Source organism: Phoenix dactylifera, chromosome 2, assembly GCF_051530095.1.
Source record: "Phoenix dactylifera cultivar Ajwa chromosome 2, Ajwa_hap1_PhDact_Kaust_v1.1, whole genome shotgun sequence".
NCBI classification, from domain to species: Eukaryota; Viridiplantae; Streptophyta; class Magnoliopsida; order Arecales; family Arecaceae; genus Phoenix; species Phoenix dactylifera.
The window spans coordinates 22909934-23054112 of NC_143191.1; the positions used below are offsets into that span (position 1 = coordinate 22909934).

The 144179-nt window shown below is 42.0% G+C and overlaps 2 protein-coding genes, 1 long non-coding RNA gene and 2 pseudogenes across 9 annotated transcripts; 4 read left to right on the forward strand and 1 right to left on the reverse strand.

Moving 5' to 3' along the window:
* The first annotated feature begins 16453 nt into the window (after positions 1 to 16453).
* Positions 16454 to 17532, forward strand: LOC149768248 (uncharacterized). The gene is made up of 2 exons (XR_016399679.1): positions 16454 to 16640; positions 17370 to 17532. It is a non-coding gene; the product is annotated as an uncharacterized LOC149768248 (long non-coding RNA).
* A 2155-nt stretch (positions 17533 to 19687) lies between these two features.
* Positions 19688 to 60495, forward strand: LOC148714604 (disease resistance protein RPM1-like). Of its 6 annotated transcripts, none has more exons than XM_089928795.1 (4): positions 21224 to 21356; positions 21440 to 21608; positions 54583 to 57537; positions 60331 to 60495. In XM_089928795.1, exon 3 carries the CDS (start codon positions 54683 to 54685, stop codon positions 57488 to 57490), a length of 2808 nt encoding a protein of 935 aa, XP_089784921.1. In that variant the 5' UTR covers positions 21224 to 21356; positions 21440 to 21608; positions 54583 to 54682; the 3' UTR covers positions 57491 to 57537; positions 60331 to 60495. The 6 variants fall into 6 exon arrangements, 5 of the variants coding, with proteins under 5 accessions (XP_089784922.1, XP_089784921.1, XP_089784918.1 ...); XM_089928792.1 differs by lacking the exon at positions 60331 to 60495 and adding an exon at positions 58527 to 58897; XM_089928796.1 differs by lacking the exons at positions 21224 to 21356; positions 21440 to 21608; positions 60331 to 60495 and adding exons at positions 19690 to 19829; positions 58527 to 58897.
* Positions 60496 to 61323: 828 nt separating this feature from the next.
* LOC149768249 (protein FAR1-RELATED SEQUENCE 5-like) lies at positions 61324 to 67569 on the forward strand (annotated as a pseudogene).
* A 14776-nt stretch (positions 67570 to 82345) lies between these two features.
* Positions 82346 to 99819, forward strand: LOC103711358 (uncharacterized). The gene is made up of 8 exons (XM_089928797.1): positions 82346 to 82681; positions 83244 to 83393; positions 83535 to 83669; positions 83806 to 83871; positions 92944 to 93009; positions 93124 to 93222; positions 95624 to 95714; positions 99418 to 99819. Exons 1-8 carry the CDS (start codon positions 82484 to 82486, stop codon positions 99435 to 99437), a joined length of 825 nt encoding a protein of 274 aa, XP_089784923.1. The 5' UTR covers positions 82346 to 82483; the 3' UTR covers positions 99438 to 99819.
* LOC148714599 (uncharacterized) lies at positions 96964 to 117291 on the reverse strand (annotated as a pseudogene). Its single transcript, XR_016399168.1, has 6 exons — positions 116852 to 117291; positions 103859 to 104410; positions 102945 to 103168; positions 101982 to 102128; positions 101391 to 101615; positions 96964 to 99604 (listed from the first exon to the last, which is right to left on the reverse strand). The product of XR_016399168.1 is annotated as an uncharacterized LOC148714599 (transcript).
* Between the last annotated feature and the right edge of the window lie 26888 nt (positions 117292 to 144179).

Below are 144179 nucleotides of genomic sequence, written 5' to 3' on the forward strand. Positions count from 1 at the left end.
GGGCTTCTTTCTTGTGGGGTAAAACAAGTATACTTTTGTGTACATAAACTACATAGAAGCTTTGTATTTGGGTACTGACCAGCATGTTGTACTAAGAATGCTTTCATATATAAAGGTTTGGTTGGTTTGACTACCCTGTTACCCATGTATGAGGCTTCGTGCTATTGTGGACGGTAGTCGGCAATAACACGGCCATGTCACGGATCCGGATCCGGAGCGTGACATTACCCTCCATTATGAGACATGTAGTTTAACATGCATGGCTCGAGTCCAACTTAATGCTCAATACAAGTGAGATTGAGCTTATATCAAGTAGGCTGATCAAATCAATTTGGCAGGCTAAGCCAATCGTGCTAGGCTATTGCAATGGGAATTTATAGGTGGCATGCTTCGTCACAAGGAATGCCAAGGACCAAACCTTTATGTTTCTTTCCATGCTAGTCTAATCCACCAGTTTCTCTACTAAGGTACATCTCTAAGCATTGTCCTTCTATGAAGAATTAGTGAGGAAATTATCGCCTGCGATATTGCCTTCTAAAGTGGACTATCTTTTCTTTGACTAAACGGTTTAGGATTCCAATTCAATCGATAAAGTTCCAAAATCTTGACATAAACAACAACATAAATGATTTCTCACCTTTTGATGAACTGTATTAAATAAGCCACTCATGGCGGCATACATGCATATGAGATATTCCTCTTGCTAGCGTATAGTGGGTTATGTATAAGGATGTAGGGCTGCTGATAGCCATGCCAACCTTAATAATATTTGCTGAAGTGGTGAACGTCCCATAAACAGGCATTGCGCGTCTAGAGTATGGTTTCCCTACTCTAGGCAGTGCATCCACAGCTGGATAATTTTCGCCGGACTGCAGAGGTTTCTTTGATGTCAAGAACTACATCAATGATTCCGCGCTCGAACTTTTCAATTTTCAAAAGCAAGGTTTGAAAATTAGTAGCCTTTCAATCTAGGGCATAGATATGGAAGCAATGCACAATTTGTTCTCAGAAGAGTTCTCATCAGTTCCAGGTCAAATAATGCAACTAAGGAGTTTCTAATTTGTCGTAGCTTAGAACCAGAGGTGAAATTGTGATGGTTTTGTTTGCCATTGTTGCATCTGGGTTATGAATATTTCAAAAAAAATGTAGGATCAATCATGTCAAATATAATTCATAATTTCATACTTAAAATTGATTGGTAATTTGAAATTGATTGTGCCAGGTCACTTATCTCTATTTGCCCAAAGAATACTAGGTTCAGTTGGGCAAATCCGTTGTACCAATCAAAATCATTTAAAAAGTATAAATTACTTACTATTCACTATTTCAAAAACTAAGTACAAATTAAAAAGCTCTAAGCAATCCAAAATGGACTTGAGCAGGCTTCAAGTCCCAACTGAGTAAATTGATCAAGAATCTACAAATCAAGTAGAGAGAGATTGAACCAAGGATGGAACTTTTTTTACTGGTTCGGTCTTTTAGAGAGAGAAATAGGAAGATTAGAGAGAAAAGAGAGAAGAAACTTGACAGAGAGAGAGAGAGAGAGAGGAAGAGAGGGATGAGTTTTTCTCTCTCTCTCTCTCTCTCCCCCCTCCCCTTCTTCTTCTTCCTCTTTCCTTTCTTTCTCTTTCTTCTTTTCTTGGTAACCAGGGGAAGGAGATGGGTAGATTAGTGGCTGCCGTGGTCGAGGTTCGAAGATGGCAGCCGGAGGCGGTGACAAGTGGTGGGGAGTGACTGGGAACAGCCAGTGGGGACAGCCATGCTCGGGCAAATGGAAAAAAAAAGAAGATGGAGAGGCAGCCTTCTCAGCCCAAGGAGCTTCGACAGGGGATGGAGAACTTACATGCGAGGGATGGAGGCAATGGACTTCGGTCAGTGGTGGCAGCCGCGGGTGGAGTGGAATCGAAGTTTTTATAACCCTCAAAGAGACAAGATAAGCTCGGATGAATGGCGGCACCGGCCGGCCATTCGCTGGTTGCAACGGCCTCTAATGGCTGTCGGCCGTTAGCAATGGCCCCAGGGGTTTCATACCAATGGCTGCTCCCCCGGCAGTGCCTCAACGATGGTCGTTCTAGCCGCTCGGACAAGAGATCGCGATCCCCTGTTCCAATTTCTTTTTTTATTTTTGAATTTTTAAATTAAAGCCGGCTGGCTTGGTCCAGTTCAGGCCCAGTTGGCCTGATTCTTACATTCTTTCCCTTTGAGTGTGGTAATTTCTATTTAACTTTGACTGATCAGATTGGATGCTAACTTTGTCTAATTTCCCTGCTATATGCCTGAGGTTAAGTGCATCTAGTATTAAAGTTCAGTTGCTTTGTTATTTTCAAGGACTCATGGCCATTTAATCTTTCAACGGTAAGAAGAGGAGATCCATGGTGTTCCATGGTATTATGAGTTTCTGCAAGTTAATGCAGCATAAAAGTTCTCACGGTTAAGTTTTGGTTCATATATTGAGGGAAACACGTATATGACGAATCATACGTTTGCCCAGAAACATGCTTTGTACAGTTTTACAAGCCTAGAAGGTTTGCGTTCGTCTCCTTATTTTGTAATGACATTTTCTTGGAGCATGTAACATCTGATCGTCTGATATTTCTATTGATTATCAGGGAAAAGAAAAAGAGAAAGCTCTTTAGCTGACATGCATATTGATTCCTAAAGTTATTTGTATCATTTATCAATTGTTTTTGGATACCTCCAATTAGAAAGGAAATGGTAAAATGCTGCTAAGCGTGAATTATTATTGCTTTCATCAGCAGCTCAAGCAGTTCATCAAGATCGTTGACAAAATGTAGAGCATCTTTTCTTCTAATAAAGTTGATGACGTCATCATTTGGCGCATAGAAATTAGTTTCACTAAATAATAATACCCTTCTTGAGGAAAAAAAAAGGTTTCAGTAGTATAGATTGTCATTGAACTTCTCTCATTGTTCATTTATGCTGAGACCATCCTGAGTGGTGACTTGCTGCAGAAGGGAATGAGACAGGGCTTGACACTGCTCGGTTATCTGCGACGAATATCTGATCAAGTTTATTAGGGCTTTCACAAAATATGGAGAAGTGTATATGCTATGATGACTATATGAATATTCAGATGGGTGGAGAATATGAATCAGTGCACCAATCTGTATGCTCTGTTGAGTTCTATGGATGAACATACATGCTACTGCGATATGATATTTATCTTCAAGTTAAATTCTATATGCTCTTTTGGCAGCAGTTTTCTTAAGGTCTCCTTGGCTGCTTGCTCCTATGGAAGCGGAGAGTAGGCTGATTCTGGTCAGGAGCCACTGCTCTCTTTCTCTCTCTTCTTCCCTTCTCTATTCCCAGTTTCCAGTCGTGTGGCTCTTTACCCCCTGTTTATTCTCATTTTATTGTTTAAATGAAGCTTGAGATGCTTGACCACTTTTTTTAAAGGGAAAAGAACTGAGACTGAATTGTTCTGCAGTATTTAATTTGACGGGAGTCTACCAGATTATGTATCATGCATCTTTGTGTCTCTATTACTGCAAAGTTATGACATGCTTTTCTTCAGATGAAGCCCTGGAAGTGCATAGATTAAATTTATCACCAATCAACTTTAGCTTAGCTGGTTGTCATCCCTATCTAGTTGAGAAAGATTACATCCTCACCACATTTCTTAAAAGGAGAAGGTATAGATTAATCCATCAATATTGGTGAATCTGTGATTGTCTCTGGTAACTGTAATTGATGCTGCCAAGCTGCCACACCTAAGAATTGGCCATAGTGTAGTTTGAATCTCCTTTCGCATGACAAAATAAGGGGATGATATGGAATTGCTAGGGAGTTTGATGGCTGAATGCTTTCTTGATGAACTACCAATGTTTCTTCGAAGAACGGATTTTTGGAGATGGGTTCTTCCTGGAGAACCTGAGTTTCTATGCTCTTCAAATTGGACCAAGACATCTTTCTCAACCGTAGAAGATTGAACTAGCTGTGACCAGTCCACGCCATTTGCTTTGGACCTCTTAGCTCAAGGAGTTTCCGCATCCAGTCAACTAAGGCCCTAACGGTTTAGGACCAAGTTGCAATTGATAAAAGTAGATGAAGGCTGTCATCGAGATGTCCCCATAGACAGTCTTATATTAATACCACATGCTTAAATGTACATAACAGATGCGTTTATGGATCTCTTCTAAAATGGCTTTTCTAAATGAAAGTCTGCCATGTCCAGGTTAGAAATGGACATGAGGCAGAATCTAAAGCCGAGATAATTAATTGCTATATGTGTATCATCTCACAATATAGTATGTACTGTAAAAAACATGTTCTGAAAACTGTGAACCGATTTACTTGGAAGTATGTATTGTGTATCAGATAAACTTACAGTATATATTAGAAGGTCGACAAATGTGTATCACCAACTATATGTTGATCTAGCAAGATGCTTCATAAAATATTCAAAACACATAAAAAGGAATTTAACAATTGTAATAAAATAGTAGTAAAGAAATATCTGGCCTGTGAGGTGTGAAAGGCACGCCAAGAGACGTACTGTCCTAAAGCCGTTGTTGCCTCCCACGTGCAGGTATTGGTGGTCAGTGACGGCTCCAAGATACAACCTAAACGACTCATAGCAGGCCTAATCTACAGTGCATGTCTGTAGTAAGCAGATTATGTAGTCTATATCGGTTGCCCAAAATAAAATAATATATATAATTATAAAAGAGAAAATGGAGGTAGGGAGAGACTATGAGAGCAAGAATAAGACTTTTTTTGTTGTATATTTTAGGTACAAGGAATGACTCATATATATTGGCCTATTGTAATCCAACCATAACGGTTGAATACTTATGGCCTCATTAAGGCTATAATGAGAGATAATGGAGAGTTTTGAAACTTCCAAATGGAATTTGAAATACATATAGATTACAACAATTCTTTTAAAATTTTGGAGGTTACAAATCTTTTTTTATTAACACCTCTTTAAAATATTTAAAACTCATTCAAATTCCAACGGTCCTCCATAAGTTTCAAAACTTTATAAGATCATATACATATATATATATAGAAATTCGGGCAACTTTATACTGTGCAATGAGTGTAGGTGTCTTCCGGACTTGAACCTACACTTAGTGTTGACAGTTCTAACATGAAGGATCAAAGTGAATTAAGTCTTGAACTAGACCCTTTGGACCAGATTTTAACATGCCACACACATAGTATTGATATAGATTTGGTGCGGGTTAGTGCTATTTATGGCCATGCGCTGAATCTTGATTCTCGTGAGAGTTCTTAGAGAACAGCCCAATTCTCATAGTTGCGGCTTCATGACAACTCTCATTTAGGTGAGTCCTCCAAGAATACATGTGACTTGTATCCTATAGGAGTATGCCTGCCTCGGGCTCATTCAGGGTAACACCCTTCCTTAACGTCACATATCAAAGCACTATTGCCATAAGGATGAGTAGGAGACTCTCTCCTTAAAAGTAGTGCTGAAATGCATCACGCAATATGGATTGTTTCTACCCATTGAACCTTCTTCATGGGATTTCCATTCATAAAGGTTGGGTTACCTCCCTAGGTGACTCCCTTGTGGGCTTAAGCCCATCCCCCTTGACAAGTCAATGATAGCTCTCTTAGAAAGAGCTTTGGTCAGCTGATCAGCTATATTTTTCTCAAACTTTACAAATTTCAAAGACACAATATTCTTCAATAGGCTTTTAACTGATTTATACCTCACTTGTAAATGCCTATTCATTTTCTTATTGGTATGTACTTACCTTACTAACTCTATTACTGCCTTACTATTATAATGTATGGAAATGGCAGGTATGGGTTTATTAACTAAAGGCATGTCAAGCATCAAGTTCTTAATCCACTCAGCCTCAGAGTAAGTTGTATCTAAAGCTATAAGTTCTGACTTCATAGTACTTCGAGAGATAATAGTTTGTTTCTTATATCTCCAAAATATTGCTGCTCCACCCAAAAGAAATACATACCCTGAAGTGGACTTCACATCCATATTGTCTGTTATCCAATTCGCGTCACTATACCCTTCAACTACATTTGGAAATCCCTTATAACACAATGAGTATTCCATGGTTCCTTTAAGATATTTAAAGACTCTCTCTAGAGCAACCCAATGATCTTTGCTAGGATTATGAATATATCTACTAAGTCTTCCAACAGCAAATGCTATATCAGGCCTAGTTTTATTTGTTATGTATAACAATGATCCAATCATTTGTGAGTACTTCAATTGAGATACTGGTTCACCATTATTTTTCTTCAAATGCACATTTAGATCATATGGTATTGATATAGGTTTACAATCAAAATAATTAAACTTTTTTAACATCCTTTCTATTGTACTGGTTTGATTAAGAGTAATTCTATTAGGTGTTCTTTCCAACTTCATTTCTAAAATTACATAGGCTTCTTCTAAATCCTTCATGTCAAACTTTCTAGAAAGATAAGACTTAACATCATTTACTATCTTCAAATTTGTCCCAAATATTAATATATCATCAACATAAAGACATAAGATCACATGTTCTCCATTACTCTCTTTGTAGTACACACACTTATTATATTCATTAATTTTAAAGTCATATTCTAAGATCACCTTATCAAACTTCTCATGTCATTGCTTAGGAGCTTATTTTAAATCATACAAAGATTTAACTAACCTACAGACCTTATGTTCTTGACCTTTAACTACAATACCTTCAGGTTGCTCCATATATATCTCTTCATCTACGTCTCCATGTAGAAAGGCAGTCTTAACATCCATTTGATGAATCACTAGGTTATGCACTGATGCTAATGCAACTAAAATTCTAATCGTAGTTATCCTAGATACAGATGAATATGTATTAAAGTAATCTATTCCTTCCTTTTGTGTAAAACCTTTAGCCACTAGTCTGGCTTTGTACTTGTCTATGCTGCCATTAGGTTTTAACTTCTTCTTGAACACCCATTTACACCCAATAGCTTTATTTTCAGGAGGTAAATCAGTTAACTTCCAAGTGTTATTTTGAATAATAGACTCCATCTCACTTTTTATAGCTTCCTTCCAAAATGGAGTATCTAAAGAAGACATAGCTTCCTTATAGGTGGTAGGATCTCCTTCTATTAGAAAGGTATAAAATTTGTCTCCAAAATTTTTCTCTATTCTAGGCCTTTTACTCCTTCTTAACTCTAGTTGTGGTTCTGGTTCCTTGGATGCACTTGTACTAGTGGAAGGTTTATCATTAGTAGATGATTTATCTATTACTTGTTGTGAAATTTTATTTTTATAAGAAAATATATCTTCAAAATATGTAGCATCTCTATATTCTATAACTGTGTTGTTTGAAATTTCACTAATCTCAGAGTTTATAACTAAGAATCTACTAGCACTACTATTTTGAGCATAACCTATAAAGATAGTATCTATAGTTTTAGGCTCTATTTTCTTTCGCTTAGGCTCAGGGATTGCTACTTTTGCTAAACATCCTTACACTTTCAAAATTTTAAGATTAGGTATTCTTTTCTTCCAAATTTCGTATGGAGTCTTATCATTATCTTTCACAGTTCCTCTATTCAATATGAAACATGCAGTAAGAATTGCTTCTCCCCACAAGTTCTCAAGTAGCCCAAAACTTATCAACATCGCATTAACTATATCTATTAAAGTTCTATTTTTTCTTTTAGCTACTCCATTAGATTGGAGAGAGTATGGCGGAGTTATTTCATGTACTATTCCATATTCCTCATAGAAGATGCTAAAATTAGTAAGGGTATACTCATCTCCTCTGTCGGATCTGAGTTTATTAATCTTTCTTTCTAATTGATTCTCTACTTCGGTCTTATAAATCATGAATTTATTAAACACCTCATCTTTAGTTTTTATTAAGTACACATAGCAAAATTTCGAACAATCATCTATAAAAGTCACAAAGTACTTATTTTCTGCTCTAGTAGGTAGTCTGTTCGAATCACATACATCACTATGTATGAGCTCTAAGAGTTGAGTGTTTCTTTCTATAGACTTATAAGGCCATTTAGGTTGTTTGGTTTGTACACACACTTCACATTTATGTTTAAAGTTTAGATTGGACTTAGGGACTAAGTCTAGATCCATCATTCTTTTAATTTTCTTCAAGTTTATATGTCCCAATTATTCATGCCATACATTAGAAGATTCAACATTGAAAATACTTGAAAAGATAACTTTAACTTCTGAAAGTATATTTAATTTAAACAACCTAATAAATCCTTTCCTAAACAATACATTATTTTTTGAAATTACAACTTTATTGGATTCCATAACAACCTTGTATTCTTGTTGGACTAAGGATGACCCACTAACTAAATTTCTCCTGATTTCTAGAACATGTCGCACTCCTTTCAAAGTTAAGATCTTTCCAGATGTCATCTTCAAATCTATGTCTCCAACTCCAAACACACATGCAATAGAGTCATTACCTAATGTTACACTTCCTCCACTTGATTTCTGATAAGTTTTAAAATAACCATGATCAAAACAATATGTACATTATCTCCAGAATCTAACCACCAATCTTTATTTCCATGAGTAAAATTGATAGAAGAAGAAATAAAGTTATACCTAAAGAATGGTTCGGCTGAATTCTCTTGATTCATCAACATATAGACTTGAGCCTTTGGATCTCTTTGATAGTGTTTTGACTTGGGCTTGGGTTTATACTCCTCAGTCATCTTAAAGAAACAATCCTTCGCCATGTGATTACTTTTCCCACAAACAAAGCATAGCCTTTTCTCACTTCCTTTGCCCTTGAATGTTTTATTGTTATTATTATTATGGCGTTGGAAGTTTTGGTTTTGGTTAGAACGATTGTGGAATCTATTATTTTTCTTGAAGTTCTTACCCCTACGTTGGAAATTGTTTCTCTTGTAAAAACTCTTAATGTTATTTTCAACTAAGTTCACTTTAGGATTCTTTTCATCCTCTTACTTAGTATTGGCTCTATGTTTTTTCTTAACTTTAAGAGAGTTTATGACTTGGGTTAAGGTTAACTCTCCTTATTTATGCCTAAGGGTCCTAGCAAAATCATTCCAAGATAATGGCAACTTATCTATAAGATAGGAGACTTTAAAATCTTCACTAAATTTGGTTTCCTTTTTCTCAACTCCTCTCAGAAGTTCTTGATACTCATGAATTTGATCTTCCACTAGTTTATCATCTACTATTTTAAAACTATTAAAATTTGAGACAGTAAACCGATCAATGCCAACATCTATTATCCCATATTCAGCCTCTAAAGCATCCCAAAGTTCTTTTGCACTTGAAGTAGTAGCATGATACACATCATAAAGGTGATCAGACAAAGCACTAAGTATTCTATTATAGCAGTGGTACTCTACTTGCTTATTAGTCATCCGGAAAGGTAACTCTTGATTAGACTGTGGTTCTTCTATAGCAGATACAAGTCCTAACACAGTCAACCAATATTTAAGTTGTCTTTGCCACCTACAAAAATTTTATCCACTAAATTTCTTGGGCTTAACACTATTAGCTTCTTCCATATTTACCATTCTAAATTTTAAACTCTAAAATTTTAAAGTTTAAAAGGGCAGTAGAGTATTCAACCGTGAGAAAAAATAATAACAATAACGTCACTAATGAATAAATGTAAGCAAGATGTTACTAAAAGTATCTCTTAATAATATACTATATAACAATAACTTTACTAATAATTGTAAAGGAATATAATACCAATGTCACCAGTTAGGTTTAATACTTGCAAGCAAATGGTTACGATTCTCATTAAATGACCATTTATTGCTTAAAACAATTTGTTATCAGAAATTAAAATCCTAAGAGTTTGTTTTTAACTATTCTAATTAATTCATTTGATCTTCCAAAACGTATTATAGCTTTTCTCCTTTTTTTATATATCTTAGCCAAAACTATTTTTTATTAAAATAGTAAAGTATTTTCTTAATTAAAACAATAAACTATTTTTTTAATTAAACAGTAAACCTTTTTTATTTTTAAAATAATAAACTATTTTCTTAATTAGAATAGTAAACTGTTTTATTTTTTTTAGTTTAACATTATACTATTTTCTTTAATTAAATGGTAAAGTATTTTTTTATTAAATAGTAAACTATTTTTTTATTAAAATAGTAAATTGTTTTCTTGATTAAATAGTAAACTATTTTTTTTATTAAACAGTTAATTGTTTTCTTTAATTAAACAGTAAACTGTTTCCTTTAATTAAACAGTAAATTGTTTCCTTTAATTAAACAGTAAACTGTTTTCTTTAATTAAACAGTAAACTATTTTTTAATTAAAAAGTAAACCATTTTTTATTAAAACAGTAAACTATTTTTTTGATTAAATAGTAAACTATTTTTTATTAAAATAGTAAATTATTTTCTTAATTAAAACAGTAAACTGTTTTTTTATTAAACAGTAAACTATTTTTTTATTAAAATAGTACACTATTTTTCTTGATTAAAATAGTAAACTGTTTTTTTTTATTAAACAGTTTAATGTTAAAATTGAAAATCTAAAGCTAAACTATATATATATATATATTATTTAAAATGTATCCAACAATGATTTCTAACAGAGATGAACAAGAACAGTGTTCAACAATGCATCTTGCAGAATATATATATATATATATATATATATATATATATATATATATATATGTGGAACAATGTGACAACGGCTTTAGAATGTTGATCTAGCAAGATGCTTCATAAAATATTTAAATCACATAAAAAAATTTAACAATTGTAATAAAATAGTAGTAAAGAAATATCTAGTGTGATACCCAGGAAAAAAAAAAGAGAGAGGGGTGGACGGGCCGGCCCGAAAAGATCGGGCCCATCCACCATATACGATCGTGCCTAGGGCACGATCGTGGGAGAAGAAACACAAAAAAAAAAAACAATGGGCAGCGGCGGCGTTGGAGGGAGTCGCCGGAGGAGACGAACGCCGGAAGGGAGCGGTTCCGAGAACCAACCGGCCGTGGAGGGAGCCTTATCCCTTCGGTGGAAGCCCCACAAAAGCTTGGGATCCGTAGGCTTCATCCGAGCTCGCCCACGAATTTCCTCCCCCGATCATCGCCGGAAAGGTCGCCGGAGCATGCCGTCGGACCGAGGTAAGTGGGGCTCCCTTCCTTATGCTTCATTTCCTGGACTTAGGGCGGTGATGGTGGGGATTTGGCCGGTGAGATCGTCGGAAAAGGATCCGAAACAGGGGTACCCTGTTTCGGCTTCTCTTTTTCGGATCTTGCCGCCGCCGCCGGCCGCCGGTTGGCCGGGACCCATGGAATTGGAGGTTGATCGGGCTTGTATGGAGATTTGTGAGGGATTGCAGGTTTGGTTGGAGATGGGGGATGGCAGATCCGAGGCCTTCTTCCTCGTGATCCCGTCCTCTCCTCCTCTTTCCTCCGTCGGTTGGCCACCGGCGGTGACGAAGGCGGTGTGGGCCACCGTGGCTGCCGTCGGGTGGGGGGAGCCGAGCCACTTTCAGGGTGGTCTTCCGTGGATGAAGGGGGAGGAGGAAGGGAAGAAAGCATGCCGGTTCTTGGGGGAAGAAGAAGAAGAAGAAGATATCTCTTCTTCCCTCCTTCTCTTGGCCGGCGATGATATGGCTAGTGGTGGCTGTGGTGTTGTCGGGTTAGGGAAGGAAAAGGGCACAGCCACCATGGCTATTACCCTTGGACCCAAGTAAATAGAAGGAGGGAGATGTACTCCCAACCATGAAGAATTTTTTTCCTTTCTTTTGGTCTTTTCACCGAGACCGGCCATCGTCGCCGGCATGGCAGCGGCCCTGGCTGGCGACGACACAGGCCGGTGGTACAAGAGTGGGAGTCGGGCCACCCCGACTGCCCTAGATTTGGAGGGATTGAGATGTTTGGGGACCTGGTGATGGACCCCATAATAGATATGAATTATGGTTTAGAATATTTAAATATTAAATAATATAGTTGTGATTTATAATTGATGTTATAGAGGAAGAGTCAACGGAGCCAGAAGATTTTGATCAGGGGACTCAGCACCCCAGCGAGTAGGTTGTGACTCGGATCCATGATTGAGTCAGTCTACAATTTCTGTAAGAATTCCTACATCTGAGCACTTTTATTTATGCATATATTGGATTTATCGTTGGATATATTTTATCAATATGTTGCTATTTGTTTTTGAGCTTGTATGACACTATGAGGTGTGCATTTTGTTTATTATGAAAGTATTAAGATATTAAATTGGGAAGGAAGAACATATTTTTGAGAAATTATGAAAATATGTGATGTGATGGAAATGTGATTAAACATGTAAAACTGGACATGTAAAATGGGTTGGACTAACCTTGTCATGAGATAGCCTCTATGAGCTTATGCGTAGGATAGCTGCCACGAGCTTATGCGTGGGATAGCCTCTACGAGCTTATGCGTAGGATAGCCTCCACGGGCTTACGCGTGGGATAGCCTCTACGAGCTTATGCGTAGGATAGCCTCCACGGGCTTACGCGTGGGATAGCTGCCACGAGCTTATGCGTGGGATTTGTGCAATCTTGGACTGGGTCATGAACTTGGTTAGTCCAACGCCAGAAGTAAAAAGTCTGAAGACTTGGGAATCATGGTATTACGTGAATGAATCACGAAATGTGAAAAAGGGATTTATGTATACAAAATGGTTGTGTATATATTTGTTATTTGTTGAGCCTTTTGAAATGATGAAATGACATATATTTGATGCATTGATTATTTTATGATTTTTACTGTGTGTGGCTGTTGGGATTCTTACTCGGCTGGAAAAGCTCATACTACATTTACTTTCTTTTTCAGAGGCACTGGATTTATAGAGACCATTGGGTGGGACGAGAAATAAGATCAGCATGGAGTCTGATTGCTGGATAGATAGGAGTTAATCTATCTTTTATTTATGGACATTTGAAATTATGTAATAAATCAGTACATTTTAGTTGGATTTGATTGAATTACATTAATCTTTGATTTTGGCATATATGTGAATATTGTACCTTTTAGGCCTTGCATGATCTTTAGGGTACTGCTCTAGGGCTCATGCGGCCGGTCGCGTGCCGGACCCGGGAGTTGGGTTCGGGGCGTGACAGAGTGGTATCAGAGCTTAAGGTTAAGGTATCCTAGGGTTTAGGTTCAGGTGAGTGTGAGTGGGAAATTATGATAGGAAAACTATCAGAGCCTTGGTTTATAATCACCTGAGATTGTAACAGGAATGATGTTGTAATCTAAGGTTTAAGACCACTAGGGACTGTGGCCTTAGTGGCATTAGAGTTTGACATTTAAGATCATTGGGGATAGTGACAAAATTGGAATTTGAGCATATGTTTAAGATCACTCGGGATTGTGACAGAAATGAAATCAGAGTTTAAGGTTTAAGACTACTGGGGACCGTAGCATAAGTGGCATCAGTGTTTGAGGTTTAAGATCATTGGGATTAGTGACAAAATTAGAACCAAAGCATAAGATTAAGATTACTTGGGTTTGCGACAAAAATGTATTATAGCTTAAGGTTATGATCACTTGGGATATGATAAAAGTAGTAGAATTAAATTCAATGCTTATGATGTAAGTATTGGGTTTGATATTCTACAAGTATACAAGGACCGGATAAATTGTCTTTGATCATGATAAAAGAGGATTAGACCTAAGGCAAGTATAGGAAGGTTAGCCTTAGCATATTGGTTATGTCATGTTTAGATGTTGTGTAAGTGACCTGAAAGTTCAAACATGATATGGATGTAGATGTGATAGTACTTTTGGTTTTGCTAATTATTAGAGTGGGGTTTGTACGTAGATCTTTCATAGTATTGGAGTGAGCTAAGAAGATTTCATAATATTGAAAGGAATGTTCTTCGAAGTTGAATATGTATGTGGATTATATCTGGTGTTGGCATGTTGGATATTGCAAATAGGTCTATTTCCTATTAATATATTTGATTATTTTGAGGCCATAGAATATGCATATTGATGGGGGAATTCTAATTATTTGAATTCTCACATTTGTATTGGGCTACTGGATTTTACTTGTAATTGTAGGAGACTATTTGATGTGTTAATGTAAAACTCAAGCCTAGGTTTAAGATTTGAGCAGGGATCTTTTGTCATTGTTGATGAAGCCACTAATAAATGTCATATTGAGTAAAGACTTCGATCATGAGATGCTTACATGAATTATCATATATAGCATTGCTGATGAATGTTAAGAATTTTGGTAGAGAAAGATCTAGAGATCGATAGAGTTAATTTCTAATCATAATGTATTGGCTCAATGGCTTTTAACCCATTGAATTTGAAGTAAATCTTTTTGAGAAGAAGATCAACGTAGATTGTCTAATCGAATTGCGGAGAAAATCCAAGGTTAATTTATTTTAAATTAAACCTAGATATTTTGGATTCTAAAATGGTTGTAAAGATCATGTACTGACCTTAAACTTGATTAATGGCTTGAGTGTTAGTTATGGTTAGTATACTCTACATAAATTGAGGACAGAGAGATCTAGAGGTTCTGCTCAATTAAAATTTAAAATTTGGATTTTCTTAGTCTCGATGCAAAGTGATACTTTGGTCAGAAATTATTTTGTGACTTTAGAGAATTTGATGAGTTAGATCAGAGTGCGCAGCGGAAGTGTAGTGGTTTGAGTTATTTTGAAACCGATTAAAAATAATAATAATAATAATAATACCTTGATCTGAAAGGTATTATTATGGAAGACTTGAGTTAGTTTTCTAGTAGAGGGGAATGTCGTTGATTCTTTGCTTACTGGAAGTAGTTGTGGGCTCTCCTATTTTTGATAATTCTAAGAAGAATTTTGGGGCATCTTAATTTTAGCGTTAACGTATTGATAGCTCTGTGATTAAGCTTGGGCCTGGAATGATTTAACATAGTCCTTCGACTTCTAGCTCTGACATTGTTAATATACCTATTTGAACAGGTTTGCGGTTTTCCTAGGATAAAGGTTGATCATTTAATCACAGGCAAAGTTAAGAAAAGAAAAATGATTATAGAATATTAAGAGCATTTGATACTAAAGATTTCTCCTATTTATGTTAAGCCAATTATGATCTCTATGTAGAATCAAGAGAAATTAATTTCTTTGGGATATAATTATGGCATTTTAATCCAAGGTTGAGAGTTTGGAATTCTTTTGAAGGATACCAAAAGAACTTACTACGTGTGGTAAATAGAAAGGATCAAGTTTTAAGATGCTGTGATTTTTGTATGTCAAAATCTTGTGAGTAGGTACTCCGAGAGGGAGACTACTTGAGATCTCGGGGATGATATAACGGATGCATATTTTTAAAGTTTGAGGCTTCAAGTAAGTTAATTTCGAGGACGAAATTTTTTTTAAGGGAGAGAGTATGTGATACCCAGGAAAAAAAAAAGAGAGAGGGGTGGACGGGCCGGCCCGAAAAGACCGGGCCCATCCACCATATACGATCGTGCCTAGGGCACGATCGTGGGAGAAGAAACACAAAAAAAAAAAGGGCAGCGGCGGCGTTGGAGGGAGTCGCCGGAGGAGACGAACGCCGGAAGGGAGCGATTCCGAGAACCAACCGGTCGTGGAGGGAGCCTTATCCCTTCGGTGGAAGCCCCACAAAAGCTTGGGATCCGTAGGCTTCATCCGAGCTCGCCCACGGATTTCCTCCCCCGATCATCGCCGGAAAGGTCGCCGGAGCATGCCGTCAGACCGAGGTAAGTGGGGCTCCCTTCCTTATGCTTCATTTTCTGGACTTAGGGCGGTGATGGTGGGGATTTGGCCGGTGAGATCGTCGGAAAAGGATCCGAAACAGGGGTACCCTGTTTCGGCTTCTCTTTTTCGGATCTTGCCGCCGCCGCCGGCCGCCGGTTGGCCGGGACCCATGGCATTGGGGGTTGATCGGGCTTGTATGGAGATTTTTGAGGGATTGCAGGTTTGGTTGGAGATGGGGGATGGCGGATCCGAGGCCTTCTTCCTCGTGATCCCGTCCTCTCCTCCTCTTTCCTCCGTCGGTTGGCCACCGGCGGTGATGAAGGCGGTGTGGGCCACCGTGGCTGCCGTCGGGTGGGGGGAGCCGAGCCACTCTCAGGGTGGTCTTCCGTGGATGAAGGGGGAGGAGGAAGGGAAGAAAGCATGCCGGTTCTTGGGGGAAGAAGAAGAAGAAGAAGATATCTCTTTTTCCCTCCTTCTCTTGGCCGGCGATGATATGGCTAGTGGTGGCTGTGGTGTTGTCAGGTTAGGGAAGGAAAAGGGCACAGCCACCATGGCTATTACCCTTGGACCCAAGTAAATAGAAGGAGGAAGATGTACTCCCAACCATGAAGGATTTTTTTCCTTTCTTTTGGTCTTTTCACCGAGACCGGCCATCGTCGCCGGCATGGCAGCGGCCCCGGCTGGCGACGACACAGGCCGGTGGTACAAGGGTGGGAGTCGGGCCATCCCGATTGCCCTAGATTTGGAGGGATTGAGATGTTTGGGGACCTGGTGATGGACCCCATAATAGATATGAATTATGGTTTAGAATATTTAAATATTAAATAATTTAGTTGTGATTTATAATTGATGTTGTAGAGAAAGAGTCAACGGAGCCAGGAGATTTTGATCAGGGGACTCAGCACCCCAGCGAGTAGGTTGTGACTCGGATCCGTGATTGAGTCAGTCTACAATTTCTGTAAGAATCCCTACATCTAAGCACTTTTATTTATGCATATATTGGATTTATCGTTGGATATATTTTATCAGTATGTTGCTATTTGTTTTTGAGCTTGTATGACACTATGAGGTGTGCATTTTGTTTATTATGAAAGTATTGAAATAATTAAATTGGGAAGGAAGAACATATTTTTGAGAAATTATGAAAATATGTGATGTGATGGAAATGTGATTAAACATGTAAAACTAGACATGTAAAATGGGTTGGACTAACCTTGTTATGAGATAGCCTCTACGAGCTTATGCGTAGGATAGCTGCCACGAGCTTATGCGTGGGATAGCCTCTACGAGCTTATGCGTAGGATAGCCTCCACGGGCTTACGCGTGGGATAGCCTCTACGAGCTTATGCGTAGGATAGCCTCCACGGGCTTACGCGTGGGATAGCTGCCACGAGCTTATGCGTGGGATTTGTGCAGTCTTGGACTGGGTCATGATCTTGGTTAGTCCAAAGCCAGAAGTGAAAAGTCTGAAAACTTGAGAACCAGAGTAATACGGGAATGGATCACATAATGTGAAAAAGGATTTGTGTATATGTATTGATTATATACACTTGTTGTTTGTGAGCTTTTGAATAGATGAAATGGCATTTATTTGATATTTTGATTATTTTATTATTATTACTGTGTATGGCTGTTGGGATTCTTACTGGGCTGGAAAAGCTCATACTACATTTACTTTCTTTTTCAGAGGCACTGGATTTGTAGAGACCATTGGGTGGGACGAGAAATAAGATCAGCATGGAGTCTGATTGCTGGATAGATAGGAGTTAATCTATCTTTTATTTATGGACATTTGAAATTATGTAATAAATCAGTACATTTTAGTTGGTTTGTTTTAAATACATTAATTATGGATTTATTGGAATTTTTGTTTATCTTAGGCCTTGCATGATCTTTAGGGCACTGCTCTAGGGCTCATGCGGCCGGTCGCGTGTCGGACCCGGGTGATGGGTTCGGGGCGTGACATCTAGCCTGTGAGGTGTGAGAGGCATGCCAAGAGACGCACTGTCCTAAAGCGTTATTGCCTCCCCACATGCAGGTATTGGAGGTCAGCGACAGCTCCAAGATATAACCCAAACAACTCACAGCTGGCCTAATCTACAGTGCACGTCTGTAGTAGGCAGATTACGTAATCTATATCAGTTGCCCAAAATAAAATAATATATATAATTGTAAAAGAGAAAATGGAGGTAGGGAGAGACTATGAGAGCAAGAAGAAGACTTTTTTTATTGTATATTTTCGGTGCAAGGAATGGCTGCTATATATTGGTCTTTTGTAATCTAACCATAACGGTTGAATACTTATGGCCTCATTAAGGCCATAATGGGAGATAATGGGAAGTTTTGAAACTTCCAAATGGAATTTGAAATACCTATAGGTTACAACAATTTTTTTAAAATTTTGGATGTTACAAATCTATTTTATTAACACCTCTTTAAAATATTTAAAACCCATTTAAATTCCAACATCATATAGTATATATTGGTGAATATGATATTCTAAAAAATGTGAATTAATTTGCTTGCAAATGTATATTAGGTTACTAAATGACTAATCTGCTAAGTGTGTATCATCTAATCATATATTGTATACTGATGAACATTTTGTTCTAGAAATTATGTATCGATTTACCTAGATGTGTGTATTGACTTACTAAATAATTAATTTACTTGGTGTGTATTACTTGACTATGTAGTATATACTATATTTTTTTTATTTTTTTTATTTTCGTAGTCATGGAATTGACAACTCTGTTAGTAAAAGAAAATTGATTTTTGAATTTTTTTATTTAAGATGCGCACTAAAAAACTGTGGCAAAAAAGAAAGCCGGCCCCATATGATTTTTGCTCATCATTTGGCATTTTATATAGTTATTTCCAGCTCATTCCATCTTCCCTTGTTTTGTTCAGCGTAATTTAACCCGTAATTGAGCTGGATGGCTAGAAAATAATAAAAAAGAACACGCTCCACGTCTCAGTTTCTTCAGTTGCCTCCTAGAGCAGGAACACAGCTTTCTAACTTCCCTAGGCGACTGTATACATTGCACATATGATTTGTAAACTTACCTATAATACTTAAATATGAAATATGTAGCTCATAATACCATTCTTGGTTTCTCTTTTACGTAAGAAACCGTTCTTGGTTTCTCAAAGCTTAATTTTTTGAATTTTGTTCAAGTATAGTTACCATTGTTACTATATTAGTCCAAATATGATTGATATTTTCTTTGATGTGTTTTCGTTCTTAGCTCTATTGTTTGGTTAATATTGATGTACAAATCGTTGTAACTGTGATAGAAAAGTACATAGAATAAAAATATTTCTTTCTCTTCTCTTAGTTTATCAAATATATTAGAAAAAAACTATCTTGCAAATTTATTAGAAAAGTGTGCATCATCTGATTATGTACTATATACTGATGAACCCTTGTTCTAGAAATTATATATCGATCTACCTTGATGTGTATATTGACTTGCTAAATAATTAATTTGCTTGGTGTGTATTACTTGACCACAATAATATTATGTACTATATTTTTTTTTTTAGTTTCTTTTCGTTGTAGAACTGACCATTCTGTTAGTAGAAGAAATATGACTTTTGGGTTTATTCTCTAAGATGAGCACTAAAAAAAACTGTGGCAAAAAAAAAAAGTCCGCCCGATATAATTTTTGCTCATCATCTGACATTTTATATAGTTATGTCCAGCTCATCCAATCTCCTCTTGTTTTGTTAACCGTAATTTAACCCGTAATTGAGCTGGATGGCCAGAAAATAATAAAAAAGAGCACACTCATGTGCCTCCTGGCGTAGGAACACAACTTTGAACTTCCCTAGGCGACCGTGCACACTCGACGCGGTCCCCAAACCAGACAGCAATTTTCGTTATTTTTTATTTGTTTTACCAGTGCTGCCGGGCTGCTTCTTTCATCGCTTCTCTCGGATTCCTTTCAGTTAAACGAGGATTTAATCTATAAAGAGTGGAATCACGGCCATTTCTCTCTCTGCTAATCTTATATATTTAGGTGCTGCCCTGATCGATGTGCGCATAGGGATGCACTCTCTCCGGCGACAAAGTCATCCTACTTCATTGATCCCAGACATTTCATTGCTGGTGACGCTTCCTTTCAAGGGCTGGGCTGCATCAGAGGTGAGGACGGACTGTTCTTACTCTTTTATAGTTACGAAGGAAACCCCAAGCTTTTTAGAAATTCATTTTGGAATATTACTCCTGTGCAATAATATAGCTTCAAGTTTAGAAATTCAATTTGGAATATTACTCCTGTGCAATAATATAGCTTCAAGTTATATAGCTTCAAGATAGATTGTGCTGCATGATTGTCACTATAAGAAAATGGTCAATGAGCGACAAAATATTTTGCTACAAATTATAATTTGTAGCTAATAAGTATCATAAAAAAATGAAATAAAATATATGTCATGAAATATCATTTAAGTAGTATTTTAGCAACAAAATTATATTTCGTTGGTAATTTTTGTCACCAAGAAATTGCAAGGGAGTTTGATGGCTGAATTCTTTTTGATGAACTACCAATATTTCTTCGAAGAACGGATTTCTGGAGATGCGTTCTTCCTGGAGAATCCGAGTTTCTATGCTCTTCAAATTGGACCAAGAGATCTTTCTCAACCGTAGAAGATTGAACTAGCTGTGACCAGTCCACGCTATTTGCTTTGGACCTCTTAGCCGAAGGCAGTTTCCGTATCCAGTCAACTGAGGACCTGATGGCTTAGGACCAAGTTGCAATTGATAAAAGTAGATGAAGGCTGTCATCGAGATGTCCCCATAGACAGTCTTATATTAATACCATATGCTTAAATGTACATACCAGTTGCGTATACGGATCTTTTCTAAAATGGCTTTTCTAAATGAAAGTCTGCCATGTCCAGTTTAAAAATGGACATGAGGCTGAATTTAAAGACGACAAGTTAGGACCAAGTTGCAATTTATGAAAGTCGAATTTGGCGCCTAAAGCACCTAATCTAGATGAAGGCTCAAGTACGAACATATCCTTTGTGCGGAAGAAGCGTATGCCTCCGCGATCATCCACTGATCATTTTGAGAACTGTGCATATAGTTGGATGGTGTATTTGTAGTGCTTTGAAATCTGCGCAGTGGATGATCGTGCGAGGAGGAAGGCGCATCCTTGTTGCGCGCGTGTAATGCAGTCACGTTCCTTCCTAGAGGGGTGTCAACTTGGCGGCACATTGTTTTGGAATAGAGTGTTCCATCTGGTAGTAGATGGATAGTTGTTGCCGGAGAGTAATTTATTTTATATGATTATTGGAAAGTAACTTTAAGTCTCCTTTTATGTTCAAGATCTCTCCTCCATCAAGAGAGGTAAATCCAATTGGTTCGTTGTTTAGGATTGGCATCCATCACGTGGTGGGTGGATGATTATTGGTGGGGATTAATATTTTTATGTTTGGATGGGATGGCTTGCACAAATAGTCGCTGCAAGCTGCAATGGCCTTGATGGCCTTTCCTACCTACCCTGTCTATATAAAATAGCTTTATATGGTTACGTCCAGCCATGATTCCAATCATTTTAGAAAAAAAAATCATATGGAGGGGCACTATAGAATATTTTATGGACCACAACTTTCAACTTCCGTAGGCGACCGTATACATTGCACACCCGATGCGGTTCCCAAACCAGTGAGCAATTTTCGTTATTCTTTCTTTATTTTACCAATGCTGCCGACCAGTTTCTTTCCTCACTTCTCCCGAATTCCTTTCAGTTAAACGAGGATTTAATCTAGAACAAGTGGAATCACGGCCACTTCTGTCTCTGCCAATCTTATATATTTAGGTGCTGCTCCGCCTAGTGAGAAAGTCATCCGAGTTCGTTGATCCCAGACATTTCATTGCTGGTGACGCTTCCTTTCAGGGGCTGCCTGGTGATCAGAGGTGAGGACGGACTCTTCTTACTCTTTTATAGTTATGAAGGAAACCCCAAGCTTTTAAGAAATTCAATTTGGAATGTTACCCCAGTGCAATAATATGACTTCAAGTTAGATCTTGCATGATTTATCCCTATAGGAAAATGGTCAATCAGCCACAAAATATTTTCCTACGAATTACACAATTTGTTGCTAATAAGTACCACAAAAAAATGAAATAAAATATTTATCATGAAATATCATTTAAGTAGTATTTTTAGCAACCAAATTATATGTCGTTGGTAATTTTTGTTACCAAATTTATGGCGCCAAATACTTCTACTCCGGCCTTTTGGTGGTAATTTTATTGGTTATGATATTTTTGCAATGAAAAATTATTGTCATGAATACCATAACTTTTTATGATAATATATTTTTATCATGAATTAATTATCAATTTTGATGATGATATTAGAATCATTCCCAAATATATACTTATGGATACAAGATAATAAAAAAAATATCAGCAATTTTTTTGACAGGTTAATTTCGTCACTAATATTTTTTTATATTTGGCAACAACATTATGTTTCCTTGCATGTGGATCTTTATTTTTTGGTGAGGATAGTATTTCATCGCCGAAGATTTATTTATTGCTAATGTGTATAATTTTGTCGCATAATGTAAGCTATCTAGCGATAAAATAGTATTTCATCATACATTCTTCAGTATATAAATTTACGATAGAAATTATTTTCATTGCTAATTATCTAATTAACTATTAACAATGATAATATTTTGTAGTTAAACATAACTTTATTGGTAACATATATATTTTTATCGTAGAATACTAACTTTTTAACGACAAATTAGATTTTATCACCTATACATTATCGCATAACTTTTATGATGAAATAGTTTTTATTGCAAATTATTTATATAATTTAGTGATGACAATGTTTCATCGTTATATATACATATATTTATTGGCAACATATAAAGTTTTGTTGCAGAATATTGACCATTTAACGACGTAATGGAAGTTACCATCTATATATCATTGTAAACTATAGTTTGCAACAAAAAGAATCATGAATTATCTATTTTTAAAAAATTATAAAATATATATATAATGTTGCCCAGATAGACAATCCAAGAGGGGGGATGAATTGGGTCTTAAAATAATTATAGCAATTAAAAGGTTTGTGAATAACTAATCAATGCTTTTTGCAAGTGGATTAATTAGATGCTATGTGCAGTGTATGAAATGAAAGTAAGAGACAACAAGACAATCACAAACACAAGAAAATTTATAGTGGTTCGGAGCTAACCCTTGCTCCTACGTTCACTCCCCAAGCCTCACTTGGGAATTCACTATAACCCCTCGGATTATAGCCGGTTGTTTTACAAGCTCACAACCTAACTTGTTGTTTTACGAGATCACAACGAACTCGGTCGGTTTTTCCAGGCTCACCGACTAGAACCATCCGATTATTTTTCCGGGATCACAATCAAACCCTTACACGTTGGTTTCAACCTAGGCTCACCAACAAACCTTTACACCCTTGATTCAATCCCCTGATTGAATCAAGTAAGGAACAAATGGATTGAAAAACAAACAGAAAAATATAGCTTCTAAACAAGCAGATATTCAGCGATATAAATAAGAGAGAAGTTAAGAGCCCTCAAACGAATTTATGAAGATGTAGAAGAGGGCTTCTCGAACTCGGGGTCTCCTCTTGAATGTCTTGAAGACTTGAAGACTGAAGGAGACTTCTTTAATGCAGGGAAGAGTTGGTTGGATGGAGTTAATGGCCCCTCTTCCTTCTTTTCCTTTGAAATCCTTTGGTAGATGAAGATTTCTTATTTTCTTTGAATGGAATGTCGCTTCTCTACCTTGCTACAGTTCTCTTTGGCTATTTAAGCCATTCCCCACGGAAACTAGCCGTAGGCACAATCTTCTAGCCGTTCTGCACATTCTGCACATCCTAACAATGTTTCCGTTGGGATCGGAGTCGACTCGCGCGATCTGGAGTCGACTCGGCTGCAGCAGGAGTCGACTCATGCTTTTCTGGAGTCGGCTCGGCAACTGTTCCGGATTTGAATTAAAGTGCTCTTCTCGACTGGGAGTCGACTCGACTTAACCCGGAGTCGACTCCCCAAAGTCTAGAGCTGACCTGGCACTTTTGGAGTCGACTCATTCCAAGGAATCCATAGATGTATTCTTCAACTTTGCTCACTTGAGTCGACTCGAAAATTCTGGGAGTCGACTCGGCGCTCAGAGTCCGAACTCCCGATCTTCTGTCTTTTGACTCGTGCCGTCCTGGAGTCGACTCGAACTGTTTCGGAGTCGACTCGGCTCTCAGTATCCAAAAAACAGTCTTCTGTCTTTTTGGGGTAGCGCTGTCTTGGAGTCGACTCGAACTGTCTTGGAGTCGACTCGCCTCTCAGAGACGAAAATACTGTCTTCTGTCTTTTTGGGGTCGCGCTGTCTTGGAGTCGACTCGGACTTTGCGGGAGTCGACTCGGCTCTTAGTGTCCGAAAGTTGCTCTCTGACTTTTGCCTTGTATCACACTGGGAGTCGACTCTCGCTTCCTTTGGAGTCGACCTGCCAACCATCGGAGTCGACTCGAGTTCCTCAGGAGTCGACTCGGCTCTCAGGGTCCAAAATAACTTCTCTGTCTTTCTGTCTGTAACTCCCTGGAGTCGACTCGTACTACCCTGGAGTCGACTCGGCAGTATCGGAGTCGACTCGCGTTCTTCAGGAGTCGACTCGTTGACAGGTTTTGAGTTGGATCTTTCTGTTCGTCTGTCTGTTCTCAGTCGGAGTCGACTCGTAATGTACAGGAGTCGACTCGAGCCTGTGCCAGTACTTCTGATACGCTTGGAGTCGACTCGTAATCTCCCGGAGTCGACTCGAGTCTCAGACTTTGGTTCAAATTGACTTCTTAACTTATCCAAAATGTCTTGAACCAAATCTAGAGACACTTAACCATAAATTTACAAGAATTTCACTGAAACACTAGATTGAATTCATTAGTAAACATAAGATATACTCAAATGCTTTGAGCTCATCAAAATCAAATAGGGTTATAATCAATCACTCCACAATCTCCTCCTTTTTGATGATGACAAAACATTGAGTATATGTAAAGTGAATTGCTCAACAAACAAGGAGATTTATGGTAAAATTTTAAAATGAATTCAAGTGTCTAGTTATTTTAATTTATCCAAAACTGAAAGGTGTGAAACAGTAAATTTTGAAGTTAAAGCTTCCCCTTTCATTTGGAATTATATAAGCCTTCATGTCATGCAATCAATTGTTTGGCTTATATATATTTAATGAGTTTGTTTCTTAAAAATTCAGATTCTCCCCCTCAACACATGCATTCAACTTTGTTTTGATTCTCTGAAATTTTTTTTAGTGTATTGAAGCTTTTGAACTTAAATTTTCGGTTTTTAGAGGAAAAATCTGCCAATTTGTTCTTGAGTATGATTCAACTAATCTCCGAATATCCCTTGAATAGATTCTGGAGATTACTCCGTTAGGAGCCCCAACAGAGAGATAATGAGCCTCGAGGTATCGAATCCACTAAGAGCAAATTATTGTGTGTTTTAAAAGTTTGCTTTTTATTGATTTTCATTGATTCCCTTTACATGTCTATTCAATATATTTTCTCCCCCTTTTTGTCATCATAGCAAAAAGGAAGAAAGCACATCACACAAGCAATTAGAGATTAAATTTGCACAGTATTGAAGAAAATTGTCTACTCATTGTATTGATTGTATATGTAGGTACACTTGTAGATACAAAGAGTGTTGCCCAGATAGACAACCCAAGAGGGGGGGGGTGAATTGGGTTTTAAAATAATTTTACACTTAAAACGTTTGTGGATGACTAATTAATACTTTTGCAAGATGATTAATTAGTTGCTATGTGCTGTGAATGAAATAAGAGCAATAGAGAGAGACAAACAATCACAAACACAATATTTTTATAGTGGTTCGGAGCTAACCCTTGCTCCTACGTCCACTCCCCAAGTCTCACTTGGGAATTCACTATAACCCCTTGGATTACAGCCAGTTGTTTTACAAGCTCACAACCAAACTTGTTGTTTTACGAGCTCACAACGAACTCGGTCGGTTTTCCCAGGCTCACCGACTAGAACCACCCCAATTGTTTTTCCGGGATCACAATCGAACCCTTACACGTTGGTTTTACCCTCGGCTCACCAACCAACCTCTACACTCTCGATTCAATCCCCTGATTGAATCAAGCAAAGACAAGGTGGAAAGAATGACAACAAACAGAAAAACAGAGCTTCTCAAAAGCAGATAAATAACAATATAAGCTAGAGAGAAGTTAAGAGCCCTCAAACACGTTTGAGTTGGAGTAGAGTAGGGCTTCTTGAACTTTGAGTCTCCTCTTGAACGTCTGGTCGACTTGCAAGCAGGAGGAGACTTCGTTAATTGCTGGGAAGAGGGAGCTGGATGGAGTTAATGGTGCTCTTCCTTCTTTTCTGTTGAAAACCCGTTTGCAGAGAAAGAATGCTTGATTTCTTTGAATGGAATGGTCGTTCTCTGCCTTGCTACAGTCCTCTGTGGCTATTTAAACCACCCCCCACGGAAACTAGCCGTTAGACACCTTTTTCTGCCCGTTCTGCACACTCTGCACAACCTGACAATGTGTCCGTTGGGGTCGGAGTCGACTCTCGCGATCTGGAGTCGACTCGGCTGTAGCGGGAGTTGACTCATGCTTTTCTGGAGTCGGCTCGGCAACTGTTCCGGATTTGAATTAAAGTGACCTCCTCGACTGGGAGTCGACTCGACTTAACCCGGAGTCGACTCGCCAACTTCTGGAGCTGACTTGGCATTCTCGGAGTCGGCTCATTCCATGAAGTTCATGGAGCTAATTTTCAACTTGGCCCACTCGAGTCGACTCGACAATCCTGGGAGTCGACTCGGCGCTCAGAGCCCGAACTCCCTATCTTTTGTCTTTTGGCTCGTCCAGTCTTGGAGTCGACTCGAACTGTTCCGGAGTCGACTCGGCTCTCAGTTTCCGAAACACAGCCTTCTGCCTTTTTGATGTAGCGCTGCCTTGGAGTCGACTCGAGCTGTCTGGGAGTCGACTCGGCTCTCAGAGACAATAATTCGGTCTTCTGTCTTTTTGGGGTCGCGCTGTCTCGGAGTCGACTCGCACATTGCGGGAGTCGACTCGGATCTCAGAGTCCGAAAACTGCTCTCTGACTTTTCCTTTGTGTACCACTGAGAGTCGACTCTCGCTTTCTTTGGAGTCGACCTACCAACCATCGGAGTCGACTCGCGTTCCACAGGAGTCGACTCGAATCTCGGGTCGAAAATCGCTCTCTGACTTTTCTGTCTGTAACACCTTGGAGTCGACTCATATTACTCCGGAGTCGACTCGGTAAGCATCGGAGTCGACTCGCGCACTTCAGGAGTCGACTCGCTGACAGGTTTTGAGTTGATGCTTTCTGCTCGTCTGTCTGTTCTCAGTCGGAGTCGACTCGTAATGATCCGGAGTCGACTCGAGTCCGTGCCAGTGATTCTGATACGCTTGGAGTCGACTCGTAATATCCCGGAGTCGACTCGAGTCTCAGACTTTGGTTCAAAACGACTTCTTAATTTGTCCAAAATATCTTGAACCAAGTCTAGAAATATTTAGACAAGATTTTCACTGAAACACTCAATTGAATTCATTAGTAAACAAAAGATATACTCAAATGCTTTGAGCTCATCAAAATCAAATAGGGTTTTAATCAATCACTCCACAATCTCTCCCTTTTTGATGATGACAAAACATTGAGTATATGTAAAGTGAATTGCTCAATAAACAGGAAAATAAAATCCATAAATGAATTCAAGTGTCTGGTTATTTAATTTATCCAAGCTTGAAAGGTGTGAAATAATAAATTTTGGAGTTAAAGCTCTCCCTTTCATTTGGAATTATATAAGCCTTCATGTCATGCATTCAATTGTTTGGCTTATATATATTTAATGATTTAGCTTTCTTAAAAATTCAGATTCTCCCCCTCAACATATGCATTCTACTTTGTTTTGATTCTCTGAATTTCCTTTTAATGCATTGAAGTTTTTGAACTAAAATTTTTGGTTTTTAGAGGAAAAATCTGTCAATTTGTTCTTGAGTAGGATTCAACTAATCTCCGAATATCCCTTGAATAGATTCTGGAGATTACTCCATTAGGAGCCCCAACAGAGAGATAATGAGCCTCGAGGTACCAAATCCACTAAGAACAAATTGTGTTTTAATTTTTGATTCTCATTTTGATTTCTTTTATGTTGATTCCATTTACATATCTACTAAATATTTCTCCCCCTTTTTGTCATCGTATCAAAAAGGAGGTAAGCAGAACAATCAATCAATTAGAGATCAAATTGCACACAATTGAAGAGAATATGTCTACTCATTGTATTGATGTGTATGTAAATACATTTTAGAATACAATAAGTAAAGCAAAAAAGTACATGTCAAAATAAAACAAAAGCAGCTAGGGTCTCCTCGAGGATGTGGCTCCTCCTCTCGAGGATGTGGCTCCTCCTCTCAATCTGTTCTGCTCCATGAGGAGAGTGACCCCGTCTGTGACATTCCCAAGCTGGGAGATGATGGCCGAAGTGGCCCTGCTGTGTGTGGTGGAGAGCTCGGTCAGGGTCTCCTGCAGTGTGTCCAACTTGGCGATCAGTACATTCGCCAAGCGCTCGGCCCCCTGGGTAGTGGTGCCCATATCCTGTCGGACGTTATCGCGCATCTTCCGAGTGGTGCTCGAGACTTCGCTCATGCTGTGGAACTGGGCTTGGACCAGGAACCTTACATTGTCGATCTCTTCCCGCACATGGGCCGTCATCTCAGCCACGGCGGACAGGGAAGGGACCAACGCTGAAGAATGTGCAGGAGAAGGAGCAGGCACTGAACCCCGGAGCTCCCTAAGCAGGTCATCCCGGAGATCTCTAACTATCTCCTGCCGCAACTCCCGGAGCTGCTCAGGAGCGATCCGGACCTCCATGGACTGAGTATGTGGAGCTGAGGAGGAGGGTCCGGCTGAGGTGGTGGGAGCAGAGGTGGAGGGAAAGTCAGGATAATCTGAGTCTGGGTCAGGACTAGGGGAATGTCTGGTGGTATGTGTGGAGGTGGAAGACTTCCTAACCCAGGTCCCCTCTACCTTCCGAAACCCCATCCTGTGTAGGGTTCCCGCTCGCGTGCGATCTGTCCATCGCAATGCGCGAGAGGGCTCCCCCTCAGGAATAGGAATCTCGGCCTTCCTAAACAAAAGAGTGAACATCATACCATAGGGGAGGGTGAGCCTAGGTCTATCTAGTGGCTCACAGAGATATCGATACATAAGTTTCGGGAAGTTGATTGGGGTGTCCTGGAGGATGTAGAACATAAGGGCTAGGTCTCTCTCAGATACAAAATCGAAGCGGCCAGTCTTCGGGAAGAGGGACCTAGAAAGGATGCTCAGGAGGAGCCGCAACTCAACTGGAAGTGAGCTAGCAGACACCTCATCCAAGGGGGACTGGGGTGGATGCCCTAAAATGGCCGTAAGGGCCTCAGTCCTATCCTCAGGGTGTGCGGGTGCCACCCCAACTTGGGGAAGATGGAGGACCTGAGCAATGATATCCTCCGAAATGAATAATGGGACACCGGCTACCGTGCCCTCTATACCCCCATCGCCCCTATGGACGGTACCGTAGAACTCCCTAACTAGTCCAGGGTATGTGGGGAGATCTAAGGTGAGGAAATACTCTAAGCCCTGGGCCCGCAGTCTCTCTCCTATAGTAAAGCCCTCCCGGGAGAGATAGTCGAAATCGACGTATCTCCCGGTGGAGACCGCCTTTCCGGCGCACGGCCTCGAGGGAACCTCCCTCGGCGGGGAACGAGCCGGAGGTTGTGACCTCGCGGGGTCGTTCCGAGCCTTGGAACGCCGCTCGGTACCGGACGCGGGTTGGGGCCTCTTCCGGACAACGACTTTACGAGGCATTTTGACCTAGAATGGGATAAAAACCCTAATGGACGGTGAAAGGTCGACGGGAAAAGGCTTAGGAACGGCCGGAGACGATCTAGGAGTCGGCTCTAGGTCTTGTGAACAGTGGCGGCGGTGAATAGAAGTGTTTTGTAAACGACGGAGTTAGGGTTAAAAAGTCGGATCCCGACTACGAGTCGACTCCTCTGAGTCGCGAGTCGACTCGACCTTGAGTCGACTCCAAAGTATGCGCGAGTCGACTCCCCCTTACGAGCCGACTCTGAAACTTACTCGAGTCGTCTCGAACTCTGGCACGCACCTAAAATCATCCTATGTTCGTGCCGAATGAGGAAAAATCACTAAGTTATGATCTGATTTGATGATTATTGAAAAGAAACTTTATATTAACCACAATCTAATCATCAAAATCAATGAACTAGTGAAAAATACCACTAGGATGGATCAATCACTCCTAATCCCCTCCTAAGCACACTAAATCTCTCTTCACTTAGGGGTTTTGTAAAAATGTCAGCTAATTGATCATCAGTGCAAACAAATTGAAGTGTCACATCACCATTTAGTACATGATCTCTTATGAAGTGGTGTCTTATCTCAATATGTTTAGTTCTTGAATGCTGAATTGGATTTTTAGTTAGATTAATGGCACTTGTATTATCACAATTAATGGAAATTTTATCTTGTTTAATGCCATAATCTTCCAATTGTTGTTTGATCCACAAGATTTGAGCACAACAACTCCCGACTGCAACATATTCAGCTTCAGCAGTAGATAATGCAACCGAATTTTGTTTCTTGCTAAACCATGAGATTAAGTTTTCTCCTAGGAATTGACATGACCCGCTGGTGCTTTTTCTATCAAGTTTACATCCAGCAAAGTCTGAATCTGTGTATCCTATTAAGTTTAGGCTAGATTCTTTAGAATACCATAACCCTATATTCTTTGTTCCTATTAGGTATTTAAAGATTCTCTTGACTGCAATTAGATGAGATTCCTTAGGATTAGACTGATATCTAGCACACATGCAAATACTAAACATGATATCAGGTCTACTTACAGTAAGATACAATAAAGATCCTATCATACCTCTATATAGCTTCTGATCTACAGATTTTCCTGATTCATCTTGGTCTAATTTGCATGATGAACTCATGGGGGTGCTGATTGACTTGTTTCCCTCTATATCAAACTTCTTAAGCATCTCCTTGATGTATTTGGCTTGATTGATGAAGATGCCTCCTTCAGATTGTTTGATTTGAAGCCCGAGGAAATAGTTCAGCTCTCCCATCATGCTCATCTCAAATTCACTCTGCATCAAGTTAGCAAATTCTTCGCAGAGGCGATTGTTAGTAGCACCGAAAATAATATCATCAACATAAATCTGTACTAATAACATATCTTTGTTTTTCTTCTTTAGAAACAATGTTGTATCTACATTGCCCCTAGAGAACTCATGTTCTAATAGGAATTTGCTAAGCCTCTCATACCATGCTCTAGGTGCTTGTTTCAAACCATAAAGTGCTTTGTTCAATTTATATACATGATTAGGGTATTGATGATTTTCAAAACCAGGAGGTTGTTCTACATATACCTCCTCATTAATATACCCATTTAAGAATGCACTTTTTACATCCATTTGAAATAATTTGAAGTCCTTAGAGCATGCAAATGCTAGTAAAAGTCTAATTGCCTCAAGTCTAGCTACAGGAGCAAAGGTTTCATCAAAATCTATACCTTCTTCTTGATTATAACCCTTTGCTACTAGTCTAGCCTTATTCCTTATTACAATACCATTTTCATCAAGTTTATTTTTATAAATCCATTTGGTACCTATAATTGAATATTCAGAAGGTCTTTCAACTAGATTCCATACCTTGTTTCTAGTAAATTGGTTTAATTCTTCTTGCATTGCATTTATCCAATTTGCATCTTTTTCAGCTTCTTCTATGTGTTTGGGCTCAAAATGTGAAACGAAAGCTAGATGATTGTTCAAGTTTCTAAGTGATGCTCTAGTCCTAACAGGTTGAGATGGATCATCTAGAATTAATTTCTTAGGATGCCCGTGAGCAAACCTCCAAGCCTTGGTCAGCCCATGATCCACAGTAGCCTCTTGGCTTGATGATGCATCTCCAATTAATTTTTGATTATTATCTTGTAATGTCATCTCATCAATCTTTTCTTCAAGAATTTCCGTATCATCATCAAAATTAACTCTCTTGCTAGAAGAGATGTCACTAGAATCATCAAATACAACATGTATAGATTCTTCTATAACTAAGGTTCTTTTATTAAAGACTCTATAGGCTTTACTAGTTGTGGAGTACCCCAAGAATATACCCTCATCAGATTTAGAGTCAAATTTTCCTAGATTATCCTTTCCATTATTATGAACAAAACACCTACATCCAAAGATATGAAAATAGTTTACCTTTAGTTTTCTGTTTTTCCAAAGTTCATAAGGTGTTTTCTTTATAATGGGTCTCAATAGAACTCTATTTAATATATGACATGAAGTATTGATGGCTTCTCCCCAAAAATACTTAGGGAGGTTACTTTCACACAACATAGTTCTAGCCATTTTCTCTAGAGTTCTATTTTTTCTTTCCACAACTCTATTTTGTTGTGGTGTCCTAGGTGCAGAGAAATTATGAGTTATCCCCTTTTTACTACAAAACTCATCAAATAAATGATTTTCAAATTCGGTTCCATGATCACTTCTAATAGCTATGACTGAAGTGTCTCTAGCATTTGTTACTTCTTTATGAAATTTCTTGAAAATTGAAAATGCTTGATCCTTATGACCTAAGAATATGACCCAAGTGTATCTAGAATAATCATCTACGATAACTAGACCATATTTATTTCCTCCTAGACTTGTGGTTCTAGTTGGTCCGAATAGGTCCATGTGTAGTAGTTCTAGAGGTCTAGAGGTAGAGACACAATTTATAGATTTAAAGGAGTTCCTTAATTGTTTGCCAAATTGACATGCTTCACATATTTTATTCTTTTCAAACTTTAATTTTGACAAACCTATCTCAGAATCTCTTTTAACTAGTTTAGATATTGTGTCCATGCTTGCATGACCTAACTTACGGTGCCATAACCAACTAGCATCATTATCCTTAGTTTCATTAACAACTAAACATGGGTTGTGTTTGGCAAGATCCTCAAGGTCTACAACATACACATTTCCATGTCTTATTCCTTTAAAAACTAAGCTATTGTCATTTGGGTTTGTTATGATGCATAGTGATGGTTTAAACATAACATTATAACCTCTATCACATAATTGACTAATGCTTAATAAATTATGCTTAAGACCATCAACATATCGAACATTATCAATAAAAGTAGAAGGGGTAATTTGAACTTTACCTATACCAATGATGTGACCTTGGTTATTGTCTCCAAAAGTCACAGCACCTCCCTCCTTAGCTTCAAGGGTGAAGAATTGATCCTTGTCACCCGTCATGTGTCTTGAGCAGCCACTATCCAAGTACCAGCAATTTTTGTTGACCTTGGCTGCAAGACACTCCTACACAAGCAAATCATATAATCTTAGGTACCCAAGTTTTCTTGGGTCCTTCATGGTTAGTCATGTTGGTTCCTTTTGGAACCCATACCCTTTTAATTTTTCTTTTTGTTTTTCCTTTTCTATAATTGCACACATTTGCTTTATGTCCTAAAGTTCCACAACAAAAACAGGTTATTTTCTTAGTTTTGCTTTCTCCTGCTTTAACAAAGAAGTTACTAAGAAGTTTTTGCTTATTTTTAGGTTTATATCCTAAACCTGCTCTATTGAATACCGCTCGTTGACTATTAAGTATCATATTCAATTTTTCTGAACTATATGTAAATTTTTCAACCAAGGGTTTGTATTTTCCAAGTTCTTTAGTTAGTGTTTGTTTTTCTGCTTTTAGATCATTTAGTTCTTTTGTGATACTCTCATTTATATGTTTATTGTTTTTGGGTTTTAATGTTTCTTTGTTCAGCCTTTCATTTTCTTTAGTTAAGGTATTATTCTTTTGTACCAAGATTTGGTTGCTTGTTTTAAGTTCTGCATTCTCTTTGATAAGTACATCTTTATCCTTAACTAATGAATCATACTTACGGAGATGAGTTTGGTCACTTACTTTTAGTTCTTTGTTTTTAACGTTTATTGTTTTGTATTCATCCATTAATTCATTGAAAGCATCAAATAGTTCATCGAAAGTAAAATCTAAATGTGGTACGGATGTTACCTCATTTTTATTGGCCATGAAGCAGAAATTGGCCTTTTCTTCTTGTTCCTCATCCGATGATGATGATGATGCGTCGGAGTCTGATAGGGTGGTGACAAGGGCTTTCTTCTTCTTGTACTTACTCCCCTTCTTTAGTAAGGGACACTCAGCTCTGATGTGTCCCGGCTTCTTGCACTCATAGCATCCAATCCCCTCATTTTCTCTTTCCTTACTTTTATCCTTGCGATAGAAATTTGAGGGGCCTCTCCTTTGATGATAGGACTTCTTGTGGTTGATAAATTTTCTAAACTTGCGCACGAGAAGAGCCTCATCATCATCTCCCTCATGATCTTCTTCTTCACTGCTGCTACTGCAAGACAAATCTTTGTTAGATGATGTAGATTTGAGAGCTATTACCTTTTTCTTATGGGAGGACTCTTCTTCGCTGTGCTGCTTCATTGTTAGCTCGTGCGTCATTAGGGATCCAAGAAGCTCCTCAAATGGTAGCTTGTTCAAGTCCTTGGCTTCTTGGATTGCCGTCACTTTGGCTTCCCATGACCTTGGTAGACAGCGAAGAATCTTCCTGACAAGCTCACTGTTAGTATAGTTTTTGCCAAGGCTTTTTAGGCCATTGACAATGTCAGTGAATCTAGTAAACATGCAAGTGATTGTTTCATTAGAATCCATTTTAAATAGTTCATACTTATGAACCAATATATTTATTTTGGATTCTTTGACTTGATTCGTGCCCTCATGGGTCACTTCAAGTCTATCCCAAATCTCTTTTGCAGAATTGCAAGTAGAGACCCTATTGAATTCATTCCTATCTAATGCACAGTAAAGCACATTCATTGCTTTGGAATTGAGTTGTGCCTTTCTCATGTCATGTTCATCCCAATCCTTTTCGAGTTTGGGTACAGTGACACCCTCTACATAGATGGATGGGATGTATGGTCCATTTGATACAATGGTCCACATCTCATAGTCTTGGGCTTGGATAAATATTCTCATCCTAGCTTTCCAATATGAGTAGTCGGATCCATTAAAGAATGGAGGTCTTTGGGTGGACTGACCCTCTATGTGGGAAGATCCAAATGGGGTTGTCATTTTGATCTTTTACTCTTAGGGTAGAAGAGTTTAGGCTCTGATACCACTTGTTGCCCAGATAGACAACCCAAGAGGGGAGGGTGAATTGGGTTTTAAAATAATTTTACACTTAAAACGTTTGTGGATGACTAATTAATACATTTGCAAGATGATTAATTAGTTGCTATGTGCTGTGAATGAAATGAGAGCAATAGAGAGAGACAAACAATCACAAACACAATATTTTTATAGTGGTTCGGAGCTAACCCTTGCTCCTACGTCCACTCCCCAAGTCTCACTTGGGAATTCACTATAACCCCTTGGATTACAGCCAGTTGTTTTACAAGCTCACAACCAAACTTGTTGTTTTACGAGCTCACAATAAACTCGGTCGGTTTTCCCAGGCTCACCGACTAGAACCATCCCGATTGTTTTTCCGAGATCACAATCGAACCCTTACACGTTGGTTTTACCCTCGGCTCACCAACCAACCTCTACACTCTCGATTCAATCCCCTGATTGAATCAAGCAAAGACAAGGTGGAAAGAATGACAACAAACAGAAAAACAGAGCTTCTCAAAAGCAGATAAATAACAATATAAGCTAGAGAGAAGTTAAGAGCCCTCAAACACGTTTGAGTTGGAGTAGAGTAGGGCTTCTTGAACTTTGAGTCTCCTCTTGAACGTCTGGTCGACTTGAAAGCAGGAGGAGACTTCGTTAATTGCTGGGAAGAGGAAGCTGGATGGAGTTAATGGTGCTCTTCCTTCTTTTCTATTGAAAACCCGTTTGCAGAGAAAGAATGCTTGATTTCTTTGAATGGAATGGTCGTTATCTGCCTTGCTACAGTCCTCTGTGGCTATTTAAACCACCCCCCACGGAAACTAGCCGTTAGACACCTTTTTCTGCCCGTTCTGCACACTCTGCACAACCTGACAATGTGTCCGTTGGGGTCGGAGTCGACTCGCGCGATCTGGAGTCGACTCGGCTGTAGCGGGAGTCGACTCATGCTTTTCTAGAGTCGGCTCAGTAACTGTTCCGGATTTGAATTAAAGTGACCTCCTCGACTGGAAGTCGACTCGACTTAACCCGGAGTCGACTCGCCAACTTCTGGAGCTGACTTGGCATTCTCGGAGTCGGCTCATTCCATGAAGTTCATGGAGCTAATTTTCAACTTGGCCCACTCGAGTCGACTCGACAATCCTGGGAGTCGACTCGGCGCTCAGAGCCCGAACTCCCTATCTTCTGTCTTTTGGCTCGTCCAGTCTTGGAGTCGACTCGAACTGTTCCGGAGTCGACTCGGCTCTCAGTTTCCGAAACACAGCCTTCTGCCTTTTTGATGTAGCGCTGCCTTGGAGTCGACTCGAGCTGTCTGGGAGTCGACTCGGCTCTCAGAGACAATAATTCGGTCTTCTGTCTTTTTGGGGTCGCGCTGTCTCGGAGTCGACTCGCGCATTGCGGGAGTCGACTCGGATCTCAGAGTCCGAAAACTGTTCTCTGACTTTTCCTTTGTGTACCACTGAGAGTCGACTCTCGCTTTCTTTGGAGTCGACCTGCCAACCATCGGAGTCGACTCGCGTTCCACAGGAGTCGACTCGAATCTCAGGATCGAAAATCGCTCTCTGACTTTTCTGTCTGTAACACCTTGGAGTCGACTCATATTACTCCGGAGTCGACTCGGTAAGCATCGGAGTCGACTCGCGCACTTCAGGAGTCGACTCGCTGACAGGTTTTGAGTTGATGCTTTCTGCTCGTCTGTCTGTTCTCAGTCGGAGTCGACTCGTAATGATCCGGAGTCGACTCGAGCCCGTGCCAGTGATTCTGATACGCTTGGAGTCGACTCGTAATATCCCGGAGTCGACTCGAGTCTCAGACTTTGGTTCAAAACGACTTCTTAATTTGTCCAAAATATCTTGAACCAAGTCTAGAAACATTTAGACAAGATTTTCACTGAAACACTCAATTGAATTCATTAGTAAACAAAAGATATACTCAAATGCTTTGAGCTCATCAAAATCAAATAGGGTTTTAATCAATCACTCCACAAAGAGTAAAGCAGTAAGTACATGTCAAAATGAAAAAGCAAGCTAGGGCTTCTTTGAGGAGGATGTGGCTCCCTGTCTCAGTCTTGATTGTTCCATAAGTAGACTGACCCCAACTGTGACGTGCCCTAGCTGCGTGATGATCGCCGAGGTGGCCCTACTGTGGATCGAGGAGAGCTCAGTCAGACTCTCCTGAAGGGTATCCAACTTGGAGATCAACACACTCGCCAGACGCTCGGCCCCCTGACTCTGGCTGCCCAAGTCGTGTCGGATGTCATCTCGCATCTTTCTTGTGTTGCTTGTGACATCACTCATATTTGAGAACTGGGCTTGTATAAGGCTTCTGACGTTGTAAATCTCTTTCCTCAGATGAGCCGTCATCTCGGTCACGGCTGACAATGAGGGAACCAATGCAGAAGAGGGGGCAGTGGCTGGACCTCGGAGCTCCCTCAGTAGGTCGTCCCGAAGATCCCGCACGATCTCCTGCCGCAGCTCCCGGAGCTGCTCAGGAGAGATCCGGACCTCTAGTGGCTGAGTAGGAGGTGCTGAAGAGGAGGGTCCGGCTGAAGTGGATGGTGCTGAGATGGAGGGATAGGTGGGAAAGTCAGAATCATGATCAGGGCTGGGGGAGTGTCGAGTAGTAGGTGTGGAAGAGGATGATTTCCTGACCCAGACTCCCTCAACCTTATCAAATCCCATCCTGTGAAGGGTTCCCTCACCCATGCGATCTGTGTATCGCAGTGCGCGAGAGGGTTCCCCCTCAGGAATGGGGACCTCGGACTCCCTAAAAATCAGGGTTACAACATCCCATATGGAAGGGTGAGCCTAGGTTTGTCTAGTGGCTCACATAGGTATTTGTAGATCAGCTTAGGAAAGTTAATTGGGGTATCTTGGAGAATATAGTACATTAGGGCTAGGTCCCTCTCGGATACAAAGTCAAAGCGGCCGGTCTTGGAAAAGAGGGTCCTAGATATAATACTCAGGAGGAGCCGCATTTCAACTGAAAGCTGACTAGCGGACACCTCATCTAGTGGGGACTGGGGTGGACTCCCTAATATGGCCGTAAGGGCCTCAGTCCTATCGGCCGGGTGAGTGGCAAACACCCCTACTTGGGGAAGATGTAGGATTTGTGCTATAAAATCCTCTGAAATGAATAAAGGGACACCGGCTACGGTTCCCTGTATCCCACCATTACCCCTAGAAACTGTCCCATAAAACTCCCTAACTAGCCCCGGGTAAGTAGGGAGATCCAGGGAGCAAAGCAACTCTAATCCTTGGGCCCTCAACCTATGCCCTATTGTGAAGCCTTCCCGGGAGAGATAGTCGAAGTTGACATATCTCCCGGTGGAGACTGCCTTCCCGGCGCACGGACGCGAGGGAACCGGCCTCGGCGGGGAAGGAACCGGAGGTTGTGGCCTCACGGGTTCATTCCGAGCCTTGGACCGTCGCTCGGCGCCGCTCGCGGATTGAGGCCTCTTCCGGCTCGGGACAACTGCTTTCCGAGGCATCCTAGACCTAGAGAGGGGGAAAGGACACGAGGAATCGGAAGAAACTCGACGAAAAAGCCCTAATGGAGGTCGGAGAAGAGGTCGGAGACGACTCTAGGGTTTGTGAACAGTGGAGGCGGTGAATAGAAGTGTCGATTAAACGCTACAATTAGGGTTAAAACATCGGATTCCCGACCGCGAGTCGACTCCAGTAAGTCGCGAGTCGACTCGACCTCGAGTCGACTCCAAAATATGCGCGAGTCGACTCCCCATATGTTGCCATCGACCTCGAGTCGACTCCCATCTGTGTGCGAGTCGACTCCCCCTCATGAGCCGACTCTGAAACGTATCCGAGTCGACTCGAACTCTGGCACGCACCTAAAAATCATGCTATTTTCGTGCCAAACAAGGGATAATCACTAAGTTTATGATCTGATTTGATAATCATCGATGAGAGACTCTATATTTAACACAACCTAATCATCAAAATCAATGAACTAGAAGAGAACATCACTAGGATGGATCAATCACTCCTAATCCTCTCCTAAGCACACTAAATCTCTCTTCACTCAAGGGTTTTGTAAAGATGTCAGCTAGTTGATCATCAGTGCAAATAAATTGAAGTGTAACATCACCATTCAGTACATGATCTCTTATGAAGTGATGTCTTATTTCAATGTGTTTGGTTCTTGAGTGCTGAATTGGATTCTTAGTTAAGTTAATAGCACTTGTATTATCACAATTAATGAAAATTTTATCTTGTTTAATTCCATAATCTTCCAGTTGTTGTTTGATCCACATGATTTGAGCACAACAACTCCCGGCAGCAACATATTCAGCTTCAGCAGTAGATAATGCAACCGAGTTCTGTTTCTTGCTAAACCATGAGATTAAATTTTCTCCTAAGAATTGACATGACCCGCTGGTGCTTTTTCTATCAAGTTTACAACCAGCAAAGTCTGAATCTGTGTATCCTATTAAGTTCAGGCTAGATTCTTTAGAATATCATAAACCTATATTTTTTGTTCGTATTAGGTATTTAAAGATTCTCTTGACTGCAATTAGATGAGATTCCTTAGGATTAGACTGATATCTAGCACACATGCATACACTAAACATGATATCAGGTCTACTTGCAGTGAGATACAATAAAGATCCTATCATACCTCTATACATCTTTTGATCTACAGATTTACCTGATTCATCTTGGTCTAGTTTGCATGATGAGCTCATGGGTGTGCTGATTGACTTGTTTCCCTCCATATCAAACTTCTTAAGCATCTCCTTGATGTATTTAGCTTGATTGATGAAGATCCCTTCTTCAGATTGTTTGATTTGAAGCCCGAGGAAATAGTTCAGCTCTCCCATCATGCTCATTTCAAACTCACTCTGCATCAAGTCAGCAAATTCTTCGCAGAGGCGATTGTTAGTAGCACCGAAAATAATATCATCAACATAAATCTGCACTACTAATATTTCTTTGTTTTTCTTCTTTAAAAATAGTGTTATATCTACATTTCTCCTAGAGAACTCATGATCTAGTAGAAATTTGCTAAGTCTTTCATACCATACTCTAGGTGCTTGTTTCAAACCATAAAGTGCTTTGTTCAATTTATACACATGATTAGGGTTTTGATGATTTTCAAAACCAGGAGGTTGTTCTACATACACCTCCTCATTAATATACCCATTCAAAAATACACTTTTTACATCCATTTGAAATAATTTGAAATTCTTAGAGCATGAAATGCTAGTAATAATCTAATTGCCTCAAGTCTAGCTACAGGAGCAAAGGTTTCATCAAAATCTATACCTTCTTCTTGATTATAGCCCTTTGCTACTAGTCTAGCCTTATTCCTAATTACAATTCCATTTTCATCAAGTTTATTTTTATATATCTATTTGGTACCTATAATTGAATATTTAGAGGGTCGTTCAACTAGGTTCCATACCTTGTTTCTAGTAAATTGGTTTAGTTCTTCTTGCATTGCATTTATCCAATTTACATCTTTTTCAGCTTCTTCTATGTGTTTGGGTTCAAAATGTGAGACAAAAGCTAGATGATTATTTAAGTTCCTAAGATATGCTCTAGTCCTAACAGGTTGAGATGGATCATCTAAAATTAATTTCTTAGGATGCCCATGAGCATACCTCCAAGCCTTAGTCAGCCCATGATCCACAATAGCCTCTTGGCTTGATGATGCATTTTCAATTAATTTTTGTTCATCTTCTTGTAATGTCATCTCATCAATCTTTTTCTTCAAGAATTTCAGCATCATCATCAAGATCAACTCTCTTGCTAGAAGAGATATCACTAGAATCATCAAAAACAACATGTATAGATTCTTCAATAACAAGGGTTCTTTTATTAAAAACTCTATAGGCTTTACTAGTTGTAGAATACCCCAAAAATATACCCTCATCAGATTTAGAGTCAAATTTACCTAGATTATCTTTTCCATTATTATGAACAAAACACCTACATCCAAAGACATGAAAATAGTTTACTTTTGGTTTTCTATTTTTCCAAAGTTCATAAGGTGTTTTCTTTATAATGGGTCTCAATAAAACTCTATTTAATATATGACATGAGGTATTAATGGCTTCTCCCCAAAAGTACTTAGGGAGGTTACTTTCATATAGCATGGTTCTAGCCATTTCCTCTAGGGTTCTATTTTTTCTTTCTACAACTCCATTTTGTTGTGGTGTTCTAGGTGCAGAAAAATTATGAGTTATTCTCTTTTTATTGCAAAATTCATCAAATAGATGATTTTCAAATTTCGTTCCATGATCACTTCTAATAGCTATGACTGAAGTATCTCTAGCATTTGTTACTTCCTTATGAAATTTCTTAAATACTGAAAATGCTTGATCTTTATGAGCTAAGAACATGACCCAAGTATATCTAGAAAAATCATCTATAATAACTAGACCATATTTATTTCCACCTAGACTTGTGGTTCTAGTTGGTCCGAATAGATCCATGTATAGTAGTTCTAGAGGTCTAGAGGTAGAGACACAATTTATGGATTTAAATGAGTTCCTTGATTGTTTGCCATATTGACAAGCTTCACATATTTTATTCTTCTCAAACTTTAGTTTTGGCAAACCTATCACGGAATCTCTTTTAACTAGTTTTGATATTGTGTCCATACTTGCATGACCCAATTTACGGTGCCATAACCAACTAGCATCATTATCCTTAGTTTCATTAACAACTAAATATAGGTTATGTTTGGCAAGATCCTCAAGGTCTACTACATACACATTCCCACGTCTTATTCCTTTAAAAACTAAACTGTTGTCATTTGAGTTGGTTATGATGCATAAAGATGGTTTGAACAAAACATCAAAACCTCTATCACATAATTGACTAATGCTAAGTAGATTATGCTTAAGACCATCAACATATCTAACATTATCAATAAAAGTTGAAGGGGTGATTTGTACTTTACCTATACCAATGATGTGACCTTGGTTATTATCTCCAAATGTCACAGCACCTCCCTTCTTAGGCTCAAGGGTGAAGAATTGGTCTTTGTCACCCGTCATGTGTCTTGAGCAGCCACTATCCAAGTACCAATAATTTTTGTCGACCTTGGCTGCAAGACACTCCTACACAAGCAAATCATACAATTTTAGGTACCCAAGTTTTCTTGGGTCCTTCATGGTTAGTAATGTTGGTTCCTTTTGGAACCCAAACCCTTTTAATTTTTCTCTTAGTTTTTTCTTTTCTATAATCACACACATTTGCTTTATGTCCTAATGTTTCACAGCAAAAACATGTTATTTTCTTAGTTTTGCTTTTCCCTGCTTTTACAAAGAAATTACTAAGGAGCTTTTGCTTATTTTTAGGTTTATACCCTAAACCAGCACTATTGAACACAGCTCGTTGACTATTAAGTATCATTTCTAATTTTTCTGAGCTATATGTAATTTTTTCTACAAAAGACTTGTACTTTTCAAGTTCTAGTGCCAATTTTTGTTTTTCTGTTTTTAGTCCATTTAGGTCTTTTGTGAGACTCTCTTTTATGATTTGTTTATTATTTTTAAGTTCTCATATTTCTTTGGTTAGTCTTTCGTTATCTTTAATTAAGGCATTAGTCTTTTGAATTAACATTTGGTTGCTTGTCTTAAGTTCTGAATTTTCTTTAATGATAGCATCTTTATCCTTAATTAATGTATCGTACTTACGGAGGTGAGTTTGGTTAGTTAGTTTCAACTCTTTGTTCTTAAGGTTTATTGTCTTATACTCGTCCATTAATTCATTGAAAGCATCATATAATTCATCAAAGGTAAAGTCTAAATGTGTTTCGGATGTTACCTCATTGTCGTTAGCCATAAAACATAGGTTGGCCTTTTCTTCTTGTTCCTCATCCGATGATGATGATGATGTATCGGAGTCCGATAGGGTGGAGACGAGGACTTTCTTTTTCTTGTACTTGCTCCCCTTCTTCAGCAAAGGACACTCAGCTCTGAAATGCCCCGGCTTCTTACACTCATAACATCCGATCTCCTCATTTTTTCTTTCCTTACCTTTATCCTTGTGATAGGAGCTTGAGGGGCCTCTCCTTTGATGAGAGGACTTCTTCCGGTTGATGAATCTACGGAATTTTCTTACAAGGAGAGCCTCATCATTATCTCCCTCATTGTCTTCCTCTTCACTGCTACTGCTGCAAGACAAATCTTTGTTAGTGGAAACAGATTTTAGTGCTATTACCTTTTTCTTGTGAGAGGACTCTTCTTCATTGTGTTGTTTCATTGTTAGCTTATGCGTCATGAGGGATCCAAGTAGCTCCTCGAGTGGCAGCTTGTTTAAGTCCTTGGCTTCTTGGATTGCCGTCACCTTGGCTTCCCATGACCTTGGTAGACAACGAAGAATCTTCCTGACAAGCTCACTGTTAGTATAATTTTTGCCAAGGCTTTTTAGGCCATTGACAATGTCAGTAAATCTAGTGAACATGCAAGTGATTGTTTCATTAGAATCTATTTTAAATAATTCATACTTATGAACTAATATATTTATTTTGGATTCTTTTACTTGATTTGTGCCCTCGTGGGTCACTTCAAGTCTATCCCAAATCTCTTTTGCAGAAATGCAAGTAGAGATTCTATTGAATTCATTTCTATCTAAAGCACAATAAAGCACATTCATGGCTTTGGCATTTAGTTGTGCCTTCCTTATGTCATTGTCATCCCAATCTTTTTCAAGCTTGGGTACAGTGACACCCTCTACATAAATGGATGGGATGTATGGTCCATTTAGTATGGTGGTCCACATCTCATAGTCTTGGGCTTGGATAAATATTCTCATCCTAGCCTTCCAATATGAGTAGTCGGATCCATTAAAAAATGGAGGTCTATGGGTGGACTGGCCCTCAATGTGAGAAGATCCAAATGGGGTTGTCATTTTGATCTTTTACTCTTTGGGTAATAGAGTTCTGGCTCTGATACCACTTGTTGCCCAGATAGACAACCCAAGAGGGGAGGGGTGAATTGGGTCTTAAAATAATTATAGCAATTAAAAGGTTTGTGAATAACTAATCAATGCTTTTTGCAAGTGGATTAATTAGATGCTATGTGCAGTGTATGAAATGAAAGTAAGAGACAACAAGACAATCACAAACACAAGGAAATTTATAGTGGTTCGGAGCTAACCCTTGCTCCTACGTCCACTCCTCAAGCCTCACTTGGGAATTCACTATAACCCCTCGGATTACAGTCGGTTGTTTTACAAGCTCACAATCTAACTTGTTGTTTTACGAGATCACAACGAACTCGGTCGGTTTTCCCAGGCTCACCGACTAGAACCACCCAATTGTTTTTCCGGAATCATAATCAAACCCTTACACGTTGGTTTCAACCTAGGCTCACCAACAAACCTTTACACCCTTGATTCAATCCCCTGATTGAATCAAGTAACGAACAAATGGATTGAAAAACAAACAGAAAAATACAGCTTCTAAACAAGCAGATATTCAGCGATATAAATAAGAGAGAAGTTAAGAGCCCTCAAACGAATTTATGAAGATGTAGAGGAGGGTTTCTCGAACTCGGGGTCTCCTCTTGAATGTCTTGAAGACTTGAAGACTGAAGGAGACTTCTTTAATGCTGGGAAGAGTTGGTTGGATGGAGTTAATGGCCCCTCTTCCTTCTTTTTCTTTGAAATCCTTTGGTAGATGAAGATTTCTTGTTTTCTTTGAATGGAATGTCGCTTCTCTACCTTGCTACAGTTCTCTGTGGCTATTTAAGCCATTCCCCACGGAAACTAGCCGTTAGACACAATCTTCTAGCCGTTCTGCACATTCTGCACATCCTGACAATATTTTTGTTGGGATCGGAGTCGACTCGCGCGATCTGGAGTCGACTCATGCTTTTCTGGAGTCGGCTCGGCAACTGTTCCGGATTTGAATTAAAGTGCTCTTCTCGACTGGGAGTCGACTCGACTTAACCCGGAGTCGACTTCCCAAAGTCTGGAGCTGACCTGGCACTTTTGGAGTCGACTCATTCCAAGGAATCCATAGATGTATTCTTCAACTTTGCTCACTTGAGTCGACTCGAAAATTCTGGGAGTCGACTCGGCGCTCAGAGTCCGAACTCCCGATCTTCTGTCTTTTGACTCGTGCCATCCTGGAGTCGACTCGAACTGTTTCAGAGTCGACTCGGCTCTCAGTATCCGAAAAACAGTCTTCTGTCTTTTTGGGGTAGCGCTGTCTTGGAGTCGACTCGAACTGTCTTGGAGTCGACTCGCCTCTCAGAGACGAAAATATTGTCTTCTGTCTTTTTGGGGTCGCGCTATCTTGGTGTCGACTCGGACTTTGCGGGAGTCGACTCGGCTCTCAGTGTCCGAAAGTTGCTCTCTGACTTTTGCCTTGTATCACACTGGGAGTCGACTCTCGCTTCCTTTGGAGTCGACCTGCCAACCATCGGAGTCGACTCGAGTTCCTCAGGAGTCGACTCGGCTCTCAGGGTCCAAAATAACTTCTCTCTCTTTCTGTCTGTAACTCCCTGGAGTCGACTCGGCAGTATCGGAGTCGACTCGCGTTCTTCAGGAGTCGACTCGTTGACAGGTTTTGAGTTGGATCTTTCTGTTCGTCTGTCTGTTCTCAGTCGGAGTCGACTCGTAATGTACAGGAGTCGACTCGAGCCTGTGCCAGTGCTTCTGATACGCTTGGAGTCGACTCGTAATCTTCCGGAGTCGACTCGAGTCTCAGACTTTGGTTCAAATTGACTTCTTAACTTATCCAAAATGTCTTGAACCAAATATAGAGACACTTAACCATAAATTTACAATAATTTCACTGAAATACTAGATTAAATTCATTAGTAAACATAAGATATACTCAAATGCTTTGAGCTCATCAAAATTAAATAGGGTTATAATCAATCACTGCACATATAATTATATAAATATATTGAAATTATTTTAAATATTTTTAAAAAATAAAAAATATTATCCAGGATAAAATAAAGTCATTTAACTTTTATTTTTTGTTAAAAATAAATGGATTGAATTTTATAAAAATAATTAATTATTAAAATATGAAATACCATAATACATTTGAAATGATTATATTTTATAAAATGAATAAGTTTTCAATAGGTATAATGAACAATAATTTTTTATTACAACCTAAAGGTGTTGTAGTAGTTGAGTAGTAGGTAACAAATCGAGATGTCATAGGTTTGATCCTATCTATATATCTAGATGCATACACATGATTTTTAGATCTAACTTTTTCTGACAAAGTAGATGTTTAAGCAAAATCATTTACTCCCTTTTAGTGACAAATTATTTTGTCATGAATTATGTATGTGTTAACGACAACATTCATTTCGCCAATATTTGGTGACGAATTACTATTTTCGTCATAGATGACTTTTAGCGATGGGGCATGGTTATGAACCTAGCAACAAAATTTTTTTCGAACCTAGCAATAAAATTTTTTTCGTCATCAAATACTTTAAGCGATGAAATTTATTTTTTAACTATAAATTTTTTTGTTGATAAATGTATAAATTCTTGTAGTGTGTAATCTTACCTATAATACTTAAATATGAAGTATGTAGATCATAATACCATTCTTGGTTTCTCTTTTATGTGAAAAACCATTCTTGGTTTCTTAGAGCTTAATTTCTTGAATATTATTAAGCATATTGAATTACCATTGTTACTATCTCAGTTCAAATATGATTGATATTTTCTTTGGTGCACTTTCCTTCTTTGCTATATTGTTCGGTTAATATTGATGTACATATTGTTGTAAACGTGATACAAAAATATATAGAATCAATATATTTCTTTCTATTCCCTTATTTTATCAAATATATTGGAAAGAAACTATCCTGCAGATTTTTCTTTTTCAAAAAAAATCTTTCATTTTTTTTAAAATTTTCAATAGTGATCTTTGTGATCTATATATCTTTCAAAGAACTCTTTAACTCTCAACAACAGTTGTTAACTGAGTTGCTTAATTCTCTTCACCTGAAAGGCCTCAAATTCAAACTTGAGTGGTGAAGTATGCAAGGGAGTGATACCAACCAATTATTCTAACAAATGCTAGCCCTACCTTTTTATTAGTAAGAATGAGAGTTGGATATTCAAGATAAATAAGATTCATTCTTTCGGCATAACAATGAGAGTTTGCTATCTAAGATAAATAAGTTTAATTCTTTAAGTCATGTCAAGGTAGGAAAAGAATTGGATCGTCACATAGATTGTACACCTAATTCCACAATTCTTGGTGTGCTGCTTCCATTCCTTACTACATGTTAGAAAATAGTGTACTAGTCTATTAGAGAAAGTATATAGGATTAGCTTTACGTCCCATATCCATTGTATGGAAAAAAAAAATCGTGGTTGCCACTCCTGCAACCTAAGCTTGTTCCCATAATAGCCACAAGTTTAGTGTTCAAGAATATTTTGACAAGATTACGGAATAATTCAGCAAAAATTCAATAAAGTTTAAAAATCAAAATACATTGCTATGTAATTATTTAAAATTGTGTAATGCATGTAATTAATTAGAATTATATATCTTATATCTATTTAGAAATTGTTGGACATACTCGGCCGCTGTGCGGGCCATACCCGCGGGGTCCCTGAGCAGCACAGGGAGGGTCACTGTCAGCATGTCCTGCCGCCTGCCAACGGCGATGGCCTGGTTAGTAGGTGGGTCATACTGAGGGTCCCTGAACCCATGGCGAGGCCAGGTCGGAGTCCGGGGTTGGGCGAGGCCTTGGTCGGAGTCGACTCGTGGCACTGCCTTTGGTGGGGTTTAAGGAAATAGAGTTGCGCCTTCACTAACACCGGTCAGTTTTGGTGTAATAGTAGCGCTTGATCCTGACAATTGGTATCAGAGCCAGAGGTCTCGAGTTCGAAACCCAGGCATCGCGTTGGGGGGGGGAATGTTGGACATACTCGGCCGCTGTGCGGGCCATACCCGCGGGGTCCCTGAGCAGCACAGGGAGGGTCACTGTCAGCATGTCCTGCCGCCTGCCAACGACGATGGCCTGGTTAGTAGGTGGGTCATACTGAGGGTCCCTGAACCCATGGCGAGGCCAGGTCGGAGTCCGGGGTTGGGAGAGGCCTTGGTCGGAGTCGACTCGTGGCGCTGCCTTTGGTGGGGTTTAAGGAAATAGAGTTGTGCCTTCACTAACACCGGTCGGTTTTGGTGTAATGGTAGCGCTTAATCCTGACAGAAATCATATATATTAAATTAGTGAAAGTGTACCAAACCTAGGAACTATGAAGAAGAGTGCTAGGCATTATTGTGTGGAAGGATGAAAAGAAATAAAATTTGGAGAAGAGCATAGGACAGAGGTGAGGAAGCTTACTGATGCAGGATAATGCAGAGAAGAGAGGGAGAAGGAGGGAGAAGAGGTTATAAAGACACAGCAAGAAGAAGTTATAGAGACGCAGGAAGAAATAAGGGAAGCCACCCATGCCTAGCATGAGGAAGAGAAGAGAGTAGGCCAAGCCAAGGGATTTTTTTATTCAATGCTTCATTGTCCTAATCTATAAGAGGAGTAGCCTTTATATAGGCCTTACACTATGTCAATCAATTGACTACATACCAAATTTGGGCCCTTACATTCATTCAATCAATTGACTATGTCAATTAATTGATTGCATACCAAACTTGGACCCTTACATTAATTAATCACTTACCAATATTGATATAATCACTTGATCTAATTACTTGACCAAACAACTAACCAAATTGACTTGACCAATAACAAAAGCAACTAGCCAAATTGACTTGACTAATAACAAAAGCAACTAACCAACTTGACTCGATCAATAATAAAAGCCACTAATAATACAATGAAACAGAAATGACGCAGACTCGAGTGGACCCAATTTGGGGGTCCAACTCAAACTGATGTCATTCTCTGGTGCGACGTGAGCTAGTGGCTCGGATGGCTCCATCATCTGAATGAAGGGCTATGATGTCTCCATCAACTCCTTCCAAGTGGAAAAAACTCGATCCCTTCGAGGGCAGGTCTTATCGGTTATCGTACTAGGCTGGGGCACGATCAGAGGTGCGGTCGCAGTAAGTAGGCTCGTCAAATGGCTCAAATCTGATTTGATCACAATAATTTAGCGAACCTGATAACACGATCAGAGGGGGAAGCAGCTATTGCCAGGCCTGTTGGGCCTTGAGTTGAAGAAAGGGGTGATCCGTAAGGTGGTTTGGACTCGCGGGCCTAACGACTTGGCCCGTGATAAGCTACTTGGGGAGGTCTCGTGTCGGTGTGTTGTCGGGTCCAATGGGCTATCGGGAGTCAGGGTGTGTATGGGGTTGCGAGCAAACAAAGGGGAAGGGTAAGGGCGAGAAATGAGACCTCCAAGAGGTGGTGGTCACGGCGGCGGCTTCAAGGACCGGAGCGATGGTGGTGGGAGCAGAGGACGAGGGAGAGGTGGTGGAGGCCCTTGCGGGCGAGGCGGAGGCTGTGGGAGCCGCCGAGGTGGCGGCCGAGGCGGGGGAAGGGGCAGTGACCTAGGTGGTGGTTCTCGGACGGCGACGGCTGCGGGTGCACGGCGGCGCGGGTGGTGGAGCAACGGGAGGACGCGGGCAGACACGGGCGCACGGGAGGGTTTCTTCTTCCTCACTCGTGGACTGCAACAGGGAGTTTTCCCTTCCTTCCACGCGAAAAACCGCCGAACACCAAAGAACCCAAGATCGGGAGACTCCTCTTCCCCGGATCCTCTCGCGGGCGGTGCTCCTCCTCCAGATCTGGCGTGCGGCGGCGATGGGGACGCGGGCGTTCGGTGGAACTCGGCGGCCTTCTTTTCCGCCGGATCGGGAGCCTCCTCCTCCTCCGGACTGCGACGCGAACCGGGGGGGGGAGGCCTTCTCTCCGCCGAAAACAGGGGACTCACGGGAAGAGGGGGGCTGTTTTCGGCGTGGGCAAGAAGAAAGCTTGGAGAATATGAAAACCGCCTGAGAAGAAGAAAGGGCCTTCTTTTGCTTTTCGGCTTGGGAAGGATGCCACCTGAGAACCCCACGTGATGGAACGCCCACTCCTCATGCGAAGAAACAGAGATTTGGCGTTTTCCGGCTTGGGAGAAGAAAGCAAAGGCGCAACCAAGTGACGATTTTTTTGTTTTTTTTTAAGTTGCCGCATGACCGGGGAGCTTCGGCGACAGAGGCAAAGCTTATCAAATTTGATGCAGAATAATTACAAAGAAAAATAAAAGAAGAAAAAAAAAATTATAAAGATCAGAAAAAAAAAAAAGTTATAGAGACGCCGGAAGAAAAAAGAAAAAAAAAAGGATGGCCTTTATATATATCTTATACCAGGTCAATCAATTGACTACATACCAAATTTGGGCCCTTACATCAATTCAATCAATTGACTAAGTTAATTCATTGATTACATACCAAACTTGGATCCTTATATCAATTAATCACTTACCAATATTGATCTAATCAATTGATCTAATTACTTGACCCAACAACTAACTAAATTGACTAGATCAATAACAAAAGTAACTAACCAAATTGACTTGACCAATAACAAAAATAACTAACCAACTTGACTCGATCAATAATAAAAGATACTAATAATGCAATAAAACAGAAATGACGCGGACTCGAGTAAAATCAAACTGATGTCACTCTCTGGTGCGACATGAGTTAGTGGCTCGGATGGCTCCATCATCTGAATGAAAGGCTCTGATATCCCCATCACTTACAAGTAGGCCTGCAAGCAAGACGGGTAGGATTGGGGATAGGAACAACCCATACCCAATGCATATTCAAATCAGGTCAAAAAATAAACCTAAACATAATCCAATTCCCTTCGAGTTCGATCAGGTTAGATTTAATAGTAATTGTATAAATCCATCAGACTTTTCATATCAAATCAAGTCAAAAATAGTTCAAAGACAAATCATAATAAATACATACAAATTCATTATCTAATTATATCATAAATATCTTATGCAATAAAATAATAGCAAGCCACATGAAAACATTATCAAACATATTTTAAGTAGGATTTTCATAATTATAATCAATGATATAAATTATTAACAAATTATTAGAAGACTAAAAAGAGTACTATAGAAGACAACCAAAATATAAGAATAGAGAAATATATAAAAGCTATAAGGTGGCAAATAAGTAAGTTAAGAAGATAGTACGAGAGGCTAGATTCAAAGCATATGAAGTATTATATCACAAGTTAGAAGCTAAGAATAGAGAAAAAGATATTTCTAAGATTACAGACTAAGAGAAAAGAAAAACTAGAGATTTGATTAGGTTAAATGCATCAATGACAAAAATTAAAAAGTTTTGATTAAGGAGGACGGGATTAAAGAAGGATGGAGAGGTACTATTTTTATAAGCTATTCAATAAAGTCATATAAAATATTTAGGATGTCTTACTAGTTCCATTGAGGATAGAAATATTAAGTATGCATGTAAAATTGAATATCTGAGATAAAGGAGGCAATATAAAAGATGAAAATAGAGAAAGCGGTTGGACCTGATGAAACGTCTAATTTATTTAATAAAATTTTAAATATTAAGAAGACATCTGATGAATGGAGGAAGAATATTATAGTATTAATTTATAAAGATAAAGGTGATATTCAAAATTATTTTAACTATCGTGGTATTAAACTCATGCATTATAGAATAAAACTTTGGGAGAGGGTGTTTGAGCAAAGATCAAGATGTGATAGAAAAATATGAGAGAATTAATTTGATTTGAAGCTAGAAAGTTTGACTATAGAAGTCATTTTTCTTCTTTGAAGGTTAATAGATAAATATAGAGAAAAGATATAAGATCTTTATACAATTTTTATTAATATAGAGAAAGCATATAATAGAGTTTCCAGAGAAGTCTTATGGTGCGTATTAGAAAAAGAAAGAAGCTTTCATTGGTTATATTAATATGATTAAAGATATGAATAATAGAGTGGTTACTAGTATGAGAATTATGGATAATAATAAGTAAGTTTTCCATCATAATAGGTTTACACCAAGGTTCTACTCTAAACCCCCACCTTTTTGCGCTCGTTGTGGATGAACCTATTGGGCATATTTACGATAATATTCCTTAGCGCGTACTATTTGCAGATGTTATAGTCTTGGTGAATGAAACTAAAGTTTGAGGTAATCGTAAATTGCAATTATATAGGTGTGCACTAAAATTTAAGAGTTATAAGTTAGGTAGGACCAAGATAGAATACATGGAATATAGTTTTAATAAAATTAGAAATACAAATGAAAGTGAAGCAAAAGTTATGGATTATAAAGTTCATAGGATTGATCATTTTTAATATTTTGGATTCATTATTCACAAGAAAAGGATTCATATAGTCGACCCAAACTAGATTGGGATTAAGACTTAGTTGAGTTGAGTATATCATCAGAAGAAGACTTATATTTCTTATATTAAACCAGAGTATTGAAATATATGGTATACTAATTTTCTATCGGTCTAGGTTGGTTCAGTTTCAAATTGGAAATTTAAGTATCCAAATCTAATCCATTTTAAGAACAGGTCATTTTTTCAAATCCAAACCTAATCCAGGTAATTTTGGTGCTGGTTGGAATGAATTGGTTTCGGATCAGTGCCAGATTGGAGATAGATCAATCCACTTGTAGGCCTATATTTGAATGAGAATAAGTGGAAGATATCTAATCTTCTTTGTTTTGTTTTTGAAGAAAAAAACTTTTGGAAGAGAAGTCATGAAGGCAACAGAGAAAAGTTGGGAAGTCGAAAAAGTTTCACCCCTATTTTCTTCTATAAAAGATATCTTCTAAAAGATATCTCCCATGTCAAATCACTCTTCCCTATATGCCTTAGGCCTGCCTTTATCATTACCTAGAATCTCATGTGGCACCATAAACCTTCTTTTTGTCTAATGAACAATTTAGGATTCCTTGAATTAATCATGAATCATTCCCGTTTTATGATTAATTCATGAAACAACCGTGAACCTGCAAATTATTCATTTAATGTAGGGCTAGAACGGGGTCAGACTAGGTTGGGCTATATTTCTATTGGAATCCAACTTGAATTTTTTTTGGGCTCAGGGCTAGGCTTAGGCCTGAGATTTTTCAAAATGCTGACTTGATCTCAAGCTCATCAGAAACTCAATGCATTGACCCAAATTAGTCTTTTTAGGCCAAAAGACTGGACCGACTTATGTTCTGGTTGACCTAATTTTTGGCTCGATTGGCCCCTACATGGCTTGATTGGACCTGCCAAATTAATGAGAAATGGTAAAAATTAAATTTTTTAACAATAATGCACCATAGTATGACCACAATTGCCCTAGAAATAGGATATCTTGCTTTAAAATACTAGAAAAATACTAACTCCACGGGAATACTAATAAAAAGGAAAAGATGGTTCTTTTTTCTTTTATTTTGAATGAGAGAATGAGGGGAAGGATATTATAGGAGAGGGAGAGGACAACAGAAGGGAGGAGGCTAGAGTAGATCAAATAGAAGAGAGAGTAGACCTTGTCATGCTAGGAAGGCCATTCAAAGCTATACGGGTCCAACAAATTATGGTTGTCCAACCCTAACTCTCCAAGAATAGTGCCCATAGTTGGGCATCGCTCATCTCTTCTCTTTTTCATCTCTCTCTCTCTCACGGTGAGAGAGAAGGGATCAGGAACATTGGATGTGGCTGATCTCTTTGTTCTTGAAAAAGGGGGCCTGTAGCATTGGATTGTTGACCAGCAACGATGAGAGGAGGAGGGGACTAGTGGAAGTGGATGGAGAAGCGAAGAGCTGGAGAGATGTAGAGATCCCAAGGGTTAGAAAAATTCGGGACAAGAGACTTAGGGATCGAAGGTTTTAGCCCTCCCCTCTCACCCGTAGGCGGTCAATCCCACTACCTTAGCTTGGTAAACAGACAAATTAGATTCACTAAAGAAAAGGTCTGGCTAAATTGAGCCGCAGGGCCTAGTTGGATATAGAGCCAGAACAGGTCTCGGGCCTTGTTCCAGTCCTTTTTTTGGGTTTGATTTCAGGCTCGATTTTTGGTCCCGGCTCAAGCTCGGGCTTCAGGGTGGAGCTAAGCATCGACACAAGCTTAGCCAGAAATTCTTTCAGGTTCTACTTTTAGATCCTAACCCAACCTAAACTATTTCAAGCCTAGCTTATGGTCAGACTAGAAGCTGGCCCAAGTCCACTTTTGACATTAGTTGAACAACTTTGTGGAATAGTAAAATTTAAACAATTAATGAATTTTTCAAATTATCACATAATCTTGTTATTATAGTTGCAACAAGATAATATCTTATATTTTAATTAGGTAAAATGACTCTTGGAAGGTTATAGTCTTGTTTCTACATCTCTAGTGTGATTTAGAAGTGGGAACGTTATATTCAATTCTATAGACCAAACCTTGTTGGTCTTTTTATAATTAGATATTTTTTATTTTATACACATCATACTCGTATACACCTCAAAGAATGGAAAGCCTTCTTGTTGTGAATGGTGATACTATTTTCCAAGGTTAGTTTACAAATGGTTTGAGAAATAGTGATCTTAGAACTAAATAACATGGTAGCAAATTATTCAGTATATATGTGATATCTCAGAGTTGAATAATTTTATTTATTGTATAGAACTCTTGATGAACTCTCATTTATTACTAAGATCAAACTTTTTTTGGACAGACCAAACACCAAGAGAGAGAATATAAGACAGACAAGAGCTAGTCTGGTAGGACACCTGGCCTGTCCAACAAAGGAAGTATAGTTCATAGTGGAACCAGACATGGCAGAGGCGGCTGTACTTCTAGCAGTTCAAAAGATTGGTTTTGCTTTGGGTGGAGAAGCACTGAAAAAAGCTAGATCTCTGTTTGCAAATGAAGTCTCATTGTTGACTCAACTACCAAGTAGTATGAGCCGTATCAGGAGTGAACTTTTGGTAATGCAAGCCTTCCTCGGTCAAATAGATACTCGAACTGACAGCAACCAAGTCCTTGATGCTTGGGTTCAGGAGGTACGGAAACTAGCATATAGTGTTGAGGACATTATGGATGAGTATGTCTATCTCATAGCTCAACAGCAAGGGAGCGGGTTAGGAGGCTGTCTTTCAAAAGTAGTAAGGAGATCCCAAAATTTGGTTGCCTTCCATCAAATTGCTGCTCAGCTGAAAGAATTGGAAACTAATTTGGTTCACCTTTCACAAATGAAGGAGCGATGGATTAAGACAACAGAGGGAGCAATGGGTGGTAGTTCACGTAATGCTAGTGAAAAGCAACAGAATTTAGCAGACTCTTCTCGTTTCATGGATGAAGATGACCTTGTGGGGATTGACCAAAACAAAAAAAAATTAACTGAATGGCTACTTGATGAGGATCCAGTTGGCTCTATAATATCTGTGTGGGGCATGGGGGGATTGGGCAAAACAACCCTTGTCACCAATGTATATAAAAGTGAGAGAAAAGAGTTTCAATGTCATGCATGGGTATCCATCTCACAAACTTACGAGGTGGATGATCTTTTAAGAAGAATGATAAAGGAGCTGTATGAAAATGAAAAAGTAGAGAAAATTTCGAATGACATCAGAGAAATGGACCATATAAAGTTAGTTGAAAGAGTAAGAAGTTGGCTAGAGAAGAAAAAATATTTGATCGTACTGGATGATGTATGGGATATAAAAGCTTTCAATGCTATTAGTGATGCCATTAATGTTGATGACAACAATGGAAGCAGAGTAATCATTACAACTCGGATTGCTGAGGTAGCTTCACTAGCACATGACAGTCGAAAGCTTGAGCTCAAGGTTTTGGAAAGCACCGAGGCATGGGATCTATTTTGTAGGAGGGCATTCCGGAAAGATAAAGTGAGAAGATGTCCTAAAGAACTGGAGGAGTTGGGGAAGAAAATTGTATTAAAGTGTCAAGGGTTGCCACTAGCTATTGTCTCTTTAGGCAGTCTTCTATCCCTAAGAGAGAAAACCAAGTCAGAATGGGAGAAAGTTTATGATCGGCTGAGCTGGGAGTTGAATAACAACCCAAATTTGGACAATGTGAAGCATGTTCTGAATCTCAGCTATAACTATTTGCCGAGATATCTCAAGAACTGCTTCTTGCATTGCAGCATGTTCCCGGAGGATCATGTGCTTCAAAGAAAGAGGCTTATGAGGCTATGGGTCGCAGAGGGATTTGTGGAGGAAAGGGGATCAAGCACAATAGAAGAAGTGGCAGAGGACTATCTTAAGGAGCTCATCCATCGATGCATGCTTCAAGTTGTAGAGAGGAATCAATTTGGTAGAATAAAACACTGTCGAATGCACGATCTTGTACGAGAGTTGGCTGTACCATTGTCTAAGAAGGAAAATTTTAGTGCTGTTCTTGATGATCTTCAGATGGTGGGGAAGACGGGTAATGAAACACGCCGCCTATCAGTGCACAATTACAGTAACGAAATCCAATCGAGCATGGAGTTGCCAAGACTTCACACTTTCATGGTGTTTGACCGTTCAATGTCCTCATCATCATCCTTCTTGTCGCTGTGTTCCAGCTCTAGATATTTGACCGTCTTAGATCTGCAAGGCATCTCGATTGAGAGAGTACCAGATGAAATTGGAGACTTTTTCAATCTGCGCTTTTTGGGTCTGAGGGACACGAAGGTGAAGGTGCTACCTAAATCCTTGGGAAGGCTTCGTAACCTACAGACGCTCGACCTCATGAACAGTGAAATAGAGAAACTGCCAAGCACGACAAGGAACCTCAAGAAGTTGCGTCACTTGTTTGCCGAGAAGATTCTCGATCCAAATTGTAATACTATAAATGGTCGGAGAGGGGTGCGAGTTTCGAAAGGACTCTGGAATTTGAAAGACCTGCAGACTCTCCAAGCAGTGGAAGCAAACATGGAATTTGTGAAACGGCTAGGGAACTTGACGCAACTAAGGAGCATTCGGATATGGAAAGTGAGCGGCATCCATTGCAAAGACCTATGCGCTTCATTATCAAGGTTGCGCTACCTATCCTACTTGTCCCTTAATGCAAGCAACGAGAATGAGATTCTCCAGTTGGGAGGGTGGGATCATCCACCTCAGCATCTTCCAAAGCTTGATCTGAATGGACGGCTAGCAGAAGGGACGATGGAGTTGCCCTTATTTCGTGCCCTTGGAGCTAGCCTTCAGAATTTGTACCTGCGTCGGAGTGGGTTGGCAGAGGATCCAATTCAATCTCTTTCTCAGTTGACCAACCTCAGAGTACTCATACTGCAGAAGGCATATGACGGGCAGCGATTGTGGTTTGGCACAGGATGTTTCCCTAACTTGAAGCAACTCTTGTTAGACGATATGCCGCAACTTAATCAGGTTGAGGTAGAGGACGGCGCCATGGCAAGGCTGGAGGTCCTAGTCATGGATGCCCTACCCGCGTTAAAGGATGTTCCACGAGGCATCGAATATCTCACATCCCTCCAGGAACTGTACTTGAAGGATCTGCATCCAGAATTCAGAGGGAGGTTCCAAGAAAGCGACGACAAGAACAAGATTCAGCGCATCCCTGTTGCCTATTATGTTTTTCAGAGAGGGGACGAAACAAAATATGAAAAACTTTCATGATCCATCCCTCTGATCCATCCCTCTGCCCACTTATCTAGGACCACCAAGTAAGAGTCTTTCATTTTGTATCTTATCACTGCATCTCTTGTTTATTAATCATTCCTCATGCCCTGATCTTAACCCATTTTCCCAACAAAGAAATTAATTCGATATTTCTAGTTTGTGCTCAGTTTCTTCTACCCAACATCTGAATCCTATATTTTTCACATGTTCTTATGTCTTTACTATTACATGAGGCTCATATCTGCATATTTTGCCACTGGATATTTCGTGTTATATATATATATATATATTGCTGATCCTGATCTCTGATTTAGTTAATGGCAGCACCTATTAGTTCTTGAAAATAAGAGGGCTAATTTCCAGTAGCATAAATTTTTTTTCTTAATTTTTAAAATCTCATTAACATGTTTCTCCCTTAAATCAAAATTTAAATAATTTCTGTTATTTTCACAAGGATTTTGATTCAACTTATAACCTGATACACACTTCTATTTAACGACTTTTGTCACTATAATTTTTAACAAATATTTTCTAATTATTTTTGTCTTTAATTTACAAGCGCTATTTTTCTTTTCTCGATCTATATATTTCCTTTTCACTGCTCCAAAGCTAACCATTTTCCCTCTCTTCATCTCTATGCTATTGTCCTATATTTTTTTCTCTTAAAAATATGCGCCTTTTTTGTGGTATGATACTTTCCTTTTATGTATTTCTCAAAATCTAAATTATGATATGCACTTACAATTCCCTCCAAGTAAAACTTCATTTTGATTTTTACTTCCATTCAGATTTTACTCAAAAATAGGCTTTATTAGATATTTCATATAATCTTCACTTCATAATTTGATTTTATTGATTTAAAAATTTTGTATAACTCATTTTCTTCATAACTTTTCTTAATTTATCATACTCTTTTTAGCATACATTTTGGATTATGGAGGTATGGAATATTTAGAAAATTATGCATCTAGCTCATTAATCTATTCAATTGTTTTATTGACCTTGGATGAATAAAGGTTGCTTCATCTTGCAGGAAAATCATTTTAGGGAGTTGAGAACAAGCTCACAAGATTAAAATTCTAGCAGATATTTTATTAAATTTTTCTCTTTCTACTTATAATGTACTTTGCTCATAAAGATCTGTCTGCCGTGTATTATGTGTATAAGTGCTTGCCCTATTCTATTAGGATCCATTCAATATACTCAAAATGTGGTGTCTTTAAATGCTCATGTAGTCATAATGATGTGTAATATGTGTTTTTTTTCTTCATTAGATTGCTTATGTAATTAACTGGAAATTACTTTTTCCTAAGATCTTCTATTTTTCGGTTGGGTGAGGATAATTGAGTTTGTTATTTTATTAGTTGGTGCATACTATATAAATTGTGACTTTGCTCTAAGTCATTTATGGGGCTTTAGTAGTACCATTATCTTTACGAGCTCCTTTCTATATTTTGAGAGAGGACTATTGAACTTGTTATTTTATTAGTTGGTGCATTCTATAAAACTTGTGACTTCGCTCTAAGTCATTTATAAAGCTTCAGGAGTACAATTACCTTTAAAGCTCCTTTCCACATTTTGAGATAATTTTTTTCTAAAATCAAATAGAATCAAGTGAGAAGTTTTTTTTCCCTTAAAGAAAGATAGTTGTATTTTTTTATGGCTATTGGCTGAGCTTTTCTCACCGCCTAGCAATGAGCAAGCCAGAAAACTTGTTCGCAAGTTCTCGCAATAGCGGGGTAAATCATGGGAGTGATAGCAATATTTGAGTAACCAGAAAGAGGATAATCGAAAAGAAGATGATTTGATTAGCCTTGACTTCCAATGAATTTTGCTATCATCATACCACAATTCAATTGATAAGGGTTATGGTGCTAGGTTACGGTAAGGGTGTAGTGCTAGGATATGGTAGAAATCTAAATTGGTGAGAAAGATTACATCCTCAGCACATTTCTTATAAGGAGAAGGTATAGATTAATCCATCAGTATTGGTGAATCTGTGCTTGTCTGTGGTAACTGTAATGGATGCCGCAAAGCTGCCACACCTAAGAATTAGCTATAGTGTAGTTTGAATCCCCTTGCGTATACAAAATTAGGGGATGATATATATTACATATATATATATATATATACATATATATATATATATACATATATATATATATATACATATATATATATATACATATATATATACATATATCTATATATATACATATATATATATACATATATCTATATATATACATATATATATATATACATATATATATATATATATATACATATATATATACATATATCTATATATAAACATATATATATACATATATCTATATATATACATATGTATGTATATACATACATGTATGTGTATATACATACATATATATACATATACATACATACATATATATATACATACATACATATATATATATATATACACACATACATATATATATATATACACACACACATATACATACACACACACACACACACACACACATATATATATGTATGTATGTATGTATGTATATACATACATACATATATATATATATACATACATATATATATAGATACATACATATATATATATATGTATGTATGTATATATATGTATGTATCTATGTATTTGTATATATGCTTCTTTGAAAAGATGATAATGAGAACTTATGTGCATGTTATTTGTATGAGCTTTCTAAGTATTGATACAATATTCATTTTATCTGGTATTGCTAATTGATTATTTTCTTATTATTCATGGTATAGTGGTTCGGAATTCTTTCTAGGCTAGAAAAGCTCATATTCTTCTTTGCATTTTTTTCCAGAGTCACAAGGGGCATAATTTTGAATGGGAGGGATGCAGAGTTGGTGCTGCTACTAGTTAGTTAGCTAATTATCTCTTTTATTTTGCTGATACTGATGGACGTCAGAAACTATATAATTTAACTAGTTGATGATTTAATGTTAGTGGTATTATTGGATTGATTTAATTATAATTGTTGGTGTTATGTGGATATTATTCATCTCAAGCCTAGCATATTCTTTAGGGCACTGCCTTAGAGAGTGTGCGGCCGTGTTACGTGGTCGGACCCGAGTGTTGGGTTCGAGGCATGATACTATTTCATTAGGATTGGGGCTTGTGAATTCAAAGTTGTAATTGGCTCCTAATTGCAGATAGGCTAGGCTTAGTAGTGCAATTATAAAGAATGGCTCAATCCTTCAGTATTTTCAAACATAAAGTTTTAGTAACAAAAGCCAATATATAATAGCTCAGCTAGTTAACATCGCTCTTCACTTGGGTAAGGTCCAAGATTCAAGCCTAGTGAGTTATATGGTGCACCACAACTTTTGTAGTGACATGTACCTTTGCTAGATAGAGCATGACAATGATATCTGCATATTTTTTTTAAGATTTTGGATGCACATCAGAAGAATTTAAGTTGTCATTTGACATTACTTTCATTTTCTTATTTTAAAATATCAAAAAGTAAAAATTCTATTTCGATTTAATTTTGAATGTCAAAATATAAATATGTTTTATATTATCAATTACTTTTTAAAAATATAGATATGTCAATGGTGGCCAAGGCGGTAATAGTGTGGCGGAGATAGTAGAGGGCATAGGTGTGGTGGTGGTTATGGTGTTGGTGGTGGGAGCATAGATGATGTTGTGATGGTAGCAATGATAGTGGTAGAGCGATAAAAATTATAGTGGCAACGATGATGTGGCTAATTGGTGGGATAATAGCAACAGTGGTTGTTATCATATAATTACTATCGTGGAGACAATGATGATGGTGGTAGAAACAATAGTGACGATGGTAACGACATTGGTAATGGATAAAATGGTGGTGGTGTTGGTGGCAATAGATGGTGGAGACACCAATGGTGGTGGTGACATCCATGATGGTAGTGGTAGAGATGGTGTAGTGGTGGTGGTAAAAGATATGAGTTTCTTATTTTCGAAAATAGTGAAAGTAAGTTATTTCTTATTTTTCATCTCGATTCTATTATTTTATTTAAAAATAAAATTAAAATTAAAAGCGCTACCAAATAGGCCCTCAATTTTGGCTCCAAAATGAAAAAAAATTCTGTTCAATATATTTTATAGCAACTTACAATCAACCATTTGGCAGAATTGTCAAAATATTATATTTTATAGGGCAACTTGATAAATGGTAGATGGCGCAAAGCTCATCCTGCTCATCCTCTTATATTCCAACCAAACCAGAAAAAGTGAATGGAAAGGATTTTTTAGATTGTCACCATATAAAAATATTGCTTAATTGCAACCATCACAAAATATGGCAAAACGCCAGTACAAGTGGAATTGGGGCATATATTAATAATTGATTAGCACACTTATATGTTAACAATTTCACCACTTAATATAACTTTCTAGAGGCTAATACCCTTACTTGTTATCTTTGCCCTAGTTGTTGATGAGTTTCTTGCTAGTTAACAAGGTCTCAAATGTAAGTTACTTACAAAAGGTGGCATCTTAAATCATCAAATAAGAATCAACTTGACATTGAAGGCCCAAAATTTGGTGCAAATAGAATGAAATGAGTAAAATATCTAGCATTCCTAAATGTAAATAGTTGGAGGGTTTGGTCATACTTCGCTTTCATCGCACCCATGTAATTGACTAAAATATCCTCTATATAATGTTCCATTAAGAGTCTGGCCTTCATTTTCTATGGATTTAATAATTACTCTTAAATAAGGGGATTGCGATGGTGCTTTTTTTACTAAAAATATGATTAATCATAGTTGTTGATTAGCTATGCATCTCTCTCTCTCTCTCTCTCTCTCTCTCTCGCATTCAACATCCCTAATCCCCCATTTCTATTTGTCTCCCTGATCTTGCCCAAAATTAGACATCCCTTTATCCGCTGACGCATATCGACACAAGTGCTCCCCTCTCACCCATCAAGAAGGACCACTGTTTGCTTCTCTTTGTGTGAATGGATGCTGTAAAGAAGAAGGAATTGCCTTGAAAGAATACCGTTACAGAAGTTTCACCTACCTACTCAAGTAAGTTTCAACTCTAGCCTATGGGAACTTGGAGGCATTCGATATTATTTTCATAGAAATGTGCTTTCGTAGTTTGTACTATAGGGTGTCCTTTACTACGCTATCCGCATGAAAACAAGCTATTCGAGGGTCTTATCCAGAGGCCCCTATTATTCCTTATTTCCTGTCTTATTCCCTTGTCCTTTTTTGCCAAAAAAAATTAAGGATCAAAGGAGAAAAAATAAATTGGTTCTGGCTCTTGAAATTATTGAATTGAAAATAAGGTACGTCGCATCGGCCCGAACCAGATAGTACAGGACATACTATATTATACGGTTCGGTACCCATACCCGATATAGGTAGTATACTGACGCTCGGTATGCCAAAAAAATTCTGTACTATATCGTACCGACACTATGCTAGCGTAGCATCAGTACGGAATCTGATACCGAAACGGTGAATCTTGGTTAAAAGATATTGTTTTGTCTTTCTTCTAGTATTAGCTTATTTCTAGAGTGATTGCCAATATTGGATATTACCAGAAAAATTAAAATGCAAGTATGCAATGCTGCACATGAAAGTAAATTTATAGTGTTTTTCCTTCACTCATGCAATGCTTTATAGTCAAATTTTCCTTATATTCAGTAAATTTGCAGTGTTCTCCTTTCACTCTTGCAATGTTTTATAGACAAAATTTCCACATATTCAGTCACATGATGTTGTGCATTTATAAGGCATTGAATTTTTTGTTAGTCTGAAGTTAAAAAACAATTAATGCATATTATCTTTATGTTATATTTTTGCAAGCAGGTACGTGAATGTGGATGTCGCTGGATATTTTCAATGTGTAAGAAAATTCTCTCCGATAGATTCTAAGCTAATTTAAGTATCTGGTATGAGTACCTGGAACTGAACCAAATTGGTTCGATAAATTTTCTATCGCCCAATCATGCAAGCACAAGCCATTAACAAAGAGTGATCTAATCTTGCACTCGTACTGTATGAAGTGCTCGTTTTCTGGAGAAAAAAAAATGATCTAATCCCAGTTCTTATAGTGTTGGCAATTTCACCAAATTTACTCTACCCATGTCTGGATCACAAAATAATACTTGAAGAATGTAAAGAACTGATATATCTATGAGCAGACACATGGTAGGAGATGTGGAAAATAGGGGGAAAAAAGCCAAGGACAAACATGATGAATGGCATCATTTATTCCATGTCATAAAAACCTCATGAATAAGCCATGGACTATTTATGATAAGGTTTTGACTATTTTCATCCTTGTTAGAAGTGGAACTCAACTGCATTGTATATCATATATTTGAATTTCAAAATTAAAATACATAATCTGAAATTGTCGGTATTAAGTCTTACAGATACCCATACCTCTATACATGGTATTTTCAAATTATATGTGGAAGCTATAATGTATGTTGTATCGTTCCATATAGGTTCATACATGATATCATCCTTGTTGCTGGAAACTGGGCCCGGAGGCGACCGTCGGCTAAAAAGGGGGAGCTCCGGTGAGGATCAATGGGCTGCGGGTGGTGGCGGTCCGTCGGCGGGTGGCGTCCTCTGGGAGACCTGCAAGAAGAAGCCGGGGGTTTCCGGCGCCGGCCCTCCGATGCTTAAGTCAGAGGTGGAATATGAGCAAGAGCAATTTTTTCAAAGTTTCAGTCCTCTGCCCCTTTACGGTAGAGGAATTCCTCTTTTATAGTGGGGTGCTGGGTTACCTGTGACGCGATGGGTCCAGGTTACTGTACGGCTGAGCACGTCGCATAGATTGATGCACGATCATGGGAATTAATGCTTTGCCGTAGAGAATGAGGTCGGAATTATGGAGTTGTCATGGCTGATTGATCACAGCCGAGCTGATTTACCGTGGAGGATTGGAGATCCGTAGACAAAAGGAGCCATACGCGTTAATTGTTGAGTAAGCCGGAAGTCTGCAGAGACCATGCGCATTAATTGTCACGTAAGCCGGAGGTCTACAGAGACCATGCGCATTAATTGTCACGTAAGCCAGAGGTCTGCAAAGACCATGCGCATTAATTGTCGCGTAAGCCAGTCAAAGCGTAGTTCCGAGTTGGGCCATAGGAGGACGTGACAGTGGCGAGTAGTTGGTGAGGTCTGACTCCTAGAGATTGGATGCCTTCTGAGGTCGGGCGTTCTCTAGGTCGGGCGTTTCGAGGTTGAGAGTTCAGGTTCGGATGCCTGGTCTGGCGACAGGCCGTCCGAGGTCGGGCACCAGGTCGGTCATCCGAGGTCGGTTATCCGAGGTCGGGCGTTTGAGGTCGGGCGTCCGAGGTCGGGCGTTTGAGGTCGGTCGTCCGATCAGATTTTTGGGGCGACCTGTATTTCCCTCAACAATCCTCATGGAAGGGAGTTATACAAGGAAAGGCAAGGCACCCATTGATGGACATGGCGAAGCAATGCATTTAAAAAACATGGACCCATGATCACTTACCATTGCGAACATAATATTGGTGACCTTTTCCTTTGGGAAAAAATGGATATAAATTTTTCAATAAATATGCAAAGTATCAATGGTTTAGTATCAGGAAAGATACAGTAAAACATGACTTGGAGACCGGTGCAATCATTCACTGACGTTTTGTTTGCTCAAGGGAGGGTTCAGGAGATGAGAAGCATGTGATTGCCCTGAACATTTTACTATTCTTTTTTATCCCAACACAAGCAATGGTTTGTGTATAATTAACTTTGAAGAAAACCATAATCATCAGCTAGCTGGACCAGACGAAGTCCCATTTCCCCGATCACATCGCAACTTAGACGATGTTCGGAAAGCTGAAATTGCAAGCTTAGCATTTGTCGATATTCGAAAAAGTAAAATTTTCGATTTTTTGGAACATAGAGAAGGTGGGTATGAAAATATATCGTTCGCATACAAAGATCTATACAATCTTCGCTACCAGAGTGCTAGGAAGAAGATTTTAGAAGGTGATATTAAGGAGGTGCTAAAATACATGAAGGAGAGTAGTGAGATAGGCCTAGAATTTTTTATAGCTACGAAACAGATGCTGAAGGCTGCCTGACCAATTTATTTTGGTCTGATACGCAATCTCGCATAGATTACATGGATTTTGGTGATTAATTTGCTCGTGTTTGATAGTAGTTGTCGCACCCACCGGCGCTTCATGCCCTTCATCCCCTTCATTGGAATAAACCATCATCGTAAAACCATTGTCTTTGAATATGGTTTTGTTTCGAATGAGACTGTAGAAAGTTACAAATGGTTTCTACCAACATTTCTGAGAGCAATGTACCAAAGTCATCCACAATCTATCATCACTGATGGATACCATGCAATGCGCAAAGCAATCAAGAATGCCTTTCTATGCAGCTCATCATTCATGTAGTTTGCATATGTTGAAACATGCAATTGGCTGATCATATAAAAAACCATGATCTACTAAATGATGCTAAGGGTTTAATGTTTGATGAATGCACTCTAGATCAATTTGAGAGTGAATGGAAGGGGCTCTTTCTTAAGCATAATATTGCAGAAGATCATGAGTATATGAAATAATTTATGCAAAACAGGAAAATATGGGGCTAAAGCATATCTTCATGGACGAGCGTTTCTTGGGTATACAAGTACCCAACCAAGTGAAAGCTTAAACTCGAGCTTGCATAGATATTTATTTCGAAAGATGCACCTAAAGGACCTAATTGACCACTATGATCTATGTGCTTCACGTATGCGCCATTGGAGTGAGGCCGGAGACGATTGTAAACCCTGCAATCGATCCCTTGTTGTTGCACAGATTTGCGAGAGCTAGAAATGGATGCTGCAACGATGTACACTCCAACCATTTTTGAGCTTGTCCAACAAGAGCTTAAGATGGTAAAGCATGATGTGATTGTCCATTTTTAGACTCTGCATGCTCCAATGAATTCATGATGGCAAATGGAACAAGAAATGATGTTGTGGCTAAGGTGAATTGTAAGCTTGGTAATGGAATAAAATAGATTGGATATAGTTTTTGGGAGTTGCAGACAGTAGGTATGGAATCTAGTCGTGTTTGCTGTGTTGAGGCAATTATAGCAAGTAACAATTCCCTCATGTTGCATTTGGTCTAGATGGATGAAAAATACAGAAGTATGTTTTTTTTTTTGCTAAAATGGATAATTCATACATTTTTAGTACGGATACATCCAATAAAGTCAAAAAATAATAGGTTCCGGAGTGCTCTACGCAGCTGCCCTTTTCTAACCCATAGGGTGCCTCCAGAGTGATTGGCCCCATACGAGGCCACCTAGTCTGCGGCTCCATTTACTTCTCTGGAAACATGCTTGGCCTCAAAGACCACCCAATTACTCATCAAAGCCCAAATATTGCGAAGCAGAGGGTGGCTCCCTCCCTCGTTACTGGAGCCACCCTGAATCCATCTACTGTCCCTCTCTGATTTGATAGCTCGGGACACCTGAGCTCTCCCCTTGCTTGTGTAATGCCTCAAACGATGTTTTTCACTTAAGAGCTCCCACCATCGAGTTTTCTCAATGTCAACTTTGATGGATGCATGCTTGATGGTGGATGGAGGAGAGATGTTGGCTTCATCATCAGAGACCCAAACGCCAAGATGGTGGCTGCCGGAGGCCGTCAGATCTTCGACACCTTATTTCCTGGTGCTGAGCTGAGGGTGGCATGGGCTGGACTGAGCCACGCTCGGCAAGTGTTGCAAACTGGCCTCATCATACTTGAAAGTGGGTATTTCTTCGAACCGGCATTCTCGCATGCAGAATGCTCCCCATCCTTTAATTAGATTTTGGCGCATGATCAATATGGGTGATCAGATATTTTATGAAGCATCAAAATCTAAGGAGCATTATGTTGAGATAATGGTAGATTGAAGCTTTTTATAATAAGAAATGTAGATGGTCTGTGTTTTCCTAGATCCTTCAACCGTCGCAATGAAGAAGCTCCAGCTCCAAACGAGGATCATGGTCCCTTTCCTACGGTGCCTGACCCCCTAAGAAGCGATTAAAGTCCCATTATGAAATACCGCAAGATCGATGCGAACATTGTCATCAACGTAGTCATGCAAGGCGCAGTTGTCCTATTGCTAAAAATGATGCAATATAAGACATATGATGACTTCAATAGTAATGGCTTCCTTATGACATTTTAAGTCTTAATTAATCTGCACATATTGCAAGTTCTATTAAATTTTTTCAGAAAAAAATTAGTGCCTAAGGAAACATATAATTTTGACTGCAGATTTGCTGCTCAGCACATTTGTAAATCAACTTGGATGAAAAAAAAAAGTATCTAAGGAAACATAAAATTTTACGTTCTCAAACCCTCTAACTTGGTCACCACCTTTCTTACTGTGGGCCTCTCCTCTCCATTCAATCGAAGGCATCTCTCGGTGAGCTCCACGACTGCCATCAATTGCTCCATGGATCCCTCACGGAGGATGCGATCCTCGAGAATCTCACAAAGTCGACCCTCATTCATGCAAGAAATGAAATGTTTCGCATCTACTATATTCTTGAGATTTATTCATCGAGACAGCCTTCTCATCTATCAAGAGCTCGACGAATATTCTTATCTGCGAATTGACTAGAATGGAAGTATTATGGTCCAAGTACCCAAATATTCCTCTCATCAGGGAAGTAATTAAGGCAGTTTCGATCGAATAGAACCAACCTTGAAGTACCAAAATCTAAAACTTTAGCTATGTAGATGTCATCCAAGAGTATGATGGCGGACTTCACATCTCTGTGGATGATTGGAGTGGAGGCTGATGAGTGAAGGTAGGCCAGTGCTTCAGCAGCTTCTACAGTGATCCTCGCTTGATTTTCTAAAGATAACAAGCCTCGACGACCTTCGCCATGGATGTGGTGAGAGAGGGTTCCATTCGACATGAATTGAAACAACAGCAAGGGCACTTAGGTCTCTAAGCAACACCCCAAGCGCTTCACCACATTCTTATGGTTGATGGTGGAGAGGAGAATGACTTCATTTAATTATGAACGGCTTGATTTCACCTTTGGTTGCAATTTTGGATCTCTTAATCGCAACAGCTCTTTAGTCTGACAAGGTCCCTTTCTTTGTACACCATTCCGAAGCCTCCCAGACCAATAATGTAATCCTCATCGCAGTTGTTGGTTGTTCTCTATGGTGCTCCTTAGAGATAGATATCCTCATAATGGAATCATCACGACTGCCACCACCTAATGAAGAGATACGATGATGTATGAATCACCCGCTTGATGAGAGCACAAAAGTGCAATCGTCATACCATCTTAATTAGTATTATAGCTAATCATTAATAATAAAATTAACTAACTAACGTTGTATTCGTGTTTGAGTGCAAGTAATCCAAGAAACCCAATAATATCGGGTTTGAGCCCAATGTCCGGCAGCCCGAGCTCAAGTCAAACCAGCATCTTCCAGGGCCTGCACATCCTGACTTCATCCCGCGATACAACACAACATCGCGAGCATCTCCGTGTCCGTATCCAATGATCCAGATCAGCTCCCTCCGGCTTTAGCCTCTCTTCCAAGCCTCCCAAATAAGCAAGCCGCATCAAATCCCCCCTCCTGGCAAGGCAGATCCCAGCCATCCGTGCCTTCCTTCCATGCACCCAAATCAGCCGTCCGCATTCATCTCCCTCCCAGCGAGACAGACTTCCTTCCTTGCATCCGTGCCAGGCCGTCCGCATCCTCAGCATCCCCAGCGTCCTAGATTTCCGATGATTTCAGCATCCAACTTCTTCCTTCCACTTCAGCTCCCAGCATCAAATCCCCCCTCCCAGCAAGGCAGATCCCAGGCGCCCATCAAACCGTGATCGTCTCCTCCGGCTTCAGCCCCTCCTCCGCAATCACCGGCGATCCCATTTCTTCCGCCCGTGATGCAGCACTGGATCCGCGTCGCCACCTTCCGCTTCAGCTCCCAGCAGCACCCGAAGAAGGAAGCCCGCGTCCCCGCCTTCCGCATCAAGCATTCCGGCGATCCCGCATCCATGGCCCAAAGAAGTAAGACCGAGCCTCCCTTCCGTGATCCGCCCAGCCGATCCCGCTGATCCCGCCTCCACTACATCTCCAAGGGCCTATAAAAGAGGGGAGGAGGAGCTTAGAGAGGGTGTGCTCGGTTGGGGTGGAGGCCAAGAAAAAGAGGAACCAAGGAAAGGGCTCTTGGTCGGCTGGTCCAAGGAGGAAGAAGAACCAAGAACAGAGTGCTCTGTTCTTGGAAAGAAAGAAAAAAAAAAGAAAGAAAGATTAGTTTATGTCGAAGTCCCACCGTGGGAGAGAAAGGGATTTTCTCAGTTTTATTTTATTTTTCTATTTGCAGAAGAAAGGAGCATTAGGCTTCATCTTCAAGTTTTTTTACTTTTTGTAATCATTTTTTTTATGAGATCAATCAATTTTCTTCCATGCAATCTTTGTTCTAGGTTCAGTTTAATTTCTTTTTTTTTTGTGCAATCTTTTAATTTTTCTTTCATGCAAAATATGAAACTTTCTTTCATGCAATTTATGTTCCAGGTTTCAATCTTCTTAGCACTGTTTTCATCCATTTTAATTTATGCCAAAACTCTTCTTTGATTAATTATGCTTTTCGAATCTGAGTACCTTTCTTTTAGTTAGTTTCAATTAGAAAATCATATCAAAATCCCCGACATAATGTTTTTCTTTCGTTATTCAAAAATCGCTTTTGAATCCAAGTGAACGTTTTTATTTTTAAGCAACTCCAACCGCCTCCCTGTGGATCGACCTCTTACAACCGCTATTCTTCGAGTAGGAAAGGTAAGAGCAGAATTAAATTAAACTTTGTTTGTTGGTTCTAACAACGATCTGTTTAGCATATTTTTATGTAAACAAGAATTGGACGAACAAAATTTTGGCGCCGTTGCCGGAGAGGTAAATCGAGAAGCAAGAACGATCACGAAGATCAAATCGGATTTTGGATGCCAGGAGTGAACGCACTCCGGTAGTAAGTTTTTATTTTTATTTTTATTAATTTTTCTTATTTTGATAATTTTTAGTTAATAATTTCGTAGTTATTAAATTCTAAAATTTGAAATTCGAAATTTAAAATTTTTTTAAAAAAATTAAAATTAAAAAAAATTCCAAAATTCAAAAATTCAAAAAAAATTTAAATTCAAAATTTGAATTCTGAGATTCGAAATTTGAAGTTTAAAAGAAAAAAATTAAATCAAAAAAAAAATAAAAAAAATTATTATTTTTGCTAGTAATTGATAGGGTGCAATCCCCCGAGGTTATCATACCTCTATTGGGACTCCTCACGAAGTAATCTCCAGAGCTTATTCAACGGGCATTCGGAGATTGACTGATGTATAAGGATTGTGTTTAATTTACATTCAAGTTATTGCTATACAAAAAAAAATAAAAAAAATAAAAAAAATATTAAAAAATAAAAAATAAGAAAAAAATTTGTTTGCTCATTTAATCAGTACAACCTAATGACATTGCATAAACTTTAAAGAATTATTGATTATTTACTGCATTTAGTATTAAGCATTTGCATAAAAGAATTTAAGGGCAAAACCCATTAAAAAGATAAGGTCGGGAAGTCATTACCTGTCCTTAGCCCAAAAATCACCACCTTGCATCCATATCCTAAGCTAAATTAAATTAAAATCAAGTTAGACATTGGCCTTAGGGTTTTCGAGCTCAATGAGGCTCTTGGAAAGAAGCGGCTGAAAGCCACTCCAGTGAGAATTTAGTAATTGATAATGTCTAGAAAAGTTTTACAATAGTGAGAACTGTTACGGGTATTGTGGTATCGGTGTATCCCTTCTGGCACCACCACACACCCCGGGACTTTTCTGGTCACTGGTTACTGGATCGCTTAACTGGTAAGCTCAAGCTTAATCTGAAAGGGAGATTAGGAGCTGTCTAATCTAGAGAGAATTTCAGGAACTTTTTAACCTGATAAATCTCTGTGCAACTAGATTTAAGAAGCTACTAAACCTCACTTAATTCTAAGACTAATAGGGTCAAATTGTTGTGTGGTGTTGGTTGTGGTCATCTGTGTCTAGCCCTTCTCTTCTCTTAGGATTTCGTTTATTTTAGGAGTCAAATCTAATGAATTGTTGATAATGTATGCATGGTAGAAGGTCATTAAGGGATAAGTTAACCCCATTTGATCCTGAAATTGACAGAACTTTTCATCACAACCTGCGAACTGTAAACCAACCGTCAATCTCTACAATGGGTGAACATATCAGAACTTTGAATGAGTTGTTTGCACCCGCATCTACTAGTCCCCCTACTTGCATAGTATTACCAATTAATAATGCAGCCCAATTCGAGATTCGGGCTGCAACAATAAACATGTTACCCAAGTTTCATGGGTTCGAGAGCGAACAACCCTACATTCATCTAAACAAATTTTTGACAATCTGTCAAACATTTAGAAATCAAAATTTAGATGAAGAGGTATTAAATTAAGGTTGTTTCCCATGACTTTAGAGGATCGTGCCACTGCATGGCTGTATTCTCTTGCTTCTAATTCCATCACATCATGGGAACAACTATCTAGGAAGTTCATGGCTAAGTTCTATCCCATGGTAAAAACTGAAAAAATTAAGGATGCCATCAGAACTTTTAGAGAAAAATCTGAGGAGAAATTTTCCCAACTTTGGAAAAGATTTCATGATCTTTTGGTCAAGTGCCCGCACCATGGGCTTGACAAGGCTGATCTAGTCCACTTCTTTTACAAAGAACTACCTCCGGCACATAGAAACATGATCGAGTCCATGCACAAGGGTAGGTTCATGAACCAAACCCGAATCAAGCCTATGAATTTCTTGTTGACTTAGCCGAGAACGCCCAAAATTGGAGTAGCTATGGTGAGGAAGTAAATAGAGATGAGTTCGGATCTAGAAAACCAGGTAATTATGAAATGAAAGCAGACCCAGAACTCAAAAATGTCATGCCCAATCTGGTGACTGGAATGAACAACTTAAGCAAAAAGTTTGATGCTTTCACTGTTTCCACTAGCTCGAGTTCATACAAAGAGCTAAATCCCATCATGAAAGTGGATCACGAGTCACATAGTTTATGTATCTTGTGTAATAGTTCTGAGCATCTAGTGGAGTGTTGTCCTAGTTTACCCAATATTAAGGCTGAGCAGGCAAATGCTCTAAACTCATATAGTGCCTTCAAGAAGCCCACTCCCAATTCATTCAGCCCAGTCTACCACCCTGATAATAGGTTCCACCCAAATTTCTCATACAAGCAAAATGAATCTATTCAACATCAAGGTGGTCCACCAGGTTTTCAGAAGAATTTTCTCAGGATAGGTCCATCACAAATAAACCAATCATTGGCTCCACCTATTCTTACTTATAGTGTCCCTATCCCTCAGCAAACTACATCATTGGAAGCCATGATAGCTAACATGATGAAGCAGCAACAAGACTTCATCCAACAGCAACAACAGACCAACATGGCTCAAACCCAGACTAACCAATTCCATGCGCAAGCGATTGCAAAACTTGAGGTTAGTCTAAGCCAAATAGCAAACTCTCTAGGGGATAGAAAGAAAGGTGGACTACCTAGTCAGCCAGTGCCTAACCCTAGTAGGCAACAGAATCAAGGGCCGAGAGGCCAGTTTCAGATTGATTCTAATGGAAACCCTACCCATGAAGTTCAGGCAATTACTACTTTACGGTCTGGCAAACAAGTGGACAACAAGGTCCAACTTCCTGTACAAGAAAAAGAAGAAAAGCATGAACCGAACCCCACTCAAAAAAATGCACAAGAACAGGGAACACAAGGAATAGAGGAGAAACCAATAGAGACGTACACACCCAAGGCTCCCTTTCCTAGTAGACTACAAGACTCAAATAAAAAATCTCAGTACGATGAAATCATGGAAGTCTTTAAAAATGTCCAAATAAATTTACCTTTCCTAGATGCCATCAGACAGATCCCCTCCTATACAAAATTCTTAAAAGACCTAACCACGGTGAAAAGGAAAACCAGTATTCCTAGGCAAGCTGTGATGGCGGCACAAGCCTCATCTCTTATTCAACAACAGATTGCCCCAAAATACAAGGACCGTGGTTGCCCCACTGTTGAAATTAAAATAGGAGAAACCATCATTCGGAGAGCCCTATTAGACTTAGGAGCAAGTGTAAACCTATTACCCTATTCTGTCTACACCGAACTAGGTTTGGGGGAATTAAAGCCCACAAACATTACTTTGTCATTAGCAGATAGGACTGTGAAGTATCCTAAGGGAATTGTAGAGGATGTAATTGTAAAGGTAAATGAGTTTTACTACCCTGTGGATTTTGTAGTCCTCGAAACTGAACCAGCGAAAAACCCAGGTAGTCACATCCCGGTAATCCTTGGTAGACTATTTTTGGCCACTTCAAATGCTGTGATTAGTTGCCGAAATGGGATAATGACCTTAGCATTTGGAAACTTGACCGTCCAACTCAATATCTTTCACAGTAGTAATCAACCATCTGAGATGGACGATTTAGAAGAAATTCACATGATTGAAAACATAATCAGCAAGTCCTTCGAGGAATCAAGTTATTTTGATCCACTAGAAAGATGTTTGGCCCAATTCAGTCAAGATTGTGAGGAAGGAGAGTCGAATCAGGAGGTTAATGCATTACTAGATTCCATTCCTGTAATGGATACTAGCAGATGGGCTACTAAATTTGAATCATTACCTATACCTGAATTCCAACTAGTACCTTCAAGTGTCAAACCTCCCCAGCTTGAACTAAAAGATCTGCCTGAAAACCTAAAATATGCATTTCTAGGGGACAACAACACCTTACCTGTTATTATTGCATCAAATTTAACTGAAGAACAGGAAGAGAAGTTGTTAAATATCCTTCAGAAAAATCAAGAAGCGATCGGCTGGTCTATAGCTGATATTAAGGGGATTAGCCCTTCTGTGATCCAACATAAAATTCATCTAGAAGATGATGCAAAAACCTCTAGAGAACCACAAAGGCGACTTAACCCAGTCATGAAGGATGTGGTTCTAGCTGAAATCATTAAACTCTTAGATGCAGGGATTATATATCCTATTTCTGATAGTCAGTGGGTGAGCCCAGTTCAAGTCGTACCCAAGAAATCTGGAATTACTGTGATCAAGAATGACCAAAATGAGTTAGTCCCAACTCGAATCCAAACTGGATGGCGAGTGTGCATCGACTACAGAAAGCTGAACGCCATGACTAGGAAAGACCACTTTCCACTATCCTTCATTGACCAAATGTTAGAACGTCTAGCTGGCCATTCTCATTACTGTTTCCTTGATGGTTATTCTGGATATAACCAAGTTCCAATTGCACGTGAGGATCAAGAGAAAACCACATTCACCTGTCTTTATGGCACTTTTGCCTATCATCGCATGCCTTTTGGGTTATGCAATGCACCGGCTACATTCCAGCGGTGTATGATGAGCATTTTCTCCGACATGGTGGAGAAATTTTTAGAAGTTTTTATGGATGACTTTTTTATTCGGATCCAATTTTAATGAATGTCTCCATCACTTGACCCTTGTTGTAGAACGATGTAAAGAGAAAAATTTAGTTCTTAACTGGGAAAAATGCCATTTTATGGTCCAATCAGGTATTATTTTGAGACACATTGTGTCACAAAGGGGAATCGAGGTGGATAAAGCCAAAGTAGAATTAATTGCCAAGTTACCACCTCCCAAAACTGTTAGGGAAGTCAGATCCTTTTTAGGGCATGCGGGTTTTTACCGCCGCTTTATCAAGGATTTCAGTAAATTGTCGAAACCCTTATGCGATTTGTTGGCGAAAGATGCTACTTTTAATTTTTCGCCAATTTGTATAACTGCTTTCGAAAGACTAAAGTCTGAACTAACCTCAGCACCCATCATAAGGTCCCCTGATTGGAATCTGCCATTTGAAATCATGTGTGATGCATCTGATTATGCAATAGGTGCCGTCTTAGGACAGCGAGTAGAGAAGCTTCCCCATGTTATTCATTATGCGAGCAAAACTCTGAATGACGCCCAACTCAACTATTCCACCACTGAAAAAGAATTGTTGGCAGTTGTTTTTGCTCTAGATAAATTTCGTCCCTATTTGATAGGATCCAAGGTCCTCATTTATTCTGATCATGCCGCCCTTAAGTACCTTCTCACAAAGAAGGATGCCAAGGCAAGACTCATTCGTTGGATCCTATTGCTTCAAAAATTTGATCTTGAAATACAAGATAAATAAAAGTAGAGTCTCGATCAACCTAGTGCACCAACCAAAGGGATCTGAAAATGTTGTAGCTGACCACTTGTCCAGATTAATTGTTGAATCATCTGGAGAATCCATGCCTGTGTCCGAGACCTTCCCTAATGAACAATTAATGATGATTTCCCATACCAATGTTCCATGGTATGCTGATGTAGTCAACTATCTAGTTACTGAACGAATGCCCAGTTCATGGACCAAACAAAAGAAATTCCGCCTCCTAGCTCGTGTAAAGTGGTATTTTTGGGATGAACCATACCTATTTAAATATTGCCCTGATCAGATCATCCGACGGTGTATCCCTGAATACGAGCGAAGGAAAGTCCTTTCCTTTTGTCATGACCATGCTTGTGGTGGTCATTTCAGTGGTAAAAAGACGGCTGCAAAGGTTTTGCAGTGCGGATTCTATTGGCCCACACTATTTCATGACTCACACGAGTATTGCAAATCATGTGACCGATGTCAAAGACTAGGAAAAATTTTAAGAAAAAATGAGATGCCTCTGAACCCGATCTTAATTGTAGAAATCTTTGATGTTTGGGGTATTGATTTTATGGGTCCTTTTCCTATGTCATTTGGGCACCAGTACATACTCCTAGCTGTTGACTATGTGTCCAAGTGGATTGAGGTTGTCGCATGTAAGACCAATGATCATAAAGTAGTGATCAAGTTTCTTAAGGAGTCTGTCTTCGCTCGCTTTGGCACCCCTCGTGCTATCATTAGTGATGGGGGAAAACATTTTTGCAATAGAATTTTTAAAGCCCTTGCTAGGAAGTACAACATCACCCACAAGGTCGGTACACCATATCATCCACAAACAAGTGGACAAGTTAAGATTTCCAACAGAGAAATCAAGACCATCCTTGAAAAAACTGTCAATCCATCTCGAAAGGACTGGTCCTTTAGGTTAACAGATGCATTGTGGGCATATCGAACGGCCTACAAAACACCAATTGGAATGTCCCCATATAGGATTGTCTATGGCAAGGCTTGCCATTTACCTGTCGAGTTAGAACACAAGCCGTATTGGGCAATCAAACGCCTAAATTTCGATCTCGACAAGGCAGGAGAACATAGAAAGCTTCAGCTCGACGAGCTTGAAGAAATTAGGAACGATGCTTACGAGTGTGTTAAGAAGTACAAGGATCGCATGAAAGTCATGCATGATAAAATGATTACTCGTAAAGAGTTTCACCAAGGATAAAAAGTTCTCTTATATGATTCTCGATTACATCTATTCCCAGGGAAACTTAAATCTCGCTGGATTGGCCCATACACGGTAGAGAAAGTGCATCCGCATGGTGCGGTAGTAATATGCAATACTAAAGATGGTAGGTCGTTTCAAGTTAATGGACATCGTTTAAAATCATACCTTGAGTATTTGAGTCCAGAAGTCGAGGAGACACTTCTGACCGACCCTGTTTATCATGAATGAATTAGAATTGTCTGGCTGAAGACATAAAACTTAGCGCTCCTTGGGAGGCAACCCAACATATAAATATTATAAAAAAAAAGAAAAAAAAATTACTAACATGCAGGTTTGGGGGTATTTTGCCCCAATTTTTAATTTACCCGCCCATATCAGGTAACTTCTCCTCTGTCCTCTTACTGCTTTAAATTTTCTTTAACATTGAGGACAATGTTAGATTTAGGTTTGGGGGTATTCTTAAGCATTTGGAATTTAAAAAAAAATAGTTTTCAGTGAAAATTTTTGGAATAAAAAAATAAAAAATTAATTTCCTTACAACACACAAGGTATATAAAATCTAAGAGCCCAATGACTAGTCGGAAGTAGTGCAAAGTGAGTTCTTTTTATTAAGTTCCTTTTAGTGAGCTGTAAGCTAATTAGTGCTTTGAATTTCACAACACATCTGGCCTGCATTTTCTAAGGTATAGGTTCGACATTATGTTGAGAATACGGTAGCAAGCTCGAATCCTGATGAACCATCTTTTTCTGATCCAAAAAAAAAATACTATTTGGTGGAATTAGTCAGGTACATCGAAAAGGGCTACCTATTGTCAAAGGTCAGCGGGCTTGTGATGAGGAACCCGAGCATAGGTCCGTAGGGGAGTCTTGATGCCCGACACCTCATGCCAACTTGTGTGAGAATTGTCGACTAATTGCTCGCTACATGGAGGAATCATCACAGGAGTAAAAGTGCACAATATAAACATTTTCATGTTTCAAAAAAAAAGTTAAAAAAAAAATTATATTTTGACCTTAAGAAAGACAATAGTGTGAAAGTCGTTGTTGCAAAAATTCGAGTAAACTGTAATATTACAGATAAAGCCCATGAGGTATTAAAGTAAACATCCACAACTCTCGAAATCCTGCAGAAAAGATGATTTTGAATCAGCAAATAGGTCTTGTCCGACCAATTCTTGGAAACTACTAATATTAGCGATATTTTGGAGATCCAAAACCTTAGCTTGTGCATGGTCCAAACTTCACTGAGCACTCAAGTATAAATAAGTCTTACAACTTTCTAACGGAAAACTTAATGACTTCAACTTAAATTGCATACTAACCTAGAATTTGGGCTACTTAGTAATTAAAACCTTATGTGCTTTTGAAATTCTTATCAGTTATGTACTTGAAATTAGACTTTCATTTCATAAAACAAATTTTATTTTGGGATTGAAGTTTGTGGGTAACTTCACTGCAAACCCTCACGAGACAACACTCGTCCACTAGGGTAACCTAGGGGTTTAACGGCTTGTTGCACGTGCTAAGTGCAATCGTAATGCTCTACGAAAGTAAGTATTTATCTTAGTTCATGTATATTTATATTTATAAAAATAAATAAAACTTTTGCACTCTCATGTTATCATTGTCGCACTAAATTGCTAGAGACTAGTAATAAGCTGGTTGGGGGGTGTGATGAGAGCACAAAAGTGCAATCGTCATACCATCTTAATTAGTATTATAGCTAATCATTAATAATAAAATTAACTAACTAACGTTGTATTCGTGTTTGAGTGCAAGTAATCCAAGAAACCCAATAATATCGGGTTTGAGCCCAATGTCCGGCAGCCCGAGCTCAAGTCAAACCAGCATCTTCCAGGGCCTGCACATCCTGACTTCATCCCGCGATACAACACAACATCGCGAGCATCTCCGTGTCCGTATCCAATGATCCAGATCAGCTCCCTCCAGCTTCAGCCTCTCTTTCAAGCCTCCCAAATAAGCAAGCCACATCAAATCCCCCCTCCTGGCAAGGCAGATCCCAGCCATCCGTGCCTTCCTTCCATGCACCCAAATCAGCCGTCCGCATTCATCTCCCTCTCAGCGAGACAGACTTCCTTCCTTGCATCCGTGCCAGGCCGTCCGCATCCTCAGCATCCCCAGCGTCCCAGATTTCCGATGATTTCAGCATCCAGCTTCTTCCTTCCGCTTCAGCTCCCAGCATCAAATCCCCCCTCCCAGCAAGGCAGATCCCAAGCGCCCATCAAACCGTGATCGTCTCCTCCGGCTTCAGCCCCTCCTCCGCAATCACCGGCGATCCCATTTCTTCCGCCCGTGATGCAGCACCGGATCCGCGTCGCCACCTTCCGCTTCAGCTCCCAGCAGCACCCGAAGAAGGAAGCCCGCGTCCCCGCCTTCCGCATCAAGCATTTCGGCGATCCCGCATCCGTGGCCCAAAGAAGCAAGACCGAGCCTCCCTTCCGCGATCAGCCCAACCAATCCCGCTGATCCCGCCTCCACCACATCTCCAAGGGCCTATAAAAGAGGGGAGGAGGAGCTTAGAGAGGGTGTGCTCGGTTGGGGTGGAGGCCAAGAAATAGAGGAACCAAGGAAAGGGCTCTCGGTCGGCTGGTCCAAGGAGGAAGAAGAACCAAGAACAGAGTGCTCTGTTCTTGGAAAGAAAGAAAAAAAAAAAAGAAAGATTAGTTTATGTCGAAGTCCCACCGTGGGAGAGGAAAGGATTTTCTCAATTTTATTTTATTTTTCTATTTGCAGAAGAAAAGAGCATTAGGCTTCATCTTCAAGTTTTTTTACTTTTTGTAATCATTTTTTTTATGAGATCAATCAATTTTCTTCCATGCAATCTTTGTTCTAGGTTCAGTTTAATTTCTTTCTTTTTTTTTGTGCAATCTTTTAATTTTTCTTTCATGCAAAATATGAAACTTTCTTTCATGCAATTTATGTTCCAGGTTTCAATCTTCTTAGCACTATTTTCATCCATTTTAATTTATGCCAAAACTCTTCTTTGATTAATTATGCTTTTCGAATCTGAGTACCTTTCTTTTAGTTAGTTTCAATTAGAAAATCATATCAACATCCCTGACATAATGTTTTTCTTTCGTTATTCAAAAATCGCTTTTGAATCTAAGTGAACGTTTTTATTTTTAAGCAACTCCAACCGCCTCCCTGTGGATCGACCTCTTACAACCGCTATTCTTCGAGTAGGAAACGTAAGAGCAGAATTAAATTAAACTTTGTTTGTCGGTTCTAACAACGATCTGTTTAGCGTATTTTTAGGTAAACAGGAATTGGACGAACACCGCTCTAGCAAAAAAAAAAAAAAGAGAGAGAGAGAGAGATACGACATTGTAGCGAAAGACTGCCACTATGTTGAAAGAACTTCTCCTTGAGCTTGATAAGTCTTCTTTTTAGTTAGAATCCAGTACAACCAAGATACGTTGGCACAAAGAAATAGGTTAGGCTGATGGATGCATATATAGGTCTGTCTGGTTGCAAGAGATTACAACTACAGTTAACTATTAATATTTGACCGCATTACTAGTTGATGCTAATCAAAGTGTGGCCTTCTGGTTGACTGCAACCATGATAGCAACATCACATGTTTCAAGCCTTACATGTGGTCTCAGATTTTGGCCGCCAAGTGCAATTTTTTCTTATGAAATTCCAGGGACACATGTTGTAGTCCTAGGCTGTCACAGGAACATCTAGGTGTAGTTCATCGCATACAATTTGATATTGCGCCTTTGGTTACCCCTATATGTCAATTCTTGTAAAGAACTCTTAACTCCTGAGATTGAAACTTGCACCATTGTTGCAATCTAAATTGCTTAAACCTTAGGCTAGAGAGAGGCTCTGATAAGTTATACTTGGTTTGAAAAAGGTTAGGAATTTTTTAAATATTATCTTCCAATCTCAAAAGGCATAAATAATTTTAGGATAAAAAGATGGATCTCAGTTTGTGTTCCTATAGAACATTTCTATTCCATGGAAGAATTGCCTGGTCCATTTGTGTCTCCATGAAATGATACATAGTAATATAGTGCAATTGAACATGCTGAGGTTATTATTTTGGTTAACAAGGCAAAAGTAGCGCTATACTGCCCAACATATTAATTGCTAAAAAACTGGAGCTTTTGGTTATTTCAAAATAGAAGTAGGGATAAGAAGATTGGAAAACTCTTAGATAAATGTCCTATATAACCAATTTGCCTTACAAAATACCTATTACTCACAAATTATCCGCCCTTTAACAATTTTTCTTATTTCCAAACCAACTAAGCGGCAAATTGATTCTAGGTTCTTAATTTAGCTTGCATTTCGCACATACTTGCATAGACCAGATTCCTCAAACTATAGCATGTAAGGAGTCTTTCACATTTCACATTTTGACTATATTATTAAAAGACACCTGATTTTTAGATGATCCCATGCTCTTGAAACTATTATTTATTTATATGATTTATTTTAGAATAATTATTTAATATTTATATGTGATTGGCTTATTATTTTTGATCTCTTTGATCCAGTTTGGACTCTGCTATTTTATTTTTTTCAAAACCTAAGGCTCATCTTCTACCAAAAAATAAAAATCTTACAAAAAAATAAAAACAAAGTCTCGTAATGCAATTTATTTTTCTTTGGTGTTTGTCTTCTTTCTAAGTCATGTGCTTTGCGCATGCATATTATAAATTACTATATAATACAAATGTTTGGGATTTTGATTTCATGCAAATATTTTGACTCCCTGTAGGATTTTTTGGGAAAATTCAGTAGAATTAAGCTAGATTTTTTATAGAAATTGGACATGTTAGTCTACTCAGCCGGTTTTTTTTCCTAAAAGTCCATTCTAGTTTTGGCCTAAATCCGATCATTGAGCGTATTAGACTGCAAGATAAGAAAAAAATATATGGAGATTTTTTTTTCCCTATAGGATTTAGGCTAAGGAAGAATTGTGTTGATATAGATTTTATTTAACTAGGCTGTATAATCTATGATCTTATAGGAAATTCCATTCAATTCTATTAGATTTTCTAAATAGATCCTTATTAGGATTATAAAACTATCACTTCATAGTTTTTTTTTTTTTTTTTGTTGGTTCATTGGTGTATCTGTATCTATGGTCGTTACAAAACTATCCTTTCATATACGGTTCTCGTTGTATTGTATTTGTTCGTCTCTGTGTCAGATGCTACTAATGGGAACTCTAAGCGTATAGCTGAATGAGGGGTCACATCCTTGACCGACCCGCAGTGCACCGAAGAAGATCCGATATTTGTCCCGACTCGGAGTCGGGTTACGAAGACTGGGTCGGATTGGATTGGATTTGATTTATCAAAATCCGACCCGATTACACGGCTGTCTAATCTTTCTCGACGAACCACCGACCCAGAACCCAGCCTTTCCTCCCTTCTCGGCCTTGCTCGGATCAAAACTCGTGGGTTTTCCGAAAGCTATTCCTGGAATTAGGGTTCCGGCGTTGATCCGGCGGAGGGAGAGAGGGGGAGAAGGAGAGGATGGGAGAGCGCAAGGTGTTGAACAAATACTACCCGCCGGACTTTGATCCGGCGAAGATCCCACGGCGGCGGCAGCCTAAGAACCAACAGATCAAGGTTCGTATGATGCTTCACATGAGCATCCGCTGCAACACCTGTGGCACCTACATCTACAAGGGCACCAAGTTCAATTCCCGCAAAGAAGATGTCATCGGAGATGTAATCCCCTTCTATCCCTTCTCATGTGTTTCCCTTCCTCCTCTTCTTCTTCTTCTTTTTGTTCTTGATCGATTCGTCTCTTTCCCGCAGCTTCGTTCCATCGTTGTTCGTTTCCTTCTATTCTTTTTCAGTTGATTTCTTTCTTTTTTTTTGTTGTAACCTGTTAATTGAAGGTTTAGATTTCGCCGAGTTTTCCACGCAGTTTGAGTTATCTATTCATGGTCCCCTATCGTATTTGCATTATTTTATCTGTTTGATTGGTGAGATTCCTTTAGTTTGTTTGATATGCTGTAGAAAGGGTAAAATTATATTTAAAGTTTACCTGGAATTTGAGATTTATCTTAGCTGGGTCGAGATCCCTATACTCTGATATTGTAATTTCATAGATTTTGAGGTACAAGGTAACCTGAAGGTCATAAATTATCTTCAGATTAACATTATCGATGGTATTAAATTTCAGGAATTCTTTATTTGGTTAATGTTTGGTTGAAAAGTTAAATTTGATTGCGCATTTGATGAGGAACTGAGATTGATGTTTGGAATTTTGATTGGCATCCTGCAGACGTATCTGGGAATTCAGATTTTTCGGTTCTACTTCAAATGCACCAGATGCTCGGCTGAAATTGCATTCAAAACAGATCCTCAGAATTCGGACTATGTTGTTGAATCCGGAGCATCCCGAAATTTTGAGCCTTGGCGGGAAGAGGACGAAGTGAGTGATTTACATAATGCTCCGTAGCATGTTATATTGCTGGGTTTGACTAGTACATGTTCTGGGGTATTCTTGATCTTTGATATTTTTGCAATAGAATTGTGGTTTCAATTCCAATATCTTATGTTGTGCTTTCATCAGGCAGTAGAAAAAGAGAAGAAGAAAAGAGCTGCTGAAGAGATGGGGGATGCGATGAAGTCACTGGAAAACAGAGCAGTGGATTCAAAGAGAGATATGGACATACTTGCAGCACTAGAAGAAATGAGGTCTATGGAGGTATAAATTGGACTCTATCCCCAAATTTCCTCAGACTTTTATAGTTACTGGTGACATCAATACGACCAGGGGTTCAGGATAGTTTGTGATTCTGTACTATTATCATGCTGACAGATTCTTTTTTGCTGTTCTCCAGTCAAGACATGCAACTGTGAGTGTCGATATGATGCTAGAGACTCTAAAGCGTTCAGCCTACGACAAGGTAAGATTTTGGTTACTTTCCTTTCTCACTCCCCCTTGTGAACTTTTCATTCCTAAAGAATGATTGAGTATGTGGTCATTTCAGTGAAGCATTAACAACAGTACCATGAGCATGGCCCCTATTGCCTTTATTCTCTATACGACGTTTTCTCTTTCTTCTAGAATACGCTTGAGGAGGGATGGTTATGTTGTTAAATGATTAAGTTTCAATACAGTTCATATGGGTCGGTATGGAATGGTACAAAATCTGTACCGACCCCAACTTGAGTTTCGTATCGGTTTCCACCTGTACAGGACGTGCCATACAGTACTGGGTGGTATGGTAGACCATGCTCTGTTTAAATATTATCAAGATCATATCCGAAGGAAGGTTTTTACAGTGACCTGTCTTGACAACTTGTAGTACAATGATTTTAGGTATCCGATACTTGACTAGTGACCTTGGTGTAACATTAGTTTGGGCTGATCTTAATTAGTGTTATATTTTAAGGGAAGAAAGATATAAAGGTCACAAAATAGGGAGTTTGGGTTTTGATAAGATTATCATATGTGAATGGCATGCGTATTTGAAATTTTTTTAAGAATGGAAAAAACTAAAGAGGAGATACAGAAAGTGTATAACTCATTATACATTACTAATAAAGTGTGATAATAGTAAGACCTTTATTAGGTATTGTTACGGGGGAACTTAGCCACCATGCCCCACGTGACCGGCACGCGCGCCCAGAAAGACTACGGCTGCCCCTTGATCCAGCAATCCGACCTCGGGTCGGATATCTTCGGCTCCGCAGCCCAACCCCGAGTCGGCTGCCCCTTGGTCCAGCAATCCGACCTCGGGTCGGATATCTTCGGCTCCGCAGCCCGACCCCGAGTCGGCTGCCCCTTGGTCCAGCAATCCGACCTCGGGTCGGATATCTTCGGCTCCGCAGCCCGACCCCGAGTCGGGTGCCCCTTGGTTCAGCAATCCGACCTCGGGTCGGATATCTTCGGCTCCGCAGCCCGACCCCGGGTCGGCTGCCCCTTGATCCAGCAATCCGACCTCGGGTCGGATATCTTCGGCTCCGCAGCCCGACCCCGAGTCGGGTGCCCCTTGATCCAGCAATCCGACCCCAAGTCGGCAATCTCTTGACAACAACAGACTGTTCCCCTGAGGCACGCCGCGGCCCCCTGCTCCACTACTCCCTGCAACGGCCGTATCCGGCGCTGCCCCACGATCCCCTGTAACAGCCGTACAAAGCGGAGCTCCACTACGCCCTGCCATGGCCGTACCCAGCGCTGCCCCACGACGCCCTGTAACGACCATGTCAGTGGCAACCCCATCGTGCCACACGATGACCAATCCCCAGAAAAACCCCCCAGCCTGATATATATGCGGCTGGGGGGGGAAGGGGGAGGGTAAGCAAGATTTTTCAGAGTATTATCTTACCTGCTACCTCTTCTTCTCCTTCGATCTTCCCTAACTTGATCGTCGGAGGGCCCCCACCACCCCGGTGGTGGTGCGAGGCTTGCTTGCAGGTTTTCCGGCGGAAGGTGGAGCGCAATCGAAGTAATTCCAAGGGAACCCCGTTCACACCGCTGTGCCAATCGTTCTCGGTTTGGACCCCCAGCAACAGTTGGCGCTAGAGGAAGGGCACCGGATCTCAGAGCGATCGTAATCGCACGGCGAGGTGGTCGTGGAGCTTCCAATGCTTCCGGTCGCGGGGCCTCTCGCGCCTCTGGCCGGGAGGCCGCTGCATCTCCAACACACTCTCAGCAACACTCCACCGCCCCACCGCCCATTCAGACGGTCGAAGCCGCCCAGTTCGACCAGCTAACCCAGCAGGTTCGCACCCTCGCAGAGGCGGTGCAGAATCTGCGGGGTGCGATGTCCCGGGCGCCGCAGCGGGCTCAGGAGCCGCCGCTGCCTGAGCGTTCGCCTGTCCTCCTCAACCCGCGCTCCTTCCTCTCCCATGGGGAGGAACGCCGGCGCGAGGAGGATTCTCGAGCACGCTCCATTCTGCCGGGACCTTCCCACCGGAGCTGCGCGGGGTACGAGAGGCGGGCCCGGGCGCGTTTCCAGACCCCCCAGTCCTCGAGGAACCCGCGCTCCAGTCGGTCCCCCTCTCGCCGCTCCTTGTCTCCCACCCACCGGTCGCGCTCCCTGGACCGGCGGGTGGACGATCTCCACCGACAACTCCAGGTCCTGAAGGGCCATTCTAAAGATTCCTTCGCCGACTTAGAGATCTCCTCCCAGCCGGCGCTTGCCTCGAGGATCCTGCGGACCCCGAATCCGCCGGGGTTCAAAATGCCGGCGATCGAGCCCTATGACGGGGCGGCGGACCCGCGGGATCACGTCGAGAGTTTCAGGACCCTTATGCTCCTCCACGGAGCATCAGATCCCCTTCTCTGCAAGGCTTTCCTGGCAACCCTCCGTGGCCCGGCGAGGGCGTGGTTCGCCGGGCTGGAGGCTGACTCAATCCGGTCCTTCGACCAGTTCACCCGCCTCTTCATCACTCATTTCGCCGTCAGTAGCCGGCGGCGACTGGTCTCCGACTCCCTCTTTGATGTCCGGCAAAACGAGGGAGAAAGCCTGCGGGATTATCTTACCCGCTTCAACAGGGCTACGCTGGAGGTCCGGAACCTGAGTCAGGAGGTAGCTCTTTCAGCCCTGAAGCGTGGCTTCCGGAAGGGCAGACTCACCTTCTCCCTGGACAAACGCCTGCCGCGGAGCTTCCCAGAGCTGTTGTCCCGGGCGAACCAGTATGCGGACGCCGAGGAGTCGGCCGCCCACCGGAGCAAGGAGGCCGTCGAGATCCCTCCAAAGCTTGGGAAGAAAAGGCGGAAAGAGGCACGCCAGAGGAGGAGCCCGACGCCCCAGCGTCGGCGCAGAAGCCCGTCGCCGGCGAAGAACCACGGCGCCCCACGCCCTCGTTCTCCGCCCCGACGTTTCAACCGGTACACCCCTCTCCTGACTCCCCGGGCCCAGATCCTTATGGAGATCAAGGGGCGGGAGGACCTCCCGGCCCCGAGACAGATGCGGAGGATACCTGGGAAGAGGCCCTCCCGGGCGTACTGTGAGTACCACCGAGACCACGGCCACGACACAGAGGACTGCTTCCAGCTTCGGGACGAGATCGAGGCTCTCATCCGTCGGGGGCGTCTCGGTCGATATGTGAGCGACCGACGTCCCCCCGCAGACCCGCGTCCGGCCGACCCGGCTCCTCCGGAGCCTCGAGAGCAGAATCGACCCGTTGCGGGCGTGATCCACACTATCACTGGGGGCTGCCCCCGGCCCGTGAGGAACGCAGGGGGCTCGACGGAGACGTCAGGTGCGGCCGTCGCAAAGAGGCAGAGGGTCGGCAATGTAATCACCTTTTGTGATGAGGATGTAAAGGGGGTTCAGACCCCCCACGATGACGCCATGGTAATCTCCCTCACTATGGCAAACTATGATGTAAGGCGTGTTCTTGTGGATAGTGGAAGCTCAGCTGATAGCCTTCCAAAAGATGGGCTTGTCCAGACAATTGTTGCACAAAATATCCACCCCCCTCATAGGATTCACCGGTGACGCTGTCCCGGCGGAAGGTGTCGTTGAGCTGCCTGTGACTGCGGGCGTCGCACCCGCAGAAGCCACGGTGCGACTCGGGTTCTTGGTCGTCCATGTTCCCTCGGCCTACAACGCTATCCTCGGACGACCCGGACTGAACGCCCTTCGCGCGATGGTCTCTACGTACCACTTGCTCATGCGGTTCCCCACGGCAGTCGGGATCGGGGAGGTCCGAGGCGACCAACCGACCGCACGGCAATGTTTCCTAGCGACCCTCAAAGGGAAGAAGCCCGCAGAAGCTCTAAGCGTCGAGTCCCTTGATGCCAGAGACGAGGTGGCCTTGCGGCAGGGGGAGCCGGCCGAGGGTGTGGTCGAAGTTCCCCTCGAGGAAGGCCGCCGAGACCGGGTGGTCCGGGTCGGCGCCAATCTCGACCCGGGAGCTCGGGCCCGATTGGTGGAATTCCTCCGAGCCAATGCCGATGTATTTGCCTGGTCGGCGGCTGATGTACCTGGGATCGACCCGGAGGTCATTTCTCACGCCCTCAACGTCGACCCGACCCACCGGCCAGTGAAGCAGAAGAAGAGACACTGTGCCCCGGATCGGATCCGGGTGGTCGACCAGGAGGTAGACAAACTCTTGGAGGCAGGATTCATAAGGGAGGTGAGTTACCCCGAGCGGCTGGCAAATGTTGTACTGGTCCGGAAGGCGAGCGGGAAGTGGAGGATGTGCGTCGACTATACCGACCTGAACAAGGCGTGCCCTAAGGATAGCTTCCCGCTTCCGCGGATAGACCAACTGGTCGACGCGACTTCCGGATATCAGCTGCTGTCTTTCATGGACGCCTTCTCCGGTTACAACCAGATAATGATGGCCCCACAGGACGAGGAGAAAACTGCCTTTATAACAGACCGGGGGCTGTACTGCTACAAGGTAATGCCCTTCGGTCTGAAGAACGCTGGCGCCACTTACCAGCGCCTTGTCAACAAAATCTTCAAAGAGCAAATCGGCCGGAACATGGAGGTGTACGTGGACGATATGCTGGTGAAGAGCCGCCAGGCAGACCAGCACATCGTGGATCTGGAGGAGACTTTCACCACCTTGCGGAAGTTTCGCATGAAGCTGAACCCAGCGAAGTGCGCCTTCGGCGCTTCGGCCGGGAGGTTCCTCGGTTTCATTGTCAATCAGCGGGGTATCGAAGCCAACTCGGACAAAATCAAGGCTATCCAAAGTATGTCCCCTCCGACCAAAGTGAAGGAGGTTCAGGAGCTCGCTGGAAGGGTCGCCGCGCTCGGACGATTTGTGGCAAAATCGGCCGAACGCTGCCAACCATTCTTCAAGGTGTTAAAACGCCCGAAAGACTTCCTCTGGACGGCCGAATGTCAAGCAGCGTTCGACCAGCTCAAGGAATACCTGGCGTCTCCTCCCCTGCTATCCAAGCCGCAGGAAGGGGAGATGCTCTACCTCTATCTGGCGGTCTCCCCAACCGCGGTCAGTGCGGTGCTGGTTCGGGAAGAGGCAAAGCTCCAGAAGCCTGTGTACTACATCAGCCGGGTCCTACGGGACGCCGAGACGCGGTATACGAAGGCTGAAAGGATCGCCTTCGCGCTGCTGACTGCGACCAGGAGGCTCCGTCCCTATTTCCAGGCCCATTCTGTCACCCTCTTAACTGATCAACCGTTACGACAGATCCTCAGCAACCCCGAGAATGCGGGACGGCTGGTAAAGTGGGCAGTAGAACTCGGTGAGCTCGACATCCGCTACCAGCCTCGACCCGCCATCAAGGCCCAGGTGCTCGTGGACTTCCTCGCTGAGTGCACGGTGCAGGAGGCGGAGCCTAGACCGTCGGAAACGCCCAGCCTCGACCTCCTGATCTGGACGCTTCACATCGATGGGTCGTCGAACCCCGAGGGTGGAGGAGCCGAGCTGGTCCTTACCAGTCCTGATGGAGTGATAGCCGAGTATGCCTTGAGGTTTGGATTTCCAGTGACCAACAACGAGGCGGAGTACGAGGCCCTAGTCGCGGGACTCAAACTCACCGGGGAGCTCGGCATCCGGCGATTGAAGGTTTTCACCGACTCCCAGCTGGTGGTCGGGCAGGTCCGTGGGGAGTTCGAGGCCCGGATCCCGACCATGCAGAACTACGTCCGGAAGGTGCAAGCACTCATTCCCGACCTCGGCAGCATCGACCTCCAGCAGGTCCCCAGAAGCGAAAATGCCAGGGCCGACAGGTTGTCCCGCTTGGTGGGCGCAGAGGCGCACAACTTGTCGAGGGCAATCTACCTGGAGAACCTGGATGCCCCGAGCATCGGCGAGGCTGGAGCGGTGATGGCGATTGATCCGGAGCCGTCTTGGATGGACCCGCTCGTCGCTTACCTCGCCGAAGGGATCCTCCCTGAAGACGAAGATCAAGCTCGGCGACTTGGCAGGCTCCACCGCACCTACGCTTATATTTATAGCCAAACTGTGGCCCCCCGGTCGTTCCGATACGGGTGGCTCCAATAAATGCGGGCACATCGAATCCGGAGCCGTTCCGGCTCTCGAGGCTTATCCCCCCACGATCTCCTAAGCGTCGTTCTCCTTAATTGTATTCTTCGTGCAGGACACTCCGGGCGGCGTGTATCCCGCGGCCTCCGTATCTTCGTATGCGCCCAGGCCGCATCCGCCTCGAAGAACGCGCGTATCGTGGCCGCTTAACTGGCACTCCTCGCAAGCAGCAACTGGCCGGTCCGATTTTCCAGGTAACGCCTCAATTAGCATTTAATGGCCTTCTGGTGTTCCCCAGGTGACACTTCGAGAGGAGGAGAAACACGGTCGCAGCTGGCCACGGAGAAACTCCGTCGAGCGGCAAGTGATAGGCGCGCGACCAACGAGCGGAATTCTCCGAGACTCGGCCCTCGGATGCCAGGCTAACCCGATGATCATCCCGGGAGCAGACTAGCCTGAAGCCCCGACCGGTCGCCTCGGCTTGCGCCAGCCTTGGTCGACCAACGAGCGGAATTCCCCGAGGCACGGCCCTCGGATGCCAGGCTAACCCGATGATCATCCCGGGAGCAGACTAGCCTGAAGCCCCGACCGGTCGCCTCGGCTTGCGCCAGCCTTGGCCGACCAATGAGCGGAATTCTCCGAGGCTCGGCCCTCGGATGCCAGGCTAACCCGATGATCATCCCGGGAGCAGACTAGCCTGAAGCCTCGACCGGTCGCCTCGGCTTGCGCCAGCCTTGGCCGACCAACGAGCGGAATTCCCCGAGGCTCGGCCCTCGGATGCCAGGCTAACCCGATGATCATCCCGGAAGCAGACTAGCCTGAAGCCCCGACCGGTCGCCTCGGCTTGCGCTAGCCTTGGCCGACCAGCGGAAGAATTTCCTGAGAACCTTCAAGAGTCAGGAGTCGGCGAGGCGCCGGAGGAACTTCAAGAGTCAGGAGTCGGCGAGACGCTACTAAGAGTTAAAAAGAGGAAGGACGAAAGTGAAATGAAGAAACACTTTGTTTGCATTAACTTTCGTTGCATCAGGGCCGAGACCCATACAACATGGCAAAACGCCAACATACAAAGAAAAGAACAAAGAAAAGTACAGAGAGTCAGCTTGGAGGAACCCCTGGGTCTGGAACGGCGAGCACGTCCGCGAAGGGAAGGGAGAACGGCTCCGAGAGCGTCAAAGGAGGAGCGAACGAACAGTCCGACGGCAACGACAGCAGCACGAGGGAGAAACTCGAGGATGCCTGTGAAAAGAAAGGCGGACGGGGGAGGGCCCCCGGTTAAATAGGCGGAAAGGCGGGTGACGCCTCGGTGACGCCAGAGGACGCCTGGCTGCCGAAGGATCGTTCGTGCCCCAAAGGCGAATCGACGCCATTAAGGAAGGATGTCCGCCGAAATCCGCAGACCGCCAGATCAGCGACAACCGCCATACGCCATAAAGAAGGTGGGGAGCTCGGAGCGCGCGCGCCTTTCCGAGGGATGGCGGCAATCTCGAAGCGTCACTCCCTTCGCCCGTTCCCCTCCTGGTTCCAGGCTCGGAAGTGGGGGGCTACTGTTACGGGGGAACTTAGCCACCATGCCCCACGTGACCGGCACGCGCGCCCAGGAAGACTACGGCTGCCCCTTGATCCAGCAATCCGACCTCGGGTCGGATATCTTCGGCTCCGCAGCCCAACCCCGAGTCGGCTGCCCCTTGGTCCAGCAATCCGACCTCGGGTCGGATATCTTCGGCTCCGCAGCCCGACCCCGAGTCGGCTGCCCCTTGGTCCAGCAATCCGACCTCGGGTCGGATATCTTCGGCTCCGCAGCCCGACCCCGAGTCGGGTGCCCCTTGGTCCAGCAATCCGACCTCGGGTCGGATATCTTCGGCTCCGCAGCCCGACCCCGGGTCGGCTGCCCCTTGATCCAGCAATCCGACCTCGGGTCGGATATCTTCGGCTCCGCAGCCCGACCCCGAGTCGGGTGCCCCTTGATCCAGCAATCCGACCCCAAGTCGGCAATCTCTTGACAACAACAGACTGTTCCCCTGAGGCACGCCGCGGCCCCCTGCTCCACTACTCCCTGCAACGGCCGTATCCGGCGCTGCCCCACGATCTCCTGTAACAGCCGTACAAAGCGGAGCTCCACTACGCCCTGCCATGGCCGTACCCAGCGCTGCCCCACGACGCCCTGTAACGACCATGTCAGTGGCAACCCCATCGTGCCACACGATGACCAATCCCCAGAAAAACCTCCCAGCCTGATATATATGCGGCTGGGGGGGGGAAGGGGGAGGGTAAGCAAGATTTTCCAGAGTATTATCTTACCTGCTACCTCTTCTTCTCCTTCGATCTCCCCTAACTTGATCGTCGGAGGGCCCCCACCACCCCGGTGGTGGTGCGAGGCTTGCTTGCAGGTTTTCCGGCGGAAGGTGGAGCGCAACCGAAGTAATTCCAAGGGAACCCCGTTCACACCGCTGTGCCAATCGTTCTCGGTTTGGACCCCCAGCAACAGGTATGTTAGAAGAGTGAGAAGGGTTTTCCCCCAAAAAAAGAGTAGACCAAGTGGGAAAGGGAAATAGTTTTCTTCAATCATTTTCCATATTGAGGGTTTAAATATATTCATGATAAGTATGTGAACTTCTTTTGAGCATGCAACTTACCGGCCATCAATAATTAATTTAGAAAATAATTTAAAAATAAAATTGGTGAAGATTATGGGTAAAAAGGAGAAAACAATGTAAACGCAAGATATTTGAAGGCGGGCTCTAGAAGTATTATTAACCTTAACCTACAAGCCTCGTCATAACTTGTAAGTATTTAAGTCAGATTTGAGGATCAACTCAGAGATTTTTTTCTACATATCAAGACTGCTACCTGGAAATGTTGCTTTATATCAGTGAAATTTTTGTTAGGTTCTGGATAAAGAATGAGGTTATCATTTTTGTAGCAAATCTTTGGCAATTGATGCAGTGTTCTTGATTAGTGTTTGATGTGGATGGTGTAGCTTATATAACAATTGTTGTACATTCATGTATAAATCAATGTTTTTTGTTCTTAAGTCTTCTCATGAACTTTCTATGCTTTGTCAGGAGCAAAAAATTGCAGAAGAGTTAGATAAAGCAGATGAAGAACTGATCAAATCAATTGCTTTTCCTGTTAGTATTTGAGTATTCCTTTTATTTCTTTTTTGTCACTGTAATCTATTACTTTCAAAAAGTTTTGCATTAAGATTGGTGCATGAGGTGCTAATAACGAAGTACCTTTTGCAGGGTTCACAAAATTATGTCCGATGTATACAGGATGATGAAGATGAGGACTTTGGCCAGGCATCTTCCAATCCATGCAAGTTACCAGATGATAATTTAAAGGTATATTTTGGCTTTATTGATTGCTTCATTTGTAGTTTTCATTCTTTTGTCCTAAATATGCAAAATTTATATAAATTTTATTGGGGGAACATTTTAAATGTTGGAATTGGCTTTCAAAAATGGAGTGATAGACCTAGTTAAAAGAAAAATTCTTAAAATTTCTATTATCTTGCTGATTGTAAATCCTTTTCTTTATGAAGCTGGTAGTATTAGTTTTTATTTTTTGCCTTTAATTGTTATATACTTATATGACATTACATGAATTGTTGACTTCTTGATTGAAAGAAATCTGAAAGAATTTGCGAGCATTCTCCAGTGAATTCTGTGTTAGGCTTGTTATCCTTTTGTATTCTCATGCATGCCTATCAAGGCTGATCTTCCATGCTGGCATACATCATCATCTTTTAAGACCCTATGACATATGCCTTTGGCCATAAGTGTTTTCTCACTTTTTAATATTTTCTGCACATGAATGCACACAGTAAATTTGGTAGACATTTGCTCTTTTAAAGATGTAACCCCAAGGATTATGAGGGATTGCTAGTCAATAAACTGCTCGAATTTTAAATTCAGATTTGAAGGCAAATCTAAATTCTGTGCATTTTCAAAGTCTACTATCAGCAGCTATTATTAGTCAGCTTGGACCCCAGATCTGTTAAACAACAAGATTCCGCTGTTTTGCGGGGATGCTTGAGCACATAAAAGATAGAAACCAGACTGGAAGAGAGTAGAAGAGAGGAGAGAGTAAGAGAAGAATGTAAGAACAAAAGGAAAAGAGGAAAACAGGGAGCCCCGTGGTCCTCTTTTTAAATAAAATATCTCATATAAGCTGACTTCGGTAAAAAGTCTCCTCCACAGCTGGCTATGAATCCCCCATTTCATATGTTCTATCAGTCTCTTTTCCTAATCATATACGGATTCCTAAATAGTAAATAAGTCAAAACACTTAACTAAAAGCCCTACTTTATTTTGAAATTCTGAATTATGCCCCACGAGCCATGGTTATTTTTCATGCCATATAGCATATTGATATGGCGCTTGATATTGATATTAGATGTTCTAAGTTCTAACCAGTAGACCTGCTAAAACCGAAAAATGATGACTAAAAACTTAGCTGAAAAATAAAATTAATTCCAGTAACTTGAAGTTTCAAAAATCTGATCACATCAGTCGAGCATCAGTTAAGCTATGTATAAAATAATGTTACTTTATATTCCCTACAAATAGTGTTACCTTATGTTTGTCCAATCACTGTGACTCTGTGGTGGCACCTTCTTGTCTGCCTTACGTTTTGATGCATATATATCCCATATATCATTGTTGGCCTTATGATTTTTTCTATTTCACTTAGCATGCAAATATTGCGCAACATTAACATCCAGCTCCAGTTTATTCATATATAATGTCATCTATCTCTAATTAACAAAATTGAGTCATAATGAATTTGTTATTTGTTTACTGGTATATCCCAAACCTCTTTGAAACGCGTTACGCTGTACTGATCATGAGTTGAGTGTTAATGATGGTTGTTTTGCTGCAGTCAGGGTGTTCAAATCTATGTATGGCACAGTATTCGGAAGACCAAAGAAGATATACGTGATTTATCATTTGTTAATGTTTCACTTAATATTTTTTTGAAGTCTTTTAGTGTACACAAGATTTCTTGCCTTTTTCTTTTAATGTAAGGTTCAAAAGTTTTAATAAGATTAAGGATTTTGTAAACGAGAGTTCAAATGTGTCACTTGGGGCCTAACTGGTGTCTTGCGTATTAGAAGGTTTCTGATCTGATAGGATAGTCATTTCATGCATATCATGTTGACAATCAAGCTTACTGTTTAAGTTACTTGAGGTGTATTAATTAGTCTCAGTTATGCTATGAAGCAAAGTATTATTAGCAATTCAAGCCCTGGAAATGCCTGCTTGCAAAAGTTATGTTTCATGATTTTTTTTATAATTAATTAAAAGCTATATATTGTTGTTAATAATATTATAACATTCTGTTGTTCCCCTAGGGCAGCGGGATTTGAATATAAAAGTTGAATCATGTCTCAAAAATGTACTGCAGTAGAGCTTTAGAAAAGTTAGTTGTAGTTCTGTGGCACCTTTTATTGCGCATCTGGTGTCCCTGTTCCCTAATTATAGATGGGATTCATGGTGGGCCAATAGTTGTTTCTTATAAGTTCCTATATGACTATGCATTGGTGAGTGATTATATAAGTATCTTTTAAGCTTTGGCCGACAGTTGTCATTATGTAGTGTTTTTAAGTGATAATGCTTATTATCTTGCATAAACAAGTCTGGAGATTGATCAAATTTTTTCGAGACTTATATTTATGTCTGCATTCAGTTCAAATTCAACATTGTTTGTACTCTAAGCTTATGATCTTGTTATCTTCTGCAGGGGAAAAGTAATTCAGAACTCTCAAGCACAGTGGAAAAACCAACAGATTCCTTAACAAAAAGCAGTATTTTTAACAGTTCTAAAGATGGAGGTACATTTCATACAGAAATTGTGTTAACATTTAGATCCACTTGCAATATGATTATACAAATAAATGGTTATGGGTATTTATAGCAAAGCCATTTATGTCATATTGCTGCTGAATTGAAGTTTATTTTGTATTATCTATTGACATACATAAGTACATGCATGTGTATACATGCATGCTTTCATCTTGTGTTTGTGTACTTGCATGTTTGCATGCTTGTGTGTGTGCATGCTGTTCTTGCCCATGTGTTTCTGTTCTAAGCAGACGAGGATTCTGCTGTGTTTGAGTTTGTATATAGACCTTGGATTCTAGTTTTCTAACATACCCTCTTATGAAATTATGCTTCTTATATGACCTACACAACCCTACAATCATGTGCCTGCGTTTGTGCACAAATGGTGTGTTAGATGAGATAGATGGATCTTATACTCTCGTTTCAGAGTTCCTAACCACAATAGCCTAGATTGTGACTAGGGGTGCAAATGGGTCGGGTTGGGTCGGATCATGAGTGACCCCAACCCGACCCAACCAGGTTTTTTAGTCGGGTCCTAATTTTGGACCTAAACCCGATCCGATAGAAGAACGGATCAGGTCGGGTCAGGTCTACCACTACAATTTTGATCCAACGGGTCATTCGGGTCGGGTCGGATCCATGTATAACTCGGACCCAACCGAAAAAATTCGGGTCAATCTATCTATGGCTTCAAAACTTGTGTTTGCATCCTCACGAGCTACAGACCGCGGGCTCATATAATTTTACAGATTTGGGTCGGGTCAGGTCTGAATTTAGTAAACCCAGACCCAACCCGGAAAATGGAACAAGTCCAATTTTAGGACTCGACCCGGCCCCACGAGTCCTCCAAAACGGGTCGGGTTGGGTCTAAGCGGGTCGGGTCATGGGTCAACTCGATCCATTTGCAGCCTTAATCCTAACCATCAGATCATAAATGCCCTGTTGATAAAAATGGGAAAAAACTGTTGATGCTATATATATGTAACTACGGCAGTATGCATAAATGCACATAAATACATAGATATTTACCAATAGTTGCATATGGTTTTATATCAGTAGCCTTAAATTGTAATGACATTAAATGGTTTTCATTATAAGAGTTCGGACCTTGGTTCTCTGTATGCCTATGTGGTGGCTTGTAATCCATTCAGCATTGCATTGTGAACTTCTTAAGAGGCCAGATTTGTTAGGCACACATCTATATATAATTACCAAGCAAATTAGACCTGGCATGATGAGAAAAATTATATCATTTATGCTCAAAAAAAGTAATAGGAGGATAGACCTCTTTTCTTTTTCCATATCAAATTGTGTGTTCCTCTTTTTCTGATCATGTATAGATTTCTTTGTTGAATTGGTATGCTCAATGTTATACGCTGATCCGGGTCATGTAGCACCTACATGTGTCTTAACCTGCCGTGATTCCAAGCATATTTTTGCATTACTATTCATATGGATCCTACTTCCAATTTATATTCTAATCCCAAGTCTATGACTCCGGGACAATTTCTCTTAAGTTTATTTCTTGCATTGCCAACGAGTAGTTCCTTATCCTTGTCCTGTGTTCTTTTCAACTTGTATCCGAGACATCCTTCTAGTTGCACTGCCTTAGCGTGCACTTTCCACCCCAATTCAACTGTTCAGCTGGAATTTCCCATGCTGGCATGAGGTGGTCTTATCAGCATGGAAAGTGTTCAGGCCCTTCCTGGTGTCTTGAAGTATATGAGAGATTTGGTTAAGCTTTGTGAGTGCATGCAATGACATCAGAAATGAATACACACCACACCCACCCTCAGACATATACATGCACGACCATGAATACAAACACATGCTAGCATAGGTGGCCATCAAATGCCCATTTAGATTCAACGGAACTCATTAACAGACTGAATCAGTTTGATGGAATACAATTTGTTAAGGAATTAAGATACAGTTAAAAGACAAATGTGCATAGTTGGTTAAACAGCTAGATATGATTTTCATAATACTCAACATTGATATGCAGGAATATTTCTCTTTGAATAAAATTTTACTTAAAAAAGCTAATGAATTGTTATTAGAAAAATCAACAGACCATGATGTCACATGGAAATACACTCAAACTACACACATGCACAAGCACACAGGCAGAGTTAAGACCCTCAAATTTTCCCCACTGGAGTGACTTCATTAAGTACAGACGCTGTCAAAGTAAGCGGCTGTAAGAAAACCTTTACACAGACACATGCATAGACAGGTTTTGGAGCAAGGAATGATTAAAATCTTGAATTTGCTCCGCGAGAGTGAATTCTACATAAACAAAAACACACCCTCACCCCTGCGGAGAAAAGCTTGTCATTTAGAAACCTGCAAACAATCACAATGCCATTAAGAGAGAGAGAGAGAGAGAGAGGAAGAAACTCTTGAATTTTTCCCAGTAGAATGGCTTTAGAAAAGCATGCTTGTCCAAGTTTAGTTTATTGTTTTGCAAAAGTGCTAAAAAGGTATTTAGTTGCCACCAAGATGGTAGCCTAGTGATACTGGGCGAAGATTCTAACCTCATAGTCCCAAGTTCGAGTCGCTGCGGCGACGATTAAAATGTGGCTTCAGCCACTGCTTGGACATGAGGTATATGACCGTTCTTGGACCACTAGTAACTGAGGTGGTGCCAGGTGTGACGTACTCACACGTGGGACTCGAGCCAGAGCTCAGAAGGGTAGCTGAGCCAGAGCTCAGAAGGGTAGCTGGGTGGGGAGGGCATGAGTAAAACCGGTCAGGGTGCCCAACACGGCCATTTCTGTCCGCATCGAACACTCTCCTGGCGGTTTTAGCTAGGCCAACCACTTCACACACAGCTGCAGGACACCATTTGCTCTAAAATGGCTGATGGCCAGAGGGAATCACTCCATCACAACCAGTCATTCCACATCATCTGGTATAACACAAACATTTCTACTGGAACCTGACAGAATGGATAATTTCATACCTTTAAACCAGTCTTAAAATCATATGCACAACCAACCACACAACAGATGTAAACATCCTGAAATATATAGATATGTATATACTGCTGCAGCCACATAGACACCTCCAAGAGGTATGGTAGCTCCCTTGTAAATTGAATGCCAAGCCATCGGTAAAAGTCGAACTGAATGCTGCTAATGTAACTACTGTTGTTGCAAGGATGTGCACAAGTTTCTTAGCTGGCATCCACAGTCTGCAGAGAGTTAAGAGTCTGCAGAGAGTTAAGAGAACTCATTAACTCAATGAAACTTACTGGTGGTTCTCACAAAGTTATAAGTACAATTGTTTCTGCTACCAACAGCTACAACAGAAGAAAATTCGAGGAGTACTGCCGTCGATCACCGGCTGATGATCGCTGCTCGGTTCACCCTGGATGTGGCTGTTGGGGATTGGTGCCAAACATGGTGGGGTGAGTAGTGTTAGTCGGGCCCATGCCTATGCTTGGCCAATCACTGACCTCCACATTCCCCAGTGAACCAAGTGGTGATCAGTAGTGGGTGAGCTATAGCATTTTTCTTCAAGAGAAGGAAGAGCCATTGCTGTTTTCAAATAGCAATTTTGCTAAATAATTATCTAAGAAATGCTGGATCAAAAAAAAAAAAAGAAGATAAATTTAATGCAAGACTTTACAGATTATTCATGGCAGAGCTGCTGCTCTAGAAACTCATTTTCCTTCCTAATCGAATCAAGATCTGCTTGGAGTTTGCTGATGTCTAAACTACGGGAAGAAATGGCCGTAAGTTTGGCCTCTTGCTCGGTGGCTTCTCTTCGAGCTCTGTCAGCGGCAAGAAGCTTGTCTGAAATCTGTTCAAAACTATCGTGGATGCTCGTTAAAAGCCTATATACCTGCAGCCTTACTGGGTCATCTTTTGCATTCCTGCATACGAAGTTATTGGTCAGCAGAAGATGCTTTGCTGTAAGCAGATAAAGGCTAATTTAATATTTCATTCTTCTTTTTTTTTCAAAAAAGAGCACCAAACTGTGTAATGTATCGGTAGCATAAAAAGTTACGGCAAAGAACCTTTATTTTTCAGTGCAGGCAAGGCAAACCAAATTCATTTATAACAGGACAAGGGCATTGTTTTGCATGAATGTCAGTTGTTACTCGGTAGTAAACTACAAATCATCATAGATAGAATATGTGGTTCATGAAGCTGATCTCAAGTAGATGAACAGAGTCTGCTTGACTAGAAATCATGATTATATGGATTTGATGTAGCATCTGACATTTTATGGGTCATGATAATAACAATAAAAGCTAATGTTTTTTTTTCCAAAGAAAATGTATTTTTGCATATATGCCCCAATAAATATCGGCTATCGCACATTTACCTTAGAGAAAATCTCTATGTTCGTATGTTTTTGCATCAATGTTCCTTTCCCTTAGATTTTTGGCTGGTGGTATTAATACATAACTGTTTTAAGTGTGAAATGCCTATTTCAACATGTTGCATCAATACCATTAAAGATTTATGCAAAAATATAACTTCTTAAGAAACAAATTGAATGCTAAAACTATTCAAGGTATTAGTGCAAGAGGGTAATATAGTCATTTAACACTTAAAACAACCATTTATTAACACCATACACAAAAAAGAAATCTAATGGGAGGAGCTTTGTTGCAAAAACAGGATTATTGGATGGCTATATATAGAAATAGTTATTTTCTAAGGGTAAATATGAATATTTTTAAGGGTATATATGCAAAAATCCTAAAATGTAGTACGGTTGAATGTTCCTCCATAGTACTTTTGCTCCTTGTCAAAGAACCCGGTAAGGCAAACCAAGCTCATTAATAACAGGACAAGGGCATTGTTTTGCATGAACGTCATGGCTGTTACCCGATGGTAAACTAGAAATCATCATGAATAGAATATGTGGTTCATGAAGCTAATCTCAAGTAGATGAACAGAGTCTGCTTGACTAGAAATCATGATTATATGGATTTGATGCAGCATATGACATTTTATGGAGTCATGATAATAACAATAAAAACTAATGCTTTTTCCCAATTTTTTTGCAAATATACCCCTATCTATATGGGTTATCTCACATTTACCTTTGAAAAAATCTCTATTTTCATATGTGCCTCTTAGTTCATCCTGTTTTTGCACCAATGTCCCTTCCCTTAGATTTTTGGCTGGTGGTATTAATACATAACTGTTTTAAGTGTGAAATGCCTATTTCACCATTTTGCATCAATACCATTGAAAAATTTATGCAAAAATATAACTTCTTATGCAACAAATTGAATGCTAAAACTATTCAAAGATATTAGTGCAGGAGGTAATATAGTCATTTAACACTTAAAACAACTATTTCCTAACACCACACACAAAAAAGAAATCTAATGGGAGGGGCTTTGTTGCAAAAACAGGATTATTGGACGGTTCTATATAGAAATAGTTATTTTCTAAGGGTAGATATGTAATAACCTTTATTTTTAAGGGTATATATGCAAAAAGCCCAAAAACATGGTATAATTGAACGTTCCTCCGGGTACTTTTGCTCCTTGTCAAACCCAAAAGCAAGATGTCACTGTTGTGAAAATAATAGTTGGCTTCAGCTTACATGAACAGTCATTGACATCATTTTCTTCTAATTGGGAAATAAAAGAAAATATACTTTTCCAAGTGAAAGCTGCAAGGTCCAAAACATCATACCTGAAGACAGTTTCTTCAACCACGGCATAAGTCCTATGAAGGCGTTCTTGTATGGAATTACTCTCTAACTGAAGCTCTCGAGTCTCTTTTATTATTCGCTCAGTGTCAGCATCTTGTTTCCAGCTATTCTTCGTAATCTCAGTTATGCGCTGGATGTAGGATTTTCTAGAAGAGATCTTTGGCAGTTTCTCAAGCTCCATAAGAAGTTTAGCATGTTCATCCTCTCTGAGAACAAGAAGATAATCAGATATAGCAAAGAAAATCACAATCCACTGGCAAATAAATGAGATTATCTTAGCAAACTTCACATAATCAACTAGCAGCAACATGTAAATTGAAATTTCAAAAAAGAACTGAGATTATCTTATAAATCAGTAGTATATGACATTTCTACAGATTTAACTAACAAATAGCTCATCTATGAGTTCATCTTCTAATAAAATACATGAGATGTTGGATTTGCTTGCTACATTTACTATCTACTTCAACAAATAATCTAAACCATTCTTTCACATATTTCATCATAAGCAATTCTGACAGAGCATTCTTTAATTTTTTTAATATCTTAAAACTCTCCATCAAAAAAATTACCTTTTGCAAATGTCAGATACGGTGGCATCTGTTTCTTGTTCAATTTCTTTCGATTTAATTAGTTTTTCTTGCAGTGAAGATTTCTCAGCATATAGTGACTGCTCCTCTCTCATCTGTCTCTGTTCCACTGTTTGCTTGAGATCATTCCTGCAACAGATGGTAACTTGTACTTACTTCATTCAGTGTATTACTGAAATTTACATACTCTTTTGTCATATCTAATAACCTATATTAGAAGAAAAACTTCTGCAAGAACTGTTCTAGACTTTTGCAGCAAATTTACATGCTCCAAATTTAAAACATTGTTTACTATAAGTTTTAGTGCATGTAATAAGTTTTCATCATCAGTCAAAGTGCATTTTCTCTATTAGAACTTTTCTATTGGTCAATTTGCTAGAATAAAGCTAGAATACATAGTTTGAGTAAAGCATCTTTACAAGTCAGGTGTTGAAGGAGCCAACTAGAAATATGAAGCTGTAGTTAATACGGTAAGAGATGAAAAAGCTGATTGTAATAGAGGGTCCCAAGAAACATCTTGCAAATAAAAGGATCATTCGGTATAATCAGGCACATGTTTAAAATCAATGAGTAAGTCGGTATTCATTTCTTTCAATTCCTGTTGCTTGCACCAAGACAGGCCAATACATAATGATACAAGTTAACATGAATGTACAAATATGCAAATAAGCTATTAGCATGGGATATATTATAGAGATTGTATGGAACGAATGAAACTTCAATCCATGACATACATTAAAAAATCTTATGATAGTTCTTGATCTTAGACATGCAAAACCATGCTAACGTTAGAATGACAGAAAGAAATAGGCTCCATCATATTAGAATAGCGACTATACAATGCTTTCACACATTATGTTTCTACATCTGTTCAATGCACAATAAATGAATGAATGAATGAACAGATAAATAAAGATGAACTAGAGATATACCACAATGTCCTACCACTGTGATTCCAATTTCATAAGACTCTGCCTTTTTGCTTCTACTCATCCATTTAGCATTTCAATATAGAAGCCAACAGAATGTTGTTCATCTAATGCCATATCCATAACTGCTTTTAGGAGCTCATGCTCACTTTCAAGGCTCTGAACTTCCAAGGCCTTCACCTGTTTTGCCTCCGTCATCATATCTTCTTGATTTTTCAAGCTGTCAGATTCATTCCTTAACTGCATTACACAGAAGACAAGGAAACCAGTAGAGTCAGCATGTTTTCTATATTTAAAAGAAACGATATACTTCATTAAGACAAAAGGCACCATAAAGCATCAAACCTTCAAAAGAAAATCAATGCTAAATATCAATCTAGGTTTATGTAAACCAAACAATGAGAAGTTTGGAATGTATATTTGCCCAAAGCATGCAACCTGAATGATGTATGCCATCAAGCAAGAAGAAGTGCATCATGGAACAAATTGCTAGCCCAGCAGCTATATTTCAGAGACCAGTGGAAAAATAAAAAAATAAAAACTGAGTCTTTGGATTAACAACTAAAGATATTCATAAATGGAACAACAAGTCAGAAGAAATCAGGCAATGCGCACTAATGTTAGTAAGAGGTTTGTCAGACAATTTACATGAAAAGAAAGAGGTTTGTCAGACAACTTTACATGAAAAGAAAGATCGCCCTTCAGCATTGGAAATTACTTGCACCTCTTACTCTAAAGAATCCAATGAACAGTTATCTTCCATATCATACAAACTTTTGTTTAATGATACAAGTTAATAGCTGTGCATTGACTAGTCATAGAAAATATAAATACATCAGAAAAGCGGCATGAAATCATATAAAATAACCAGTTGTTGAATTGCAGTTACTTGATCAATAGGAAGGATATCAATTTTTTTATATGGTTTACCTTGGATAATTGCTCCTGCAGAGAAGCTAATTTTCGTTCAAGTTCAGCAATATACTTGTCTGTTTGGGTCATATCTTCTCCATCAACACATAATTCTTTCTCAGAGTTCATAGATTTTTCAGGAGCATCTTCAACACCTTCCTTGCTGCAATGGCTCTTGATATCACTGGATTCTATGCGCTCAGAATAGAGTGTTCCAGTCTCAGCTGACCCACCTGACTGCCCTGGAACTGCATTAGTGTCAAGCAACACATCAGAGTATACCTCCTCAGCAACCGTCTCAGCTGGCTCTGCAATGCCTTTATTTGATTCCCCCCAAGATCTTCTTTCGCAAAGAAAATTATCTTTACTTTGACTCTCCCTCACCTTGTCCTCCTTTTCTTTAAGCTTCTCTAATGTATCATTATGGATGTCACCAGTAATTTCACCACTACTCAAAGCAGATTTGGTTGCTGTATTTTCTCTGGCTCTTCTACCTTCAGATGATCCAGATAGCCTCTCCACCAAAAATCTTACCAACTTGTATGAGTCATCATAAGAAGGATACAGGAACTGCCAGAATCAACAAAGGAAAAAATGCTTCTAAGAATGGTGGCAGGATCAGTAGAATCAATAAAGAGAACAAGATAATATTGATAAGCATATAAGGCATTAAAATGAAATGTATATTAGATGATAATTTTTCTCCAAGTAGAGTCTCATTTAGCCTTGTAGTAGTTTAATGATTATGCCAGTAAATTTCATATGGTATGGTTAAGAATTAGCTGGTGTATAGCGTAAGAAGTGTAACCCTATAAATGAATGTAGTTGGAAGAATGATCGGCAGATTATTCCTGATGTGATTTGATCCAAGCTTCAGAAATAACAAGCAGCAAAAGTGATTTGCAAGTGCAAATCAGATTCTGAAAGTATCACGGTCATATGATTGAAATATTCTTCTGAGACAGATTTTTTTACAATTTTGAGAATAAGTGGTATATAAGAAGCATAATGACCATGTTGGGAGTAGAAGAAATCCAAACTTCAGGAAAGAAGAAAAGACAAAACTGCAGCCAGGCTGTTGGTAACCCTACATGTGCCTAAAACACGTTGGATCAATTTTATTAGTAGCATTTAATAGATCGAGGAATTAACCACATTGCATTAAGGTAAAAATTATTAAAGTGTAAGAACTTGCAACTTTGTACTCTTGAAACACGATCTTTGCTGACTTGTTTGCCAAGTAACTAGTGCAGATCTGAACATTGGCAATAAAACTTAGACTTACAACACCTATGTCTTTTGCAAATAGATTTTTTGCCTTGATACAACCTGTTAACCTTCTGGCAGACCAGTACTGTAAAAAGTGCTAAACCATCTCAGATCAACAATATATTCTTTGCAGGCCTTCCATGTAAAGATTGTGAGGTAACAAGTGTTTTCCAGTTATTATAAATCAATCTTACAGGACAAACCTTAGCCTTTGGACTGGTCTGCATCAAATATCAATGACCATGAATTTTATGCAGGCTACCACAGAAAGCTAAGCACAACACAAAAAATCCCTGAAAGCCCCAAATTTGCATCATCATACACCAAAGAAGAATTCAGTATCCTGATTTCCAGATTTTCCTTCTATATTCCACTCAAAATTATCAATCCCTGCTCCCCATTATAACAGTACGTAATTAGATAATAGAAGCTATCACCAAAATTTCTACATTATCCGCCTCTTATATTTCACATATTATGATAGAAGCATTGGTAAATAGAGCAATGGATCTCTTCGAGGTCTAAAGAAATATAAGATTGCTTTACTGTTTGGTGAATAGCTGATGATTATCGGGTCATAAATTCTTCGCCTTTTTATTCTATTCTTGTTGACTGAAGCGATTTGTTGACCCCCTAATGGATTTTGATGAATACAAAACACTAGAGTATAATTCCATTTATCTTAACAATTTACTTGAGGATTTCATGTGTTTAATTAAGAATATTGTTAAGAAATGTCTAGGCAAGTTCCCATAATTTTTATGAATTTATTGAAGAATTTTTGAGATGAAGAAAACAGATCAGGGACAGCCGAGACGTCTCCGGTTTGTTCCAGAGACGTCTCTGGCACAAACAGGAAGAACTGGCACGTTTGGAGACGTCCCCGGCACCTGGCGAGGCGTCTCGCAGGGTCGGAGTCGACTCTCTCAGAAGCGGAGTCGACTCTCTCAGTGGCGGCAGAAAGGCCGATTTCAAGAGATGCGCGCGAGCCGTCTCCACAGTACGCGGAGTCGTCCCCGCAAGTAAAAGCTGAGTTTCCGAGTCGTCCCCAGAGAGTGCAGAGTCGACTCTCTCAGGGTATTCCAGAGGATGTCTTTTTCGGTGATAAGGCAGCGGAGACGTCCCCTGAAAGAGCGGAGTCGACTCTCTCAGAGAATTCCAGAAGACTTGTTTTTCGGAGATATAACGGCGGAGTCGTCCCCAAGGCAGCGGAGTCGTCCCCATGCAAAAAGCGCAAACAAGCCGAGACGTCCCCGTAAAGTGCCGAGGCGACCCTCTCAGAAAAACAGAAAAACAAGGATTCAAACCGTTCATCATCGGAGTCGTCCCCGTAAAGCGCCGAGTCGACCCCAAACAACGTCAAAAGTAAAATCTTACAGCCGAGACGTCTCGCGTTGAAGCGGAGACGTCTCCGAAGCGCCTGGGACGCGACTGACAACTTTTTCAGGTTTGGTTTGAATTTCAAACTCCCTTAACTTTATCTCTAACGGCTATATTTGCTTTTTGGGCTATAAAAGGGAGCTCATAAGTGCTTTCCAACAACTTCTCACCAACCCAACACAAGATCATTCAAGAGAGAAAAAAGAAAAAGAGGTTCAAGGGAGTTAGTGCATTCAAGTGAAGAAATCAAGTGCCTTCAAGCTTCCCAAGTGATTTCGTGCTCAACTACTCTCTTCCGCTAGGCATTCAAAGCTCACATTCAAGCCAACGCGATCCACATCGGAAGAACCACCATTTCCCACGCTTCCAACGGCTAAAAGGGTTCTTCCGGGTTCTATTATTTCTCACTGTTTTATTTGCTTCTTGAGAGCTTTTAAATCCTTGTAAAACTTTTTCAATATTGTGCTTGTTCCAGTCAAGGGACTTGGAACAAGAGAAAGGCGTCCCAAGCCTAGGTGAAATTGGGGGTTATAGGGTTCGTTGTTAGCCCGGTGTAAAACAACGAGTTGGGTAGTGCACTCGCAAAACTACCGGACTGTAATCTTGGATTATAGTGGAAATTCCCAAAGGTGCTTTGGGGAGTGGATGTAGGAGCAGTGGAAGCTCCGAACCACTATAAAACCTTGTGTTTGCGATTGATTGTTCTCATACCTCTATCTTTACTTTAGTTCATACATTTGTGTGTTTTATTTTTAATTAGGCAAAAAGTTTTAAAACACCCAATTCACCCCCCTCTTGGGTGACCATCTCTGGGCAACAAGTGGTATCAGAGCGGGTGCTCTGTGTATTTCTTGAAAGACCTAACGTCTTAGCCAAAGATCTAGATGGCAACACCCTTTAACAATATTCCTGCTGAGGGGCAGGCAACCAATAGACCTCCACTATTCAATGGGACAAATTATACCTATTGGAAGACTAGAATGAGGATTTTTATTCAAGCACAAGATTATGCCTTGTGGAGGGTCATAATCAAGGGACCACACGAACCATCTCACATGGTTAATGGCATTCAAGTTCCCAAACCTGAGGAGGATTGGGATGAGAATGACAGTAAGATGGTTCAACTCAATTCTAGAGCCATGAACTCATTATTCTGTGCTCTAGATGTAAATGAGTTCAATAGAGTCTCCACCTGTAGTTCCGCCAAGGAAATATGGGATAGGCTTGAAGTTACCCACGAGGGTACAAATCAAGTCAAAGAGTCTAAAGTGAACATTCTAGTTCACAAATATGAGTTGTTTAAGATGGAACCCAATGAAACCATCACATGCATGTTTACACGCTTCACCGATATAATTAATGGTCTAAAGAGTTTGGGTAAATCCTATACTAATCCGGAACTTGTGAGTAAAATTCTCAGGTTTTTGCCGAAAGCATGAGAAGCAAAGGTCACGACGATCATAGAAGCCAAAGATCTCAACACTTTGGGACTAGAACAACTATTGGGCTCATTGATGACGCATGAGCTCACAATGAAGCAACATGAAGAAGAGTTGCCAAAGAAGAAGACAATTGCACTCAAGGCTACTTCGAGTGTGTGTGAAGAAGAAAGTAGTGAGAGTGAAGAAGAAAGCGAAGATGAGGACTTGGGTTTAATAGTAAGGAAGTTTAAGAAATTCATGAGAAGAAAGAAACCCTTCCCAAGAAAGAAATTTGGAGGGAGAAATGATTGGGAAAAAGAAAAGGAAAAAGAAAGAGACCCAATCATATGCTATGATTGCAAGAGACCGGGACACATTCGTTCCGAATGCCCTCAACAAAAGAAGCACTTTGGAAAGAAGAAGAAGAAGGTGTTGAAGGCAACGTGGGACGATAGTGACACATCCTCCTCCGAGGAAGAGAAGGAAGAGACCGCAAATTTGTGCTTCATGGCATTTGAAAACGACGAGGTATGTCAAAACTCAACTATAAATTTTACTTTAGAAGAATTATATGAAGCTTTTCAAGAACTTATGAGTGATTGTAGTATGTTAGGAGCAAAGAATAAAGAACTAAAGGCCTCCAATCAAAAACTAAAGGATGATATTAAAAAACTATTGATTGAGAAAGAGAGCGTTGAAAATGTTAACACCATTGATCTAGAAAATAAAAATTCAAAACTTAGCATTGAAAATGAAACGGCAAAAACACTAATTAAGGAATTGAATCTAAAAGTTAAATCTCTACTCAATAATAATACCTCACTTGCACAAAATGTTGAATCCCTTAAAAAGGATAAGGAAGAACTAGTTAAAGAAAATTTGGATCTTAAGAATGAGGTACATAAGTACAAACCAATTGTTGAAAAATTTACACAAAGCTCTGAAAAATTAAATCTTATTCTTTCAAATCAAAGAGCTGTTTTTAATAAAGCCGGATTAGGATATAAAACTAACAAGCAACAAAAGTATCTAAAGAATTTCTTTGTGAAAGCAAAAGATGTCAAAACTGAAAAACCTACATGCTTTCATTGTGGAAAAAGTGGACATAAAGCCTACTCTTGTATTCAAAGAAAGATCCAAACTAACAAGAGTACATTTGTAAAAGCTAAAAACATAACTAAAGTATGGGTGCCTAAGGGAACCAACTACACTAACCACGAAGGACCCAAGAAAACTTGGGTACCTAAGAGCTTCACATGATCATTTTGCAGGTATGCCTTGCAGCCGGGAATAAAAAGAGAATGTGGTATCTTGATAGTGGTTGCTCAAGGCATATGACCGGTGACAAGAGTCTCTTCGTCACTTTAAAATCAAAAGAAGGAGTAGTCACATTTGGAGACAATGCTAAAGGTCAAATCATTGGTGTTGGTAAAATCTCGATATCACCCTCCTCATTTATTGACAATGTATTGTTAGTTAATGGACTCAAACATAATTTATTAAGTATAAGTCAATTTTGTGACAAGGGCTTTAAAGTGTCATTTGAATCTTCACTTTGCATAATTAGTAGTCCAGTTGACAATGAGATCATACTTACAGGACATAGGCATGGAAATGTTTACATGGTAGATCTTGATGATCTCACCATGAAGGATGGCCAATGTCTTGTAGCCATGGATCCCAAAGTCAATGAGACTAGTTGGTTATGGCATCGTAGGTTAGGGCATGCTAGCATGGATTTAATCTCTAAATTGATTACAAAAGATCTAGTCAAAGGACTACCAAAAATAGATTTTGAAAAGAACAAAATTTGTGCTGCATGTCAATTAGGAAAACAAACGAGAAGCTCTTTCAAGTCTAAAAACATAGTCTCAACATCAAAACCCTTAGAACTAATTCACATGGATTTATTTGGACCCACTAGAACTGCTAGTCTAGGGGGTAAGAAATTTGGTCTTGTAATTATTGATGATTTTTCACGTTTTACATGGGTTTCATTTCTTGCACACAAAGATGAGTCCTTTTCCGTTTTTATCAAGTTTCATAATAGGGTTTCGAATGAACTCAATCTTAAACTAAAAGCAATTAGGAGTGATCATGGTACCGAGTTTGAAAATCAGTATTTTGAAAAATTTTGTGAAGAAAATGGTATCAATCACAATTTCTCGGCAACTAGGACACCCCAACAAAACGGGATGGTAGAAAGGAAGAATCGCACACTAGCAGATATGGCTCGTACCATGTTGTGCGAATCGGATTTACCAAAGTACTTTTGGGCTGAAGCAATAAATACTTCATGTCATATTTTAAACCGTGCTTTAGTTAGATCCATCTTAAAGAAAACACCTTATGAGTTGATAAAAAGTAAGAAACCAAATATAAGCTATTTTCATGTTTTCGGTTGTCGATGCTTTATTTTAAACAATGGAAAGGACAATCTAAGTAAATTTAGTGCTAAATCAGATGAGGGGATCTTCTTAGGTTATTCCTCATCTAGTAGAGCATACAGGGTCTTCAACAAGAGAACTCTCGTTGTTGAAGAATCCATTCATGTTGTTTTTGATGAAGCTAATGGAGATTCTTCTAGAAAAGAAGAAGATGGTGATGCAGGTATACTTGAAGATCGAATGAAGGAATTCTCCATACAAGACAAACAACATGAGGATGAGATCAAAGAAGATACAATTCAGCAAGATGAAGAAGATCAACCTCCATCGAGAAATCAAGATCTTCCTAAGGAATGGAGGTATGCACATGGTCATCCAAGGGATCTAATCCTTGGTGATCCTTCACAAGGAATAAGAACTAGATCCTCTTTAAGAAACACTAGTAATTATCTTGCATTCGTTTCACAAATCGAGCCTAAATCACTAGAAGAAGCTGAAAAAGATGATAATTGGATGAATGCTATGCAAGAGGAATTAAACCAATTTGAAAGAAATGAAGTTTGGACTCTAATGAAAAGACCCCCTAATGTTTCAATTATAGGCACCAAATGGGTATATAGAAATAAACTAGATGAAGATGGAATAGTAATAAGAAACAAAGCTAGGCTAGTGGCCAAAGGATATAATCAGGAGGAAGGAATAGACTTTGATGAAACTTTTGCTCCTGTTGCTAGATTAGAGGCTATTAGACTACTTTTGGCATATGCATGCTTTATGGATTTCAAACTCTATCAAATGGATGTAAAAAGTGTCTTTTTAAATGGTTATATAATGGAGGAAGTTTATGTAGGACAACCTCCAGGTTTTGAGAACCACTTACATCCAGATTATGTTTTTAAATTGTATAAAGCATTATATGGACTTAAGCAAGCCCCTAGGGCATGGTATGAAAGATTAAGTAATTTCCTAATTGAAAATAAATTTAAAAGAGGAAATGTAGACAAAACCCTCTTCATTAAAAGAAAAGGAAATGACTTATTGCTTGTGCAAATTTATGTGGATGATATAATTTTTGGTGCTACTAATGATAGTCTTTGTCAAGAGTTTGCCAAGCTTATGCATGGAGAATTTGAAATGAGCATGATGGGTGAGCTCAACTTCTTCCTTGGGCTACAAATAAAACAATCAGAGGAAGGCATCTTCATCAGTTAGTCCAAATATATCAAGGAGATGTTGGAAAAATTCAAGATGAAGGATGCAAAGGAAATCAGCACACCCATGGGCTCAAGTTGCAAGCTTGACAAAGATGAAAAAGGTAAAAGTATAGACTGCAAATTGTACAGAGGTATGATAGGCTCTTTACTTTACCTTACTGCTAGTAGACCAGATATATTATTCAGTGTTTGTATGTGTGCTAGATACCAAGCATGTCCTAGGGAATCACACTTGCAAGCTGTTAAAAGAATTTTTAGATATCTAGTAGGGACATCTAATGTAGGCTTATGGTATTCTAAACAATCTGACATAAATTTAATTGCTTATTCCGATGCTGATTTTGCCGGGTGCAAACTCGACAGAAAAAGCACAAGTGGCACATGTCTATTCTTGGGTGCTAATATGGTTTCTTGGTTTAGCAAGAAACAGAATTCAGTTGCCTTATCCACAGCTGAGGCTGAGTACATTGCAGCTGGAAGCTGTTGTGCCCAAGTTCTATGGATTAAGCAACAACTTGAAGACTTCGGTATCAAAATGGACAATATACCAATTAAATGTGATAATACAAGTGCAATTAATTTAACAAAAAATCCTGTCCAACACTCAAAAACATATAGAGATTAGGCATCACTTCATTAGGGATCATGTGCTGAAAAATGATGTGATGATTGAGTATGTATGTACTGAAAATCAATTGGCCGATATCTTTACAAAGCCCCTTTGTAAAGATAGGTTCAACTTCTTAAGGAATGCATTGAGCTTGTATGATCCTAGCAATTAAATTGAACTTGCATTGCAATGCTTTGCTACTCAAACTAGTAATCCACCTCAAGGTCAACATAAGTGAAAGCATGAATCTATCTAAGTTAAATGACGAATTGTTCGACTTTCCGGAGGATGGTTACCCTCCCTTGGACTCTTCATGGAGATATTTTCAGAGCCTATTTCATAGATATTCGAAATTTGGTCAAACATTCCTCATTTCAATGTTAATAATTCAAAAAATCATTATCAAACTTTTATAGGATGTATTATTAAGGGGGAGGATCACAAACAAACTCACTCTGTATTCACCAAAAGAAATCATGTTGATTAGTGTGATTGAGTAAAATAAATTGGGAAAAGATAGAAATTAGTCTGAAATTTTTCAGTGCCGGAGACGTCTCTGGCAAATCGCAGAGACGTCCCCCCGGCGAGACGTCTTGCATCAGTCGCGGAGACGTCTCGGGGACCGAACGAGGGTTTTTAAATAGGTGAAACAGCTCGAGCCGACCCGAGCTATTCTCTTCCATCCCCGACAAAAACAAAAACCCTAGCCTCCATTTGCTCTCCACCACAAACCCTAGCCTCCATTTGCTCTCCATCACAAACCCTAGCATCCATGGCACCTAAGAGGGCTAGACGAACCGGTGGGAGGCGTCCTAGGGTAGCAACCGACGGTGAGGAACGGAGGGAAGAGCCATCCGCGCCGTCCCCTCCGGTTGCTCCGCCAACCACGACCATTTCCTGTGCGAATCGCACAGTAACCACCGGTAGGTACATAGATTTCCATTTTTTAGATAGTGAGGGGTTTTCTATTGGAGAGAAACTCCGTGCCCAAGGGTGGGAATACCTTTGTACCCTCAATACATCGACCTACCCCGGCCTAGTTAGAGAGATGTTTAGTAATATGGCCTTAGGGGACTTAGGGTACACTGCACATGTCCGGGGGACGTTGGTAGAGATTAACGAGGATATCCTTTCTAGCGTGTTGCAAATCCCTAAAGACGGTGAGGCTCCGACCTCACATCCCCAAAGGGAAATAGCCCTAAACCTACTATTAGGGAGAGAGGACTGCGGCCCTCTTGATGTAGTTAACTCACAAGACCTAAATGCCGAAATGAGACTACTTTTGAGTATTGTCAACCGGGTCTTGTTTCCAAAAACCGGTCGCTTCGATTTTGTTTCGGAGCGAGACCTAGTTATCATGCACCACATCCTACTAGGGATTCCCCTAAACCTCCCTAGACTTATGTTGAACTACATTGCTATATGTCATAGGTATTCTAGGTTTAGCATACCCTATGGGATGATCTTTACCCTAGTATTCAAACATTTTAAGGTTCACATTCCAGAAAATGAACCTGCAAAACCCTTGAGAAACACCGACTAATATAATGAGAGCACAATGCGTAGAATGGAGTTTCACAAGGTAGATGGGTCATGGGTTAAGGTACCAAAAAGAAAAGCTCAAACCTTAGACCCTGAGATCCCACATCAGGAGCCTGACCACCACTCTCCTCCACTCAGCCACATGGACTTCCCTGATATACCCTCCAGCTCAGCTGGACCTTCCACCTCTATGCCACCTCCTCCTATAGTCACTAGGCCCTTCTCCCTATCAGAAGAACAGATGCGCACTTTAGCATCTGTGATATGCCAGCAAATGAGGGAGGAAATGAGATCGATGATCTCTACTGAGTTGGCCCCCATCAGAGCCTCACATGAAGGGCTTCTACAAGAGTTGAAGAAAATCAGAACTCAGATAGAAGCGACAGCGCAAGAACTAGTTAGTGTGAGTACCACCCAAACCTTCAGATCAATTGAGCTACAAGACAGCTTGAGGAACATTTCAGATGGTCTTCAAGAGTTGACAAGCCCTGGAGGCAATGTGGGCACCGTGGCTGCCCAACTTAGAGGAAGAATTGAAAGGGCAAGCATTGAATTTGAAGCACTAGTGGCAGCCTTCCATCAGTCCCAGGGAGAACAGTTCAGAACACTGCTAGATTCCATTAATGCATTTATAGATGCAGCTGCCAGGATTTATGAGCAACGTCGCCGATGAGGGACACTTTGTAGACATCTAGGGTTCTTCCTTTTGTAAACCCTAGGCTCATTTTGAAACACTTTTTGTATTAGAAATGAATACTTGTAATGATCTCCTCTTTTAACTTTGTAATGACTTCAAATGTTTACAATGATATATGAATGTCATACAATTCCTTTTGAAACCTTGTGTATATTTCTAATTCTGTGTATGTGATTCTGTGATGTGCCATAAAAATCTCATAACATACCCTAAGGGGGAGCACAACCTGAATATCAAAGGGGGAGTGAAATGAATTCTGAATTCATTAATAAAACAATAGACAGAGGGAGCATAACTTGAATATCCTTGAGTGGTTCATTGTAATATGCTGAATTCCCCTAGGAATTGTGCTTTAAGTACATACGTATAATTTGTCCCCTTCATTGTTGATGACAAAAAGGGGGAGTAGATATATAGAACTTATATATGGAGTAGAACCTGAATATGAAATGCAAAATTTACACTCATACTTAAAGTTGAATTAGAAAAGATAAAATTGAAGAATATTGGCTTTAAGATAATTGCCCTTCTGGAAAAGAAAGGGGGAGTCAAAAAGAACTTAGCTTTCAATTATCTTTAGCATCAATATTTCATTTTAACTTGATTCAAATTCAGTTGATATGCTAAAATTGCTTAAGAGCTATTAAGATCAATCTTATGCATAAGGATAGAACTGAAAATTGACTACTTTGAATTATGCACACTGTATCTAGCTCTAATCAAAACATTATACTTGTACATCTGATCAAATACTGTGTATATGTTTAAATTTCGAATTTTGCATATACTCAGTGTTTTGTCATCATCAAAAAGGGGGAGATTGTTGACCCCCTAATGGATTTTGATGAATACAAAACACTAGAGTATAATTCCATTTATCTTAACAATTTACTTGAGGATTTCATGTGTTTAATTAAGAATATTGTTAAGAAATGTCTAGGCAAGTTCCCATAATTTTTATGAATTTATTGAAGAATTTTTGAGATGAAGAAAACAGATCAGGGACAGCCGAGACGTCTCCGGTTTGTTCCAGAGACGTCTCTGGCACAAACAGGAAGAACTGGCACGTTTGGAGACGTCCCCGGCACCTGGCGAGGCGTCTCGCAGGGTCGGAGTCGACTCTCTCAGAAGCGGAGTCGACTCTCTCAGTGGCGGCAGAAAGGCCGATTTCAAGAGATGCGCGCGAGCCGTCTCCACAGTACGCGGAGTCGTCCCCGCAAGTAAAAGCTGAGTTTCCAAGTCGTCCCCAGAGAGTGCGGAGTCGACTCTCTCAGGGTATTCCAGAGGATGTCTTTTTCGGTGATAAGGCAGCGGAGACGTCCCCTGAAAGAGCGGAGTCGACTCTCTCAGAGAATTCCAGAAGACTTGTTTTTCGGAGATATAACGGCGGAGTCGTCCCCATGCAAAAAGCGCAAACAAGCCGAGACGTCCCCGTAAAGTGCCGAGGCGACCCTCTCAGAAAAATAGAAAAACAAGGATTCAAACCGTTCATCATCGGAGTCATCCCCGTAAAGCGCCGAGTCGACCCCAAACAACGTCAAAAGTAAAATCTTACAGCCGAGACGTCTCGCGTTGAAGCGGAGACGTCTCCGAAGCGCCTGGGACGCGACTGACAACTTTTTCAGGTTTGGTTTGAATTTCAAACTCCCTTAACTTTATCTCTAACGGCTATATTTGCTTTTTGGGCTATAAAAGGGAGCTCTTAAGTGCTTTCCAACAACTTCTCACCAACCCAACACAAGATTATTCAAGAGAGAAGAAAGAAAAAGAGGTTCAAGGGAGTTAGTGCATTCAAGTGAAGAAATCAAGTGCCTTCAAGCTTCCCAAGTGATTTCGTGCTCAACTACTCTCTTCCGCTAGGCATTCAAAGCTCACATTCAAGTCAACGCGATCCACATCGGAAGAACCACCATTTCTCACGCTTCCAACGGCTAAAAGGGTTCTTCCGGGTTCTATTATTTCTCACTGTTTTATTTGCTTCTTGAGAGCTTTTAAATCCTTGTAAAACTTTTTCAATATTGTGCTTGTTCCAGTCAAGGGACTTGGAACAAGGGAAAGGCGTCCCAAGCCTAGGTGAAATTGGGGGTTATAGGGTTCGTTGTTAGCCCGGTGTAAAACAACGAGTTGGGTAGTGCACTCGCAAAACTACCGGACTGTAATCTTGGATTATAGTGGAAATTCCCAAAGGTGCTTTGGGGAGTGGATGTAGGAGCAGTGGAAGCTCCGAACCACTATAAAACCTTGTGTTTGCGATTGATTGTTCTCATACCTCTATCTTTACTTTAGTTCATACATTTGTGTGTTTTATTTTTAATTAGGCAAAAAGTTTTAAAACACCCAATTCACCCCCCTCTTGGGTGACCATCTCTGGGCAACATGATTCAATGAATTGGGTGTTTTCGAATCGAGATATATAACATGTTTTCAGGAATAGCAAAGAACTTTTGCTTGGTATGGAAAAAAAAAAGATCTTGGAAAGAAGGTCGATAACCTGGTGGAAGCTGAGATCGCCTCGGTATCCCAGGGATTTGACGGCAGAGGCGACGTCGGCACATATCTTGAAGCGCTCCGCGGTGGACTCGGGAAGGGAGGTGGGGAAGGACGGGGACGATTCATCGTCGTCAAGGAGGCGGAGGGATTGAGAGCAGATGGAGACGAGGGCGTCCGGGCCGAGATCTTTGATGGAAGAGACGCCGGCGGGGAGGGAGACCCCGGAGCTGCTGAGAGAGCTCAGGAGGATCTCCTGCGCCTCGTCCATGGCGGACAGGACACGGCCGGCTCCTAGGGTTCTCTTTGTTCGGCAATCTGCCTGACGGGATTGGTCTTTTAGAAGAAGACGGTATCAGTAGCTCGGTAGCTTAATAGAGATTGGACGACGCGAAATTAAACCAGTGCCGGCAGACCGATAACCGGCACTAGTTTAAACCTGGGAGAGATTTTTCTGCGAACATAAAATAGACCATTCAATGAAGAGGTTAAGGCCAAGGTAGAAAACTTCAGATTGGTTTAATTTAAATTAGAAAGAAAAGAACATGCAAATATCCCCATCATATCTATGCTATATATGCAATCTTTTTTTGGTGAAATATGCTATGGAATGTCGAGCAATGAAAATATCATAAATTTCCTTGTCTCGGTAATATTATACATGTATTTGTTGGCACAATGCACATGCTAGAACACATGCTAAGGCATCTGTGTAGTTTTTTTCTGCAATCCAAACTTTCTAATACACGCATTTATTCCTAGGTGCACAACATAGGCCCTATAGAATAATACAATGAAATTTGTGAACAAAAATCATGTGGGGTAGGCACTATCTTAATATAGGGCAGGACTCTTTTTTTTTTGCCATATTTCTTCTTACACCTATATTAAAGAGGAAATCGAGAAATCAAATAAAGATAGAACTTCTTGTACTAACGGAGTCCGTTAATTCTATAACTTTAAAAAAATAAAAGAAAAAAATTCACATACCAATAAAGACCGTGTGCGAAGAAAGACCATCGCATTCTCTTTTTTCTTCGTTAAGTGATACACAATCATCGGCTTTCTGATACATACTGTAAGTTTCTTTTATACACATCTAGTAGCAACATAATACATACATCCAAATAAATCAATATATAATTTTCAAAGTAGGATGCTCATCAGTACATAGTATATGGCTAGTTGATATGCACTTGGCAATATAATCATCCATCATCCCAGTACATACCTCTAGTTAAATTGATACACAGTTTCTAGAATATGATGCTCATCGGTACACACTACATGGCTAAGTGATACACACTCGTCGATTTTCTGATGTATACTGTAAACTTTTCTGATACACACCCAACAACAACCAAATATATAACTTCAGGTAAATCGATACATAATTTTTAGAATATGATGTTCACCGGTACACACTACACTGTTAGATGATATACACTTAGCAAAATAGTTATCCAATATTTCAATACACATCTTTAGGTAAATCAATTCATAGTTTCCACAAAGAAGGAAGAAAATAACTCGGAAAAAGATGGAAGACCTCACAGATGGAAAAGACAACTTGATGAGGAAGAGGATAGAAGGAGAGGCTTGATGAGAAAAAAAGAGGATGTAGATTGTCATTCTTTGCAAATTGTCTCTTTTAGCATGTGCAATTTTCTTTCTTTAAATTAGGAGACTAACAGATTCCATTAACGGAAATCCTCTTATCCCTATTTGACTTTTGGATTTCTTCTTTTAGATAGATGCAAGAGGAAATGTGTCAAAAAAAGTTCCTCTCCATATTTCCTTCTATGGTGCTCGTCTCATATGATTTTGGTTCGAAATTTGTCCCAATCCTAACTTCTACTATTCAACATGCATCACCCTTTCTAAGTCCCACCATGTTGATATTTTCTTGTACCTATGCGAGTGCTAGTTTAGTGGCCTTCATTGCACCCAGTCCCTTTGGCAGGTGGTGTCCAACTTGGCAACCTCTTAAAAAGGGCCAAGCTTATCATATGAGCCCTTCAGCAACACATGTATGCCTTGTCCACATAAAAGTTAGGGATAGGAACTCATCCATGCATTTATCAAGTCCTTTATTTCTCATTCGATTCTTGGCCATTTCCATCCATAAAAGAGAAAAAGATGATAACATATAACCTACAACATCCAGCCCAACTGGGCCAACAAAGAGCTAGGCTTAATCCATTTAATCGATTCAAATATAAAAATCGGCACAGAATAGAAGAAAAAAAAGGCACGTGCCTAACACATATGATGAGAGAAGTAAACTCCCGATGGGGTTTCCTTCTTCCTGGAATCATTAGACGAAATCCAACATCGAGACGGATTTTAGCATTCTTTCAAGCTCTATTTAGAGCCCTTCCACTTCCCCTTCAATCCCACACTGAAGATTTGAGCCTAAACATGGAGGTTGCTGGAGTTCGCCAGAATTTGTCTGAGTTTTCTCCTAAACACCATTCGCCACCGCCGCGGCCATATGTCGCAGGAAAACGAGGTAATGACCCCCAAATCCTCTAATTAATCCTTTTCTACACCCTCCTTAACCCTTTTAGTTCTTCTATTTTGATTTGATTCAAGCCCTCTTTTTTTCTTTTACGGTCATCCTTGCTGTCAGCACTCGTCGTCGAAGCTTGTGGTTGATCCTCTCGCACCGATTGTGCTCACTTAGAAACCCATTGCATCCTCTATTTGACCAATCCTTTTTTCAGTTTATTTCTTTGCCGCCGGCCACCTGCTGCCACCGGCCACTACTAACGGTGGCTAATCGTCAGTCCTTCGATTGACAGTCACATCTACAAACTCTTCTTCCCCGTCGGAGAGAGAAAGACCTTATTTCTCTCTCTTCTCTCTCTTCCTCACACTCTGTCTTATTTCTCCCTCTATATAGATTTCTCTAGGGTTGTTGGATCTAGCAAAAGGGCTCTTATCAATGATTTTAATCAACCTTGATGATGGGGGTTTTGATCCATGGCCATCGGAAACTATACCAGCCCCCACCTTAGCCCTTACCAGACACTATTAGATTTGGTCACCTCCAATTTTTCTTGAACTATTTGTACCCTAGTTTAACTATAATCAGATAAAATCAACTTGATTGAACCGACTGAGATGCCGGACACTCCCACTTGACCAAAGGCAATCAATAGTACCACGTTCCTATTATGACAAGGCTATCCACAATATCACGCTCTAGTTTATCACCGGCAATCCAAGATAACATAGCTAATCTAGGGCCTTCACCTATCCATTTATTTCAAGAATGCATATTAATTATATTGAGTTATATTCGGCCTTGGACTAAACCATAGACATATTTCTCGCCTGTGATAAGATAATTGAGAGTGTCATGTTTCATGCCCGTGATGGGGCAATCCATAATAATATGACCAGTCAAAAGCAGCCCATCCAATCATTCAATTATACAAGTCTCATTTTATTAGTTAAATATATTAAAATATTCACATTATATAATTCAAAATATTGGTAATTTCTATACATAATATAAATTCATTTATTTTCTATAACATATATGCGTACATTAGAATCACATAGACATATTCTGAATTAATATACAAATAAGCATGCATGTAAAGAGATTCTTACGTCTACCAATGACAAAAACAAGCAAGGTACCTATCCGTCCATGTATACCCCTAACATATCCAAATCAATTTGATATTAAAATTTAGAATAAATAGAGAAACTAATTATCCTCCTCAAAATCTATAAAACTGATCCTAATCTCTAGGTTCTTCCCAAACTGACACCTAAACTAAACAATTGAGGTGATTATGGCCTTTTACTATAATTAAAGTGTTTGGGTGTGGAACCCATGATAGATCGCTCGGTGTCTGAATGATCGCTCTACACAAATTAAATCATTAGATTATGGAGGAAATCAAATATGAGAGAGGGAGAAGGAACAAGGTTATCTAGGTGACGGTGCTCGATGTCTCAAATCCATTCAAATTAGAGTGGCAATCGACTACACTAGGGATGGGAGTCTGAGCTAAGCAAGGATAGGATGTTCAAGGCTATTGATATATCCATTGAGGCTAGAAGAGGACCGATTGGTAGAAGGGCCATCATAGACACTCAAATGGTGGCAACATCATGGGAATGAAATCAAAGAGGAATGAAAAGGTACCTTAAACCATGAGGCAACATAATAGAGGCATGAAGCAATTTAGAGGAGAAGATACACAAGGCTAAATGCATTCCTAATCCAGCTCCAATGCTATATGAACTACATGAGAAGGAGGAGGAGGTACTGTAGGGCTATAGCGAGAAACAAGCAATGGCTCTTAGGTTAATGAAGAAGTAGGCATGAAGATGAGGGTGTGCAAGAAGATGGGATCTTAAGCTCTCCTCTATCCGATATATTGCTCTTCTCCAACACAACTCCCATCATATAAATAAAATAATTGGGAAAACCATGATAAAAAAGTAAAGAAAGATTGAGTCAGAGAAATTACTAAAGAAAGAGTACTGAAGAGAGATAGGAGGAGTAAGAAAGAGTAAGAAAGAACACGTAGGTGGTTGGAATAGTGTGAGGGAAAGAGAGAGAGGATGAGAGAGATAAAAAGAGGGACAGTAGAGCTTACCCAAGAAGAAGAAGAGAGCAAAGATGGGGGTCTTGTGCCTTGGTGTTCAAAGGAAATGAAGAAATAAAGTAGGGTTGAAAGAGAGGAGGACGGGATAGCATGAAGGGATGGGAGCGAGAGAGTGTGTGGAGGTAGTCTACATGGAAAAAAAAGAAAAAGAAAAAGAAAAGGAGATCAGGATAGTAACTTTTGAATGAAAGATGTTGCCCAAGGTGACAAGCCAAGAGGGGGGGGGGGGTGAATTGATTTTTCTTTGTTTTTACTGTCTTGCTTTAGTTAATTGATGAGTGAGTGAGAATAGAACAATGCACAATACAAACACACAAGAAGTATAGTGGTTCGGTGCTCTCCTAAGCACCTACGTCCACTCCCCAAGCGACCCCTTGGGAATTCACTATAATCCCACGGATTACAGTTGGATTGTTTTTCGGGCTCACAATCCAAAAACCTTTACACTTTGGTTTTCCGGGATCACCAATAACCTATGTTGGTTTTACGAGCTCACCAACGAACCTTCACAATTGGTTTTACGGGTTCACCAATAAATCTACACCGTTGGTTTTGCGGGCTCACCAACCAACCTTTACAAAGTGATTAAAAGGAAAGAAGAAGGTTTAAACTCCTAGATGAGCAAATATAACAATTATAAGCTACAAAGAAGAGTTTAGAGAATAGTTATCGCTTGATGAAACTTCTCTCTTCTTTGTCAAGAATGCTTCACTCTTCAAGGGTGGATGGAGCTCTTAATGTCTCTTGGAATCTGCTCAACCACTTCCTTTTGACTCTTGAATGAAGCACTTGGATGAAGAAGATTAGGGCACTTGTCTCTCTTTGTGTAAGCTTTGATATCTTGCAAAAGGATGCTTCCTCTGATGAATAGTGTCACTTTAAATAGTTTCCTTCATCCATTGGACAAGCCCCAATGGTTAGAATTCAAAAACTAGCCGTTACTCACTGTTGGAAGGACAAAAAGTACTTCTGCAGAACTAGCCGTTATGCTTCTGCCCGTGCTTGGGTCGACGCAAATTTTACTGGGGTCGACCCAACTAATTTCACTTGGGTCGACTCAACTTTTTCTTGGGTCGACCCTCTCAGAAACCACAGAACCTTGCATTTCAGCCTTCCTTCACTTGGGTCGACTCAACACTTTTTGGGTCGACTCAAGGTTCAGTTGGGTCGACTCAACTTCCACTTGGGTCGACCCTCTTAGGGTTTCCAGAGAACCTATTTTTGAATGTCATTGCCTTTGGGTCGACTCATGTAAACTTTGGGTCGACTCAAGTTTCATTTGGGTCGACCCTCTCAGGGTTTCCAGAGAACTGTTTTCTTGAGGCTTGAGGTTGGGTCAACTCATCTTTTACTTGGGTCGACCCAAGTACTGTTTATCCGTGCCATTTTTGCAGAAGTGTGCTGGATGGTTTTTTGATGTGCCAGGGTCGACTCAATCAATCTTAGGGTCGACTCAATCCACACTTTGCTGCAACTTAAGGTTAGATTCATCCATATAATCAATGAAATAAACTTTAAACAATTTTGAATAAATGTCATGGTAGTGCTACATACTCCAAACAATGAAAATTACTATTGTCCACTTAAGAGTATGTTTCACTTGAAACTTTGCCGAATTAGAATTTAGAGTTCACTATCCCTTTCCTACCGCAAATTTTATCTCATTAATAATCATTGAAATACATCTCAATCTCATTATACTAATGTATCGAGAGTGACGGACTTATTAATGATGTATCGAATTAACTTGTAACATACTCTTAAACTTTGTATTAATCATCAAAATACCACTATCATCCTCAAAAGAAGGATTTGCCTTCATGCGTATCCCCATTGGATCACCCATGGCATAGATCTCAAAGATCTTCTTTCCCCATCATTCGCTGCCTACATAGTTCTCAAAGCGACTAGTGGATGATCCAAGGGGGTATTCATGAGAAGGTGGGGAAGTTCAAGTTGGGGTCGGAGTGTTTCCCCTTCCCCCGCTCATCCTTTCCAAGACTAACCTAGTTTGGGTCACATTTTTTCCTCCTTATTATCCAATCAGATAATGGTGTCGAACAGATTTTTCTTCAACTCAGCAATAGCGGCAAACTTTCTATTCCATACTTCAAGTTTTTGTCTATGGCCTCTTAATTTCTGAACCAATCAGAAGCCCTTTGAAGATAGGTCCAACCACTAGTCCAGAATTAGAGCATTTGTTCAATCAAAAGATATATTCAAGCCTCAAAATTCCAGCATTAGATAGGCATAGGAATGATCAAAAAGGTGATAGGGATTGTCAAAGGCAGTCATTGCCAGATATTTACTCTCCTAACCAATTGTAATAAAGAAAAGATACAACTAAGCCATCACCAGATCCTCCCTCACCTTAGACCATCTGTAATATCAACATTGTATATGTCAATCAATGACAAACTTCTAATCTTTAAACTCATCCATGTCCCTACTTGAACCCTGCCTACCACCCTTTCATGAGGAAAACGTTTGACATTAAAGTCCCCTGCAACAAACCACAGTAAACTATATGCACTTCCAAACAACTCCTATCATAGCTCCTGCCTAGCCGGTTGATCATCCAGTCAATAATTACCCATCAAAAACATATAGCCCTGTTAACAAACATCACTAACAAGCTAAATTTTCTCTTATCACCCCTGCACAAATTGCCAAACTGTCCTTCTGCCTATCAGTTGATTGCCAAAGGCACCAATTAGGTCCTTGATCCAATGCTACGAAGACTTTGAGCCCAAGAGTTTTCCAGCTTCCATTACATGAAAACTATTTTACTGTACTGACTGACTTATGATTAAGGGTGCAGATGGGCTGGGTTGGACCGGTTATGAATGGCCCCGACCCAATCCGGTGTCTTGTTCGGGTCCTAATATTGGACCCAAACCTAACCCACTAGAAGATCAGGTCGGGTCAGATCCATGGCTAAAATTTTTAACCCAATGGATCATTCGGGTCGGGTCAGATCCTTGTATAACTCTATCTCAACCCAAAAAATTCTAATTTAGATTGGGATTGGGCCACACATATGGAGTTGACCTAAAGTGAAAGAGTTAAATTTAGACAAAATAAAATCCTAGCTTTATCATAAGACATGAATATCCCTTTGGAAGCATGTTATGACACATTCAACATGATAATTTTTTCCAACAAGACTTGGAAAGCAATTGAAAAGAATTGCAAAAGTCGAGCAAACTCCATGAATTATATAAATTATTAAAGATTATGAGCCACTGGCGAAGGCTTGATAACTAGGGTAAATAAACGAGTCCGGTTGTGGAAGGGAATGGGGCACATTGAGCGTATGTCTAAAGATATCTAATAGACTAAAACAAAGCATGGATAAAATGCCAAGTCAGTCCCAATATCAATCTATAATCTAAAAGTCTAACTTTTCATCCAAGGATATCACTCGGCTATCTAGTTTGCCACAACGTCCGCTATGTCATATGAATAAAATCAGATTGAGTTGTTGGAGTGACGACAACATTTATTTCAAACTAATAGACTAATGTGGATGGGACCATTAAATGGTTCTTCAAATTTTGGCACACAATTTCTAGTGCTTCCAAGCACTATGATTTCATTTCAACCATATTGTGCACAGATGAAGTTTATGAAAGTTGTTCCTAGGTTCTTCGGTGTTTAGCATGCTAAATTTTTTTTTTTTTTTTTTTGAAAACCATGGCTGAACCTGATCGGGTTGCCTACGTACCCCTTTACAAAGGGAATCAAGCCACACGTAGTTCTTTTAAAATTTCAAAAAAATACAGCGAAAAAATGAATCAAACAATTTAATTCATACATGCTTACAAGATCAAATCTAGAAATCAGCACATTAAGAACACATAGGATTATGCCGGAATCGTTTAAACAATTATGCTAAAACTTTTATGCATGATTAACTATCAGATCTGAAACTTAAGAACTCTATTCCAATTAATCTCCGAATATCCATCGAATGGATTCTGGAGATATCTCCGTGAGGAGCCCCAAAAGAGGGTAAAACCTCGGGGAATCGGACCTAGACCTTGACACCATAATAAATGATTAATGCTAGATTAATACCTTTTATGATGGATGAAAGTTGTGAATCTGATTCCTGACTTCGCAGCCACGCACACGAATGGCCTCTATGAGAAGTACACGCGAAGTCCTGAAGGATCTTCTTCCGCAACAGTGCTAGCAGTTGCAGAACACTTGAAAGCTGAAATCTGCCCGTCGGGATTCAATCAACTCTTGATCAATCGTCTTGAAGCAGATGGAGATGAAGTTTGTAAGAAAAGTAGAGGACTCAGATCTGATCTTGAATCTTCTAGATATTCACCCTGAAAACCCTATCTAAAATGGAGAAGAAGAGGAAGAGGAGGCGGGTGAGGTGGAAGGCTGCAATGGATGTCTTTTTGGTGCCCATGTTTGACCCCTTTTAATGGCCTCCGAATTTTCATTCAAAATTCGAAATTTATTTTTAAAAAACCTCTTTTAGTTGGCACATGCAAAGAAATAGGAACAACCCAAATCAGATCTCAACCAAATCTGATTTAAATTCAAATTTTAAACACATGTGCAAGAGGGAAGGAATTTGAAATCCATGCGGCAAGGTAAAACACTTCATAATTTCGAAATCACCTCTTGAAATTCGAATTTAATCCATTCAAAAACTCATACGCCACCTTGGCTGATGGTTTGAGTGATTAAAATCATTTAACACATTGCTTAATATTTGAATTTAAATTCAAATAACAAACAATGTCGCCATGTGTCAAGCAATGGGTCCATGTGCCATGCAATAATTTTGGTTTATTTAAAATTCATGAAATCCAATTCTATGTCGCCAATAATTGCCACATCATTTGAGCCTAATCCCCTTGGGTTGCACCTAATCAAATTTGGTCAAACCCGAATTAAAACAAAGCAATTTGGTTGAACCCAATCTAATCAGGTCAGACCCTGATTGAGCTCAAATTGAATCCAATTCAATTTTGGCTCATGCAAACTCAATCAAATTGAATTAATTACTTTGTGTTGGACCTAATCCAATTAGGTCAATCCCCAATTAAGAACAAATTAATTTAAAATTAATTTGATCAGCTTAAGTCCTTTTTGGTTCTAACCTAATCCAATCAGGTCAAAATCCTGATTGAGCCCAAACTTGAATCCAATTCAATTTGGCTCATCCTTAGCACAATTACTCAATCAAATTGAGTTTATTAGTAATTTAATTACTAATTAATCCTTCAATAATTACTTTAATTATTTTATAAGATAATTTGCCAATCAAATTGACCAAATTATCCCTGAATGATTCTTAATCATTCATCAGCTTTCTTGATCAATCAGGAATCTTCTATGCGTGTGACCTCATAGGTTCGAACCTAAGCCGGTAGTATAGGAACAATTTCCTACACTAATTGATGTGACCATCTAGCAATGGTACCCAACGTCCGGATAGGCCGAATATATGCGAAGCAAATATTCTGGAACCCTGAATTATGGTTACTGCATAATTCAATCCCTTTGACTCCTAATGCCAGGATGACTTAGAGCTCACTGTCAACCCTATAATTAGTACATCCATTATGTGATTAACTTTAGATATCCCGTGACTCCTCACTGGGATTACCCTGGCCAAGGTTTTGCTAAATTAATCACAAGACATTATCTCCTGTTTTCAGGAGGGGTCAATTCCATCTTGACTCACAACTGACTACGCAAGTACTTGACTGCACCCAGTGACCTTCCGTCACTGAATTAGAAATTCAGATAGTCCGGTACCAAAGTACAGTGAGTTGCTTGCTAGTCACAGGTTGCGATCTCAGGTCAGAGGGCCAAACTTATACCCATATCCACTCGGAACATCTCTCGACAGTAGAGTGTTCCGGAATTGGTCACGTTCAATAAAATGTACTCCTACACTTCACCTGTGTGGCATACCAGTGTCTCCACACTCCTTGGTTAAGAGGACAACCAACGTATATGTCACACAACGACCTAATCTCGATAATGCTGTCATCCTAGTAACAACATATCATTTGGTCGCGAACAAGTTTAAGGACTCAAAGATAAATCCTCCTTTATCATAACATAAGTCCTAAGGACTTCATCATAAAAGAGTTCATTTGAAGATGAAATGATGAATAATGCCAAATAACACTTTATTAATTTATCAATTCATTTACAAAATTCAATCATCAATATGCTGACGATTGACATTTAGGATACAAATCCCAACAACTCCCACTTAGCCTAATGCCAATCGGCACAGTATCTAATACCCATCTTCGACTTGTGTTCGTCGAACTCTTTGATGCCGAGGACTTTGGTAAATGGGTCAGCCAGATTTTCTTTTGTGTCAATTTTCTGAAGATCAATATTACCTCGATCGATGATCTCTCGAACTAGGTGGTAGCGACGTAGAATATGCTTGGTCCGCTGATGTGCTTTAGGTTCCCTTGCTTGAGCTATGGCCCCAGTATTGTCACAAAATACAGGCACTGGACCATCAATGGAGGGTGTCACTCCAAGCTCGGTGATGAACTTCCGCAACCATACAGCTTCCTTGGCGGCATCAGATGCTGCGATATATTCTGCTTCACATGTAGAATCTGCCACTGTATGCTGCTTGGAACTCTTCCAGCAGATGGCCCCACCCTTAAGAGTGAAGATATATCCTGACACGCTCTTGCTATCATCTTGATCTGACTGAAAACTTGAATCAGTATATCCCTCAAGTTTTAAGTCAGAATCACCATAGACAAGCCACTGATCTTTAGTATTTCTCAAATACTTAAGGATGGTTTTTACAACCTTCCAGTGGTTGCTACCTGGATCAGACTGGTATCTGCTCACTACTCCTAGTGAGTATGCCACGTCTGGTCTAGTACATATCATGGCATACATTATAGATCCCACTGCCGAAGCATATGAAATTCTATCCATACTCTCTCTTTCTTGAGGGGTTGTCGGACAATCCCTTTTAGAGAGGTTAATTCCATGGCCCATCGGAAGATAGCCTTTCTTGGAATTAATCATACTGAACCTCTTCAGTATAGTATCAATGTATGTGGATTGGGATAATCCAAGCAATCTTTTAGATCTATCTCTATAGATCTTCATCCCTAGGATGTAAGATGCTTCTCCCAAATTCTTCATAGCAAATTGAGATGATAGCCAAACCTTTATTCCTTGTAATGCAGGAATGTCATTTCCGATTAAAAGAATGTCATCCACATACAAAATAAGAAATATAATAACTAAACCATTTGCCCATTTATAAATGCAAGGTTCCTCTTCATTCTTAATGAAGCCATATGTTTTGATTACCTTATCAAAACGTATATTCCAACTCCGTGAAGCTTGCTTTAATCCATAAATGGATTTTTGAAGCTTGCACACTTTAGACTCATCTGCAGATGTAAAATCTTCAGGTTGTATCATATACACTTCTTCTTCTAAATCTCCATTTAGAAATGCGGTCTTCACATCAATTTGCCAGATTTCATAGTCTAAATGTGCTGCTATCGCAAGCACAATCCGAATGGACTTGAGCATTGCCACAGGAGAAAACGTCTTGTCATAGTCAATACCATAACGTTGACGATAACCCTTGGCAACCAGACGGGCTTTATAGGTCTCTACCTTTCCGTCTGCGCCTCGTTTCCTTTTGAATATCCACTTACACCCTATGGGTTTAATTCCTTCGGGTGGGTCAACTAATGTCCAAACATCATTGACCTTCATGGATTCTATTTCGGATTGCATGGCTCCAAGCCATTTATCAGAGTCATACCTCTGCATTGCATCCATATATGTGATCGGATCCTCATCGTTTTCATCAAGTTCGATAGGATCCCCATCCGGGACCAAGAAATTGTAGTATCTGTCCGGCTGACGTGGTACTCTACCCGATCGCCTTAATGGTGCATCTAATATGGGTTCTGGATCTGATCTAATCAAATCCGACTCAACTGGTTCAGTAGATGGTGTCGGATCTTCTACATGTTGAACTTCTCTAAGCTCAACATTAGAGCTATTTGTTCCTTCACCAAGGAATTCCTTTTCTAAGAAAATTGCTCTATTGCTTACGAACAATTTTTGTTCTTCAGCAAAGTAGAAGTAATATCCTTTAGTTTCTTTAGGGTAACCAACAAAGAAACATTTGTCAGACTTGGGTTCAAGTTTGTCTGTCTTCAAACGTTTGACGTACGCCGGACACCCCCAAATCCTAAAGTGAGAGAGCTGTTAGATGTATGCCCTAGAAGCCAATCTGGCTGACACATTATTAATTCTAGAGACATAATTTTGTACTTGACTATTTATTATTGAATAAATAAAAGGCATCTTTTCATTCATATTATTTATGTGTCTATGAATCGTCCAAGAAATTAATAAGATGATGATGCATATTCTCAAGAGTTGAGAATTTGAGCCATGTATCATTGGTGATTAATTTCTAAATGCTCCTGATCAATGGATCATCACGAGGACGGTGATCGATCCAATCAGTGCACAGATCACTTTCCTTCTGGATGGACGAGACTTGAGTCCACAGTGTAGGGACACTGAAGTGATAGTGCAGGTGCTTGTTAGAGAACAAGGGTACTGAGCGTGACCAAGACAAGAAGTCACTTGGATGTCTATCCACTCGTCAGTGACTTGCTTGATGTTGCAGTAGTGTGACTGGTCCTTTGACCTGCGGTGCTTCGGCTACTCACAGTGAGGTTATTGTAGTTTGACTGCACATATACATGGTCTCTAGCCATATGGGTCCATGTAGTGTAGATTGGCTGCAGTAGGTTCACTGTAGGAGTAGGGTATGCACCTATAAGGAATCTATCGACCTTGATAGAAGAGGAGTGATCCTATGTGATTTGTTAGACTGAGTTCTAAGACCTTGGCCAGGGCAGTAATATAAAGTGGAGAAAGAGTTTTTCACTATCGAACTTGAGTCGAATAAATCTTGACATATGACAGACGATGGGGTTTGACGAGTTGTCCATGACCTCCGTCCTGTAGGGATCCACGATAGTAGGATTGTATCACACGTTAACTACACCTAGAGGTTCATCATTTCATTCTGCTGGGTAGCCACTACATGCTGCTAGGTGTCACTGGTGGATGGTGGGACTCACAGGGATTATCTCGATGATCGATAAACCCTAATGAGTTGAGTTGGAATCGTTCCAACCCATTGAAAGGAGTTTTCAATGATATAGTGATAGAGATCACAGTATATCTCACTACCAGTCAGAATAGAACCTATGGGGTCACACACACTAGAAGTATTGACCGATCCGATGGTTGAAAAGTGATTATGAATCACGAGTAATCAATTCGATTGATAAGAAGTTGAAGAAGGAAAGGAAATTAATCAATTGGACTTGAAACATGAATCCTACTTCGAGTAGGATTCCTAGAGTCCTAATTGGATTAGGACTGGAAATCCTAGTTGGAGTAGGACTGGGATTCCTACTTGGAATAGGATTCCTGCAATCCTAATGAGATTAGGAGTTTTGAATCAAAATTGGATTCCTACTTGGAGTAGGATTCCTAGAGTCCTATTCGGATTAGGACTTCGGATTCAAATAGAGTCCTAATTGGATTAGAACTTGTTGCTGGTGGTCCAAACCGAGAACGATTGGCACAGCGGTGTGAACGGGGTTCCCTTTGAGTTGCTTTGGTTGCGCTCCGCCCTCCGCCGGGAAACCTGCAAGCAAGCCTCGCACCACCACCGGGGTAGTGGGGGCCCTCCGACGATCAAGTCAGAGGAGATCGAAGGAGAAGGAGAAGGAGAAGGAGAAGGTAGCAGGTGAGATGATACTCTGGAAGATATCTCTTACCCTCCCCCTTCCCCCCCAGCCTCATATATATCAGGCTGGGGGGTTTTTCCGGGGATTCGTCATCGTGTGGCACGATGGGGCTGCCACTGACATGGCCGTTACAGGGCGTCGTGGGGCAGCGCTGGGTACAGCCATGGCAGGGCATAGTGGAGCTCCGCTTTGTACGGCTGTTACAGGGGATCGTGGGGCAGCGCCGGATACGGCCGTTGCAGGGAGTAGTGGAGCAGGGGGCCGCGGCGTGCCTCAGAGGAACAGTCTGTTGTTGTCGAGAGATTGCCGACTCGGGGTCGGATTGCTGGATCAAGGGGCAGCCGACTCGGGGTCGGGCTGCGGAGCCGAAGATATCCGACCCGAGGTCGGATTGCTGGATCAAGGGGCAGCCGACTCGGGGTCGGGCTGCGGTGCCGAAGATATCCGACCCGAGGTCGGATTGCTGGATCAAGGGGCAGCCGACTCGGGGTCGGGCTGCGGAGCCGAAGATATCCGACCCGAGGTCGGATTGCTGGATCAAGGGGCAGCCGTAGTCTTCCTGGGCGCACGTGCCGGTCACGTGGGACATGGTGGCTAAGTTCCCCCGTAACAGTAGCCCCCCACTCCCAAGCCTGGAACCAGGAGGGGAACGGGTGAAGGGAGTGATGCTTCGAGATTGCCGCCATCCCTCGGAAAGGCGCGCGCGCTCCAAGCTTTCCGCCTTCTTTATGGCGTATGGCAGTTGTCGCTGATCTGGCGGTCTGCGGATTTCGGCGGACATCCTTCCTTAATGGCGTCGATTCGCCTTTGGGGCGCGAACAAACTTTCGGCAGCCAGGCGTCCTCTGGCGTCACCGAGGCGTCACCCGCCTTTCCGCCTATTTAACCGGGGGCCCACCCCCGTCCGCCTTTCTCTTCACAGGCATCTTCAAGTTTCTCCCTTGTGCCGCTGCCGTTGCCGCCGAACTGTTCGTTCGCTCCTCCTTTGATGCTCTTGGAGCCGTTCTTCCTTCCTTTCCGGTGAGTTGCCCCACTCTTCAATTTAGGGCTCTCCGTATTTTCTCCTTTCGTGTTAGTGTACTCCAGTCGTTCCGGTGCCTTCCCCCCTCTTGACCCCGTCCTGACCGTAGGTTCACTGGCCATTAGGGATGGACGAAGTAAGGGCGGACCGCATTCAGTCGGAGCTGGTCCCTGAAGACCTAGATAGGTTCGTGGCCCGGTACCACCTTCCCGAAGCCTGCAACATTACGCTCCCGGGGCCTGAGGAGAGGATGTCCCATCCTCCTCCAGGGAAGGTCGCCATCAATGAGGACATCCTTCGGGCTGGGTTCCGCTTTCCCCCCTCGGACTTAGTCGTGCAGGTGCTTCGGGGTTTAAGAGTGGCGCCGACGCAACTGGTGCCGAACTCATGGCGCACCCTGACGGCCTTCCAGGTTCTCTGCCGCATGCATGAGGTTCCCGCCACCCTGAATGTCTTTTGGGAATGCTACGGCCTGAACGGCCACCCTCGGGACAGAGGGTGGTGGTGCTTCGCGGCGCGGCGAGGGTGCGGCCTCGTCAAGGATGCTCCTTCCTCCATTCACGGCTGGAAGGAGCGTTTCTTTTTCATTGACGTAGATCCCTCTTGGGGAATCGGGACAACCTGGGAGACGCCGATGATGTCCCCGATCGGCTTATCGAGGTTGTCGAGGGAGGAGTCCGAGGGCGTTGCCGTCTTGAGGGGGCTGGTTGCCGAGGGCCGGCTTCCCCCGGTGGCCCGCCTTATTTCCGAGGATGCCTTGGTGAACGTCGGTCTGAGCTCGGTCCCCGCCGACCGTGAGCCCGCCACCACTTCTTTTTTAGCTCTTTTCTCCTCTTTCGTTTCTTCTTTCCATCAGTTTCTCAATCTCCGACCATCTCGTCCTTTTTGCAGAAATCGACGACGTCATGCGGTCGGACAAGGCGATGGCTGTCAGTAGGGCGTCCCTACTGGAAGCGGTCCGGAGGAAGAAACGGACTCCTCCGAGCGGGGTCCCACCGGCGAAGAAGTCCCGCCAGCAGGCGACTCCGACGCCGACAGACGGGTCCGGACCCACCGATCAGGGGGACGCCGCGGGCTCGGACCGACAGTTGACGCCGTATCAGCCCTCCGGTGATGAGACTACCGCTTTTCCGGAGGCGTCACCCGGGCGCGCCCGAGACGGCCGGGTCGGACGCGATCGGTCCCCAGCCCGGCCTTCAACTCGGTCGGCTTCGGATGATACGAGAAGGAGCGCGCCGAGGCCCCGGCCGAGCGGGACCCTGTCGATTTTTGGAGCGGCCCCCGCCCCGAGCACGGTCAGCATGACTCTCCCCCAAGCAATGGGTAAGGGTAAGGCCGCAGAACCACCGTCCGGCTCCGGGGCGAAGTCGGGGTCAGCCTTCACTTTCGCCGGCGCCCGAAACCTCATCGAGACGGTGCTGCTGGAGAGTGACCGTAGGCGAGTCCGGCAGATGGGGATCCCTGACGTCGGAGCTGCCAGCTGCGTCTGTCTCATGTCGGTGAGTGTTCTTCTGGCCGCTTTCGTCATTTATAGGCTCTATTGATCCCCGCCTGACGCCCTCATTTTTCCTATCTCTTAGCTCGCCCAGTACATGATCCGTCTGGAGGAGAGCCACGAGGAACAGGCGAGGCTTCTGGCGAGGGCCGAGAGCCGACTGAAAGCTGTAGAGGAGGGAGGCCAGGCTGCGGCGGGGAGGACGACCAGGGACCTCGAGACGAGGCTCCAGGTGGCCGAAGAGAGGGTACTCGGCTTCGCCGCCCTCGAGAGGCAACTGTTGGAGACTCAGGAGCAACTCAAGGTTGCCTCGGGTCTCGAGGGCGAGATCAGGAAGGCGGAGGAGCGGGCCGAAGAGCAGTCCCGGAAGGCTGCCGACTTCCGGGAGAGGTGGGAGAAGGCCCAGCAGTCGGCCGACAACGCCCGCAACCGAACCCGATCTCTTGAAGCCAAGCTGGCCGAATTGGAATCGGCCTTGGAGGAGTCCCGCGCGAGCAACCAGGAGCTTCATTCGCGCTTGGAGGAGGCTGAGGCTGCTCGCGTTGCTGCCGAGGCGAAGCACATGGAGGCTCGGGCCGATCTGCTGAGGGTCTCCTCCGAGGCGGACGACCGGATTGTGGCGAAGGTCATGGAGGCGAAAGCTCAGATTACGGAGCGAGCGGAGGCGGCGCTGGTCGAGAAGAGCGCGGAAATCGGGCGTCAGGCGGTACAGGCCTATCGTCAGTCCGCTGAGTTCATCCGTGACATGTCGGACGCGGGGTCCGACTCCTTTGTCTTAGGCTTTGATGAAGGCCTGGCGAGGGTGTCCGCTAGATACCCCGAAATTGACCTGAGTGGGGTCTCCCTCCTCGACTCCCCTTCGATGCCATTGCCTGCTGATTCTCCAACTGTCTCCCTACCCCTTGCGGGTGTGCTCGCCGTTCCCGATCCGGGGGTTCCTCCAAGTTGACCCTCTGTACTTTTTCTTTGTTCTTTTCTTTGTATGTTGGCGTTTTGCCATGTTGTATGGGTCTCGGCCCTGACGCAACGAAAGTTAATGCAAACAAAGTGTTTCCTCATTTCACTTTCGTCCTTCCTCTTTTTAACTCTTGGTAGCGTCTCGCCGACTCCTGACTCTTGAAGTTCCTCCGGCACTAGGCCAGGCATCCGAGGGTTAGGCCTCAGGAGATCCTTCCGGCGCTAGGCCAGGCATCCGAGGGTTAGGCCTCAGGAAATTCTTCCGGCGCTAGGCCAGGCATCCGAGGGTTAGGCCCCAGGAAATTCTTCCGGCGCTAGGCCAGGCATCCGAGGGTTAGGCCCCAGAAAATTCTTCCGGCGCTAGGCCAGGCATCCGAGGGTTAGGCCTCAGGAAATTCTTCCGGCGCTAGGCCAGGCATCCGAGGGTTAGGCCTCAGGAAATTCTTCCGGCACTAGGCCAGGCATCCAAGGGTTAGGCCTCAGGAAATTCTTCCGGCGCTAGGCCAGGCATCCGAGGGTTAGGCCTCAGGAAATTCTTCCGGCGCTAGGCCAGGCATCCGAGGGTTAGGCCTCAGAAAATTCTTCCGGCGCTAGGCCAGGCATCCGAGGGTTAGGCCTCAGGAAATTCTTCCGGCGCTAGGCCAGGCATCCGAGGACTGAGCCTTGGGGAATTCCGCTCGTTGGTCGGCCAAGGCTGGCGCAAGCCGAGGCGACCGGTCGGGGCTTCAGGCTAGTCTGCTCCCGGGATGATCATCGGGTTAGCCTGGCATCCGTGGGCCGAGCCTCGGAGAATTCCGCTCGTTGGTCGGCCAAGGCTGGCGCAAGCCGAGGCGACCGGTCGGGGCTTCAGGCTAGTCTGCTCCTGGGATGATCATCGGGTTAGCCTGGCATCCGAGGGCCGAGCCTCGGAGAATTCCGCTCGTTGGTCGGCCAAGGCTGGCGCAAGCCGAGGCGACCGGTCGGGGCTTCAGGCTAGTCTGCTCCTGGGATGATCATCGGGTTAGCCTGGCATCCGAGGGCCGAGCCTCGGGGAATTCTGCTTGTTGGTCGGCCAAGGCTGGCGCAAGCCGAGGCGACCGGTCGGGGCTTCAGGCTAGTCTGCTCCCGGGATGATCATCGGGTTAGCCTGGCATCCGAGGGCCGAGCCTCGGGGAATTCCGCTCGTTGGTCGGCCAAGGCTGGCGCAAGCCGAGGCGACCGGTCGGGGCTTCAGGCTAGTCTGCTCCCGGGATGATCATCGGGTTAGCCTGGCATCCGAGGGCCGAGCCTCGGAAAATTCCGCTCGTTGGCCACGCGCCTGTCGCTTGCCGCTCGACGGGATTTCTCCGTGGCCAGCTACGATCGTGTTTCTCCTAATCTCCAAGCGTCGCCTGGGGAACACCAGAAGGGTATTAAATGCTAATTGAGGCGTTACCTGGGAAATCGGATCGCCAGTTGCTGCTTGCAAGGAGTGTCAGTTAAGCCGCGATACGCGCGCTCTTCGAGGCGGATGTGGCCTGGGCGCGAGCGGAGATACGTGGGCCGTGGGATACACACCGCCCGGAGTGTCCTGCATGAAGAATGCAATTAAGGAGAACGACGCTTAGGAGATCGTGGGAGGATACGCCTCGAGAGCTGGAACGGCTCCGGATTCGGTGCGCCCGCCTTTATTGGAGCCACCCGCATCGGAACGACCGGGGGGCCACAGTTTGGCTATAAATATAAGTGCAGGTGCGGTGGAGCCTGCCAAGCCGGAGCTGTTCAGGTTGCCATGGATCGTGGACCTCCTCTCCGGTGCGTGGCTGGGAAGCCCCTGCCGGAAGAACGGGAGGTGCGCCCTTCGCGACTTCCGCCAACTAGCCGTTTCATCTGGGATCAACGGGGAGGTTCTCCCCGGTGGAACTCCGCCCTAGGCATTTCATCCGGGATCACATCCCCCCTCTTTTCCGTCCCACCTCCCGATTGAGCTTTGCGCCAGACGCTTCATCCGGGATCGCGCCTCCTCGCGCTCTTCTCCCTTGTATTCCTTCCCTCCCCTTCTCTTGGGGAGGGCCGGAATATCCTTTGGAGGTGGCGTTCCTCTAGGAGCAGTGTGAACTCCTTCTTCGTCCACTTCTTCTTCGTCCGCGCCGGCTCTTCGTCTTTTGCGTGAGGCGTCGATGGCGCCTCCGGGGAGAAGCACCCACGCCCGGTGGGATTGCAGCTGCTTCGGATGGGTTCGGGATCCCAGATCTTTAGCTCCATGGAGTCTCCACCTCTTCCTTGTTTTCTTTACTCCCCAATTCCCCTCTGGGAATTCTTTGTAATCACACGAACACACCGTTGTAACCAGGAATTACTGAAATGAAAAGAATTGTACATTTTTTGAACTGTCTTCCTGGCTTTGTCGTTCTACTGGTAATACGCCCGCAGGTTAGCGGAATTCCAGCTCCTCGGAATTTCTCGACCATCTAGGGCCTCCAACTGGTAGGAGCCAGGTCGGTTTACCCAGCGAACCCTATACGGGCCTTCCCAATTTGGCGCCAGCTTCCCACCTTCCGCGGGTTGAGATGCTTTGGCTCGCCTTAGCACCAGATCTCCGATTCTGAAAAGTTTCGGTCGGACCTTGGAGTTATAATATCGGGCCACCCTCCGCTGATACATCGCCATCCGAACCTGCGCCATTTCTCTTGCTTCTTCCAAGAGGTCCAGGTTCCCTCGGAGTTGCTCCGAATTGGCCTCGGGTCGGTGCGCGGCCACCCGGGGCGAGGGGAGTCCGAGCTCCACGGGAACAACCGCTTCCGTGCCATAGGTTAGGCTGAAAGGTGTCTCCCCGGTAGGGGTCCGATGCGTGGTCCGATACGCCCAAAGGACATTCTCGAGTTCTTCGACCCAAGCTTGCCCCGTCCGACCGATTCGCGCCTTAATTCCTTGGAGGATTGTCCGATTTGTGACCTCGGCCTCACCGTTGGTTTGGGGATGCGACACAGATGTGAACCGATGCTCGATCCCGAACTCCTCGCAGAAATCACGGAAATGCTTGTTGTCGAACTGTCGACCATTATCCGAGATGAGGACTCGGGGTACCCCAAATTGGACAATGATGTTTTTCTTCACGAACTTCCGGACTTGCGCCTCCGTGATAGTGGCCAGCGGCTCTGCCTCCACCCACTTGGTGAAGTAGTCGATTGCAACAATCAAGAATTTCCGCTGGGCTGAAGCGACGGGGAATGGTCCGAGGATATCCATTCCCCACTGTGCGAAGGGCCAGGGTGCGATGATTGGTGCCAAGGGGACAGAAGGGACTCTCTGGATGTTGGCGTGGCGCTGGCAGGCGTCGCATTTCCGTACATGATCCTTTGAGTCCTCCAACAAGGTAGGCCAATAATAGCCTTGCCTCATGATCTTGTGCGCCAAGGACCTAGCCCCCAAGTGCGATCCGCAAACGCCCTCGTGGACTTCGCCGAGGACGTAGGCCGTCTCCGAGGGGCGGAGGCACCTTAAGAGGGGGGCGGTAAACGAGGTCCGATACAGCCTCCCTTCATAGAGTACGTAGTGGGCGGACTTCTTGACAAGTCGCCGAGCTTGATCTTCGTCTTCAGGGAGGATCCCTTCGGCGAGGTAGGCGACGAGCGGGTCCATCCAAGACGGCTCCGGATCAATCGCCATCACCGCTCCAGCCTCGCCGATGCTCGGGGCCTCCAGGGTCTCCAGGTAGATTGCCCTCGACAAGTTGTGCGCCTCTGCGCTCACCAAGCGGGACAACCTGTCGGTCCTAGCATTTTCGCTTCTGGGGACCTGCTGGATGTCGACACTGCCGAGATCGGAAATGAGTGCTTGCACCTTCCGGACGTAGTTCTGCATGGTCGGGCTCCGGGCCTCGAACTCCCCATTGACCTGCCCGACCACCAGCTGGGAGTCGGTGAAGACCTTCAAACGCCGGATAACGAGCTCCCTGGTGAGTTTGAGTCCCGTGACTAGGGCCTCGTACTCCGCCTCGTTGTTGGTCACTGGAAATCCAAATCTCAAGGCATACTCGGCTATCACTCCATCAGGACTGGTAAGGACCAGCCCGGCTCCTCCACCCTCGGGGTTCGACGACCCATCGACGTGAAGCGTCCAGGTCGGGAGGTCGAGGCTGGGCGTTTCCGGCGGTCTAGGTTCCGCCTCCTGCACCGTGCACTCAGCGAGGAAATCCGCGAGCACCTGGGCCTTGATGGCGGGTCGAGGCTGGTAGCGGATGTCGAACTCACCGAGTTCTATTGCCCACTTCACCAGCCGTCCCGCATTCCCGGGGTTGCAGAGGATCTGTCGTAGTGGTTGATCAGTTAAGAGGGTGACAGAATGGGCCTGAAAATAGGAGCGGAGTCTCCTGGTCGCGGTCAGCAGCGCGAAGGCGATCTTCTCAGCCTTCGTATACCGCGTCTCGGCATCCCGTAGGACCCGGCTGATGTAGTACACAGGCTTCTGGAGCTTTGCCTCTTTCCGAACCAGCACCGCACTGACCGCGGTTGGGGAGACCGCCAGATAGAGGTAGAGTATCTCCCCTTCTTGCGGCTTGGACAGTAGGGGAGGAGACGCCAGGTATTCCTTGAGCTGGTCGAATGCTGCTTGACATTCGGCCGTCCAGAGGAAGTCTTTCGGGCGTTTTAACACCTTGAAGAATGGTTGGCAGCGTTCGGCCGATTTTGCCACAAATCGTCCAAGCGCGGCGACCCTTCCAGCGAGCTCCTGAACCTCCTTTACTTTGGTCGGAGGGGACATACCTTGGATGGCCTTGATTTTGTCCGGGTTGGCTTCGATACCCCGCTGGTTGACAATGAAACCGAGGAACCTCCCGGCCGAAGCGCCGAAGGCGCACTTCGCTGGGTTCAGCTTCATGCGAAACTTCCGCAAGGTGGTGAAAGTCTCCTCCAAATCCGCGATGTGCTGGTCTGCATGGCGGCTCTTCACCAGCATATCGTCCACGTACACCTCCATGTTCCGGCCGATTTGCTCTTTGAAGATTTTGTTGACGAGGCGCTGGTAAGTAGCGCCAGCATTCTTCAGACCGAAGGGCATTACCTTGTAGCAGTACAGCCCCCGGTCTGTTATAAAGGCAGTTTTCTCCTCGTCCTGTGGGGCCATCATTATCTGGTTGTAACCGGAGAAGGCGTCCATGAAAGACAGCAGCTGATATCTGGAAGTCGCGTCGACCAGTTGGTCTATTCGCGGAAGCGGAAAGCTATCCTTAGGGCACGCCTTGTTCAGGTCGGTATAGTCGACGCACATCCTCCACTTCCCGCTCGCCTTCCGGACAAGTACAACTTTTGCCAGCCACTCGGGGTAGCTTACCTCCCTTATGAATCCTGCCTCCAAGAGCTTGTCTACCTCCTGGTCGACCACCCGAATCCGATCCGGGGCACAGTGTCTCTTCTTCTGCTTTATTGGTCGGTGGGTCGGGTCGACGTTGAGGGCGTGAGAAATGACCTCCGGGTCGATCCCAGGTACATCGGCCGCCGACCAGGCAAATACATCGGTATTGGCTCGGAGGAATTCCACCAACCGGGCCCGAGCTCCCGGATCGAGATTGGCGCCGACCCGGACCGCCCGGTCGGGGCGGCCTTCCTCGAGGGGGACTTCGACCACACCCTCGGCCGGCTCCCTCTGCCGCAAGGCCACCTCGTCTCTGGCATCAAGGGACTCGACGCTTAGGGCTTCCACGGGCTTCTTCCCTTTGAGGGTTGCTAGAAAACATTGCCGTGCGGTCGGTTGGTCACCTCGGACCTCTCCGATCCCGACCGCCGTGGGGAACCGCATGAGCAAGTGGTACGTGGAGACCACCGCGCGAAGGGCGTTCAGCCCGGGTCGCCCGAGGATAGCGTTGTAGGCCGAGGGAACACGGACGACCAAGAACCCGAGTCGCACCGTGGCTTCTGCGGGTGCGACGCCCGCAGTTACAGGCAGCTCAACGACACCTTCCGCCGGGACAGCGTCACCGGTGAATCCTACGAGGGGGGTGGACATTTTGTGCAACAACTGTCTGGACAAGCTCATCTTTTGGAAGGCCTCGTAAAACAAAATATCAGCTGAGCTTCCACTATCCACAAGAACACGCCTTACATCATAGTTTGCCATAATGAGGGAGATCACCATGGCGTCATCGTGGGGAGTCTGAACCCCCTTTACATCCTCATCAGAAAAGGTGATTACATTGCCGACCCTCTGCCTCTTTATGACGGCCGTCCCTGACGCTTCCGTCGAGCCCCCTGCGTTCCTCACGGGCCGAGAGCAGCCCCCAGTGATAGTGTGGATCACGCCCGCAACGGGTCGATTCTGCTCCCGAGGCTCCGGAGGAGCCGGGTCGGCCGGACGCGGGTCTGCGGGGGGACGTCGGTCGCTCACATATCGACCGAGACGCCCCCGACGGATAAGAGCCTCGATCTCGTCCCGAAGCTGGAAGCAGTCCTCTGTGTCGTGGCCGTGGTCTCGGTGGTACTCACAGTACGCCCGGGAGGGCCTCTTTCCAGGGATCCTTCGTATCTGTCTCGGGGCCGGGAGGTCCTCCCGCCCCTTGATCTCCATAAGGATCTGGGCCCGGGGAGTCAGGAGAGGGGTGTACCGGTTGAAACGTCGGGGCGGAGAACGAGGGCGTGGGGCGCCGTGGTTCTTCGCCGGCGACGGGCTTCTGCGCCGACGCTGGGGCGTCGGGCTCCTCCTCTGGCGTGCCTCTTTCCGCCTTTTCTTCCCAAGCTTTGGAGGGATCTCGGCAGCCTCCTTGCTCCGGTGGGCGGCCGCCTCCTCGGCGTCCGCATACTGGTTCGCCCGGGACAACAGCTCTGGAAAGCTCCGCGGCAGGCGTTTGTCCAGGGAGAAGGTGAGCCTGCCCTTCCGGAAGCCACGCTTCAGGGCTGAAAGAGCTACCTCCTGACTCAGGTTCCGGACCTCCAGCGTAGCCCTGTTGAAGCGGGTAAGATAATCCCGCAGGCTTTCTTCCTCGTTTTGCCGGACGTCAAAGAGGGAGTCGGAGACCAGTCGCCGCTGGCTACTGACGGCGAAATGAGTGATGAAGAGGCGAGTGAACTGGTCGAAAGACCGGATTGAGTCAGCCTCCAGCCCGGCGAACCACGCCCTCGTCGGGCCACGGAGGGTTGCCGGGAAGGCCTTGCAGAGAAGGGGATCTGATGCTCCGTGGAGGAGCATAAGGGTCCTGAAACTCTCGACGTGATCCCGCGGGTCTGCCGCCCCGTCATAGGGCTCGATCGCCGGCATTTTGAACCCCGAGGGATTCGGGGTCCGCAGGATCCTCGAGGCAAGCGCCGGCTGGGAGGAGATCTCTAAGTCGGCGAAGGGATCTTTGGAATGGCCCTTCAGGACCTGGAGTTGTCGGTGGAGATCGTCCACCCGCCGGTCCAGGGAACGCGACCGGTGGGTGGGAGACAAGGAGCGGCGAGTGGGGGACCGACTGGAGCGCGGGTTCCTCGAGGACTGGGGGGTCTGGGAACGCGCCCGGGCCCGCCTCTCGTACCCCGCGCAGCTCCGATGGGAAGGTCCCGGCAGAATAGACCGTGCTCGAGAATCCTCCTCGCGCCGGCGCTCCTCCCCATGGGAGAGGAAGGAGCGCGGGTTGAGGAGGACAGGCGAGCGCTCAGGGAGCAGTGGCTCCTGAGCCCGCTGCGGCGCCCGGGACATCGCACCCTGCAGATTCTGCACCGCCTCCGCGAGGGTGCGAACCTGCTGGGCTAGCTGGTCGAACTGGGCGGCTTCGACCGTCTGAATGGGCGGTGGGGTGGTGGAGTGTTGCTGAGAGTGTGTTGGAGATGCAGCGGCCTCCCGGCCGGAGGCGCGAGAGGCCCCGCGACCAGAAGCATTGGAAGCTCCACGACCACCTCGCCGTGCCATTACGATCGCTCTGAGATCCACCCTCCTTCTAGCGCCAACTGTTGCTGGTGGTCCAAACCGAGAACGATTGGCACAGCGGTGTGAACGGGGTTCCCTTTGAGTTGATTTGGTTGCGCTCCGCCCTCCGCCGGAAAACCTGCAAGCAAGCCTCGCACCACCACCGGGGTAGTGGGGGCCCTCCGACGATCAAGTCAGAGGAGATCGAAGGAGAAGGAGAAGGAGAAGGTAGCAGGTGAGATGATACTCTGGAAGATATCTCTTACCCTCCCCCTTCCCCCCCAGCCTCATATATATCAGGCTGGGGGGTTTTTCCGGGGATTCGTCATCGTGTGGCACGATGGGGCTGCCACTGACATGGCCGTTACAGGGCATCGTGGGGCAGCGCTGGGTACAGCCATGGCAGGGCATAGTGGAGCTCCGCTTTGTACGGCTGTTACAGGGGATCGTGGGGCAGCGCCGGATACGGCCGTTGCAGGGGGTAGTGGAGCAGGGGGCCGCGGCGTGCCTCAGAGGAACAGTCTGTTGTTGTCGAGAGATTGCCGACTCGGGCGCGCGTGCAGCCGTAGTCTTCCTGGGCGCGCGTGCCGGTCACGTGGGGCATGGTGGCTAAGTTCCCCCGTAACAGGACTAAAATTAAATATGTCCTAATTTGGATTAGGGTTTCTTAAGTCACAATTAATTATTAATCTAATGAATCAATAAGACTCCTAATTGGATTAGGATTGAAGAGTTCAATTGAGTCAAAATTGATTTATGTTCTAATTGGATTAGGACTTACCTAAATTGGATTCAAATTGGTTCACCCTTGGGCTAAGCCTAATTGGATTAGGGCTTGACCACATTAGGGCATTCCAATCCCTACCTAATATGGATTAGGGTTTACCATGAGGAAGGGTATAAGCCCCTCCCCTTTCCACGTGGAGAAGGGAGAAGAGACGGCGCCCCCTCTTAGGAAAGACATCAAGAGCTCCTAAATGTTAGGAGCTCCACATGTCTATAAAAAGGGACTTGTGGGCGGCACCTAGGGCATAGAAGAAGTGCTCTCTCCTCTCCTTGCTGCCGCCACCCTCTCCCTTTCCTTTGGTTCAGCCGCCAACAAGAAGAAGAAAAGAAGAGAGCCTTGTCCGCCTCCTCTTCCTCCAATCCTTCTTCCAACGCAGGGAAAAGAAAGGTTGTGTTCTTCTTCCTTGAGTTCATCCTTCTTCTTCCTCCTCCCAAGCACAATCAAGGGTTGATTGAAAGGGAGGAAATCAGCCATCAAAAGAAGTCTTTGCAAGGGAGCTAGCACCCCGGGAAGACAAGAGAGCTTTGATCGGATCACTGCTTCGTGTGGATACCCGTAGAGGCCGGACACTTGAACGGCTTCAAGCGAACCTTCATCCTAGACCACGAACATCAGTTTGCGGTGATCATCTACCCGCACAAGGTGAAGATCTGATCTTTTAATGTATTTAAAAGTTTTTAATTCTTATCTAACTACGAACGGTTCATGAAACAACGTTCATGCGATGAACGTCGATCCCGCTTATGCCGATTCCGCTGCCATCTGAATTTTTTTGAAATATCAGC

What these genes read in the sequence shown, in the direction of transcription:
- LOC148714604 (XM_089928796.1), top strand. Translation starts at nt 54,683, where the DNA reads ATGGCAGAGGCGGCTGTACTTCTAGCAGTTCAAAAGATTGGTTTTGCT.
- LOC103711358 (XM_089928797.1), top strand. Translation starts at nt 82,484, where the DNA reads ATGGGAGAGCGCAAGGTGTTGAACAAATACTACCCGCCGGACTTTGAT. An exon ending in AAGAAATGAGGTCTATGGAG is followed by an intron (nt 83,670 to 83,805) that starts GTATAAATTGGA and finishes GCTGTTCTCCAG; the next exon opens with TCAAGACATGCAACTGTGAG. An exon ending in AGCGTTCAGCCTACGACAAG is followed by an intron (nt 83,872 to 92,943) that starts GTAAGATTTTGG and finishes ATGCTTTGTCAG; the next exon opens with GAGCAAAAAATTGCAGAAGA.